The following is a 119,757-nucleotide window of genomic DNA, read 5'->3' on the forward strand; positions in this document are numbered from 1 at the left end:
CTCGGCTCACTGCAACCTCTGCCTCCCAGGTTCAAGCGATTCTCCTGCCTCAGCCTCCTGAGTAGCTGGGACTAGAGGCACCTGCCACCATGCCCAGAAAATTTTTGTATTTTTAGTAGAGACGGGGTTTCACTATGTTGGCCAGGCTGGTCTCAAACTCCTGACCTCAGGTGATCCGCCTGCCTGGGCCTCCCAAAATGCCGAGATTACAGGTATGAGCCACCACGCCCGACCAGTCTGTGTATTTGTTTGTTTGTTTGTTTGTTTGTTTGTTTGTTTGTTTATTGAGACAGAGGTTCACTCTTGTTGCCCAGTCTGGAGTGCAATGGCGCGATCTTGGCTCACCGCTGCCTCCCACGTACAAGCAATTCTCCTGCCTCAGCTTCCCGAGTAGATGGGACTAGAGGCACCTGCCACCACGCCCAGAAAATTTTTGTATTTTTAGTAGAGACGGGGTTTCACCATGTTGGCCAGGATGGTCTCGAACTCCTGACCTCACGTGATCCGCCTGCCTCAGCCTCCCAAAGTGCTGGGATTACAGGCATAAGCCACCGAGCCCGGCCAGCATACTCACTTTTCATATACATTTAGAGCATCCCATTATGTCATTGTCCTATAACTCATTTAACTTATCTCCTCCTCATGGATGTTCAGATTGTGTTCAATCTTTCATCATAACAAATGCTAATGATGCTGCAGTGGATTACCACAGAAGCATGTTCCTTCACACATGCGTAAGTACATCCGTAAAATATATTCCTAGAAGTGGAATTTCTCAGTAAGAAAGTACAGGCATCCACATTTTGCTAAAGTGGCCACCATAAAGGTTGTTCCACATTGCACGTCCACCAATAACATATGAAAATTCAAGCGCCATTGAAACCCATAAAATATGGATTTTCCCTTGAAAAATTAGAAGAGCTAACAACACTGGGTTTGATTTCAGCTTGGGAACAATTGGGTGGTGTCTGGTGGTACTGCCCACTTCAGCAAAACACACTCTCTCCCTTTTTTCCACACTCCCCACCCCTCCCTATTACTTCCCAATGACCCCACTCTGTATCAGTGTCTGATTAGGATTATGCTTGAGGTGACCATTGCCATTTCATAGGTGACGTTACTTCACAACCTTGAGAATATTGAGGCCAAAAGAGTCACTTATTTGAAGAAAATGCCAGACCCTTTCCAACCAAAATGGTTGTGCCATTTTATACTCCCACCAACACTGTGTGCTCGTTCCAGCCACCCCACATCCTGACCAACATTTGATGTTGCTAATCTCTTCATGTTTACCGTTCTGGTGAGTGTGTAGTGGCAGAATCACTTATTTTAAGAAAAATAAAGGGCCAGGTGAGGTGGCTCACGCCTGTAATCCCAGCACTTTGGGAGGCCGGGGCGGGTGGATCACTTGACGTCAGGAGTTCAAGACCAGCCTGGCCAACATGATGAAACCCCGTCTCTACTAAAAGTACAAAAATTAGCCGGGTGTGGTGGCAGGTGCCTGTAATCTACTCAGGAGTCTGAGGCAGGAGAATCACTTGAATTTGGGAGGCGGAGGCTGCAGTGAGCTGAGATCGTGCCACCACACTCCAACCTGGGTGACAGAGCGAGACCCTGAGTCAAAAAAAAACAAAAAAAAAAAAACAAAAAAAACTTGCATTTGGGCAGGGCGCGGTGGCCCACGCCTGTAATCCCAGCACTTTGGGAGGCAGAGGCGGGCGGATCACGAGGTCAGGAGATCGAGACCATCCTGACTCACACAGTGAAACCCCGTCTCTACTAAAAATACAAAAAATTAGCCGGGCTTGTTGACGAGCGCCTGTAGTCCCAGCTACTGGGGAGGCTGAGGCAGGAGAATTGCTTGAACCCGGGAGGCGGAGGTTGCAGTGAGCTGAGATCGCGCCACTGCACTCCAGCCTGGGCGACAGAACGAGACTTTGTCTCAAAAAACAAAAAAAAAGAAAGAAAGAAAGAAAAAGAAAAAAAAAGAAAAATGAGCCAAGGAGGGGAGGCTGTATCTTTATGGAAATGGAGACATTCCACATTGTTGAATACACACAAGCCCTGCCCACTCTCTCCCCCTGCAGGACCTCCCCAGACTCTGGGGTGGAAGTCTTTGCCTTGGGCTTCAGAAATGTCTGAGAACACGGGAGTGAGCTCTTCATCCAAGTAAGTCATGTCCCCACGGGTTGCTCCTCCCACTTTACTGTTCCCTTCCCTTGATTCTGGGTCTAGACAGAGACATTCTCCTACTACCTGAATTCTGAGTTCTGGACAGCAGTCTCACCCAGCCTTCCTCTCTTAATGCTTTGCTTCTCCGTAAAAGCACCGTCTGCCCCATTTGTATTTCCTAGGTGGCTTTGCCTTTCAGAACCTTTCCCTTCCCCAAACAGCTCAGTGATGTTTCCACCCATCCATCCAACACGTACACATAAAGCGCCTAGTACGTGCTGGGCACTCGGGTGGGCCAGGGGAGCAGAGGAGACCGCTAAATACAGAGTCTCCATTTGCGTGCAGCGGAGCTTACCCTGTAGTGAGAGGAGGAGAATGATAAGGAAGAATGAAGATAACTTCAGATACTGGGGAGATTTATGCATATAATAAGGCAAGATAGTGGGCAGGAGGTGGGGGCAGAGGTGGGTCCTTTACCTTCCCGAGTCTGGAGAGTAACCAGGATTTGCTTTTTTTTTTTTTTTTTTTTTTTTTGTCGGAGTCTTGCTCAGTCACCCAGGCTGGAGTGCCATAATAGCTCACGGCAGCCTTCAACTCCTGTGCTCCAGCAATCTTCCCACCTCAGCATCCCAAGTAGCTGGGACTACAGGCACGTGCCACTACACCTGGCAAATTTTTTTTTTTCTCGGCTCACTGCAACCTCTCCCTCCTGGGTTCAAGCGATTCTCCTGCCTCAGCCTCCCAAGTAGCTGGGACTACAGGCACGTACAGCTACGCCCGGCTAATTTTTTTTCTCTCTTTCTTTCGTAGAGACAAGGTCTTCATATGTTGCCCAGGCTGGTCTCAAACTCCTGAGCTCAAGTGATCCTCCCATCTCTGCCTCCCAAAGTGCTGGAATGACAGGCATGAGCCACCTCACTCATTTTTGCATTTTCAATCATCCATCTCCCTAATCCTCCCCATTTGATGCAAGTGAAGTTGGGGACACATTGAAAAAAAAATCCTATCTATGCTGTGGCAGGCACAGCGCCCAGTGATTCACAAGCAGCTTCCCACTGTCATCCTCACCACAACCTACAGATTCAAAAAAAAAAAATGTTTACCCAGTTTTAGATGAGAAAACAGGCTCAGAAGAGTGAAGTCACTTTCCCATGATCCCGTATTTTATTTTGTTTTGTTTTGTTTTGTTTTACTTTATTTTTTGAGACAGAGTCTCACTCTGTTGCCCAGCCTGGAGTGCAGTGGCGCAATCTTGGCTCACTGCAACCTCCACCTCCCAGGTTCAAGCAATTCTCCTGCCTCAGCCTCCCAAGTAGCTGGAATTACAGGCACCCTCCACCACACCCAGCTAATTTCTGTATTTTTAGTAGAGACAGGGTTTCACCATGTTGGCCAGGCCGGTCTTGAACTCCCGACCTCAGATGATCCTCCTGCCTCAGCCTCCCAACGTGCTGAGATTACAGGCATGACCCGTTACAGGCATGACCCGCCATGCCCAGCTGTATTTTCATTCACTCTCCTAATACACACACACACACACACACACACACACACACACACACACACACACACAAACTGTTATAGGCACTCATTCATATGGCAGCTCAGGATTCTAACCCACACACAGCCTGGAAAGTTCCATCCTCTGAATGCCTCTCAGCCTCCTCCCCATCTCCTCGATGCAGTTTCCATAGCAACAGGCAGAGCCTGCCTGCATCCCAGACCCCCAGCGAAGGCTGCTAAGGACCAGGGCAGGGCAATGGGGGAGAAGCCGAGCGGGGGAGGGAGCAGGCCTACTGTACCCCATCGGACATTCAGGTTGGGCATATTAAAACTTAAAATGTGCACATTTAAAATGATGTCCTTGACGAAGGGCAAAACCCAGCCATGTGTGCTTTGCCAACAGGCGTGGAAATCACAGGTTTCTATTCCGTGGCAGCCGCCAGCACCGATGATACAAACAGCCTTTGTTGTCTAAAGATTAGTCATTTGATTGACTGATTATACCAACAAATATTTGTTGATTGCCTACTGTTTGCCAGACCTTGTGCGAGGCGGCAGCATCCAACACAGATGTAGTCTTTGTTCTCATTGGAGTTGACAACTTATTGAGACAGATAATAAATAGATATTGAAGTGGATATAGCTATAGAGATAGGGCTGGAGACTGAGGAAAGAAAAGAACTTCTGTCTGAGGAATGTGAGGGGTTTCAAATGTTTGGGGCGGAGAAGCATTAAAATGACGCAGCAGTCACACCCTACTCCCAGCTTTCAGAATCTCTTGAAACTGCTTGCTATTGCCATAAGTAGCTGTAAATTAAACAGTCCCCAGTGGGACACTAAAACCCATACCCTATAGCTTAACAATTGTCGGCAGTAAAAACCAGATTCCGCCAAATATTTAAAGAGGTTTATTGTGAACCAGGATGAGTGACCGAAGCCTGGGGTTACACAGTCTCCAGAGGTCCTGAGGAGGTGCGCCTGAGGTGGTCATGTTCCGGTTTGGTTGTACACATTTCGAGGAGACAGGAATTGCAGGTAAAATCATAAATCAATACACTGAGGGTATACATGAGCTCGGCCTGAACCCGTGGACATCTTGAAGTCAGGGGCTTACAAGTCATAGTAGGTTTTAAGGATTCTTTTTTTTCACTCCTTCCTGCATACTGAAAACCTTTCTTGAGGGGTGTGTGTGTGTGTGTGTGTGTGTTTTGACACAGTTCTCACTCTGTTGTGCAGTGGCATGACCATGGCTCACTGCAGCCTTGACCTCTCAGGCTCAACTGATCCTCCCGGCTCAGCCTCCCACGTAGCTGGGACCACAGATATGCACCACCACCCCCGCCTAATTTTATTTTACTTTTTGTAGAGACGGGTTCTCGTTGTGTTGCCCAGGCTGGTCTCAAACTTCTGGGCTCAAGCAATCTGCCTGCCTCAGCTTCCCAAAGTGGTGGGATTATAAGTGTGAGCCACTGAGTCCGGCCTTGAGGATTCTTTAGTTGGCAATTTGAAAGAGTTACACTTTGTTTAAAGCAACTCAGTAGAAAGAAATGCTGAAGTTAAGAGGGTCTGGTCTCCATCACAAGATGCTATACCAGAGATGGGTTGGAAGTCAGCCACCTGATACTGCGTTAATAAAAGAACCTGCTTAACAAGATTTTATGGTTTGTAGAGTGTGACTCCCTGGGCCACCTACATAGGAATTTAGGTAAGAGAGAAAAAGGTCGTGGAGTCCTCACAATGCACACCTAATCACTAACCAATGTTATTTCTGTAAATTGTAAACAAAAAAATAAAATTCTAAGCCCCCCAACCTACTGATGGACCCTCCCCTCAGCCAAGGGCATTACAAAGTTAACCTGAGGCTGGGTGCAGTGGCTCACGCCTGTAATCCCAGCACTTTGGGAGGCCAAGGAAGGAGGATCACCTGAGGTCAGGAGTTCAAGACCAACCTGGCCAACATGGTGAAACCCTGTTTCTACTAAAAATACAAAAATTAGCTGGGCATGGTGGCACACACCTGTAATCCCAGCTACTCGGGAGGCTGAGGCAGGAGAATTGCTTGAACCCAGGAGGCAAATGCTGCAGTGAGCTGAGATCGCGCCATTGCACTCCAGCCTGAGTGACAGAGTGAGACGCCATCTCAAAAAAAAAAAAATCCACTTGTGGCTGGGTGCGGTGGCTCGTACCTGTCATCCCAGCACTTTGGGAGGTTGAGGCGGGTGGATCATTCGAGGTCAGGAGTTCCAGACCAGCCTGACCAATATGGTAAAACCCCATCTCTACTAAAAACACAAAAATTAGCCAGCATGGCAGCATGCACCTGTAGCCCCACCTACTTGGGGGGCTGAGACAGGAGAATTCCTCGAAGCTGGAAGACAGAGGTTACAGCGAGCCGAGGCAACAGGGCGAGACACCATCTCAAAATACATAAATAAATAATAATAAAAATAAATAAAAATTAAAATTCACTTGTAACTGCTGCTAATCAGAGTGTGAATCAGGGGAAGTCAAATCTGTGCTCTTGGGTTGTAATCCTCAAGCTTGGTCCAAAGAAACTCTTAAATTAGTTTTGCCTCAGCTTCTTCCTTTTAGGTTGAAGGGATAGAGACACACACATATGTGCATACGTATTTTACCATAATCTATGTGTACATAGGTAGCACCATATAGAACGAAATTTTTTGTAGCTTTGTCTTTTGACATTGGAAAGCACAGCTCTAAAAACTACTGGGAAAAAAATATATCATGATAAAAATAAAAAGAGCAGCAGATTGTGACGGTGAATGAATACTTTGCACAAAATATTTTGTTTCAGGACGTCCAGGTCGTAGCCAGGAATTGACATTTCGACAAGCCCCTACCTGAACCAGGTGACCACTTGGTAGCAGACCCCAGGCAGGCAGGCAGGGAGTCCTCAGATACTCCCAACAGCCCTGCTAGCTAAGGATGGTGATCACACCTGCTGCAGAAGAGTGGACCGAGGCTTCAGAGGGGAAAGCAGTGACCAAAGATCAGATTGTGCCTCTCCATCTCTTCCCAAATAATAAATACAGGTATTTATTGTACACCTGCTCTGTGCCCACACGGGGCTTTTACATCCACGCATTCTGTGCTCAAGGGCGTGGAAAATTCCAGCCTGCAAGCCTTGCTTGCCCCGTCCTGTCCCCCACACTGCAGTGGTTTCCATAGCAACAGTCTTGGTCGCAAACATCCCTTGAGTCCCCTGAAGGGGAGGAGGAGTGGTTGATGTCGGAATAGCCTGGGCTGAGGGTGGTGGGACGAGGGGAAGGATTGAATTCTGCAATTCCCACCCCACCCCATATTCCTGGTTCACTCAAGCCTTTAGGGTTCATTCAAGGTCTCCTTGAATGGGGTTTTCGTAGAAGAACAAAAAAGGACCTGGGCATGCAAGTGGCTGCTAGCTCAAAAAAACCAAACAAATAGAAGTCCCAGGTTCTCCATGGAGCAGCTGCCGCAGGTGCCTGTGACACCCCCAGCATCTAGGCCCACCTTTCAGTCGCGCCTCATTCCTCCTCCAACACAAATTGACAGAGAGCATATTATGTGCCAGGGATAATGTAAGGCACTTGAGCATAATTTCAAAAACCTGCTATGATGAATAAAAACTGGTCTCCAAAAGCCTCAAGTGTCTCCCCAAAAAAACACAAATGCATGAGGTCCTCTTATTCTCATTTCAAAAGATGTGGGGCCCCTGTTTTCTGGCATGTGGGAACCCCAAACACCTGGAGGAACTAAGAGGAAATGAATGAAACTCAAGACTCAACCATCACCCAGGACCCAAATTACATTACTTTTGAGATCAGCAGAGTGGGGGAAGGTGGCCGGTGGAGACCGTTAAGGGAGACACATTCAGAAATTAACTGCTGTTGATTGCAAGATGCTGCGATGATTCAACCCAACTCAAAAATCTCAGGACATGTGCTTCCCAGTTGAACTTTTGATGGTTGGAGAGATTCTCAGTAATTGTGTATGGCAGAAAAAGAAGCATATGGTATATGGAACACACAGCACTGAACATCTGCTTGAGCAAATGTTTGTTTCTTTTTTCTTTACCATGAAACTGCATAAACTGTCAACGTTTTCTTCTAATGATTATGGGCCTTTTCATAGATTATGTTTTTTTCAAAAGCATGCCCATCCTGGCTCTAAAATATCACGGTCCTCAACAGATGGTGGCAGTTTAGAAGGGAGCGTTTGTGCAAAAGGCCATGGAGAATAAACTTAAGGTGTTTGTCTTCAGAGAGAGTTTATGTCATTACTCCTAGCAGAATGAACACAGGCTGAAGAATTAAAAGAGAATGACAAAAACCCACACATATAGGTGTTCTGAAATATAGGCCAGGTGCAGTAGCTCACACCTGTAATCCATGCACTTTGGGAGGCCCAGGTGGGTGGATCACCTGAGGTCAGGAGTTCGAGACTAGACTAGCCAACATGGTGAAACCCTGTCTCTAACAAAAAATACAAAAAAAAAAAAAAATTAGCCAGGCGTGGTCGTATGTGTCTGTAATCCCAGCTACTTAGGAGGCTGAGGCAGGAGAATCACTTGAACCTGGGAAGTGGAGGTCGCAGTGAGCCGAGATCGCACCACTGCACACCAGCCTGGGCAGCAGAGCAAGAGAAAGATCGTGCCACTGCACTCCCGCCTGAGCGAAAGAAAGAAGGAAGGAAGGAGGGAAAGAAGGAAGGAAGGAAGGAAGGAAGGAAGGAAGGAAGGAAGGAAGGAAGGAAGGAAGGAAGAAAGGAAGGAAGGAAGGAAGGAAGGATAAAAGAAACATACAGGGTATAGGGGAGTTAGCACCAGCCTGGGCCACATTATTTATTCCTTCTGGCATCCCTCTGCTTGGTCACAAGCAAACTTAAAACATCACCAGCTCTGTGTTTTAATAATACCATTTCTTGTAATAGCAGATGACTGGGGAAAAAAACCTCAATTTCCCTCCAGAGGGGGCTGGCCAACTAAGTTCTGATAAATGCATTCGATGGAATGTTATGCAACTGTGTAAAATTCTGAAGAAGTTCTTTAGGGGCTGAACAAGCAGAATATACAGTGAAAGGATATATAATAATGAGAAGGGTTGCTATGATTGTGTAAAAGGAGGAAAAGAGAAATAATTACATTGACTTGGTCCAGAAGGAACCTGGACCATAAATCACAGTTCCATGAGGCAAGGGGGTCAGATTTTGTAGCCCCTAACATCAGACATTGGCTGCCCCCAGTTGTGGGGAGAGATGAGGTAACCTCCCGGGTGTCTGTGGATGAGGTGGTTCCAGGGGCAGCTCTTCACAGGACAAGGTCATTAGCTGCACCTCACCCACACTGCCTGCCCAAGTGGGGTTGGGGCATCCCTTGTGTGTGCTTTCAGAATTTCAAACTTCCTTCCCCATGAACGGAGTCCTGTATTTCATCCGATGGACGATGCTGTCCACTGTGGAGGCACTATTATTTCCTAGCCAGGAAGAACAATAAAGCATGGTCAATTAATGCTACTGACTGTAAAAGGCAGCCCAATTCCTGAGACTGTGTAACGAGTGGAAAAAAGTGAGCAAAGTGGGGAAGAAAGCAAAAGCATCTTAAAGTGAAAAACATGCATTAGCTGTTGTAAACAAACACACACAATGCCCAGGGCACTCCTCCCACAATGGAGCACGCACTAAATGAATGAATGACAGGCCCTATCGCACCCCAACACACACACACAATCTACCCAGTGTTGGGGGGGTGCTTCCCCAGAACTCCTCCCACAGTGGAGCACTCACTAAATGAATGAATGACAGGCCCTACCACACCCCAACACAGACACACAATCTATCCAGTGTGGGGGGGGCTCTTCCCCAGAACTCCCACAGTGGAGCACTCACTAAATGAATGAATGACAGGCCCTACCGCACCCCAACACACACATACAATCTACCCAGTGGGTGGTGCTTACTGCTCAGCTGAGCACTGCTAAAAATTGCCAACAAGACTTACTCTCTGGGTGATTTGATGAAATCCTTGATGCCAGGGGGACCACTGAGTTTAACAGGCGTCTAATCTCCTCACACACCCCCATCCATGTCAAATGGGAGGCCAGGCAGGGCACAGTGGCTCATGCCTATAATCCCAGCACTTTAGGAGGCTGAGGCAGGAGGATCACTTGAGGCCTCAAGTGACCAGGGGTTCGAGACCAGCCTGGGCAACATAGCAAGACCCCACCTCCACAAATAATTTTAAAAATTAGCCAGGCATGGTGGTGCCTGCCTGTGGTTCTAGCTACTTGGGAAGCTGAAGTGGGAGGATCGCTTGAGCCCAGAAGTTGGAGGCTGCAGTGAGCTAGGATGGCACCACTGCATTCCAGCCAGGGTGACAAGGTGAAACCCTGTCTCAAATATTAATAATAATAAAATATAAAAGGGAGGCCAACAGGCTCTGGCAGAGACCTTCTGGGCAACTCCACCAAGAAATCAAGTCCCCATCTCCAGAAACCCCACTTTGAGGTCCAGCTCATGGCTTAGCTGCAGGCGAGATAGGATAGACGAAGAGACCATGTGAGTCAGGGTCCTCTGGAGACATAGAAGCAACGGGACATTCATTCATTCATTCATTCGTTCATTCTCAGGAATTGGCTCTTGCGATTACAGAGGCTGAGAAATCCAGACCCAAGAGGGCCAGTGATGTAAATTCCAGTATGAATCTTCATCCCAAGGCAGAGGCAGTCTGAGGTCCCAACTCACGCAGTCAGGAAGAGAGGAAGGATCCTTTCTCACTCAGCTTTTTGTTTTATGCAGGCTTTTGACTGATGAGACAAGGCCCACCCACACTGGGTAGGGCCATCTGTTTTAGTCAGGGTATAGATTTGAATGCCAATCTCGACCAGAAACATCCTCACAGACACCCCAGAAATGATGCCTAGCCAATATCTGGGCACCCTGTGGTCCAGTCAAGTTGACACAATAAATTAACCATCACAGATGCTTTTTCATACATTTTATTATTGTACTAAATATTCTTTTGATAAATTTGGAATTTAGGGTAGGTTGAAGACTGTGAGGAGGGAGTAGAGTGGGGAAAAGGAGGATTTGAGGTAAGATATGGTTTTGGGGGAAAGATGATATAAACTTTTATTTTGCAAAAATTTCAAATTTTTAAAAGCAATTTCAAGAATGATGCAAATAACTCCCATTTAACCTTCACCCAAATTCACCAATTGATAACATTTTGCCACATTTTCTATCTCTCTCTCACTCTTTTTTTTTTTTTTTTTTTTTTTTGAGACAGAGTCTTGCTCTGTCTCCCAGGCTGGAGTGCAGTGGTGAGAGCTTGGCTCACTGCAACCTCTGCCTCCCAGGTTCAAGCAATTCTCCTGCCTCAGCCTCCGAGTAACTGGGATAACAGGCATGCACCACCAAGCCCAGCTAATTTTTGTATTTTTAGTAGAGATAGGGTTTCAACGTGTTGGCCAGGCTGGTCTCGAACCCCTGACCTCAGGTGATCCGCCCACCTCTGCCTCCCAAAGTGCTGGGATTATAGGCATGAGCCACCACACCCGACCTCTCTCACTCTTTTTCTATCTCTTTAGTGTAAGTTGCAGATATCATGCCCCTCTACTCCTAAATTTTTCCGTGTATATTTTCTAAGAATAAAGGCATTCTTTTTTCATAGCCACAGTACAATGATTACATTGAGAAAATTTAATATTGGCTGGGTGCGGTGGCTCACGCCTGTAATCCCAGCACTTTGGGAGGCTGAGGCAGGCAGATCACAAGGTCAGGAGATTGGCTAACATGGTGAAAGCCCGTCCTAAAAATACAAAAAATTAGCCAGGCATGGTGGCAGGCACCTGTAGTCCCAGCTGCTGGGGAGGCTGAGGCAGGACAATGGCGTGAACCCGAGAGGCGGAGCTTGCAGTGAGCCGAGATGGCGCCACTGCACTCCAGCCTGGGCAACAGAGTGAGACTCTGTTATATATTATTATATAATAATAATAATATTGAGGCATTATAGTCATTTTATGCATAGCCCATGTTCACACACAAATTATTCCAACAGCTTACTTGATAGCATTTTCCCCCAATCCCGGATCAAACCCACCCCTTGTTTAAAGTGGTGTCTGGCACTGTGAAGTTATTTCCCCTCGGGATTAATTGTCTGTGGAAATTGCTCTGAGGCTATGGACGGCTCCTGTGTCTTCTCATGCTTGTGCCCATGAGGCCTAGGATCCTTTGATGGTTCTTGGATGCTTTGATGGTCCTGGATCAGATCCAGGATGATGCATTCTGTTTAGCCATCTTGTCTCTTGAGTCTTTCTAAATCTGGATTTGAAACCTCAGCTGTTCCTCATCTTCCCGACACTGGCGTTTTTGAGGAATACAGAGATTCCGGAGAAGGTCTCCACAATCCAGGTCATTTGTCTGATGCTTCCCTGTTCTTTATTTCAGATTTGCATTTTGGTTCACCAGTGACTTTTTTCTTTCTCAGCACTATGTTCAACTCGTGATGACAGTTGGTTCCAATAGTGGTGATGTCAGCTTTGGTCACTTGTTAAATGTGGTGTCTGCCACTGTGAGGTTCTCATTTCCCCTTGTAACTAGTCATCTGTGGGGAACTCCTATGAGATGACAATGCCCTGCTTCTGCTCATGCTCATGTCCACGGGGTCTAGGGTCTAGGGCCCTTTAATAATTTTCTCTCTCTCTCCTTTTTTTTTTTTTTTTTCTGGAGACAAAGTTTCTCTCTGTCACCCAGGCTTGGCTGCAATGGTGCGATCTTGGCTCAACTTCCACCTGCCCGGTTCAAGTGATTCTCGTTCCTCAGCCGCCCAAGTAGCTGAGATTACAAGCACCTGCCACCATGCCCGGCTAATTTTGTATTTTTAGTAGAGAGGGGGTTTCACCATGTTGGCCAGGCTGATCTCAATCTCTTGACCTTATGATCTGCCCACCTCAGCCTCCCAAAGTGCTGGGATTACAGGCGTGATCTCTCTCTATTTTTTAGGAGACAGGTCTCACTCACTCTGTCACCCAGGCTGGAATGCAGTGAGTTCGTGATCATTGCTCATCGTAACCTCAAACTCCTGGGCTCCAGTGATCCTCCCACCTTCCCTCCCTAGTAGCTGGGACTACAGGTGTGCACCACCACACCCAAGCTATTAAAAAAAAAATTGTAGAGATGGGGTCTCGCTATGTTGCCCAGGCTGGCCTCAAACTCCTGGGCTCAAGTAATCCTCCCATCTCAGCTTCCCAAAGTTTTCCAGTTACAGTCATGAGCCACTGTGCCCTGCCCTTTAATAATTATTGCTTGAAATAGTTAATACTGTGGTGATTGCTAGGTGCTAAGTTTCTAACTCAACTCCTCCTTCTGTATTTATTTGTTGGAATTCTTAGCCGGAATTTAGCTTTTGCTGCCCAGGATGGAGTGCAGTGGTGCAATGTCCACCCACTACAGTCTCCACCTCCCAAGTTCAAGCGATTCTCCTGCCTCAGCCTCCCAAGTAGCTGGGATTACAGGCGTTAGCCACCATGCCTGACTAATTTTTGTATTTTTAGTAGAGACGGGGTTTCACCGTGTTGGCCAGGCTGGTCTCGATCTCCTGACCTCAGGTGATCCGCCCTCCTCAGCCTCCCAAAGTGCTGGGATTACAGGCGTGAGCCACCACTCCCGGCCTGTTGGAATTCTTCTGTGAGGCTCTGCTTCCTTTTCTCACACATTTATTGATTCAGTGTTGATTTTAGGGATTCTGACTTTAGTTTATGGGTTATAATTTCTTACGAGCAGAATTTATTTTCACTGAAACTGTTCTGGTTTTGAAGTGCGAATCCCTTCAAGCTGGCTTCTGTATCTTTTAGACATTTTTTTAAAAGCTCTTCTTACTTTCAGGTACAATAAGACGTTCCAGTCTCCTAATGTCCTTTCCCTGCCCAGCCCAGGAATCAGCCACTTCTCCAAGGAGCCCTGGCTCCCCTGAGTGGAGAATCACATTTAGAAACCAGCATCTGAGCTCTAAGCGTGCTGTCTCATAAGCTATGTTTGGGAAAGTAGGCTTTATCCTGAAGACAGCAAAGTTTTAACTAGAGGAGTGATATAATCATTATCTGCGTTTTTAAAAACTTATTTATTTATTTAGAGATGGAGTCACCCAGGCTGGAGTGCAGTGGCGCGATCTCAGCTCACTGCAACCTCCGCCTCCCAGGTTCAAGTGATTCTCCTGCCTCAGCCTCCTGAGTAGCTGGGATTACAGGCACCCGCCACCATGCCCAGCTAATTTTGTGTATTTTTAGTAGAGGTGGGGTTTCACCATATTGGCCAAGCTGATCTCAAACTCCTGAGCTCAGGTGATCTGCCCGCCTTGGCCTCCCAAAGTGCTGGGATAATAGGCGTGAGCCACCGCACCTGGTCATTACCTGCATTTCTAAAAGATGACTCCAGCAGCTAGTGTGGAAAATGGATTGGAGAGCCCAGTGTTTCCAGAAATACAGTCCTTCAAGATCAGTCATTTTTCAACAGCATGGATGACCCTGGAGAACATTATGCCAAGTGAGATAAGTCAGTCACAGGACAAATACCACATGATCTCCCTTCTATGTGGAATCCAAAAGGTTGAACCCATAGCAACAGAGAGTGGAACTGTGGTTACCCGAGACTGGGAGATGGGGCGGGTTGAGGAGATGTTGGTTAAAGGGTGCAAAATTTCAGTTAGGAGGAATAAGTTCAAGAAATCTATTATACAACATGGTGCCTATAGTTAAAAACAATGTTTTGCATTCTTGAAAATTACTAAGCGAGTAGATTTTTTTTTGTTCCCTATACCTTAGTGCTCAGAAGAAAGCAGATTTTAAGTGTTCCCACCACACATAAGAAAATGACAAGTACCTGCAGTAATGCATACATTAAATAGCTTCACATAGTCATCCTACAACGTCCACATATATCAAAACATAATGGTTGTACACCATAAATATGTGCAATTTTTATTTGTCAATTAAAAATAAATAATAAAAGGAAATTAAAATTGTATTTAAGTAAAATTTTATTTTATTAAAAATATGAATATATGGCACTTCATGTCCCATCTTGACGAATTTTGCCATATTGGTGTCTTTACTAGGATATTAGACACAATATTTTTTCCTTTAAAATCAGTCTCTGTGATGAAGGGAATTTAAAAATCACTATCATGAATGGAAACACTAGTTTCACTTACCATAAGTGGAAAATAAAAATAGACACAAGAGAAAAAACTCACAAATGTGTGTGTGTGTATATATACACATTTTTAATATACATATACACATTTTATATATATACACATTATATTAGATATATATATATATTAGACAGGGTATCACTCCAATACCCAGGCAGGAGTGCAGTGGTACCATCATAGCTCACTGCAGCCTCGACTTCCTGGGATCAAGCAATCCTCTCACCTCAGCTTCCCAAGGAGCTGGGACCACAGGTGTGCACCACCACGCTGGGCTGATTTTTTTTTTAATTTTTTGTAGAGTTAGGCTCTCGCTATGTTGCCCAGGCTGGTTTCAAACTCCTGAGCTCATGCGATCCTCCCACCTCAGCCTCCCAAAGTGCTGGGTTTATAGATATGAACCACCTCACCTAGCCAAAAATATCTTTTAATATTGATTATATGCTGCTGCCAGCCAAGGTTCTGAGCCCAAGACCTCTTTTGATTTTGTGAGGTTTCTTTTTAATTTTGTTTCATTTTGTTTTGGTTCACAGAGGATGTCGGCAATACCGTTAAAGATGTTCAAACCACACCAAGACATTATCCTTTATGAAACACAAAGGTTCAAAACATACTGAAAAGGGGCCAGGCGCGGTGGCTCATGACTGTAATCCCAGCATTTTGGGAGGCTGAGGCAGGCGGGTCACCTGAGGTCAGGAGTTCGAGATCAGCCTGGCCAACATGGTGAAACCCCGTCTCTACCAACAATACAAATATTAGCTGGGCGTGGTGGCGGGCACCTGTAGTCCCAGCTATTTGGGAGGCCGAGGCAGGAGAATTGCTTAAACCCGGGAGGTGGAGGTTTCAGTGAGTAGAGATTGTACCACTACACTCCAGCCTGGGCGACAGAGCGCGACTCCATCTCAAAAAAAGAGAAGAGAGGGGAGAGGGGGAGGGGGGAGGGGAGAGAAGAGGAGAGGAGAGGAGAGGAGAAGAGAAGAGAAGAGAAGAGAGGAAGAAACTGGAAAGGGTTTCTTTGTTCTTTTGTGATTTGAGCATGGCTTTTTTTTTTTTTTTTTTTTGAGATGGAGTTTTGTTCTTGTTGCCCAGGCTAGAGTGCAATGGTGCGACCTCTGCTCACCGCAACCTCCACCTCCTAGGTTCAAGCAATTCTTCTGCCTCAGCCTCCCGAGTAGCTGGGATTACAGGCATGCACCACTAGGCCCAGCTCATTTTGTATTTTTAGTAGAGACAGTGTTTCTCCGTGTTGGTCAGGCTGGTCTCAAACTCCCGACCTCAGGTGATGCACCCGCCTCGGCCTCCCAAAGTATTGGGATTACAGGCGTGAGCCACCACACCCGGCGATTCAAGCATGACTTAACGCCATCTGTCTGGCATCTTAATTTAATCACTTGAGAGCAGCCATGGGGATAGGTCACATCCTGGAAAGAGGTGCAAAGGCAAGTTAATAATTCAGTGAGTCGTTCAGTCCCGAATGTGAGCGGAGAGAGGGGGCAACGTGGAGGCAGCTGCAGGCAGCTCTTGGGAAGGTGAAGTCCACAGGACCTGGGATGGGATTGGACGCTTAGGCGAGCAGGTGAGCAGGAGGGACTTGGACCTGAGTAACTTGGTAGGTAGGGGTGGCCTTTGGAGGCAGGCAGGGCAGGGAAGCTGGGTGGGATCCTGGGAGGTGTCCATGGTCATCCTCGGGGTGTAACGGTGGGCTGGACCCGGGAGAAGGCAAACGGTTTAGAGAACAGGCTGAACAGGTTTTTTAGTGGGGGAAGACAATACGACTTGGGTAGAGCTTGATAAAGACAGGAGGGTTAGAAGCTCATTTCTGCGTGAGCATGCGTGCAGGGAAAACAAGCCATGAGGAGTTGACACAAGTTTCAGTGGCCGCTCAGACCCTCTGCCCTCCAGACCCCACGGAATTTCCAGAGTGGAAGGCCAGGCAGATTCCGGGCAGTGCGTACATCCCTGTAATCGAGGAAGGCCGCAGGACAGTGGAGGCGCCATCTCCACACCTAAAATGCCTAAGTAATATTGGCCAGTTTCACACATTATCAACCCTAGTTTTTCTTCTTAACTTGCTTCTCCCTAAACTGAAAACAATGGGGGCAGTGATTTGGGGGGTTTTTTGTTTGTTTTGAGACAGAGTCTCACTCTGTCGCCCAGGCTGGAGTGCCGTGGCGCAATCTTGGCTCACTGCAACCTCCATCTCCCAGGTTCAAGCGATTCTCCTGCCTCAGCCTCCTGAGTAACTGAGACCACAGGCATCTGCCACCACAGCCGGCTAATTTTTGTGTTTTTAGTAGAGACGGGGTTTCACCATGTTGGCCAAGCTGGTCTCTAACTCCTGACCTCAGGTGATCTGCCTGCCTCCGCCTCCCAATGTGCTGGGGTTACAGGTGTGAGCCATGGTGCCCAGCAGTTTTTTGTATATTACCTTTTCTTCTTCAGTTCCTATCATGGTGTCAAGCACACAGAAGGTGTCCAAAGATTTAGCCAGGCACAGTGGCATATGCCTGTAGTCCCAGCTACTTGGGAGGCTGAGGTGGGAGGATCACTTGAGCTCAGGAAGCGGAGGCTGCAGTGATCTGTGATAGCACCACTGCACTCCAGGCTAGGTGACAGAGTGAGACTCCATCTCAATTAAAAAAAAAAAAAACAAAGGAAGTGTCCAAAGAAGTCGGTTTGCAGAGTGATTTGCCTAACACATTCAGGCAAAGTAATGAGCATTTTGCTTTCTGTTTTTGTCTCACTCTGTTATGGGCTGAATTCTTTCTCCTCCCACCCCATCAATCCATAGGTTGGCATCCTAACCCCCAGTACCTCAGGATGTATTTGGAGATGGGGTCTCTATAGAGGTGATGAAGGTAAAATGAGGCCACTAGGGTGGGCCCTAATGCAAGCTGTCTGGCGTCCTTATAAGAAGAGGAGATGAGGACACAGACACACACAGAGGGGAGACCTTGGAGGACACGGAGGGAAGACGGCCGTCTGCCAGCCAAGGGGAGAGGCCTTGGGGGAAGCCAGCCCCAGATCTTGGACTTCCAGCCTCCAAAACTGTGGGAAAATATATTTCTTTTGTTTAAGCCACATGGATTGTGGGGCTTTGTTAAGGCAGCTGGGCAAACCAATGTCCGCTCTGTGTTTATATCAATGTGTATTTTCATACAATTATGTACAGCTACAAATAGGAATGCACTCACACATGTTTATTGGGGCATCAGTAAAGCAAGGAGGTTGGGCTCTATGTCTTCAGGAACTAACGGGAACCTTACGGCTCCACTGTAGGGAGGGCCCCTGGCTGGGGTAGGTGGGTGGAGAGTCACAGCTCCTGTCTCCACAGCTTTCCCTACTCACATGGCCAGCTTTTCGCCTTCTCTCCCCAGATATGATTTCCATGGCTACAGGGCGATGCTCAAATGAGTCCTCTTGAAGAAGCAAGGACAAACAGCTTAACAAATCTCACCACTGTACTCCAGCCCGGGCAACAGAGCGAGACTCTGTCTCAAAACAAAAAGCAAAGGAGCCAGCCCGGGCATGGGGAGGACAGGGGCAGGGCGGCCACCTATCCCCTGCCTCCATTAATAGACTCCCTCCTAACTTTTCTTTCTTCAGTAGAGACAGGGACTCACTGTGTTGCCCAGCCTTGTCTCAAACTCCTGGGCTCAAGTGATCCTCCTGCCTCCACCTCCCAAAGTGCCGGGATGACAGGTGCAAGCCATGGCACCTGGCCCTTTGTGTCTTGTATCCAACTAAAATACGTCCTCAGATAGGGTCTTTGCAGAAGAGTGAAGGTTGTCTGGGTAGGGCCTCTAGAAATCACCCACGTCTGGCAAGGGCATGACCTGTTCTCTCCCTGCGGATGCACTCATTCCCTGAATCCCGGGTCCAAGATTCCCTCCAAAGAATTCCAGGCTCTGGGATTAAATCTATGAACCATCTCTTACCCTCCAACGAAATGGGGTCAGCACACCACACATTCATCAGTCAAATAATTATGAGTGTCTGTATTTCCCTAGCAAGAATTATTGTTTTTGTATCTTTCGTTTTTTATTTGTTTGTTTGTTTTGAGATGAAGTGTCACTCTGTCGCCCAGGCTGGAGTGCAGTGGCACGATCTCAGCTCACTGCAACCTCTGCCTCCCGGGTTCAAGCGATTCTCATTCCTCAGCCTCCCAAGTAGCTGGGATTACCCGCATGCGCCAACACGCCCAGCTAATTTTTATATTTTTAATGGAGACGGGGTTTCACCATGTTGGCCAGACTGGTCTTGAGCTCCTGACCTCAGGTGATCCACCTGCCTTGGCCTCCCAAAGTGCTGGGATTATAGGCATGAGCCATCATGCCGGCCAAGAATTCTTTACTGGGCACTAAATATATGCCAGAGACTTGGTGGATAAATTCTTATGGAGGTAAGGGTCTGGTGAGGGAGAGAGATGATAAAAAAGTAAGTGACAAGGAAAGAAGATAAAGTCAGATAAAAGCAGTGTTTAAGTCAATCAAAACAGAGGCCAAGCCTGAAGAATCCCTGTGCAGACCACACCAGCCTCTTGAGTCACCTCAACCCTGCTCGATTTGCATACATAAGTGAAACTTAACTTGAGCTATTTCTTGCAAAGGCGTACGTTAAAGAAAAACAGTTTGAGCTCACTGGAGGTTTAAACTCTTGGACTCAGGTGATCCTCCTGCCTCGGTCTCCCAAAACACTGGGATTACAAGTGTGTGCCACCATACCCAGCCTCCAGTGACCATTTACAAATTTACAAGTCGGTGGCATTGAGTACATTCACAGTGCTGTGCAGCCGTCACCACCATTTAGTTCCAAAGCATTTTCAGCACCTCATCTTAGTCTATTCAGGCTGTTACAAGAAAATTCCAGGCTGGGAGCAGTGGTTTAAGCCTATAATCCCAGCACTTTGGGAGGCCAAGGTCGGAGGATCCTTTGAGCCCAGGAGACCAGCCTAGGCAACACGGGGAGACCCTATCTTTACAAAAATTTTTTAAAAATTATCTGGCCATGGTGGCACACACCTACAGTCCCAGCTACCCAGGAGGCTGAGGCAGGAGGAATGCTTGGGCCCAGGAAGTTGAGGCTGCATGGAGCCATTATTGCATTACCGCACTCCAGCCCGGGCAACAGCAACACCCAGAGCAAGCAAGCAAAGAAGGAAGGAAAGAAGGAGGGAAGGAAGGAAGGAAAAATATACCATAGACTGGGTGGTTTATAAGCAACAGACATTGGCCGGGCGCGGTAGAGCATGCCTGTAATCCCAGCACTCTGGGAGGCCAAGGCAGGTAGATCACCTAAGGTCAGGAGTTTGAGACCAGCTTGACTAACATGGTGAAACCACATCTTAACTAAAAAAACAAAAATTCGCTGGGCATGGTGGCAGGCACCTGTAATGCCAGCTACTCGGGAGGCTGAGGCAGGAGAATCGCTTGAACCTGGGAGGCAGAGGTTGCAGTGAGCTGAGATTGTCCCACTGCACTCCAGCCTGGGCAATAGAGCGAGACTCTGTCTCATGAATAAATAAATAAATAAATAAAATTGTTAGGGAAACAGGAGCACAGGAGAGCCAGAGTGACACCATTTTAAAATCAACCCCACCTTAAAACTAGCAGGGGACCTTCCTTGCCAGTCATGAGCCGTGGTCCTCAGATGTTTACAGCTAAGGGAGCAGCTAGCGGCTTAATAATGCCTGCAAGGACAAACGTCTACCACAACAAAATGTCCAGATGTCCTGATATCACATAACAGTATTTGCTTTAAAATGATTAAATGCTGAGACCTGGGCTTTAAAAAAAAAGATGATTATAGTTATGTTTTGATGTGCTTTCACACTAAAATGCCAAGGATAGCTTTCTTTAAATCAAGAAAGTATTTAATAATACATTTTGTCCTGCTGTCAGCCCACCTGCATGTAGACATAGCTTAGCTTTTAGACAAGGCTGCTACATAAGAAGAGTTTAAAACAAAGACAGCGAGTTCCTTCTCCTGTTTTCTGAGGACGCCCTGCCGTGTAACTGAGCAGCTTTCAATAAACAATCTCTGCTCACTGCACTCTGAGATTCACCTTGAACTTTCCCACCACAGATCCACGAACACTTTCTTGGGGTCTGGATCAAGACCCCTTTCTCTGGCAACAAAATCACACAGTGTGTACTCTGTTGAGCCCAGGTGCCTTGAGCTCACAATCATGTTTGTGAAATTGATGCATGTAGCTGGGCGCAGCGGCTCACGCCTGTAATCCCAGCAGTTTGGGAGGCCGAGGCGGGCAGATCACCTGAGGTCAGGAGTTCGAGACCAGCCTGACCAACATGGAGAAACCCCGTCTCTATTAAAAATACAAAATTAGCCAGGCATGGTGGCAGGCGCCTGTAATCCCAGCTACTCCGGAGACTGAGACGGGAGAATCGATTGAACCTGGGAGGCGGAGGTTGTGGTGAGCCTAGATTGTGCCATTGCACTCCAGCCTGGGCAATAAGAGCAAAACTCCATCTCAAAAAAAAAAAAAGAAAAGAAAAAGAAATTGACGCATGCGATTGTGTGTGACTGTGGGGTTGTTCCACGTCATTGGGACCATTTGATTCATTGTGTATCTTTCCCTGGCATGAATGTATTTTCCATGTATTTATCTGCTCTATGTCACAGATACTCTTTTGAGGACTAGTGATCTCAAATTCACAGTGTTGATTCTTTACATTTTATACACCTGTGTCATGACCAGCTGATAAGGATACAGAACATCCCAGCACCCCACCAATTTCCACCTACCCCTCCCCGTGCTGTAGCCCTTTGCTCCCTCAGCACCAGATGCAAAGTCTTTCTGATTTCTGTCATCACTGATTGCTTTGCCTGTTCTAGGACTTCCTCTAAGTGGAAACATACACTATACATACACTATACGTACTTCTGTGTCTGGCTTCATCTGCTCCACGTGGGGTCTGTGAGGTTCAGCCCTGTGGTTGGCTGCAGCCATGTATCCTTCCTTCGCAACGCTCTGTAGAATCTCATGGGATGGACACGCTACGCATTTGCATATCCATCCTACTGTGCCTAGTCCTGTGAGTACTTTCCAAATCTGCTGAATGCTCCTTTTCAAACAAATATTTTATTAGGACCCTTTTGACCTTCCCGAAATGAAATTCGTAGATATGAAAATGTTCTGAAATTTTGGCCGGGCGCGGTGGCTCACGCCTGTCATCCCAGCACTTTGGGAAGCCAAGGCAGGTGGATCACGAGGTCAGGAATTCGAGACCAGCCTGGACAACACGGCAAATCCCTGTCTCTACTAAAAATACAAAAATTAGCTGGGTGTGGTGGTACACACCTGTAATCCCAGCTACTTGGGAGATTGAGGCAGGAGAATCGCTTGAGCCCAGGGGGCAGAGGTCACAGTGAGCCGAGATCATGCCACTCCGTCTTAAAAAACAAAAATGGCCAGGCACAGTGGCTCACGCCTGTAATCCCAGCACTTTGGGAGGCCAAGGTGGATGGACCTGAGGTCAGGACTTCAAGACCAGCCTGTCCAACATGGTGAAACCCTGTCTCTACTAATAATACAAAAATTAGCCAGGCATGGTGACACATGCCTATAATCCACCTACTTGGGAGGATGAGGCAGGAGAATTGCTGGAACCTGAGAGGCGGAGGTTACAGTGAGCTGAGATAGCGCCACTGCACTCCAACCTCGGCAACACAGCGAAACTCTGTCTCAAAAAAAAAAAAAAAAATGTTCTGTAAACATAATGTAAAAACTTACCTGTAATTTAAATCAGAAATAAGGGAGACATACTCTATTATAAAACAATATGTAATTTAGTCAATAAATGCTCAGTTATGATCACTGTAGAAGATATGATGAAGTCAGGCACAGTGGCTCAGACCAATTATCCCAGCACTTTAGGAGGCTGAGGCGGAAGGATTGCTTGAGACCAGGAGTTAAGACCAGCCTGAGCAACAGAGCAAGACCCCATCTATACACTAAATATTTTTAAAATATTAGCCAGGTGTGGTGATGCACACCTGTAGTCCCAGCTACTCTGGAAGCTGAAACAGGAGGATCACTTGAGCCCAGGAGGATGAGGCTGCAGTGAGCCGTGATCGCACCACTACACTCCAGCCTGGATGGCAGAGCAAGATCTTGCCTCAAAAAAAAAAAAAAAAAGATACAATGAAGCAATTAGATGATGCTTCCATCAGTGGTAATGAATTGTTGGCTATTATATATGTACGTGTGTAATTTACATGTGTGTAAATCTCTGTATATATGTGAGAATAAATCCATATATATTTATGTGTGATACATATGTATGCATTCTTGTGAGTGTATAAGAATATATTTGCACAGTCCAGGAGTGGTGGCTCATGCCTGTAATCCCAGCACTTTGGGAGACTGAGGCAGGAGGATCCCTTGAGCCCAGGAGTTTGAAAGACTTTGTCTCTATCCTAAAAGATAAAAAAGAAGATATTCAGCCAGGCACGGTGGCTCTCCCCTGTAATCCCAGCACTTTGGGAGGCCGAGGAGGGTGCATCACTTGAGGTCAGGAGTTTGAGACCAGCCTGGGCAACATGGCGAAACCCCATCTCTACCAAATATACAAAAATTAGCCTGGCGTGATGGCACGAGCCTGTAATCCCAGCTACTCGGGAGGCTGAGGCAGGGGAATCACTTGAACCTGGGAGGTGGAGGTTGTAGTGAGCCAAGAATGTGCCACTTCATTCCTGCCTGGGTGACAGAACAAGACTCCATCTCAAAAAAAAAAAAAAAAAAAAAAAAAAAAAAAAGGCCAGGCACGGTGGCTCATGCCTGTAATCCCAGCACTTTGGGAGGCTGAGGTGGGCGGATCACCTGAGGTCAGGAGCTCGAGATCAGCGTGGCCTAATATGACAAACCCTTTCTCTACTAAAAAAGGAAAAAGAAAAGAAAAGAAAAACTATATGTGTGAATTTCTCCTTCTCCTTCTCCTTCTTCTTTTTCTGAGACAGGATCTCCCTCTGTTGCCCAGGCTGGAGCGCAATGGCACGATCTTGGCTCACTGCAACCTCCATCTCCCGAGTTCTCATGATTCCCCAGCCTCAGCCTCCCAAGTTGCTGGGACTACAGGTGCATACCACGACACTGAGCTAATTTTTGTATTTTTGGTAGAGACGAGGTTTTGCCATGTTAGCCAAGCTGGTCACAAACTCCTGACCTCAGGTGATCTGCCCACCTCCGCCTCCCAAAGTGCTGGGATTACAGGCGTGAGCCACCATGATCGACCCACACATATTTTTTTCTTATGTGTGTGTGGATTCACTGTTCATGTGTGTGCAAATATATATATATATATGCACACATACATTCTTACATGTGTTTAGAATTAGTTTATGTGTATATGGGGACACACGTACATATATATTATATATCTTATATATATTATTTATATATATATAATATATATATTTTTAAGACAGTCTCACTCTGTCACCCAGGCTGGAGTGCAGTGGCACAATCTTGGCTCACGCTGCAAGCTCCACCTCCTGGGTTCATGCCATTCTCCTGCCTCAGCCTCCTGAGTAGCTGGGACTACAGGTGCCCGCCACCACACCTGGCTAATTTTCTGTATTTTTAGTAGAGATGGGGTTTCATCGTGTTAGCCAGGATGGTCTCGATCTCCTGACCTCATGATCCGCCTGCCTCGGCCTCCCAAAGTGCTAGGATTACAGGCATGAGCCACTGCGCCCGGCCACGTGCATGTATTTTTTATCTGCATGTAGGTTCACTGTGAATGTGACACGTGATCCATCTGCTACAGGCATGAGGTCGATGACTCAAATACCCACCAGCAGCCTTGCCGCACGTGATGTGATTTTTACCATATGAACTGCTCTTGCCAAAATCCTGAACTAAACAGAGATATCTCCTCCTGATCTATTGGAGTATCAAAGTTTTGAGAAATTCTGCTTGTATTAAAGTTGGCAAAGAATCCTTTATATGTGCATGCAAAGTGAATTGCTGATTATAACATAATGTACCTGATTAGAAGCAGGGTTTGCATTTGCACCCGTGTCTAGCAGGAGGCTGACGAGTTCCAGAGGACTCAGGACACTCTGCCAGGACAGACTGTTTCAGGGTTACAGAGCCCTCGCATCCAGGGATCCTGAGAGCTTCAGGCACCCCCCAGTCTGTGTGGCAATCAAAGATGCCTCCACAGTTTTCAGAATCGCCCCACAGAGGAAGTAACATTTCCCTTAAGAACCACCAATCTGCACCGGGAGTGGCAAGCTTATCTTGTACAGGGCGACAAAGTAAACATTTAAGGTCTTTGTTGCAACTACTTACCTCTGCCGCCGTAGGCCAAAAGCAGCCACAGACACGATGTAATCAGATGGTTGTGGACGTGTGCCCATAACACGGTATTTACGACATCATGTGGCCATCGGATTTGGCCAGTGGGCAAAAGTTTGCTGACCCCTGCTCTAATGTACTTTTAGGGGCTGGGTATGGTGGCTCACACCTGTAATCCCAGCACTTTGGGAGGCCAAGGCGGGTGGATCACCTGAGGTCAGGAGTTTGAGACCAGCCTGGGTAACGTGGTGAAACCCCATCTCTACTAAAAATACAAAATTGGCCAGGTGGTGGGCATCTGTAATCCCAGCTACTCAGGAGGCTGAGGCAGGAGAATCGCTTGAACCCAGGAGGCGGAGGTTGCAGTGAGCCGAGATCGCACCACTGCACTCCAGCCTGGGCGACAGAGCAAGACTCCATCTAAAATAAATAAATCAAGTCCTTTTAGGGAATACCAGGAGGATGTATCCCAAGGATGGAAGCCCTGCTGAGGTTTTCCAGGGTGGAAGGAGGTGGATCGGAGTCTCTGCAGTGTTACAGGCTGTGAAGCTTGACTTCAGGTGTCCACCAGAGTGTCCTGTTCTTTTGTCAAACACCAGCCTCAGTGTCACTGTGAAGGTATTTTTCAGATGAGATTCACATTTACAATCACTTAAATCAAGTAAATCAAGTAAGAGAGTGTGCCCTCCACAATGTGGTGGGCCTCATTCAGTCAGCTGAAGGTTGAAAGAGCAAAAACTGTGGTTTCCTGGAAAGAAAGAAATTCTGCCTGAAGGCTGTAGTCACATAGAAATCCTGATTGAACTTCTAGCCTGCCAGCCTGCCAGCCTGCTCTACAGATGTTGGACTTACCAGCCCCACAATCACAGAAGCCAATTTCTTAAAATAAATGTTGATAGATGGATAGATGGATAATTATCTTTCTATAGATATAGAGATATAGAGACATGTACATTTCCTTCTCCAAGGGAGACCAACATCCTTGGAGAGGCTCTTTCTCTCTCTCTGTCTCTCTGTCTCTCCAGGTCACCATTAATATAGACAGAAAACCTATTCAGAAAGAGAGATAAGTATGTAGACCATATTTTTGAGCCCTGTCTCTCTGAGAGAGAGAGAGAGAACCTATTGGTTCTGTTTCTCTGGAGAACACTGACTGATTACAGAGGCCTAAGTTAACAGTGATCTGGTCTAGGGCAGATAAATACAAATATGTGCACCATATTTTTGAGAAATATGTAGGCAACAGGGGAAGATAAAGTTGACTCCACGGGACTTGCAGAGAGGGGAGTACGTGAGGAGTTACTCGTAGGTTTTTGTCTTCAGAACTAGATGGACCTTGACAGCATTTGCTGAGACAGGCCAGCCTTAAAGGCAAGAGAGAGAAATGGAGGTGGTTCCTGTAACCATCTGCAGGGTATGTGATGGGGGCACTGGGAAAGGAGAAGGAACAGGAGAGGAATTGGTGAGAGGCGACGTGAAAAGAATAAAAGTACAGAGAACTTGTGCTCAAGGAGAAAGAGCAGCTGGGATGTTTACCATCTCTCCAGCGGCCAGATGAAACCTCAGCTCTCAAGTCCGCAACGGAATTTTCCACCAAGCTAAAGGCCAGGAGGAATTCCAAGAATTATATACATCACCATGTAATTAAGGATGGGAAGATTTTTCTCTTAGACACTAAACAATGTGGACAGTGTTGCAGAGACGTCTGTTTAAAATCACATTTCTCTAAATAGCCATCTGTTTCACAGATTATTCCTGGATTCGGTCCTCCACAATTTTCATTCAAATTTTGAGAGCTGACAACATTTAATTTTATAATCTGCAGGTTTTGTGTCTTTACAAGTTTTTAGTGTAGTGTCTGGCACACAATAAGGGCTCGGTGGAATTATTGTGAAATCATATTTCCTGACATAGTCAATAAAGGAACAAAACATTCCACATTACCTAATTTGTACTCTCTTCTTTAAAAATTTAGAGATGTATTATAATTATATAAATTAAATTTATAAATGTATAATTTATAAATTTAATTTATATATTATACATTTATAAATTATATATTATGTAACATATATTAAACATTAAAAAATTAAATACATTATATATAAAGATGTACTGGGCTTGGTGGCTCATGCCTGTAATCCCAGCACTTTGGGAGGCTCAGGGGGTTGGATCGCTTCAGCCCAGGAGTTTGAGACCAGCCTGGGAAACATAGCAAGATCCCATCTCTACAAAAAATACAAAAATTAGCCAGGCGTGGTGGCACACACCTGTAGTCTCATCTTATCTACTCAGGGGGCTGAGGTGAGAGGATCGCTTGAGCCCGCGAGGTGGAGATTGCAGTGAGCCGTGATCGCACCACTGCACTCCAGCCTGGATGACAGAGTGAGACGCTGTCTCAAAAAAAAAAAAAAAGCCATATTGATAAAATTATACCAAGATATATTTAAATACAGAATTAACTGTGTATCTATACTTTATATACGTGTATGAATATATTTGAACATTAAATTATAATTATGAACATAAATTTGCATCATATATTCTACTTATGTCTCCCTGGGCACATGTCTGTATGTGTATCTGTGGACACACGTCCATGAAGAAATTGGATGGGATGAACTCGGGAGTAAGTTAACTCTGTCTGCGTCCTGTGCACCTGATGCAGCAATAAATGCTCTATCAAAGGCATCGCATTTCCCAAAAGCCCGTGAGGCAGGCGTGATTCTAGTGTCCATTTTACAGAGAAGAGTACTGAGGTGTGGAGAGACTAAGTCGGCCAGCAGTGAACACCCTCAGCCACTGCTCAGACAGTTCTCGCTCGCCTCCCTGCATCTCCGGCTCCAGACGCCGCGGTCTCCATCACTCTCCCTCACTCGAGATCTCATGCCGGCTCCCGGCTTGGATCACAGACGCTGATGGCTCAAAAACGTGTGTCTGGGTTAGAGAATCCACCTGTCTCCCTTAGCTCTGCACGGGGTTGCCCAATTTAATAAATAAAAATACAAATTGCCTGGTTAAATATGGATTTCAGATAAACAATAAAAAAGAATCAACTTTTATTTTAGAATCGACTTAGATTTGGCGAAAAGTTGCAAAGAGAGTAGAAAGTTTTCCTTGTTCCTGCACCCAGCTTCCCCTGTTAGTAGTGTCTTACACGAGTATGATTTATCTCAATATTAGTGAACTGGCCAGGCACGGTGGCTCACACCTGTAATCCCAGCACTTTTGGAGGCTGAGGCAGGTGGATCACTTGAGGTCAGGAGTTCGAGACCAGCCTGGCCAACATGGTGAAACCCCATCTCTACTAAAAAATACAAAAATTAGCCAGGCGTGGTGGTGAGCACCTGTAGTCACAGCTACTCAGGAGACTGAGGCATGATAATTGCTTGAACCCAGGAGGCAGAGGTTGCAGTGAGCCGAGATTTTGCCACTGCACTCCAGACTCGGCAACGAGTGAGACCCTGACTAAAAAAACGTAAAAATAAAAATAAATAAATAATTGCCAAGTGTGGTGGCTCATGCCTATCTATAATCCCAGCATTTTGGGAGGCAGAGGTGAGCAGATCACTTGAGCCCAGGAGTTCAAGACCAGCCTGGGCATCATGGCAAAAACCCTTCTCTACAAAAAATACAAAAATTAGCTGGGTGTGGTGGTGTGGGCCTGTAGTCCCAGCTACTCGGGAGGCTGAGGCAGGAGGATTGCTCAAGCTGGGGAGGCTGCAGTGAGCCAAGACAGTGCCACTGTACTCCAGCCTGAGCCACAGAGTGAGACCCTGTCTCAATGGAAAAACAAATACATAATAAATACATAAAACGCCTCATGGCAGGGACACACATGCTGGTTTGCGTTGGAGCCAGCCCATAAACCCAAATTTGGGGGCCCGGGCTCTCGGCTGCTGCAGCACTGACTACCGTTAAGGTAAAATAAAACTGACACATGGGCAGTGAGGGGAATTTGCTCTCCTGCCTCCCTCCCTAAGTTCATCTGCTGAGAAAAATGCTTTGAGAAAAACCTGGAGCCACAGCTCTCTGCACAGTCAGATCGCAGGAACGCGGCCTAGCTGCTTCAGCCACGTTCTCGCGGCGCCACCTGGTGGCCATGGACCTCCATCGCCGCTGGACGTCAGGGCCGCCAGGCCCAGAGAGATGTCACCTCCTCTGAGGAGCCTTCCAGGATCGCACCCGGCACGCGCTCCGCGCCTCGTTGTCTGTTCTTCGGAGCACTGACCACGATCACAGATCAGCTCGCTCGCTGTGTTTCCTGCCGGGTCGCTACCGCCATGATCCGCACGTAGGGGTCAAGGCTGAGGTTGTATGAATGTGGACGTTATAACCCCGGCTCCCTCTCCCTCCCTATGCTGGGCTCCCCTCGATCCCCAGGCAGTGGGGTGCCCCTGTTTTTTCCTTTCTAAAATTATAAATCTGGCCGGGCGCGGTGGCTCAGGACCGTAACCCCAGCACTTTGGGAAGTCGAGGGAGGGTGTATCACTTGAGGTCAGGAGTTCAAGACCAGCCTGGCCAACATGGTGAAACACCATCTCTACTAAAAACACAAAAATTAGCCGGGCATGGTGGTGTGCGCCTGTAACCCCAGCTACTTGGGAGGCTGAGGCAGGAGAATCGCTTGAACCTGGGAAGCAGAGGTTGCAGTGAGCCGAGATCTCCAGCCTGGATGACAGAGTGAGCCTTCGTCTCAAAAAAAAAAAAAAGTTTAAATCAATTTAAATGTCAATGTCCACAGGAGCTACAGATGGTACCAATAGCTCCCAGCTGGGGCTCGTGTATCATTGGTCAGGGCTTCATCAGGATTGGCTACTGCCCCACCCTTGTTAAACATTTTTAATATCTTCCTTGTCTACCAGGGTCGGGCACCTCAGGTAGATGAAGGAAGGATGGGAGGGATGGGGGAGGGAGATGGAAGAGGGAAGGGAAGCAGAGGGAGGGGGAGTGAGTGGGCAGCCCTGATCGGAGAACCCTCCCCATCCCATCTAAAGGGGCTCCCTGGCCGGGCGCAGTGGCTCACACCTGCCATCCCAGCACTTCGGGAGGCCGAGGCGGGTGGATCACATGAGGTCAGGAGTTCAAGACCATCCTGGCCAACATGGTGAAACCCCGTTTCTACTAAAAATACAAAAAGTAGCCGGGCATAGTGGTTCATGCCTGTAATCCCAGCTACTCGGGAGGCTGAGGCTGGAGAGTCACTTGAACCTGGGAGGTGGAGGTTGCGGTGAGCCAAGATCACCCCACTGCACTCCAGCCTGGGCGACAGAGCGACATTCCATCTCAAAAAAATAAAAAATTAATAAAATAAAAATAAATAAATAAATAAATAAAGGGGCTCCCTGCTCTTCTGCTCCAACCTGTGGCTGCCGCATAGGAACATGGGTCACAAAACCCAGAAATCTGGATTCCTTTAAGTGAAATCTTCCAAATTTTATGTTTAAGAAGGTCATGTATTTATTCTTTCCTAAAGACCATGCTGACCAAATCAAATGAGTCTGTGGATAAGTGTGTCCAAGCTTCAGGCTACTCCCTTTTGGAGCCTGTGGTATAAAGGGAACAGCTTAAAGTCCCTCGCCCCAGTCAACAGGGGAATTTAGTGTCTTGGGTTCCCTGGCAGAACTTTTCTCTGTTTTTTTTTTTCTCTTTATCCAACACTTCCATGTGTCTTACTGAAAGCCAGCTGCAGAGTTAGAGCAGCGTTTGGCAAAATCAAATATGGACTAGCGCTTGCTTCTGTACGGCCCTCAGGTTAAGCATGGATTTTATATGTTCAAATCGTTGAAAATAAATCAGGCCAGGCACAGTGGCTCACACCTGTAATCCTAACTCTTTGGGAGGTCGAGGCAGGAGAATCATTTGAGCCCAGGAGTTCAAGACCAGCCTAGGCAACATAGTGAGACCCCCCCACATCTCTACAAAAAGTTAAAAAATTGGCCGGGCGCGGTGGCTTATGCCTGTAATCCCAGTACTTTGGGAGGCCGGGGTGGGCGGATCACCTGAGGTCAGGAGTTCAAGACCAGCCTGGCCACCATGATGAAACCCCGTCTGTACTAAAAATACAAAAGTTAGCTGGGCATGGTGGCGAACGCCTACAATCCCAGCTACTTTCAGGAGGCTGAGGCAGGAGAATAGCTTGAACTCGGGAGTCGGAGGTTGCAGTGAGCCAAGATGGCACCATTGCACTCCAGCCCGGGCAACAAGAGCAAAACTATGTCTTTAAAAAAAAAAAAAAAAAAAAAAGTTAAAAAATTAACTGGGTGTGGTGGCACTTACCTATGGTCCCAGCTACTCAGGAAGCTGAGGTGAGAGGGTCATTTAAGCCCAGGAGATCAAGGCTTCAGTGAGCTATGGTTGCACCACTGCACTCCAGCCTGGGTGACAGAACAAGACCCTTTCTTTATTCAAAAAAGAGAGAAAAGAAAAAAGAGAGAGAAAGAGAACAGAAAAAAAGAAGAGAAACAAAGAAAAGAAAATGATATTTCATGATATGTGCAAATTATATGAAATTCAAATCTTGGCTTCCATAAACAAAGCTGTGTTGGCCCATGGTCACGCCTTCATTGGCATCGCCTGGTGGCAGCTTTGTGTTACATCAGCAGAATTAAGTAGACTGTGTGGCCTGCAAAGCCTCAAATACTTGCTGTTCTGGGCCAGGCGCGGGGGCTCACACCTGTAATCCCAGCACTTTGGGAGGCCAAGGTGGGCGGATCACCCAAGGTCAGGGATTCGAGACCAGCCCAGCCAACATGCTGAAACCCTGTCTCTACTAAAAACACCAAAAAAAAAAATTAGCTGGGCGTGCTGGCAGGTGCCTATAATCCCAGCTACTCAGGAGGCTGAGGCAAGAGAATCACTTGAACCTGGGAGGTGGAGGTTGCAGTGAGCCGAGATCACACCACTGCACTCCAGTCTGGGCAACAGAGCGAGACTCCGTCTAAAAAAGAACAAAAAAAAATTGCTATTCTGGCCCTTTCCTGGGGGCATTTAGAGAAAATATTTACCCACCCTTCTAGGTACTTTGCATGCATTAACTTATTTCATCCTCACAGAGCATCTATGATGAAGGCGCTGCTATTATCCCATTTCAAAGGTGAGAAAAGTGAGTACAAAAGGTGAAGTCCATGGAGACACAGCTGTGTGAGGCAGAGCCAGGATTTAGGCTCAGGAAGCCTGAACCTAGATTCTAGGGTGTTAACTGCTACACGAGGCTGCCTCTCTTTCTAAGCATTTTCACTTGTGTTTCTCTCCACATGCTATGTTCTACCATAAATTGGCTTCCTTGAATGGAAGGGCCACACTGAATCCCACTGTCTCTACAACTGTGACGTCATGTAGTGCTGACTCCTTTAGCTTTATTAAACTCAGGTTCTAACCTTAGCCACAGGCTCTCCTTCTGCCAAGCTGTCGGCTAAATCAAACCATGCTCTCTTATCCCCAGCCTGCTCCTGCCTTCATCTCCCTTGTTTTCTTTTTAAAGATTAATTATTTTTAGGCTGGGCACAGTGGCTTACGCCTGCAATCCCAACACTTTGGGAGGCCAAGGCAGGCAGATCACCTGAGGTCAGGAGTTCGAGACCAGCTTGGCCAATGTGGTGAAACCGCATCTCTACTAAAAATACAAAAATTAGCCGGGCATGCGGACAGGTGCCTGTAATCCCAGTTACTCAGGAGGCTGAGGCAAGAGAATCGCTTGAACCGAGGAGGCGGAGGTTGCGGTGAGCCGAGATCATGCCATTGCACTCCAGCGCCTGGGTGACAAGAATGAGACTCCATCTCAAAAAAAAAAAAAAACTGTCATATTGGATTAGGGTCTACCCTAATGACCTTGTCTTGCCTTAATTACCCGTCTAAAGACCCTATTACCAAATACAGTCACATTTCTAGGTGCTGGGAGTTAAGACTTCAACATGCATTTGGGGGGACAAAATTGAGCCTATAACAAGCTAATTACTTAATGTTTTCTGGGAGATGCTTCAACCTGTCCCAAACGAAGCTTATGACATCTTCCCCTCACCTGCTCACCTTCCAGAGTTGCCCATCTCCACCAATGGCACCATTATCCACCTGGTTACACTGACCAGAAGCCAATGGCGCCCTTCTCATTACCCCTCTCATCGGTCACCACGTCCTGCCGTTTGACGCTGATCAACCTGCCCATTTCCCCCCATCTCCTCTGCCGCCACTGAAAACCAACCCACCACCGTCATCTCCTGGACTGCGGAAAGTTCTAAATATCCCCATCCCCGACCCAAACTGCCTCTCCTCACCCAGGGATCATTGGATGTGGTCAGAGCGAGATTCAAACTCCTCCCAACTCCTGAAACTGTCAAAGCTGGACTTGAATACGGAGCAGAGCCGGCGTGGTGTTGGAGTGCTTGTGAGCTCACCAGTGCTCCCTCCCTCCACCGTCACTCTAAATCAGGGCTACCCAGCCTGGCACCCTCAGCATTTGGGGTTGGAGGATTCTTTGCTGTTGGGAGTGGGGGAGGGGGTTCCGTCCTGTGCATTGTAGGGTGTTAAGCGGCATCTCTGGTCTCACCAACTAGAGGCCAGGAGCAGCCCCTCACCCAGCTGTGACCATCAAAAACGCTTCCAGACACTGCCAAAGGTCCACCGGTTCGGGGAAGAACCACCTCTGGTTGAGACCCCTTCCACCATCCCGCTCTAAATAATAATGATTTCTCCCATTATGCAGAGAAATACTAAAGTCATCCACATAGGGAGGTGAGTTTAAAAGCCCATCAGGACATGTGCATTTTACTAAGCCATTAATGTCCCTGCCATTTATGAGAGAACAGTAACTGCATTCCGGAAGACACAAATGGCTCCTTCCACGATTTCATTATCTGCCTTGCATGAGTGAGCCTGAGTTTCTGTAGCAGTTGCCACGTGCTGCCACTAGGTGGTGGTGGAAGCCAAGTCATAAAGTAGTTTGGGGCCCTTTTTCTGTTGTTTTGGTTTTGGGGGGTTTTGTTTTGTTTTGTTTTGTTTTTCGTTTTGAGTTTTGCTGTCGCCAGGCTGGAGAGCAGTGGCACGATCTCGGCTCACTGCAACCTCCACCTCTCAGGTTCAAGCGATTTTCCTGCCTCAGCCTCCCGAGTAGCTGGGATTACAGGCGACTTCACCATGCCCAGCTAATTTTTGTATTTTTAGTAGAGAAGGAGTTTCACCATGTTCTAGGCCAGGCTGGTCTCGAGCTCCTGATCTCAGGTGATCTGCCCAGCTGGGCCTCCCAAAGTGCTGGGATTATGGGCATGAACCACTGTGCCCGGCCTTTTTGGGTTTTTAGATCTTTATTTTAAAATTGACAAGCAAAAGTTGTATATATTTATGGCATGCAACATGATGTTTCCATATTCTTATACATTGTGGAATGGCTAAATGTAGCTATGTAATTTTCTTTTTTTTTTTTTTTTTTTTTGAGACGGAGTCTCGCTCTGTCGCCCAGGCTGGAGTGCAGTGGCGCGATCTCGGCTCACTGCAAGCTCCGCCTCCCGGGTTCACGCCATCCTCCTGCCGCAGCCTTCCGACTAGCTGGGACTACAGGCGCCTGCCACCACGCCCGGCTAATTTTTTGTATTTTTAGTAAAGACGGGGTTTCACCGTGTTAGCCAGGCTGGTCTCGAACTCCTGACCTCGTGATCCGCCCGCCTTGGCCTCCCAAAGTGCTGGGATTACAGGCGTGAGCCACCTCGCCCAGCCCTGATTTTCTACATAGCTTTTTTTTTTTCTTTTGTGGTGAGAACATAAAATCTACTCTGAGCAATTTTCAAAGACACTTCATTTTTTATTTTATCTTTTCTCTCAAATTCATCGCTACTATTACTTGAGTAGTTTCTAATACAGTCATGTGCCGCATAGCCACGTTTTGGTCAACAATGAGCCACATACGTGATGGTGGGCCCGTCAGATCATAATAGAGCTGGAAAAGCCCTACCGCCCAGTGATGCGGTAGCCAAAGTAACATCATAGCACAAGTACTGTACTTTTAAAATATAACTTCAGTGTAGCCTAAGCTTAGAGTGCTATAAAGTCTACAGCAATGTCCCAGGCTTTCACATTCACTCACTCACACCACCCAGAGCAACTTCCCATCCTGCAAGCTGCATTCATGGTAAGTGCACTATGCAGGTGGACCATTTTTTTTTTATCCTTCATACCACATGGTTACTGTACTTTTTTTTTTTCTTTTTTTTTTGAGACAGGATCTCACTCTGTCCCCCAGGCTGGAGTGCAGTGACACGATCACAGCTTACTGAAGCCTCGACCTCTCGGGCTCAATCGATCCTCCCACCTCAGCCTCCCGAGTAAGTAGCTGGGACTACAGGCATGCACCACCACGCCAGGCTAATGTTAGCGGGGGGCGAGGGATGCTGGGGGCGGGGGGGTGTGTGCAGAGATGGGGTTTCTCCACGCCCCCAGGCTGGTCTGCAGCTCCTGGGCTCAAGGAATCTCTTCACCTCAGCTTCCCAAAGTGCTAGGATTACAGGTGTGAGCCACGGCGCCCCGCATTACTACACCTTTCTCAGGTTTAGGTCCACAAATACTTTCCCTTGTGTTACAACCGCCTGCAGTACTCAGTACAGTAGCCTCCTGCACAGGTGCGAGGCTAGGAGCAGCAGGCTATTCATGTAGCTCAGGTGTGCAGCAGGCTGTCCCATCTGGGTTGCTGTGAGTCACTCTAGAACATTCTCACAATGAGGAGATCGCCTAAGGATGCGTTTCTCATACTGTGTCCCCTTCGTCCATCGAGGCGTGACTGTACCTGGGGCCTCAGAGCGCCTGCAGTCCCCCAAAGGGCCACCTTCCTGAGACCACAGTCTGGGCAGCCGGCCTCCCTGCATCCCGGAGCGCACTGGGGATGAGCACTCACCCAGAAGAGCCCGAGACACCGGGGGGGCCGGCACAAAGGCCCTAGGGAAGTGTGGGGGTTCCCTCGGTCTCAAAGCGCTGATCCGCCCGTGCCCCCTGACCTGCCAGGGCCGGCCCCCGCTTGGGTCTTGGAGGGCGCTGCGCAAGCCTGCGCCCCGCATTCGCCCGGGAAGGGAAGGGCAGGGAAGGGGCGCGCACAGCCTGGCACCTGCTGTGCACCAGGGGAGACGCGCGGCGCTCCAGGTGGAGTCGGCGGCCGAGCTGCGCGGGGCTGTGCGGGGCTGGATTCTAGCCTGCAGGACGCGAAAACGGCCTGGGTCCAGCTTCCTCCTCCCTGAAGCAGCGAAGGGGCGTCACTGGCGCGCTGTTAAACGTCTTCGCCATCTGTTTCCCGTGCATCCTCCCTCCTGCCTGGGTAGCCAGCTCCTGGGCGCGCCCAGGCGCACACGCTTCCCTCGCTCCTCCTGCAGCCACAACCCCCACCCCCCTCCCCGCCGCCCGCCTTGTGCGGCAGCGGTGACCGCCTTCTCCTGCTGCCACCCCCTCCACCCCCTGTTCAAGGTCTGTCACTGTAGGGGGCGGGGGGGCGAGTGCAGCCTCTGGGGGTTCGGCCCACCCCGCGAACCGAGCTCCCGGCCCCGTGCGCCCTCAGCTCTGCCGCGGGCGTTGGCCTGGGCGGGCGCAGGACTGCCTGGTCGCCCTGGAGCTCAGGGTCGGGGCCCCGCGTTTAACCACCAGGCGGAGGCGCAGGCGGAGCCCGGAGAGGACGCGACCCCTCTGGGCGGCCTTGGGCCCCTGGACGTGCCAGACTCTGGACCCCTGCGGGGGCTGCCGTGGAGAGCAGAGGCACAGCGTCCTGCCCAGAGCTCCGATAGGCGGGCCGCGTTGGGGGATTGTAGGGGCCGGCGCGCAGGGAAACCGTCCACTCCCCGCATGGCACCAGGATGTGACTATTTCCATACCCAAATGAGGGTTGGATTTCCATCTCCTAATATTTCCACAGTTTGGGGGTTTCCTCACCAACTTGTCTGACATTTCTCGGCCTTCCTTAGTGATGACAACACTACCGTTGGTTAATTTTCTTCAAAATGTGTGCAAACCACTTCATGTATCTGTAGTTAAAATATGGAAAGGAGACACTTAATTTCTTCTTTTTATTTATTTATATTGATTTTTTAATTTTTTATTTATTTATTTATTTATTTGAGACAGAGTCTCGCTCTATCGCCCAGGCTGGAGTGCAGTGGCGCGATCTTGGCTCACTGCAAGCTCCACCTCCCAAGTTCATGCCATTCTCCTGCCTCAGCCTCCCAAGTAGCTGGGACTACAGGCGCCCGCCACCACGCCCGGCTAATTTTTTTGTATTTTTAGTAGAGATGGGGTTTCACCGTGTTAGCCAGGATGGTCTCGATCTCCTGACCTCGTGATCCTCCCACCTCGGCCTCCCAATGTGCTGGGATTACAGCCGTGAACCACTGTGCCCGGCCAAGACATTTAATTTCTATAGCATTTTATGAAGACCAGTTGCTGCTGAAATAGTCTGCCTCCCCACACGCCCCTCATCATGTTTATAATGTTTTCACAAGGCTCTTTTCTCCAGGTCATTTTCAACTTATTTCTAACATATTATGTGAACTCGACACAATATTTATTTTGTTTCCTCCAATAATGTAGAGACCATACTTTTTGGTTATACTCATTCCTAAGCACTTTACATTTTATTAAACTATTTGCATGGAATAATTTCCCATTTCATTCTAATTGTAGTTGTTCTGGAATATTATTGATTTAAGTGTTATTGATTAAAATATATTCCTGTGTGCTTGGTCATATTACTAAATTTATGACTTTTCAATTATTTTTTCTTGTTTCTTTTTGGTTTTCTAAGCAGTCATTTCTTCTGTAAAAATTATGACATATCTTTCTTCCTGTCCACTAGGTATACTGGACTTTCCAGTGATATGAACCAATAAACTTTCTATTGTGGCTTATATCAGTTTGTGTGTTCTGTTATTTCCAACACAAAGAATCTTAACCGATACAGATTTAGAAGAGAAAAACAAAGTTTCAGGCCTGTAATCCCAGCACTTTGGGAGGCCAAGGTGGGAAGATCACTTGAGCCCAGGAATCCAAGACCAGCCTGGACAACACAGTGAGACCCTGTCTCTATAAAATAAAATAAAATAAAAATTAGCCAGGTGTGGGTGTGCGCCTGTAGTACCAGCTGCTTGGGAGACTGTAGTGAGAGGATCGCTTGAGCCCAGGAGTTCAGGGCTGCAGTGAGCATGATTGCACTACTGCCCACCAGCCTGGGTGACAGAGTGAGACCCTGTCTCAAAAAAAAAGCAAGTTTTAGAAGCATTCTTGCCAAAGAAATTGTCCCTAGAAAAGTATTTATTCACTAAAATGAACGACTTTTACTTACTTTTACAATTTTTTATAAGTCAGAGTAAAACTTTAAACACATCAATATAGTTCATGAAATGAGTCCCCTGAACCTGACATATACTAGCTTTCTTCTTAGAGCCTCAGTGCCTAGGCAGAAACTTGGCAGTTCCTGAGATGACACTGCAGATATAGGGAGGGAAAAAGAAGAGGAAAGCAAAGCAGATGAGACAGAAAAGATAACTTAGTAAGGAAGTTCTGTGACCATAAAATAGTGTTCATTGTTCTGAACATCACTCAAAAAAACAATACTCACTTTGGGAGGCTGAGGCGGGTGGATCAACTGAGGTCAGGAGTTCAAGACTAGCCTGATCAACAAGATGAAACTCCGTCTCTACTAAAAATACAAAAATTAGCCAGGCTTGGTAGTGTAATCCCAGCCAGCCTGTAATCCCAGCTACTTGGGAGGCCGAGACAGGAGAATCGCTTCAACTCAAGAGGTGGAGGTTGCAGTGAGCCGAGATCACACCACTGCACTCCAGCCTGAGCAACAGAGGGAGACTCCGTCTCAATAAATAAATAAATAAATAAAATGTAAAAGGAAGATTAAAAATTCCTCTTGTGCTGGAATAAAATGATATAGATACAGAAGATGACAACTCTGAAGGATAAGACCTGTGACCCATAAAATGACTTTTATTTTATGGTCATTTCAACTTATGACCCCAAACATCATTTAAAATAAATATTTAGAACATGAAAACAATTAACTTTTTTAATGAATGAAATGTTCTTGAGAAAACTGATCAGAGCCAGTGTAGTATGCATCGGTGCTTCATCGTGATCTATGCTTATGAAGATTCAATTCTGCTTTTACATAATATCAAGCGACATTGTAGTAAGAAAACAATTAACATTTTAGTTTGTATTGGATTAGGCATTTTTAAAATGAGATACTCACACAACTGCTAACAGGAATGCAAAACATCTCAGTTTCTCCACTGAATCACCTTTACATGTAATGTTCTAAATAAATAATAATAAAAACATATACATTTCCTTCTGATTTCTTAAAAATCAATGTAAGTATTCATCGGCCAGGTGTGGTGGCTCATGCCTGTAACCGCAGCACTTTGGAAGGCCAAGGCAGGAGGATGGCTTGAGCCCAGGAGCTTGAAACCAGCCTGAGCAACATAGAGAGACCCTGTCTTTAAAAAAAAGTTTTAATAAAAATAAAGGTAGATACTCACCTAACTGCTAGAAAAAACTAAAAAGATGTCATAATTGACTTTATATAAGTTGTATACAATATGAGATACACTATTTAACTGCATATATTATTTTGGGGGTTTTTTTTGTTTTTTTTCTTACTTTTTTATGTTTAAACTTTTATATTATACAAAACACAGGCCTAACATAAGTTTTTTCTCATCTTTTTTTTTTTTGAGACAGTCTTACTGTGCCACCCAGGCTGGAGTGCAGTGGTATGATCATGGCTCACTGCAACCTCCGCCTCCCAGGCTCACGTGAGCTTCCCACCTCAGCCTCCCAAGTAGCTGGGACCACAGGCACATGCCACCATGCCTGGCTAATTTTTTTGTATTTTTGTGGAGATGGGATTTTGCTATGTTGTCCAGGCTGGTCTTGAACTCCTGGGATCAAGTGATTGGCCCACCACAGCCTCCCAAAGTGCAGGGATTACAGGTGTGAGCCACTGCACCCAGCCAGTTTTTTCCATAAACCTTTAATAATAGGCTTTTAGGTCTAGAAAGTAATTTCTAATATAACAGAGTTTGAAAATGTATAAGTTCCATTAAATTAAATTAAATTAAATTAAATTCCATTAAATTAAATTTAATTTAATTCCATTAAATTACTAACATATAGGCTGGGTGTGGCGGCTCACATCTGTAATCCCAGCACTTTGGGAGGCCAAGGCAGGAGGATCACCTGAGATCAGGTGTTCAAGACCAGCCTGGACAACACGGCAAAACCCTGTCTCTACTAAAAATACAAAAATTAGGTGGACATGGTGGCGGGCACCTGTAATCTAGCCACCTGGGAGGCTGAGGCAGGAGAATTGCTTGAACTGGGGAGGCATAGGTTGCGTCGCAGTGAGTTGATATCGTGCCATTGCACTCCAGCCTGGGCGACAAGAGAGAGACTCCATCTCAAAAAAAAAATTACTAACATATAATATGAACTCTTTAGTTTCTAATAAATATTGAGCTAATTTTGAAGGCTTGACTCACAAAATTTTTTGCCTATATGAGTTCTTGCACGTTCACTAAGGGATGAAATGTGAGCAAAGTCTTTTCCACGCTTATTAAATATATAGGGCTTCTCTTCAGTATGAGTTCTCTCAAATAGAGTAATGGCTAAACTATTTTGGAAGGCTTCCTCACATGCATTAGAGACATAACAGTTTCTCTCCACTATGGATTTCCTGGTGTTGAATAATGTCAGTCATGCAACAGAATGCTTTTCCACATGTATTATGTTTGTGGGGTGTCTCTTCAGTGTGAGCTCTAGTATGTTGCCTTAAGGAGGAAAACTCACTAAAAGCCTTCCTACATTCAGTACGTTCATAGGATTTTCCCCTAGTATCAGTTTTTTGATGTAGGATGAGCTGGGAGGTCTTGTTTCTTGTTGCTTTATCACATTTTTTACAATCACAGGTTTTCTTTCCTACATCAGTTCTGCCATGCTGCAAGGAAGCTGAGCTGCATTTGACGGCTTCTCCCCATTGCTTGCCTTCACAGGGCTTCTCTCCTGGGTGAGTTCTCATATGTCAAAAAAGAGATGAACTATCAATAAAGCCTTTCCTACATTGACTATAATCATAAAGTTTCTCTCCAATGTGAATTTTCCAGTGTATAATAAGGTGTGCTTTTCTGCTACAGGCTTTCAGGCAGAGATTGCATTCTTAGGATTCCTCACCTGTATAGAATCTTATGTGTCTAGCATAGGATGGGCAATCAGTAAAGGGTTCCTCACACTCATTGCATCCACAGCGTTTGTCTTTAGTGCATATTCTTTGATGTCCAATTAGGTATAAATTCTGCCTGAATACCTCCTCACATTCACTACATTCTGACTTGTATGAATTTTCTCATGCTTTATTTAAGATGAATTATAACTGAATGATTTTTCATCTCCATTAAATCCATAGAGGTTATTTCTTCTATAATTAAGTAAAACAAAATTATGCTTCAAGCCCCCTCCACTTAACACATGCTCGTGGAGTTTTTGTCTTGAGGGGATACTGTTTACAAAAGCCTCACGTTCACAGACTTTCTGCTCAGTACATGTTTTCTCATAGATGAAATTAATTTGATTCGGAAGTCTCTCTCTGACCAGGCATGGTGGCTCACGCCTGTGATCCCAACGCTTTGGGAGGCCAAGGCAGGTGGATCACTTGAGGTCAGGAATTTGAGACTAGCCTGGCCAACATGGTGAAACTCCATCTCTACTGAAAATACAAAATTAGCCAGGCATGGTGGTGCACGCCTGTAATCCCAGCTACTTGGGAGGCTGAGGCAGGAGAATCGCTTGAACCCAGGAGGCAGAGGTTGCAGTGAGCCGAGATCGCACCACTGCACTCCAGCTTGGGCAACAAGAGAAAAACCCCTTCTCAAAAGAAAAAAAAAGAAAGAAAAAGAAAAGTCGCTCTTCGTTTTCTTGGTGCATCTCTATTTGGTTACCAACTTCCTAGTTATTTCCTAAAAGGGAAGAGAGAATTTATCACTTGTGAATCTTCCCATTATCACACTGTGGAATTAAACTTCTTTACACACACCCCTTGGTGGGTATATACTCTTATTTTGTCCCATACATCATATTTTTTTTACTTATTGGTTTTTATATCTGACTTTCATTAACCGCGGGCACTTTAGAGACCAGGATCTTAGCTCCAGACTTCAGGGTTTTTTTTCTTACTTCTGTTTTCCTTTGCTGACAACCACGTACAATAACTTCGCTCTTCAGCACAAACCTACAATTCCTCTAGCCCACAAAAGCACAGCAAATATGAAAGATGAAGTAAATGCCAGCCTGGCACCCAATCTCATGTCACTTGGATCCACACCATGCACTTAATAATACACCTTTTTTTTTTTTGAGACAAGGTCTGGCTGTATCACTCAGGCTGATTGCAGTGGCACAGTCGTGGCTCACTACAACCTCTGCCTCCTGGGCTTAAGTAACCATCCTCCCACCTCAGCTTCCCAAGTAGCTGAGATGACAGGCACGTGTCACCATGCTTGGTCAAGGTATTTCCAACAAATAACCTTCTGCTCCATTCAAACCAGGGTGCCAGGCTCCTCAGCTTGCAGACGGCCTATAGTGGAAACTCACCTTGTATGCGTGTGAGTCAATGCCCCTTAATAAACTCCCTTTTATATATACATCTACCCTATTAGTTCTGTCCCTCTAGAGAACCCTAATACACAGGCAAATGATGGAATTCTTGGTCTTGTTCAGATTCAGTTCCATAAACAATATTTCAAACCCTATGAGTGAAACATGCACAGTGCCAACCCCTCACTGATCATCAGGGATGTGTAACCTTCTTGTGCCCTGTTTACCAGATGCTCAGGGGCTCACCTGGACTACCCTGATATGGGGTTCCTGTCCCCGACATCCATGGCTCTTCTCCCCACTCTAAATGAAAGATCACATATGTGCCAGGTACAGTGGCTCACGCTTGTAATCCCTACACTTTGGGAGGCCAAGGCGGGCAGATCATCTGAGGTCGGGAGTTCAAGACCAGCCTGACCAACATGGAGAAACCCCATCTCTACTAAAAATACAAAATTAGCCAGGCATGGTGGTGCATGCCTGTGATCCCAGCTACTTGGGAGGCTGAGGCAGAAGAAAGAAGAAGTGCTTGAACCCGGGAGGCGGAGGTTGTGGTGAGCCGAGGTCATGCCATTGCACTCCAGCCTGGGCAACAGGAGCAAAACTCCATCTCAAAAAAAAAAAAAAAGATCACACCTGACATGGGAACAGGACGCCATTTTTATGGGAAATGCTGGGGTCTGGGGGTTACAAACTGGAGACAAAGACCAAATTTCTATTAACTGTAGTCCTCCTGCTGTACATTAGATCTCTAGATTTATTCATCCTACGTAACTGCACTTCTGTACCATTTGACCACATCTCCCCGCTTCCTCCTCCTCCCCACCCGGGTAACCACCATTCTGTATTTGATGTTGTGGTTTTTTAATTTCACATATATTCAGACAAATTTGAGTTTAAATTTTTTTTTTAATTTTCACATGTAAGTGAAATCATGCAATATTTTTATTTCTGTATCTGGCTTATGTCACTTATCATCCCTTAGTATAATTTGAGTTTCATAGGCTCTCACCTCATTAAAATGGCATTACAGAATCTTGTCAAATAAATATATCTTTCAGGCACTGGAAAAGTCTCAGAAAGAAAAGATATCCTCTCTCCTCTTTAGCTATAGTTCAATAATATGATTTAAATAATCCGATCTGATAAGGTATCCAATGAAGAACATTTATGGGACCATAAACTTGTTCTTCTCTCCAAAATTCAGTGAATATTTGTAATTGTTAGCAATCTGTTATGCTCTCCATTAATATAAACCAACTCTTAAAAGTTATTGGAACAAAAGAACCCTGAAAAGCACTCAGACTCCAGAAATTGTTGCATTAATCATTCTCATTAGGTGCCTTACTCAACAATTTGTTGCCTGAGTTATAATCACATCCTTGAATTTCTAACATTTTAACACTTTAAATATTTCTTTATCTCATCACAAGATCAGCACTTTCCTCTCCTCTGAGAAGTATGAGGTAGCAATGTCACTGATTTTTATTAAATGTTTTGGAGTCTTGACTCACTTAAATGCATATTATGTGCCAAAATGTGACAGGAAATTAAATGAGATGCCAGGCATTTCAGAGGAAATAAAGAAAAGAAAATCAAGTTTAACAAAAGGAAGAAGGGTGTCCAATAGTCATCCTTAAAGAAAGCACATTTACTTATGTATATCTAAAGGTGTAAGGGCAGGGGGCTGAGAGCCAGGTTGACAAAGGCTAGAGGATGGAGAATCAGAGAAATCATCCAAAAAAGATGAGCAAGATGATCCAAAGGACAGCGGGCTGGCCACCACATCTTCTAAAGCCCAAGGCAAGAATGACCATGGACTCCATCTTTAAGTCCACTGGTCTATCTCTAGTGGACAATCCAGCAGTACCTATCAAAGCTTCAGCAAGTCTACCTCTAAGATCCACCTCTACTGTCTACCTCTAAGCAATCCTCTAAGTCTACCTCTACTGATCCAGCAAGTCTACCTCTAAGAATGTATCCCAGGATATACTTGTGAAGATGGAAAAGGACTGAGTATTATGATTAATTACTGAAGAATGGTTTCTAATGGTAAAAGATTGGAAACAACCTAAATATTCACCAAGAAACATCTGGCTAAATCTACGGTCTATACACACAGGGACATTGTGCAGTTATCATAACACACTTTGTACGTATACTATGATGTCAAAGTCACTCACGGTTAATGTTCTTTTTCAAAAGAACATTAGAGGTAGATTTTCTGGACCAGCGTGGATCTGAAACTTTAACAGATACTCCCAGATTTCCCACTAGAGATAAATCGGCAGTCTTAAAAATGGGTTCACGGTCTTTCGTGCCTTTGGCTTTAGAAGACACGGTGGCCAGCCTACTGTTCTTTGGATCATCCCACTCATTTCTTTTGGGTAATTTCTCTAATTTTTCCTCCTCTGGCTTTCTTTTAGCCCCTTTATTTATCTAAGTTAAATTTTTAAATATTTTTCCAAATTACCAAAAATAATTCCATTAAGAATTTGATTGAGACTGGGCGCAGTGGCTCACACCTGTAATCCCAGCAGTTTGGGAGACTGACGCAGGTGAATCACCTGAGGTCAGGAGTTTGAGACCAGCCTGGCCAACATCGTGAAACCCCATCTCTACTAAAAATACAAAAATTAGACGGGTGTGGTGGTGCACACCTGTAATCCCATCTACTTGGGAGGCTGAGGCAGGAGAATTGCCTGAACCAGAGAGGCGGGGTTGCAGTGAGCCCAGATCCCACCAATGTACTCCAGCCTGGGTGACAGAGTGAGACTCTGTCTCACGAAAAAAAAAAAAAAGAATTTGATTGAGTGAAAATACCTGGGCAGGAGAGACACTCCATTCTTTGTGCCTTTGATGCTCTATTGTACCTTTTTCTTTTCTTTTCAAGACATGGGGTCTCACTATGTTTCTCAGGCCAGACTTGAACTTCTGGGCTCAAGCCATCCTCCCACCTCAGACTTCTAAGTATCTGGGACTGCAGGTGCAAGCCACTGCACCCAACTCTTAATGTACCTTTTACACACATTTGTGTCACAACACCTGTACCACACCTTAACAGTTTTGCATATGCACATCCCAACGTTTTTCAGTTTTGAGAAAAATCACTTTTATTTGGTAAAAATCACACATGCTTATGAAAATAATTACACATTGCACCAAAGTGACAAAGATGAAAGTAATCACTCCAGATCCTAGTTCCCAGAGGTTACTATCTTTAACAGTACGCAAATAATAAAATCCCAGGTTTTTTTTTTTTTTTTTTGAGACGGAGTCTCGCTCTGTCACCCAGACTGGAGTGCAGTGGCACGATCTCGGCTCACTGCAAGCTCCGCCTCCCGGGTTCAGGCGATTCTCCTGCCTCAGCCTCCCCAGTAGCTGGGACTACAGGCGCCCGCCACCATGCCTGGGTAATTTTTTTGTATTTTTAATAGAGACGGGGTTTCACCGTGTTAGCCAGGATGGTCTCAAACCTCCTGACCTCATGATCCGCCTGCCTCAGCCTCCCAAAGTGCTGGGATTACAGGCGTGAGACACCGCGCCTGGCCAATCCCAGGTATTTTTTCTATGCAAATATACAGAAGGCTGGATGGATAAATAGATAATACATGTAAATACTTAAATTAGAATGTGGCCCAGGAGAACATGAACTCCATGAGGTCAGGGATTTTTGTTGGCTGGGTTCACTTCCACATCTCCTGTACCTAGAGTAAGGTTTCTCAGCCTGGGCACTACTGACATTTGGGCTGGATAACTCTTTTTGTAGGAGATTGGGGTGGGTGGGGAGCGTGCCATCCACTGCATTGTAGGATGCTGAGTAGTGTCCTTGGCCTCTACCCTGGCAGAAGCATCCATGTGACAACCAAAATTGTCTCCAGACATTGCCAATTGTCCCCTGGGGGCAAAACTGCCACCAAGTGAGAATCACTAACCTAGAAAAGCGAGTGTTCAATACACAATAAGTGCTTGTTAAATGTATTACACAACTGGAAAATGATGTAAGGGCAAGTTAAAAAGTAATGCAAACTGGCCGGGCACAGTGGCTCATGCCTGTAATTCCAACACTTTGGAGGCCGAGGTGGGCAGATCACCTGAGGTTGGGAGTTCGAGGCCAGCCTGGCTAACATAGTGAAACCCCGTCTCTACTAAAAATACAAAAATTAGCCAGGCGTGGTGGTGGGCACCTGTAATCCCAGCTACTAGAGAGGCTGAGGCAGGAGAATCAATTGAACCCAGGAGGTGGAGGTTGCAGTGAGCCTAGATCCCCGCCATTGCAAGTCAGCCTGGGCAACAAGAGCAAAACTCCATCTCAAAAACAAAACAAAAAAAAAGTAATGCAAACTCATCTGGGTTTTGGTCATGTCCTGCACCTCCTGAGGAAGGGCAGAGGGCTGAGGAGCAGACCTTGGGAAGCACAAACAGATGTGAGAATCCAGGTTGGCTCTATGCCCTACCCAGTAACATAGCCCCAAATCTCTGCCTTAGCTGACATGGGGCCACACTGAAGTCTTCTGAAGGGTAGAAGGGACCATGTTGAGGCAGGGACAACCTTGGCTACAGGTGATTCAGGTAATCCCACAAGTTCAGCCACAGAAAACAAGCATGACCATGTGCAAAGACTTCCACGAGGCCACTTGTCACAGGGTTGTTTTAATTCAAGCAACATCAACATATACCAGAAACTTGTGAAGAAAATTATGGCACATTTGTATAACTTCAGTGTCAAGAAGCCAGTGGTATTTTGCAGATAATGCAAGGTCTGTAGATCCAAAATTAAGTTGGGTGTCTTCCTTTAGTGTACAAACACCTTGGATGTTTGAGGAAATCCAAAGACAAGGTTCTAGGCATTTTATACGTGTTAACTCATGTATTATGTTAATTCTCACAATAATCCTTTGGAACTAGTACGATCACCATCCCTGCCTTATTGAGCAGGAAATGGGTTACAGAGAGCTTAAGCAACTTGCCAGTGTCATGCAGCAGGGAAGCGCTGGAGGCAGGGCTCCAACCCACGCAGCCTTGCTGCATGTTTGTGGAATGAACACAGTACTCAGGCACACAACCATCTGGCTGAGGCTCCATGAGCAGCCAGGAGCCTGGTCCCAATGCAGTCTCCTTATAGGCACAAATGGGGTGCCCCTTGAGACAGGAAGAATAAAGGTGGTCACAGGAGAACGGAAAATTCCAGGCAACAGTTTCACATGACTAGCAAAGGAAGCCGTTGAAATAGCTGCATAAGCTAGGGGCGGATAAGACTCTGAAAACCAAGGTGTGGGCCAAGCTGGCTAAAGCCGACTGGACCCAACATGGTGCTGGATTTGACCCGTTTCACCTAGGACCTCTCATTATGTGCTCATTAACATACTAAGTCACACACCCACTGTGACAGCTCTGGGGAACACCCATATTTAGTATAAAAATGTGTGGCACCACAGTACCAAGAAATGTTTACCTTTTTCCAAGAATCTTCATGAATATTCCACCCCTTGGTTAAATAAATCTTTAAAGGTAGCTCCAAACCCCGTTGGGCATGATGCTCTGTGGTATGCCTGCACTTTTCTTTCTTCAGTACGTACTTATTCCCGTTGCAATGAATCTCCACACTTTGTTCTGCTCATCCATGAATTCCTTCTCACGACAGTGTCAAGAGCCTGGACACCAGTAAGGGTCGAGGCCTCACCAGCATCTTGGGGCCTCACTGGGCACAGACGCGTGAGCGCCCGGCCTGGAGACCTGACTCTGGCAGCCGCTCAGGCCCTCAGAGGGAGAGATGGAAGCTGGCAGGACGCAGTTGCTACCGCGCGGACCCAGCCCCTGGCCAGCCTTGGCCCCCCGCGCGCCGGGACAGGGCCACAAATGACTGCACCTGGGCTTCGCTGGCCCAGGCGCCACGCGACTCTACGCGCACCCAAAGCGACCCTCTGCGCAAACTACCTCCGGGGACGACGTCACCCGTGAGGCCCCGCGGCGCCTCCTCCTAAAGCTCGGCTGGGAAATCGTCCGCTTCCCCAAGACTTAGGGGCTTGTGGCCACGTTGTTTTAGTTTTCCTGTAGGATTCACGGGTGGCTGAGGCAAACACGCTTGAAGGCCTGAGACTTTTAAGTCTCCTCCGCACCCTCTCTTCCGTCTCTTCTACCTGGAGGATGACCGCTTTTTGGGGGGTTTTGTTGTTGTTGTTGTTTTGAGACGGAGTCTCGCTCTGTCGCCCAGGCTGGATTGTAGTGGCGCCATCTCCGCTCACTGCAACCTCCGCCTCCCGGGTTCAAGCGATTCTCCTGCCTCAGCCTCCCGAGTAGCTGGGATTACAGGCGCCCACCACCATGCCCGGCTAATTTTTGTATTTTTAGTAGAGACGGGGTTTCGCCACGTTGGTCAGGCTGATCTCAAACTCCTGACCTCAGGTGATCCGCCCTCCTCGGCCTCCCAAAGCCTTGGGACGACAGGCGTAAGCCACCGCGCCCGGCCGGGATGACTGTTACTAACAATTCCTGGCGTGGTTTCTGGCACCAGCCCACCTACCACACCCCACCTCGCTTGAGGCTGAATGGGTAACGAGATGAACCCGCCCCTGGGCTGGTTTTCTCTGAACCCTAACTCCTGCCGTTACGCCCCACCAGCTCTAGACCAGGAACTCTATGTGCCCCGGCCACGCTAGAGCCCGCACCTAGACCCGTAGGTCGGGAGGCCTGCGCCCGGCACTGCGCAGACGCAGCGTGTTGGGCCCGGAACTCTTCTGTTCCCGGGAGAATCAGGGGAGGCGGCGCCGGAAGGGGCGGGTCCGAGCTGAGATTTCCAGAGCCAGGGGAGCCGGAAGTCCAAGGAACTGTACCTCCATCATGACGATTCCGGTTACGTAAAAGCATTCAAACAGAAAATGCTGGCCAGGCTCATGCCTGTAATTCCAGCACTTTGGGAGGCCGAGGCAGGAGGATCACTTGTGCCCAGGAGTTGGAGACCAGCCTGGGCAACATAGTGAGACCCTCCCCCCACCCATCTCTACAAAAAATTTTACAATTAGCTAGCTGAGATCGTGCCACTGCACTCCAGCCTGGGCGACAAAGTGAGACTATGTCTCAGAAAAATTTAAAAATTACCCACACCTGTAGTGTCAGATAGTCAGGAGGCAGAGGTTGGAGGATGACTTGAGCCTTGGGGATCAAGGGTGTAGTGAGGTATGATCGCACCACTGCACTCCAGCCTGGGCAACAGAGCAAGACCCTGCCTCAAAAACTATATAAAAGAAAAAAGGGCTGGGTCGGTGGCTCACGCCTGTCATGCCAGCACTTTGGGAGGCCGAGGCAGGTAGATCACCTGAGGTCAGGAGTTTGAGACCAGCCTGACCAACAAGGTGAAACCCTGTCTCTACTAAAAATACAAAAATTAGCTGGCCATGATGGTGGGTGCCTGTAATCCCAGCTACTGGGGAGGCTGAGGCAGGAGAATCACTTGAACCCCGGAGGTGGAGGTTGCAGTGAGCCGAGATCACACCACCGCACTCCAGCCTGGGCGACAGAGCGAGAGACTCCATCTCAAAAAAAAAAAAAATAGAAAAAAGGCCGGGCACGGTGGCTCACTCCTGTAATTCCAGAACTTTGGGAGGCCAAGGCGGGCGGATCAGGAGTTCGAGACCGCCTGGGCAACATAGCGAAACCCCGTCTCTACTAAAAATACAAAAAATTAGCCAGGCGTGGTGGCGGGCTCCTGTAATCCCAGCTACTCAGGAGGCTTAGGCAGGAGAATCACTTGAACCCAGGAAGCAGAGGCTGCAGTGAGCCGAGATCACGCCATTAAACTCCAGCCTGGGTAACAGAGTTAGACTCCGTCCCCGCTCCGCTCCCCCGCCTCCTGCCAAAAAAAAAAAAAAGAAAATGCACTACAAGAGAAAAATAAAAGTACTGCACTTTGGTCAAACAGGGTAACTACTAGAACGTAAAATGATCTTTTTGAAACTATCTACATTTGTTACACATGTTGAAAATATAGGATATATATGTTATATATATACTTATATATGTTATATATACTTATATATGTTATATACTTATATATATGTTATATACTTATCTATATATGTTATATACTTATATATGTTATATATACACTTATATATGTTATATATACTTATATGTTATATATACTTATATATGTTATATATACTTATATATGTTATATATACTTATATATGTTATATATACTGATATGTTATATATACTTATATATGTTGTATATACTTATATATATGTTATATATACTTATATATGTTATGTATACTTATATATGTTATATATATATACTTATATGTATGTTATATATACTTATATGTTACATATACTTATATATGTTATATATATACTTATATGTATGTTATATATACTTATATGTTATATATACTTATATATGTTATATATACTTATATATGTTATATATACTTATATATGTTATATATACTTATATATGTTATATATATATACTTATATATATATAAAACAAAAAGCACGGTTACTACAAGGAAAACAGGTAAACATTAAGTGGAGTAAAAGTATATCCTGCTATATAAGGGACTTGAACATGTCTGGGCATGGTGGCTCACGCCTGTAATCCCAGCACTTTGGGAGGCTGAGGCGGGTGGATCACTGGAGGTCAGGAGTTCAAGACCTGGGCAACATAACAAGACCTTGTCTCTATTAAAAAATAGATAGATAGATAGATAGATAGATAGATAGATAGATAGATAGATAGAACATCAAAAGAGGGAGAGAGAAAGCAGACAGATGTGGCAAAATATACACAATTGGTAAATTTGGGTGAAGGGAATATAAGTTATTTCTACTAATCTTGCAATTCTTATGTATATTTGCAATGATTTCTAAATAAAAGTTTTAAATTACAAATTGAAATAAAGTAAAATAAGTCACTATCTAGCCTTTTCTAGATAAATATTTTAAACTCTTACGCAGAGATAAGTTAATCAAGAAACGTATTTCCTGGAAAAACCCGTGATATGGGCGGAGCCACCTGGGAATAAAAGGTCGGAACATCATAATCACTGTCAGACTCAACTTCCATCATTCTCCTCCAGGCGCTATGGAGTCTAATCCAGGCACTTTGGAAGGCTGAGGCTGGAGGATCGATTGAGGCCAGGAGTTTGGGACCACCCTGGGCAACATAGCAAGATCTCATTTCTGAAAAAAGAATTATCATCCACTGACCCAGAACAGCTCTCCAAACTGTAAGTTTCATTCAAGGTTTGCTTGTTTGGGTGATGGGATGTGTGTGTGTGTGTGTCTGTGTGTGTGTGTGTGTGTGTGTGTGTGAGTGTTGGAAGGAGGGTCTGTCTAAACTTAATGCCCTAAAGATATTGTCAGATATTGTGATGAGGGGAATTTCATCTTCTACCCTTTATGAGGTTGAATTGTAAATTCGAAAATCCTGATTCTGGGTTTTTATTTTGAGGGGATAGTTTTCTGTTTTCTGTGGCATTGGATATTGGCATTTTCAGAAAAGAGCATGCATTCAAAATGAAAATGATGAAGCCTGCCTGTCTTTTGAACTCAGCTCAGGGAAAAGCTGATGATCTCTAATTTTTGTGATTCCTCCTTTCATTAAATTTAAGGTCCAGTGAGGGTGAAGTTTCCCTAAAGAGGCAATAATTTATCAGCAGCAACAGGATGAAATGGAGGGGCTTTTCTTCACACTCTAGATATTATGTTAGGATCTCTCAGGAAACTGAGGACACATTAATTATAATCATGGAAGATTTTCTGCTTCCCACATGGTTTGCTGGGTTTGGCATAGTATAGCTCATGCCCTACATTGAAGAAATGTGGGCACCCATCAACAGCAGCCATTTCTGATTACACATCCCTGTTTCTTTAGCTGAGTGACTCCTAAAAGTCCCTTAATGTATTAATAATGCATTTGGACCTCAGTTTTCTTACTATGTTAAATGTAATAAAATTGAATATCATATGGTCACTTGCAGAATTAAATGGTATTAAGGCATGTAAATCATATAGAGTGATGTAGTACAACAAACAATAAACCTGTAATAAAAGTCACTAAACTCCCTTCCCTCCCATGATGGAGCCTTAATTTTCTCTATATGAGGCATCCCTGTAGTTTAATATATTCTTAGAATTAGCAATAGGAATATGGTGTCGACAATTAATTTTGAGCCATTTTAGCCCAATGACTTATCCTAAGAAGTCGCTATTATTGTTGCCGTCCCGTTTTCACTTATGTGAAAGTAAGACTCAGGAGGGTTGAGTTTCAGCCTTAGCGTTATAAAAGCAGTAAGCGGTGAAGCCGGGCTTGGAATCCTGGAAGTTGGAATGTACGATGTGTGATCTCAATGCATCCTCTCTGTAGTGCCTCTTTGTAACAAGAAAAAAATAAAGATGCTTAAAGTTCTAGGTGAGCAAAGTCAGAACTAGTCTTTAAGTTAGAGACCCATAAAGTATAGGGTTTCTCAAGCAACAAATGTTGTTAGAAGGTCTGGTTGTGGCAGAGTTCCAAGAAAACCAATGAATGTGAAGTCAGTTGATATATTAATCTAATCTGTGTAATTGGGGAGGGGCGCTTTTAGGAATGCATTTAGAGATAATCCCATTAACACAGGAGGTTTTCTCCCAGATTAAATTAACGTAAACGACTTTGGAGGAAGGTTGGTTTTCCCAGTTTCTAAGATATAATGCAATAAATTAACACGAAAGATGGTTGGGACTATGTGCAGACTTTTTAAGTAAACCTCAGTTTCAGGACTCTGACCTTTTTGTTTCTTTCTAGTAACAGCCGTGGCAGTCAGAGCTCCGCCTGCAGTGTGACCATGGACAGCTCTCCAAAGCTTAAACTTCCGTAAATTGACTCAAGTTTCTTCGGAAAGAACTGTGAGTAGCAAAGGGCAACTTTTTCTGTTGGTTTCATTGGGATTTCACTGCTTTTCCTGAAATTGGAATGTTGGAAGGAAGTAGGCATTCCTCACTGCCTGGAGAGAAATGGGCAAATGAGTAAGGGGAGGGAGCAAATTAAAGAGAGATATTTTTTATTTTTTCTGAAACCTGTTTGTGTTTTGAGATGTCTTTCCCTTCATGTTCTTTTTTTTTCACTCTTCGTATTTCCCTTTCTCTGTCTCTCTCCCCACCTCGGTTTTGCTAATTAGCTAGCATAACAACTCGCCATCTTACTCCTTTTCCTTACTCCCTGTTTTTTGTGGGGGTTTTTTTTGGTTTTCTTTTTTGTTTTTGTTTTTGTTTTTTGTTTTTCAGACAGAGCCTTGCTCTGTCTCCCCGGCTGGAGTGCAGTGGCGAGATCTCGGTTCACTGCAACCTCCACCTCCACGGTTCAAGCGATTCTCCTGCCTCAGCCTCCCCAGTATCTGGTACTATAGGTGCCTGCCACCATGCCTGGCTAATTTTTGTATTTTTAGTAGAGACCAGGTTTCACCATGTTGGCCAGGCTAGTCTCAAACTCCTGACCTCAGGTGATCTACCTGCCTCCACCTCCCAAAGTGCTGGGATTACAGGCATGAGCCACACCTGGCCCATTCTCCCTGTATTGATACTACCGGTTGCATAGCCAGCATTTACTCTCCGCCCCACCAATTCTTCCTAATAGTGTTCCAGTTTTCCTTCACGTTTTCCAACTTCTGCAATCCACTCCAGTCCAAATATGACAGCAAATGATAACTCATCAGGTATGGTTTTAATTTTTATTTTCCTTTTTTGAGACGGAGTTTCGCTCTTGTTACCCAGGCTGGAGTGCAATGGTGTGATCTCAGCTCACTGCATCCTCCGCCTTGGGGGTTCAAGCAATTCTCCTGCCTCATCCTCAAGTAGCTGATATTACAGGCGCCTGCCACCACACCTGGCTTTTTGTATTTTTTAGAAGAGATGGGGTTTCAACATGTTGGCCAGGCTGGTCTCCAACTCCCGACCTCAGGTGATCAGCCCACCTCAGTCTCCTAAAGTGCTGGGATTACAGGCGTGAGCCACCACGCCCATCCTTGTGTGGGTTTTCAAAGGGAATGCTTCCAGTTTTTGCCCATTCTATATGATATTGGCTATGGGTTTGTCATAAATAGCTCTTATTATTTTGGGATATGTTCCATCAATTCCTAGTTTATTGAGAGTTTTTAGCATGAAGGGATGTTGAATTTTATCGAAGGCCTTTTCTGCATCTATTGAGATAATCATATGGTTTTTTGTCATTGGTTCTGTTTATGCGATGGATTACATTTATTGATTTGCATATGTTGAACCAGCCTTGCATCCTAGGGATGAAGCGGACTTGATCATGGTAGATAAGCTTTTTGATGTGCTGCTGGATTCTGTTTGCCAGTATTTTATTGAGGATTTTCACATTGATGTTTATCAGGGATATTGGCCTGAAATTTTCTTCTTTTTTTGTGTCTGTACCAGGTTTTGGTATCAGGATGATGCTGGCCTCATAAAGGGAGGAGTCCCTCTTTTTCTATTGTTTGGAATAGTTTCAGAAGGACTGGTACCAGCTCCTCTTTGTACCTCTGGTAGAATTCGGCTGTGAATCCATCTGGTCCTGGGCTTTTTTTAGTTGTTAGGCTATTAATTACTGCCTCAATTCCAGAACTTGTTATTGGTCTGTTCAGGGATTCGGCTTCTTCTTGATTTAGTCTTGGGAGGATATATGTGTCCAGGAATTTATCCATTTCTTCTAGATTTTCTTCTTTTTTTCGAGACGGAGTCTCGCTCTGTCGCCCAGGCTGGAGTGCAGTGTCGCGATCTCAGCTCACTGCAAGCTCCGCCTCCCGGGTTCATGCCATTCTCCTGCCTCAGCCTCCCGAGTAGCTGGGACTACAGGCACCCACCACCACGCCCGGCTAATTTTTTGTATTTTTAGTAGAGACGGGGTTTCACCGTGTTAGCCAGGATGATCTCGATCTCCTGACCTCGTGATCCACCCACCTCGGCCTCCCGAAGTGCTGGGATTACAGGCGTGAGCCAACGTGCCCAGCCCTTCTTCTAGATTTTCTAGTTTATTTGCGCAGAGGTGTTTGTAGTATTCTCTGATGGTAGTTTGTATTTCTGTGGCATCAGTGGTGATATCCCCTTTATCATTTTTTATTGTCTATTTGATTCTTCTCTCTTTTCTTCTTTATTAGGCTGGCTAACAGTCTATCTATTTTGTTAATCTTTTCAAAAGTCCAGCTCCTGGATTCATTGATTTTTTGAAGGGTTTTCATGTCTCCATCTCCTTCAGTTCTGCTCTGATGTTAGTTATTTCTTGTCTTCTGCTAGCTTTTGAATTTGTTTGCTCTTGCTTCCCTAGTTCTTTTAATTGTGATGTTAGGGTGTTGATTTCAGATCTTTCCAGCTTTCTGATACGGGCATTTAGTGCTATAAATGTCCCTCTTAACACTGCTTTAGCTGTGTCCCAGAGATTCTGGTACGTTGTCCGTTTGTTCTTATTGGTTTCAAAGAATTTCTTTATTTCTTTATTTTTATTTTTATCTTTCCTTCTTTTTTTTTTTTTTTTTTTTTTTTGAGATGGAGTTTCACTCTGTCACTCAGGCAGGAGTGCAGTGGCATAATTGTGGCTCACTGCAAGCTCCACCCCCAGGTTCAAGTGATTCTCCTGCCTCAGCCTCCAGAGTAACTGGGATTACAGGCATGCGCCACCACACCCGGCTACTTTTTGTGTTTTTAGTGGAGATGGGTCACCATGTTGACCAGGCTAGTCTTGAACTCCTGACCTCAAGTGATCCACCTGCCTCAGCCTCCCAAAGTGCTGGGATTACAGGTGTGAGCCACCATGCCCAGACAGAACTTCTTTATTTTTGCCTTAATTTTGTTATTTACCCAGTAGTCATTCAGGAGCATCATATAGAGTGATGTAGTACAACAAACAATAAACCTGTAATAAAAGTCACTAAACTCCCTTTCCTCCCATCATGGAGCCTTAATTTTCTCCATATGAGGTATCCCTGTAGTTTAATGTATTCCTAGAATTAGCAATAGGAATATGATGTCGACAATTAATTTTGAGCTGTTTTAGCCCAATGACTTATCCTAAGAAGTCGCTATTATTGTTGCCGTCCCATTTTCACTTATGTGAAAGTAAGACTCAGGAGGGTTGAGTTTCAGCCTTAGTGTTACAAAAGCAGTAAGTGGTGAAGCCAGGCTTTCCATGTAGTTGTGTGGTTTTTAGTGAGTTTCTTAATCCTGGTTGTAATTTGATTGCACTGTGGTCTGAGAGCTTGTTTGTTATGATTTCCGTTCTTTTGCATTTGCTGAGGAGTGTTTTACTTCCAATTATGTGGTCAATTTTAGAATAAGTGCTATGTGGTGATGAGAATATTGATCTATCTAATATTAACAGAGAGGTGTTAAAGTCTCCCACTATTATTGTGTGGGAGTCTAAGCCTCTTTGTAGGTCTCTAAGAACTTGCTTTATGAATCTGGATGCTCCTGTATTGGGTGCATATATATTTAGGATAGTTAGCTATTCTTGTTGCATTGATCCCTTTACCATCATGTAATGCCCCTCTTTTTTTTATCTTTGTTGGTTTAACGTCTGTTTTATCAGACTAGGATTGCAACCCATCCTTTTTTTTGCTTTCCATTTGCTTGGCAAATATTCCTCCATCCCTTTATTTTGAGCCTATGTATGTCTTTGCACATGAGATAGGTCTCCTGAATATAGCACACCAATGGGTCTTGACTCTTTATCCAATTTGCCAGTCTGTATCTTTTAATTGGGAGCATTTAGCCCATTTACATTTAAGGTTAATGTTGTTACGTGTGAATTTGATCCCATCATCATGATGCTAGCTGGTTATTTTGCACATTAGTTGATGCAGTTTCTTCTGTGTCATTGGTCTTTATATTTTGGTGTGTTTTTGCAGTGGCTGTTACCAGCTTTTCCTTTCCATATTTAGTGCTTCCTCCAGGAGCTCTTGTAAGGTAGGCCTGGTGGTGACAAAATCCCTCAGCATTTGCTTGTCTGTATAGGATTGTATTTATTCTTCGCTTATGAAGCTTAGTTTGGCTGGATATGAAATTCAGGGTTGAAAATTCCTTAAGAATGTTGACTGTTGGCCCCCACTCTCTTCTGGCTTGTAGGGTTTCTGGAGCAATCCACTATTAATCTGATGGACTTCCCTTTGTAGGTAACCTGACCTTTCTCTCTGGCTGCCCTTAACATTTGTTTCCTTTGTTTCAGCCTTGGAGAATCTGACAATTATGTGTCTTGGGGTTGCTCTTCTCGAGGAATATCTTTGTGGTATTCTCTGCATTTCCTGAATTTGAATGTCGGCCTGTCTTTCTAGGTTGGGGAAGTTCTCCTGGATAATATCCCAAAGTGTGTTTTCCAACTTGATTCCATTCTCCCCGTCACTTTCAGGTATGCCAATCAATCGTAGGTTTGGTCTTTTCACATAGTCCCATGTTTCTTGGGGCCTTTGTTCATTCCTTTTCATTCTTTTTTCTCTAATCTTGTCTTCACGCCTTATTTCAGTAAGTTGATCTTCAATCTCTGATGTCCTTTATTCTGCTTGACTGATTTGGCTATTGATACCTGTGTATGCTTCACAAAGTTCTCATGCTGTGTTTTTCAGCTCCATCAGGTCATTTATGTTCCTCTCTAAACTGGTTATTCTAGTTAGCAATTCCTGTAGCCTTTTATCAAGGTTCTTAGCTTCCTTGCATTGGGTTAGAACATGCTCCTTTAGCTCAGAGAAGTTTGTTATTACCCACCTTCTGAAGCCTAGTTCTATCAATTCGTCAATCTCATTCTCTGTCCAGTTTTGTGCCCTCGCTGGACAGGAGTTGCGATCATTTGGAGAAGAGACATTCTGTTTTTTGGATTTTTCAGCGTTGTTGTGCTGGTTTTTCCTCATCTTTGTGGATTTATCTACCTTTGATCTTTGAGGCTGTTGATCTTTGGATGGGGTTATTGTGTGGGGGTCTTTTTTGTTGATGTTGATGTTGTTGCTTTCTGTTAGTTTTTCTTCTAGCAGTCAGGCCCCTCTTCTGCAGGTCTGCTGCAGTTTGCTGGAGGTCCACTCCAGACCCTTTTCACCTGGGTATCACCAGCAGAGGCTGCAGAACAGCAAAGAGTGCTGCCTGTTCCTTCCTCTGGAAGCTTTGTCCCAGAGGGGCACCAGCCTGATGCCAGCCAGAGCTCTCCTGCATGAGGTGTCTGTCAACCCCTGTTGGGAGTTCTTTCCCAGTTAGAAGGCACGGGGGTCAGGGACCCACTTGAGGAGGCAGCCTGTCCCTTAGCAGAGCTGTTGTGCTGTGCTGGGAAAATCCCTCTTATCAGGATCAGCTGCTCTCTTCAGAGCCAGCAGGCAGGAAAGATTAAATCTGCTGAAGCTGTGTGCCCACAGCCACCCCTTCCCCCAGGTGCTCTGTCCCAGGGAGATGGGAATTTTATCTGTAAGCCCCTGACTGGGACTGTTACCCTTTCTTCCGAGATGCCCTGCCCAGTGAGGAGGAATCTAGAGAAGCAGTCTGGCCACAGCTGCTTTGCCATGCTGTGGCGAATTTTGCCCAGTCCAAACCTCCCACCCTCCTTAGCACTGTCCAGGGAAAACTCTACTAAAGCCTCACTGAGCACGGATGTGCCTCCCCCAGCCAAGTTCCATCATTCCAGGTCAACTTCAGACTGCTGCACTGGCAGTGAGAATTTCAAGCCAGTGGTTCTTAGCTTGCTGGGCTCCATGGGAGTGGGACCTGCTGAGTGAGATCACTTGGCCCCCTGGCTTCAGCCCCCTTTCCAGGGGAGTGAATGGTTCTGTCTCACTGGGGTTTCAGGCACCACTGGGGTACAAAAAAAAATCAACTCTTGCAACTAGCTCGGTGTCTCCCCAAACAGCTGGCTAGTTTTGTGCTTGAAACCCAGGGCCCTGGTGGTGTAGGCACACAAGGGAATCTCCTGATCTGCAGATTGCAAAAACTGTGGGAAAAGCGTAGTAACCGGGCCGAGTGGCATAGTTCTTCACGGCTTCCCTTGGCTGGGGGAGGGAGGTCCCCGGTTCCTTGCACTTCCCAGGTGAGGCAATGCCCCACCCTGCTTCTGCTCGCCCTCCATGGGTTGCACCCACTGCCTAACTAGTCCTGATGTGATGAACTGGGTACCTCAGTTGGAAATGCAGAAATCACCCACCTTCTGCATTGGTCTCACTGGGAGCTGCAGAGCAGAGCTGTTCCTGTTTGGCCATCTTGGCCCCTCCCCTTTTTTAATTTTAAAAAATTTTATGTAGCGATGAGGTCTCCCTATTTTGCCATGCTGGTTTTGAACTCCTGGGCTCAAGTGATCCTTCCACTTGGCCTCCCAGAGTGCTAAGATTACAGGCGTGAGCCACCATGCCCAACCAAATTTGTATTTTCTCGATGAGCAGTGATGCTGAGCACCTGTTCATATCTCTGTTGGCCATTTGTATATTCTTTCTCGCCTAACAGCTCCCTTGAAAATGCGTGTGCCTCAGTCTATGTCTTCTAGAGAACTGGCACAGCTTCAGAATATTAGTACCCCAAAAGAGTATTTTACTTAGAGCATAAGAAGACTAAAAATAAATCATTATTATATGTGGATGAGGTTTTTCATAAAATATAACTGTTACTATATTCTTGGTTAAAATGCATGTGTGCTTTTCTTCTTTAGGTTACATAAAGAAAGGATGATATCTCTAAAGGTACGTGGATTCATCCAAATTTGGAGCCAGAAGACTGGGATGACTAAGTTGAAAGAAGCTCTCATTGAAACAGTGCAAAGACAAAAGGAAATTAAACTGGTGGTCACTTTCAAATCTGGAAAATTTATAAGAATTTTCCAGCTGAGCAACAACATTAGAAGTGTGGTCCTTAGACATTGTAAAAAAAGACAAAGTCACCTGCGTTTAACTTTGAAAAACAACGTGTTCCTGTTTATTGACAAATTATCCTACAGAGATGCTAAACAGTTGAATATGTTCCTGGACATAATCCACCAAAACAAATCTCAGCAACCCATGAAATCTGATGATGATTGGAGTGTGTTTGAAAGCAGGAATATGCTGAAAGAAACTGACAAAACTTCATTTTACAGCATTTGTAACAAGCCAAGTTATCAGAAGATGCCTTTGTTTATGTCAAAATCACCAACACATGTGAAAAAGGGGATATTAGAAAATCAAGGTGGGAAGGGGCAAAACACACTATCATCTGATCTACAGACAAATGAGGACATTCTGAAGGAATATAACCCTGTGCCAAACAAGAAATATAAGACAGATTCCTTGAAATATATACAAAGCAACAGGAAGAACCCATCAAGTTTAGAGGATTTAGAAAAAGATAGAGATTTGAAACTCGGGCCTTCATTCAATACCAACTGTAATGGAAATCCTAACCTAGATGAGACTGTTCTTGCAACCCAGACTCTCAATGCCAAAAATGGTTTGACATCTCCATTGGAACCAGAGCACAGCCAGGGTGACCCAAGATGCAACAAAGCCCAGGTGCCTCTTGGCTCTCATTCACAGCAACTGCAGCAAGGGTTCCCCAATTTGGGAAACACCTGTTACATGAATGCAATTTTACAATCGCTATTTGCAATTCCATCTTTTGCTGATGACTTACTCACTCAAGGTGTCCCATGGGAATATATTCCCTTTGAGGCTCTTATTTTGACCTTGACCCAGCTGCTTGCTTTGAAAGATTTCTGTAGTACAAAGATCAAGAGAGAATTACTTGGGAATGTTAAAAAAGTCATTTCAGCAGTTGCAGAAATATTTTCTGGCAGCATGCAGAATGATGCTCATGAGTTTTTAGGTCAGTGTTTAGACCAGCTGAAAGGAGACATGGAAAAATTAAATGCCATTTTGAATACTGGGAAAGAATGTGGGGATGAAAATTCATCTCCACAAATGCATGTTGGTAGTGCTGCCACCAAAGTGTTTGTTTGCCCTGTTGTTGCTAATTTTGAGTTTGAATTGCAGCTCTCCCTTATTTGTAAAGCTTGTGGTCATGCTGTTCTCAAGGTAGAACCTAATAATTATCTCTCCATCAACCTGCACCAAGAAACAAAACCACTTCCTTTGTCCATTCAGAATTCTTTAGATCTTTTCTTTAAAGAAGAAGAGCTTGAATATAACTGTGAGATGTGTAAGCAGAAGAGTTGCGTTGCAAGGCGTACATTTAGTAGGCTCTCCAGGGTCCTTATCATTCATCTGAAACGCTATAGCTTCAACAATGCTTGGTTGCTGGTGAAGAATAACGAGCAAGTTTATATTCCCAAATCTTTAAGTTTATCTTCTTATTGCAATGAAAGCACCAAACCACCTCTTCCCTTGAGCAGTAGTGCACCTGTTGGGAAATGTGAAGTCCTGGAAGTCTCTCAGGAGATGATTTCTGAGATCACCAGCCCATTGACACCATCAATGCAGCTGACCTCAGAATCCAGTGATTCCCTGGTTCTACCCATTGAACCAGACAAGAATGCCGACCTACAAAGATTCCAGAGAGACTGTGGAGATGCAAGCCAAGAGCAGCATCAGAGAGACCTGGAAAATGGCTCTGCACTAGAGTCAGAATTGGTCCACTTTAGAGATAGGGCAATCGGTGAAAAGGAGCTTCCAGTGGCTGACTCACTGATGGACCAGGGAGACATTTCTCTTCCTGTGATCTATGAAGATGGAGGGAAGCTGATCAGCAGCCCAGACACAAGGCTTGTCGAGGTTCATCTTCAAGAGGTGCCTCAACATCCAGAACTTCAGAAGTATGAGAAAACCAATACATTCATAGAGTTCAATTTTGACAGTGTCACTGAGTCCACCAATGGCTTTTATGACTGTAAAGAAAACAGGATTCCAGAAGGATCTCAAGGAATGGCTGAACAGCTCCAGCAGTGTATTGAGGAGAGCATCATAGAGGAATTTCTTCAGCAGGCACCACCTCCAGGTGTTAGGAAGCTGGATGCCCAGGAACATACAGAAGAGACCCTCAATCAGTCTACAGAATTAAGACTTCAAAAGGCTGACCTGAATCACCCTGGGGCACTGGGTTCTGACAACCCAGGAAACAAAAACATTTTAGATGCAGAGAACACAAGAGGTGAAGCCAAGGAACTCACAAGAAACGTGAAGATGGGGGATCCTCTCCAGGCCTACAGACTCATCAGTGTTGTCAGCCATATTGGGAGCTCCCCAAATTCAGGCCATTACATCAGCGATGTGTATGACTTTCAGAAGCAGGCCTGGTTCACATACAACGATCTATGTGTATCAGAAATCTCAGAGACCAAAATGCAGGAGGCGAGGCTTCACTCTGGGTATATCTTCTTTTACATGCACAATGGGATTTTTGAGGAGCTGTTAAGAAAAGCAGAGAACTCTCGGCTACTTAGCACACAGGCAGGGGTGATCCCTCAGGGGGAATAAGAAGGTGACTCTTTGTACAGACCTGCTTGACAGACTCACCCGGCCTCACTTCATCCTTGCAAAGAGAATCCTGTACTTCACTCAGAATGAAGGAACAAGTATCTCAGGACGAAAGCTCAATGAAAAACACTTATTTTGGGGGAATATCTATTTTAACTGCTTCAGACACCTAGATCCCGGAACTCAGGCGCATATGCATATTTTCCCTGCCAGATTAGAATGGTGCTCTTCACGTTTTGACAGTGGTTTTCAAAATGTTGTTCTTCAACCAGCAACAGCAGCAGCTAGGGACTGATTAGAAATGCAAATTCTTGGGTCACTCTCCAGACCAACTGATGCAGAAACAGGAGGTGTGAGCCAGCAATCAGATGGAGATTCTAGTGCTCAGGAAAGTTTGAAGAACACTGGTAATGTGTGGAGTATCTTGGTGTATTTTGCTACTGTTGATATGGATTGCTTATGTTATATAAATGATTTTCATTAAATTTTTTGCGCTCCTTTATTTTGTCCCACTGAACCTAAGACTAGATAGAGTCACCCCAAAAGTTGCAGCAGGGAAATTCCAACAAGAGAGTGCCCAAAACCATTCTGAGATCGGGCCGGTTGGGATTCCAAAGAAAGAAGCACTAAACACCAGAGGGATCTGTCCGGAGCATTTATTAGGGGGAACTTAGAGAGTTCTGCAGCATACCCTCAGGCGGACAGTGAGAGAAAAAAGCATGGTCAACCAGCTGGGCACCGTGGCTCATGCCTGTCATCCCAGCACTTTGGGAGGCCAAGGTGGGAGAACTGTTTGAGCAGACCAGTTCAAAACCAGCCTGGGAAATATAGCAAGACCCTGTCTCTACAAAAAATAATTCAGCAGCCAGGCACGGTGGCTCACACCTGTAATCCCAGCACTTGGGAGGCCAAGGCAGGCGGATCACCTGAGGTCGGGAGGTTGAGACCAGCCTGACCAACATGGTGAAACTCTGTCTCTACTAAAAATAGAAAATTAGCTGGGCGTGGTGGCAGGCACCTGCAGTCCCAGCTACTCAGGAGGCTGAGGCAGGAGAATCACTTGAACCCAGGAGATGGAGGTTGCAGTGAGCCGAGATCGCACCACTGCACTCCAGCCTGGGCAACAAGAGCAAAACTCCATTTCTAAATAAATAAATAACTTTGCCAGGCATTTCTCAGCTACTCAGGAAGCCTATGTGGGAGGATCACTTGAGTCTGGGAGTTCAAGGCTGCAGTGAGCTATGATCGCACTACTGCACTCCAGCCTGGGTGAAAGACCCTGTCTCAAAAAAAAAAAAAAAAAAAAAAGGCGGCGGGGGGATGGTCTACCTTGGTGTGTCTGCTGCAGTGAGAGGGTCAGGGTATGGGGTTTATATAAGTTTATAAGGAATTTGGTCAAGGGCGGAGACTAGTTTCTTTTAGTGTTTTGGGCAACAACCTAAACCTAAATACCTCTATCAGTGCCTGGGAATGTTTCAGGCTCTGGTTTGGATTCAAGCCTTCTGGGAAAAGCCTGCAGCTTGGCTGGTCAGAGTGGTCAAAGCACTCCATGATTTTCAGTCACGACACAGAAAGAAAGCAGGGGGTGAGTACTTTTCCTTTGTAAAGTTATTAAAATAATAACCCAACCCATACATATACCATTGGCTAGCTTCCACATGTGTTTATGACTGGTTACTAGTAAAATTTGCTATGCAGCAATCAACTGTTATTTACCATTTTCCAGGAATTTCAGGGCATAACATCAGGGTTATATGCAAAATGCAGTATACTAAATATCCGTGTGATTTTGTGAATTCAAAAGCACTGCAAGATGTCGCTCATGTTATTAATATGAATAAGACGATAAACCCATCCTCATAAATGTACATTTCCTGGCAGCCAAGCCTTAAACAGCTTATAATGTACCCAGTATCAGTGGGCGATGTGTTAGACTGTGAATTCAGCAAGGAGTAAAGAACGATTTTTTTAAATGGCCATGTGAGTAGACAAATGGAAGTTGAGAGGATTTTTTGGGTAAAAAGAGATAAGAGCCTGGTATTATATAAGGAATGGGGCAAAATTAGGCAGAGTAGGTGTGGGAAAGAAGAGAAGAGCAACCAGAAACATACGTACGAGGTTTTTAAAAATACATTATTTTTAGCATTTAAGAGGAAAAGAAGGAAAGTACTATGAAAAAAGAAATGTAGGCCGGGCGCGGTGGCTCATGCCTGTAATCCCAGCACTTTAGGAGGCCAAGGCGGGCGGATCACAAGGTCAGAAAATCGAGAACATCTTGCCCAACATGGTGAAACCCCATCTCTACTAAAAATACAAAAATGAGCCAGGCGTGGTGGTGCATGCCTGTCGTCCTAGCTACTACTTTGGAGGCTGAGGCAGGAGAATCACCTGAACCAGGGAGGTGGAGATTGCAGTGAGCTGAGATCACACCACCGTACTCCAGCCTGGGTGACAAGAGTAAAACTCTGTTTCCAAAAAAAAAAAAGAAAGAAAGAAAGAAACGAGGCTGAGGGCTGAGTGCCATGGCTCATGCCTGTAATCAAAGCACTTTGGGAGCCTGAGGTGGAAGGATTGCCTGAGCCCAAGAGTTTGAGGCTGCAGTGAGCTATGACTACACCACTGCCCTCCAGCCTGGGCAACAGGTGACACCCTATCTCAAAAGGAAAAACAAAAAAGGCAAATGGCAATTGCAGTGAAGAAATGCCAAGATACCTTCATGCTCAGGAGAGAAAGCTGTACTTCCTGGATGTGCTTTCCAGTCCCCTACACCTCCAGAGAAACCTCTCCACTCATGAATTATAGAAATCATCCCTAAAAGTATAAAATACTGTCTTTGTTTATTTTATTTTATCTTATTTTTGAGATGAAGTTTTGCTCTTGTTGCCCAGGCAGGAGTGCAAAGGTGTAATCTTGGCTCACTGCAACCTCTACCTCCCAGGTTCAAGCAATTCTCCTGCCTCAGCCTCCCGGGTAGCTGGGATTACAGGTGCCCACAACTATGCCTGGCTAATTTTTGTATTTTTAGTAGAGACAGGGTTTCACCATGTTGGTCATGCTGGTCTCGAACTCCTGACATCAGGTGATGCGCCCACCTCAGCCTCCCAAAGTACTGGGATTACAGGCACTTGAGCCACCATGCCTGGCCAAAAGTATAGTCTTTTAAACGTTTTTAAAGATATGGATACCACTGGTCATTATTCACTGGAATAAAACTCCATAAGGGTTTTAGCACATTTGGTTTATTGCTACATCTTCAGTGTTTAAGAGTTCCTGGTACACAAAAGGCATCTAATAAATATTTATACTTAATAAACATTTGCTGAGTGAGTATGCCAAATCGGTTTTCAAAGGATACTGTGCATAATAAGTCCTCGCTACCTTCAAAAATAGCCTCCAAATTAAAGGCCATTTCAACATGGAATTCGGGGGTGACAATTCCAGGCAACCATATCTTCCCATGTTTTTTTAAGTGCATGGGGCTCCTATCTGGAGTGAATTCTTTTCTGGTGCCTAACAAGGTATGACTTGTCAGCGAAGGCTTTACCACATTCAGGACATTCATAAGGTTTTTGTCCAGTATGGGTTTTTTTATGCAAACTAAGGTTTAATTTCCGGATGAAGGTTTTTCCACATTCACTACATCTATAGGTCCTCTCTCCGCTATGAGTTTTCTGATGGCTATGAAGGTTTGACTTCTGAAAGAAGGCTTTTCCACATCTATTACATTCATAGGGCTTTTCCCCAGTATGGATTTTTTTATGTTGAATGAGGTTTTTCTTCTGGATAAAGGTATTTCCACATAGATCACACTCGTAAGCTCTCTTCCCAGTGTGAATTTTCTCATGATCGATGACATTGGATTTCTGGGAAAAGGCCTTCTCACATATGCTACATTTATAGGGTTTCTCTCCCGTGTGTATTCTCTGGTGTTTCACAAGATCTGACTTGTAAATGAAAGCCTTTCCACAGTCCGTACATTGAAAGGGTTTTTGTCCAGTGTGAACTTTTTTATGTTGAATGAGGGTTGAGTTCTGCCTGAAGGATTTCTCACATTCATTACACTGATAGGATTTCTTGGCATTATGAATTTTCTCATGATTAATGCAGGATGATTTCCAGGAAAAGGCTTTTCCACATGTCTTACAGTGATAGGGTTTCTCTTTAGTATGCATTTTCTGATGTTGAAAGAGATTTGACTTCTGCTTGTAGGCGTTTCCACATTTCTCACATTTATAGGGCCTTTCCTCTGCATGAGTTTTCTGATGTTTATCAAGCTTCCACTTCTCCCCGAATGCTCTTCCACAGCTATGACATTCAAAGGATTTCTGACAGGCATGCCTCCTCAGGTGACTCTGAAGGCATGACTTTGAACTGAATAACTTTCTACAGGCATTACATTTCAGTTGTTGTCCTACAAATTTGGATGGATTATCGCCAACTAATGTTCTGTATCCATTATCGTCGTGAGAATTATCTTGTACATAGTGTTGCAAGGAAGATACATCATCTATGCCCAGTGGAAGTATTTTCTTAGATCCGTCACATTCTACACCTTTCTGCGTAGTCAGCGTTTCCTTATTGATTGATGGGACTTCTCTTGCGAGACTCTCTTTCACATCCTTTGGCTTCCAAATCTGCCCTCGAATGTCCCCGTTTTTTTCTAAAATGGAATACAAAAAAATGTCCTGTGTAAAACATTCCACTCACATGCTTGAAATAAAATGCCATAAACAATCTATTGTGGTGATCATTCTGGCTTCAAACCTAACGTCTATGAGAAACCAAAGTTAATATAAGCTCTGTTAGAGTTCTAGGTGAACTAATGTTACATGAAGCTATCACATATCTATCTGTAAAGGACTGAGCAATGTAGACCTAGTGCACGGGGAGCAGGTGAGAGCCCAGGGATACCAGGGAGAGGGAGATTAAGAGAGAGAGTTTGCCAGGCCAGGCACAGTGGCTCACACCTGTAATCCTAGCACTTTGGGAGGCTGAGGCGGGTGGATTGCCTGAGGTCGGGGGTTCGAGACCAGCCTGACCAACATGGCAAAACGCTGTCTCTACTAAAAATACAAAAAATTCGCCAGGCGTGGTGGCACGTGCCTGTAATCCCAGCTACTCGGGAGGCTGAGGCAGGAGAATCGTTCGAACTCGGGAGGCGGAGGTTGCAGTGAGCCCAGATCGCACCACTGCACTCCAGCCTGGGTGACAGAGACTCCGTTTCAAGAAAAAAAAAAAAAAAAAAAGAGTTTGCCTGCAAAGGAAAACCCAGAGAAGAATGTAAAGAAATTTCTGAGTGGAGAAAAATACCTGGAGATTTCTTCCAGCACTCCCAGGAAGTCACAGCTGGCTGCCAAACGACTTCCTCATTTAGAAAAGCTGAATTGGCTTCCATGCACCATTGACCCACAGTGCTCTCCTGGTCACCTACCTGCACGGCCACTTCCCAGCACTTCCTCTTCCACCGACCATGGCTCCTTTCCTTGTTCCAACCTCAAGATCACATGGGGTTTGGTGGTTTCCTCTTGTCCTGTGATGGAAGATACCGCAGGGCTTGGTGTTTGTGGATGTGTGAGTTGTTTGTGCAAGTGTATGAGTGTATATAAGCCCTTGCGTATGCTTGCGTGAATATTTGTGTGTGAGTGTGAGCATTTATATGTCAGTGCGTGGGTATGTGCCATTGGTTGGGGGGAGTTGTGTGGATGGATGGTTTGAGGGAATGCACCTGAGCAGTCGAACTAAACAAAGAATGCTTTTTCTGGGCTGGGTGTGGTGGCTTATGCCTGTAACCCCAGTACTTTGGGAGGCCGAGACAGGAGAATTGCTAGAGCACAGGAATTTGAGACCAACATGTTACATGTAACATGAAGATAGCAAGACCTAGTCTCTACAAAACCAAAGCCACGTGTGGTGGTGCACGTCTGTGGTCACAGCTATTCAGGAGGCTGAGGTGGAGGATGGCTTGAGCCCAGGTCAATGTTGCAGTGACGCCAGGCATGGTGGTTCATGCCTGTAATACCAGAACTTTGGGAGGCTGAGGCGGGCAGGTTATCTGAGGTCAGGAGTTCGAGACTAGCCTCACCAACATGGAGAAACCCCATCTGTGCAAAAAATACAAAAATTAGCCAGGCATGGTGGTGCACGTCTGTAATCCCAGCTACTCGGGAGGCTAAGGCAGGAAAATCACTGGAACCTGGGAGGCGGAGGTTGCAGTGAGCCGAGATCACACCACTGCACTCCAGCCTGGGTGACAGAGCGAGACTGTCTCCAAAAAAAAAAAATACTACAGTGAGCTATGATTGCACCACTGCACTCCAGCCTCCGTGACACAGCCAGACCCTGTTAGGAGAAAGGAGAGAAAGAAAGAGAGAGGAATGGAGAGAGGGAGGGAGGGAGAAAGGAAGGAAGGAAAGAAGGAAGGGAGGAAGGGAGGAAGGGAAGGAGGCAGGGAGGGAGGGAGGGAGGGAAGGAAGGAAGGGAAAGAAGGAAATGCTTTTTCTTCTTGGAGGATAAAGCTTTTCCAAAAATCAAGACCAGGAGTAGGGTGAAGGGCAGGGCACCCAGCCCACAAAACTTACAGAGGCCCTCACTCATTCTCCGGGCACTTGCACGACCCTGAGAATGGGGGCTCCTTCAATACAGCACTTGGTACACTTCACTTGCCTCACCCTAGTCCCGGCTCTACAAAAACATATGCAGAGTGAGGAGCACCTCTGTGCCAACCCTATTTGGCCAGCCATGGGGTGTCTGTGTGTTTCACGCCTTAGGTTTTGAGTCCCCCTGCCCGGGAAGCCATCCTTACCCACAGAGACAAGGTTGCTGTAATTCTCCAACATCACATCCCTGTACAAGTTTCTCTGTTCGGGATTCAGCCACTGCCACTCCCCCTGGGTGAAGTTCACAGTGACATCCTCGAAGGTCACTCTTCCCTGTAACAACAGATTCCCGATCAGTATAAAAATGCCATTGAATCCTGCAGCTGGGGATACAGAAACTTGTTTCTGCTGAACCAAGCTTTAATCATGTCCATAATTCACTCTACTCTGGATGAAAATAAATTGTGCCCAGAGGATCTTACCAATGAGCCATAAACCTTAGACCTACTCATGACACTGCCATCTTTCTCCAACCTCTAGTCCCACCAATTTTACTTCCTGAATCTCAAACCCGGCCATTAGTTTCCATCTTCTCCACCATTCATTAATCCACCTTGTCATCTTTTACTTAGAGTAAGGCAAAGGCCGAGTATGGTGGCTCACACCTATCATCCCAACATTTTGGGAGGCCGAGGCAGGAGGATTGCTTGAGGCCAGGAGCTTGAGACTAGCTGGGGAACATAGCAAAACCCCTATCTCAAAGAACATTTTATTATTTTGGCCTGGCACGGTGGCTCACACCTGTAATCCCTGCACTTTGGGAGGCCGAGGCGGGTGGATCACCTGAGGTCAGGAGTTCGAGACCAGTCTGGCCAACATGAAGAAACCCCATCTCTACTAAAAATACAAAAAATTAGCCAGGCATGGTGGCAGGCGCCTGTAATCCCAGCTACTCAGGAGGCTGAGGCAGGAGAATCACTTGAACCCAGGAGGTGGAGGCTGCAGTGAGCCAAGATCGCACCATTGCACTCCAGCCAGGGCAACAAGAGCAAAACTCTGTCTCAAGAAAAAAAAAAAAAAAAGAAAAAGAAAAGAAAAGAAAATGTTATTATATTTTTTTCTATTTTCTATTTTTCTTTAAGACATCCTGCCTCTATTAGAAATTCTTTTTTAAATAGAGGCCGGGAACGGTGGCTCACACCTATAATCCCAGCACTTCGGGAGGCTGAGGCAGGTGGATCACCCAGGGTCAGGAGTTCGAGACCAGCCTCGTCAACATGGTGAAACCCCATCTCTACTAAAAATACAAAAACTAGCCCGACATGGTGGTGTGTGCCTGTAATCCCAGCTACTCAGGAGGCTGAGGCAGGAGAATCGCTTGAACCCTGGGAGGTGGAGGTTGCAGTGAGCTGAGATCACACCACTTCACTCCAGCCTGGGTGACAGTGAGACTCCATCTCAAATAAATAAATACATAAATAAGTATAATAAGCCAATAGCCCCCTAATTCTTCCAGCTACATCTAAACTGACTGTAATCTATTTTCCACAGTCGACATTCAGACTGGATGGTGCGCTCCCCTAATTTATCAGCTTTCCTTGCATTTGGGAGAAACAGGTGACACCTGCTACAGGGGCCAGCGTCTGGCATGTCTACCACACTCCCACTCACACAGGGTCACACGACACTCCCCTGGGTCTCTCCTGCAGCCATACTGGACTTACGGCAGCATTTTGCCCCTGCCACTCAACACTCACAGTGTTGGAAATCACACTTGTAAAGCGAATTCCTTTGTCAGAAACTGAAAATCTCACTTCTAAGAGCCAGCACCTAGTGTCCTCTTGGACAGATAAATTTTTTAGTTGTGTTTGTGTTCTAGCTCGCTTTTTTTAAATTTTGTTTATTTATTTATTTTTTTGGCAGGGAAGGGGACAGAGTCTCACTCTGGTAGCCCAGGCTGGAGTGTAGTGGCACAATCTCGGCTCACTGCAACCTCCACCTCCTGGGTTCAAGTGATTCTCCTGCCTCAGCCTCCTGAGTAGCTGGGATTACAGGCGCGCACCACGACACCTGGCTAATTTTTGTACTTTTAGTAGAGACGGGTTTCACCATGTTGGCCCGGCTGGTCTCAAACTCCTGACCTCAAGTGATCTGCCCGCCTCGGCCTCCCGAAGTGCTGGGATTAAAGGGATGAGCCACCGCACCCGGACTTTTTAAAAAAATTTTTGACACAGGTTCTTGCTCTGCCACCCAGGCTGGAGTACAGTGGCATGATCATGGCTCACTGCAGCCTCAACCTCCCAGGATCAAGCAATCCTCCTACCTCAGCCTCCAGAATAGCTGGGACTACAGGCATGCAACACCATGCTAAGCTCATTTTTTATTATTTGTAGAGACAGGGTCTCACTATATTGTCCAGGCTGGTCTTGAACTCCTGGCCTCAAGTGGTCTTCCTGCCTTCGCCTCCCAAAGTGCTGGGATTACAGGTGTGAGCCACCACACCCAGCCTTAGTATGCCTTTCCTGTCAACAGGAAATTGGTCAACAGGCTTAATTTTAACAATTGCAAATAAACTACTATCTACCTAACTGCATACAACTTATCCTTGGTCTTCAGCTATCCATAATTTACTTTGATTCCGACTGGTACTAGTTTATGATTTTTCAGTTTATTGTGTGGATTTATAGAATTTGTTTCAAATACACACAGAACAAAGTCGGGAAAGGACACACATTCAAGACACCAGTCATTTAAAAAATAGGTTGGGGTGAAACACACATGACACTGTTACATCTCAGGGCTTAGCAGTGGACCAGGTTTGTAAGAGCAATGGTCAAAAGATGCTTGAGGCTGGGCGTGGTGGCTCACCCTTGTAATCCCAGAACTTTGGGAGGCTGAGGCGGGTGGATCACCTGAGGTCAGGAGTTCGAGACCAGCCCGACCAATATGGTAAAACCCCATCTCTATTAAAAATACAAAAATTAGCCGGGCGTGGGCGTGGTAGTATGCGCCTGTAATCCCAGCTACTCAGGAGGTTGAGGCAGGAGAATCGCTTGAACCTGGGAGGTGGAGGTTGCAGTGAGCCAAGATCAAGCCATTGCACTCCAGCCTGGGTGACAGAGGGAGACTGTCTCAAAATAAAAAAAAAAAAAAAAAAACAAAGATGCTTGAGCTGAAACCAGCCCAGTAATCCCATAGACAGTTGTGGGTTTTTTGTTTGTTTTTTTTGTTTTTGTTTTTGTTTTTTGGATAAACATAGAAATTGACCCTTCCGCTGTTAAAGCTTGAAACCTGTATTTGTTTTGTCTGAGTTCCTTCCTCAGGAAAAGACCTTTCAGATCTCTCAAAGGCAGGCAGATCACCTGAGGTCAAGATTTCGAGACCAGCCTGGCCAACATGGTGAAGCCCCGTCTCTACCAAAAAATACAAAAATTAGCCAGGAGTGGTGGTGCGCACACCTGTAATCCCAGCAACTCAGGAGGCTGAGGAAGGAGAATCGCTTGAACCTGGGAGGCAGAGGTTGCAGTGAGCTGAGATTGCACCACTATACTCCAGCCTGGGTGACACAGCGAGACTCCCTCAAAAAAAAAAAAAAAATCAACTGAAACTCACCACAACTGAAACTCACCACAACAGATGTCTCCTTGCCCCCTCCCTAGTCTTGCTTTCTTACACATTGTTATATTTCTTCTGTGCTGTATAAACCCCTAGTTTTAGTGAGTTAGGGAGATGGATTTGAGGCTGAGCTCCCATTTCTTCAGCTACGGCAGCTGATTAAAGCTTCTTCCTTGGCAATACCCATTGTCTCAGTCATTGGCTTTCTGTGCAGCCAATAGCAGGACCTAGACCAAACTCCTGGTGTTTCCGTAACCAAGCTTTTTTTTTTTTGACACAGGGTCACGCTCTGTCACCCAGGCTGGAGTGCAGTGGCACAATCATGGCTCACTGCAGCCTCAACCTCCCAGGTTCAAGCGATTCTCCCACCTCCGCCTCCAGAGTAGCTGAGACTACAGGTGTACGCCACCACCACCACACCCAGCTAATTTTTTGTAGAGACGGGATCTCGCCATGTTGCCCAGGCTGGTTTCAAACTCCTGAACTCAAGCGATCCGCCTGCCTTGGCCTCCTAGATTGCTGAATTACAGGTGTGAGCCACCATGCCCAGCTTTGAGCTTTACTTGAAATGTTTCAGCTTTAATAGGAAAGCAGAAAGTAGAGTGTGTGTTACCTTTTAATAGAAGTATGGAAGGAAGGAGGAAAATATGCCAAAAGGTTAGCACAGTTAATTCTGAGCAAGAGGAACGTGGGTCATACGTTTATTCATTATGAGATTTAGATTTTTTTGAAAAGCTCACCTGGGAATTGTTCATTTCCTGTTCTTCACCAGTCAATAAAGTCCTGGGAAGGCAGATCTGAGGGAAAATGGAAAAGAACCATGAAATAGCAGAATTCGCTTTGGAACTTGGGGATCATCCAGCATAGAATGCTCCACACCCTGGATAAAAGCTCTCCTTAACCCACTCAGAAAAGCCCTGACTTGTACCTCAGTGATCCCCCTCTGAAGGTCTTTTTTTTTGTTTTGGTTTTTTTGTGTTTGTTTATTTATTGAGACTGGGTCTCAAAGAAGAAAGTGCAGGCCAGGCACGGTGGCTCACTCCTGTAATCCCAGCAATTTGGGAGGCTGAGGCAGGCAGATCACCAGAGGTCAGGAGTTCGAGACCAGCCTGTCCAACATGGTGAAACCCTGTCTCTACTAAAAATACAAAATTGGCTGGGCGCGGTGACTCACGCCTGTAATCCCAGCACTTTGGGAGGCCGAGGCAGGCGGATCACGAGGTCAGAAGATCAAGACCATCCTGGCCAACACGGTGAAACCCCGTCTCTACTAAAAATACAAAAACAAAATTAGCCAGTCGTGGTGGCGTGTGCCTGTAGTCCCAGCTACTCGGGAGGCTGCGGCAGGAGAATGGCGGGAACCCGGGAGGCGGAGCTTGCAGTGAGCCGAGATCGCGCCACCGCACTCCAGCCTGGGCTACAGAGCGAGACTCCGTCTCAAAAAAAAAAAAAAAAAAAAAAGAGAGAGAGAGAAAGCTAAACAGCAGTTCAACAGCACCTTTAAAACAAGCCTGTTCAAAGACAATGAGGCAAGCATCAGATCAGCTAGAAAACAGTAAGGAAGGCCGGGAGCAGAAACCATGAATCCTGAAGCAGCTGTGGTCGTGACGAATAACGCCGCAGTGAACACGGGATGCAGATAGCTTTGCCATAAGTGGGACAGCTGGATCATTGGTAATTCTTTGCCAAAAGCGTAGATTTTGGCCACGCGTGGCAGCTCACACCTATAATCCCAGCACTTTGGAAAGCCAAGGTGGGAGGATCAGTTGAGTCCAGGAGTTACTTTTTTTTTTTTTTTAAGACCAAGTCTTGCTCTGTCGCCCAGGCTGGAGTGCAGTGGCACAGTCTCAGCTCACTGCAACCTCTGCCTCCCAGGTTCAAGGGATTCCCCTGCCTCAGCCTCCCGTGTAGCTGGGATTACAGGCATGCACCACCATGCCCAGCTAATTTTTGCATTTTTAGTAAAGACAAGGTTTTACCATGTTGTTCAGGCTGGTCTCGAGCTCCTGATCTCAAGCTATCCGCCGGCCTCAGCCTCCCAAAGTGCTGGGATTATAGGCATGAACCACCACATCCAGCCAAGCCCAGGAGTTTGAGACCAGCCTGTGCAACACAGTGAAACCCCTGTCTCAATGTTTAAGTAATAAAGTTTTTATTTTTTATTTTATTTTATTGAGGCAGGGTCTCATTCTGTCACCCAGGCTGGAGTGCAGTGATGTGATCCTGGCTCACAGCAGTTTAAAAATCCCTGGCTCAAGCAATCCTCCTACCTCGGCCTCCTGAATAGCTAAGACTATGGGTGCATGCTACCACATCAACTAACTTTTTATTTTTTGTAAAGAAGGGATATTGCTATGTCACCCAAACTGGTCTCAAACTCCTAGGATCAAGCAATCCTCCTCCCTCAGCCTCCCCAAATCCTGGGATTATATGCATGAGCCACCACACCAGCCAGGAATAAAGTTTTAAATAAGTAAATATGTTTTTAAAAAGAGTAAACTTGCCGGGCACAACTTTAATGTTTATTAAAGTTTGAGGAGTCCAATTCTAGCACAAAAAATATATATAATTTTTAAAAAGAGTAAATTGTAAATGCTTTCACCACAAAAATAGATTAATTAGCTTGATTTAATCATCGCCCCAATGTAAACATGTATCAAAACATCACATTGTACCCCATAAATAAACACAATTATTATTTGTCAATAAAAAGTTTTTAGAAGTAGCTGTGGGCCAGCAGTAATGCTAAGGACTGGAAGGCCACGAAAATAATTTTGAGTGTCCTGGGAGCATCACTTTTCAATATGACAACTAAAAAAAAAATCTAAACTACCAATGTAAAACATTTAGCTTATTCCAGCAAATAGGAGAGGTAGAAAAATGAAACTAAGTAAAAATGCAAAAACAAACAAACAAACAAAACCCAGACATTTGGCTTTCAGGGAGAAAAAAAATCAGCTTACCTCCAGTGGAATCTGGCATAAATTAGCAAGTTGATTGATTTCTGATGCCCGTGGTCTTTTCTTCTGAAAGGGACTGAAAATGAAAAGGCGTGTATACTGAAAAGCTAAACTAATGACTAAAACTTAATCGGCCCTCTACCCACTGTATTCCGCATCATAATCCAGTCAAGAAACAACCCAAAACACTCACTTCCTATCAAAAGCCCCACCTGATCCTATCAGGCCACATCAAAATTTCAATTCCCAATTCTTTCCTCGACTTCTCCAAAACTGAATGAACTCTCATAAAAATTGTGATTGTGAAAGCTTAATTTTCAAATCTGCCCAATCAGTTTCCAATGGAATTTTTTTTTAAGTTCATGCAAGTAAAAATTTTTTACCTTAACTTTGAAATAGAAAGCATGGAAAACATTATCCAAATGTCAGAGGATGAAAATAAGTTAAAACAACAAAAATTGGCTGGGCACGGTGGCTCACACCTGTAATCCCAGCACTTTGGGAGGACAGGAGTTCAAGACCAGCCTGGCCAACATGGGGAAACCCTGTCTCTATTAAAAATACAAAAATTAGCTGGTCATGGTGGCACGTGCCTGTAATCCCAGCTACTTGGGAAGCTGAGGCAGGAGAATCGCTTGAACCCGGGAGACGGAGGCTGCAGTGAGCCAAGATCGTGCCACTGCACTCCAGCCTGGGCAATGAGCGAGACTCCATCTCACGTCTCAAAAAAAAAAAAAAAAGAAAGGGAAAGAAAAAAGAAATAGGGCCAGCGGAGGTGGAACAATGCCTTAAAGTGCTCTCCGCCCGACAGAAAGTATTCAGGCTCCAACCTCCAACCGGCAAAATCTCTTCAGCTGTACTAATACTCTCAAAATGAGATCAACATGCCAATCCATCCCCACCCTAGTCTGGGTGTTGAATTTAAACACAGGCTACATGCCCTTGCCTGCAGACATGGAGACGTTCCAAAATTGAGCCTCCAACTGAATTCCAAGAGATTAAACCAGACTTCATGGGACAGGATGCACCAGACTAGACCTCCTCCCAGGAGCAGAGGTATCCAAAGATTGTATTAGCAAATGACCCTTGGCGGTGTGCGGTGGCTCAAGCCTGTAATCCCAACACTTTGGGAGACTGAGGCAGACAGATCACCTGAGGTCAGGAGTTAAAGACCAGCCAGGTCAACATGGTGAAATCCTGTCTCTACTAAAAATACAAAAATTAGCTGGGCATGGTGGTACACACCTGTAGTCCCAGCTACTCAGTTATTCAAGAGGCTGAGGCAGAATTGCTTGAACCCAAAAGATAGAGGTTGCTGTGAGCTGAGATCATGCCACTGCACTCCAGCCTGGGCGACAGAGGGAGACTCCATCTCAAAAAAAAAAAAAAAAAAAAGCAAAATGACCTAGCCAGCCTGGTGGTTCACACCTGAATCCCAGCCCCCGTGTCGGACTACTGTAGTCCCAGATACTTGGGAGGCTGAGGTGGAAGGATCAATTGAGCCCAAGAGGTCAAGGCTGCAGTGAGCAAGGATGTTGCCACTGCATTCCAGCCTGAGGGACAGAGCAATCCTGCAGGTGAACGGAAAGGGATGGAGTGATTATATATATATATATATTTTTTTTTTTTTTTTTTTTTTGTCTGAGCCACTGTGCCTGGCCTTTTTTATTTTTTTTTTAGAGACAGGCTGGTCTCAAACTCCTGGCCCCAAGTGATCCTCCCATCCCAGCCTCCCAAAGTACTGGTATTACAGGTGTGAGCCACTGCAGTTGGCTCAACAGCAGATTTTCAATGTACATGAAAAAGCCATCTATTGGAAGGAGATTCCATCTAGGATTTTTATAGCTAGAGAGAGGTCAATGCCTGGCCTCAAAGCTTCCAAGGACAGGATGATTCTCTTACATGAAACTAATGCAGCTGGTGACTGAGTTTAATCTAATGCTCACTTACCGTTTAAAAAATTTTAAAGCCTCTAAGAATTATGCTGGCCAAACGCGGTGGCTCATGCCTCTAATCCCAGCAATTTGGGAAGCCAAGGCGGGCAGATCACTTGAGGTCAGGAGTTCCAGGCCAGCCTGGCCAACATGGTGAAACCCCATCTCTACTAAAAATACAAAAAAATTAGCCAGGCATGGTGGCCCGTGCCTGTAGTCCCAGATACTCAGGAGGCTGAGGCAAGACAATCACTTGAACCTCGGAGGTGGAGGCTGCAGTGAGCCAAGATCACACCACTGCACTCCAGCCTGGGTGACAGAGTGAGACTGTGTCTCAAAAAACAAACAAAGAAAAGAATTATGTTAAATCTACTCTATCTGTGCTCTATAAATGAAACAACAAAGCCTGGGTGATAGAACATTTGTCTACAGTATGGTTTTGATTATTTTAAGTCCACTGTTGAGAACTATTTCTCAGACAAAAAGAAAAAGATTCCCTTCAAAGCATTACTCCTCTTCAGATCCCAGGTGTTAAGCCAGCAAACACAATAAATAAATAAATAAATAAATAAATAAATAAATAAATAAATAACTGCTCATCAAACCTAAACACAAAATAGAAAAATAATAAAAAAGCAAAAGACCACACAAAAACAAAATATCACTGCTCATTGAAAATGTATCGGGTCACTCAAAAGCTGATGGATGAATCTTAATTTCAGTTGAAGAAAAAAACTCTGATGGAGATGTACAAGGAGATGAATGTTGTTTGCATGCCTGCTAACACAACATCCATTCTGCAGACCGTGGGTCAAGAAGTAATTTTGACTTTCAAGTCGTGTTATCTAAGAAACACATTTCATAAAGCCATTTCTCCCATAGATAGTGAATCCTCTGATGGATCGGGGCAAAGTCCATTGAAAACCTCCATGAAACAGTTCATCTTTCTAAATGCCATTAAGAACATTTGTGATTCATGGGAAGAGGTCAAAATATCAGCATGAACAGGATTTGGAAGAAGTGGATTCCAACCCTCATGGATGACTTTGAGGGGTTCAAAAATTCAGTGGAGACCAGGCACGTGACTTATGCCTATAATCACAGCATTTTAGGACCTAAAGTGGGACGATCACTTGAGGCCAGGAGTTTGAGACCAGCCTGGCAACATAGCGAGACTCCCATCTTTATTTTTAAAATATGTATTAATAATTCAATGGAAGTAGTGACTGCAGATGTAGCAGAAATAGCAAGATAACTAGAATTGGAAGTGGAGCCTGAAGATGTGACTGAATTTTTGCAACCTGCCGGTAAAACTTGAACAGATGAAATTTTTTTTAATTAAAAAAATGTTTTAAATGAAAGACCTCATGAGGCGGGCAGATCACGAGGTCAGGAGATCAAGACCATCCTGGCTAACACGGTGAAACCCCGTCTCTACTAAAAATATAAAAAATTGGCCGGGCGTGGTGGTGGGCACCTGTAGTCCCAGCTATTAGGGAGGCCGAGGCAGGGGAATGGCGTGAACCCAGGAGGCGGAGCTTGCAGTGAGCCGAGATCAGGCCACTGCACTCCAGCTTGGGCGACAGTGCTAGGCTCCATCTCAAAAAAAAAAAACTTGACCTGATGAGGAATTGCTTCTTATGGATAAGCAAATAAATTGTTTTTTTGTTTGTTTGTTTTTTGAGACTGAGTTTTGCTCTTGTTGCCCAGGCTGGAGTGCAATGGCGCGATCTCAGCTTACCGCAACCTCTGCCTCCCAGGTTCAAGCAATTCTCCTGCCTCAGCCTCCCAAGTAGTTGGGATTACAGGCATGCACCACCACGCCCGGCTAATTTTTTTTTGTATTTTTAGTAGAGATGGGGTTTCTCCAGGTTGAGGCTGGTCTCGAACTCCTGACCTCAGGTGATCCGCCCACCTCGGCCTCCCAAAGTGCTGGGATTACAGGCGTGAGCCACCGCGCCCAGCCTTAAAGTGTTTTTTTAAAGGTACTCAAATATGTCAATTTTATTGTTTCTCTTTGTGCACATTTATTTGCTACTGAAAATTGCAAAAGCAGTACATCACGGCTTCTTACTGCAATGCATCCTCCCACCTCAGCTTCCCAAGTAGCTGGGACCACAGGCATGTGCCACTTCACCTGGTAAATTTTTTTGAAAAATTTTTTTGTAGAGATGGAGTCTCGCCATGTTGCCCAGGCTGGTCTTGAACTCTTAGCCTCAAGCAATACTCCTGCCACAGCCTCCCAAAACGCTGGGATTACATGCAATAGCCACCATGCCTGGCCTACTTCAAGTTCAAAAATTTAAACCAACCTTCATCCCAGTGTCTTCACAAATGCTCAGCAAAGAAAATTCCTAAGACAATTCAGGGACCTCTCATAACCTTACTGAGAGATGTTAATAAAGAACCTTAGTAACTTGACTCTCAACTCCACTACCAACCCTTCCCCTCTAGCAGAAGTTTCACCCCAACAACAGGATAGAAGAGAAACAATCTTCCAGGACATCACAGATGGCTTGCCTTACAGGAGGAAATTAGTAAGAACATTGCTCTCTGTGGGGAAAGAAAGGATGGTAAAAATCGAGATACCTATTAATAGATTTTCTCAGCTTGAAAGAGAACTGACACTAGGCTTAAGGGAGTGCAGAATGAATCAAGAAGTGAACCATTCAAATGTGGCTGCAGTTTTTGTGTGTATCACAGATGGGATCCTTCTGAGAATGCTAGAAAAGGGAATTATGACACAGAGCCAATTCAGCCATAAACATTATTTTTGTACTTTTTCTTTCTTGCTGGTAATTTTTTCCTATTCTTTTGAGATGGAGTCTCACTCTGTTGCCCAGGCTGGAGTGCAGCGGCATGATCTTGGCTCACTGTAGCTTCCGGCTCCTGGGTTCAGGCAGTTCTCCTGCCTCAGCCTCCCAAGTACCTGGGATTAGAGGCGCCCACCACTACGCCCGGCTAATTTTTGTATTTTGAGTAGAGATGTGGTTTCACCATATTGGCCAAGCTGGTCTTGAACTCCTGACTTCCAGTGATCCACCCGCCTCGGCCTCCCAAAGTGCCGGGATTACAGGTGTGAGCCACCACGCCCAGCCTTCTTGCTGGTAATTTTTCATATAGTGGGTTAAGAAAGCTACTCTATGCTAGGATAGACTATCACAATATTTTTGATATCTTTTTCTGTCATATCTTTTTCTCATACATTTTCCTTCCTACAATGACACTGGTAACTTATAAGGAATCTGTGTAGTTTGAATGTATTTGAATAATTTCAATATACCTTAGTGCTACTCTTTGATTTAATCCCTAAAGCACCAATAGGTCCTAAATATTCTCATGTGTTTTAAAAGTCTGAAGTCAGTGAGAAAAACCCACAGAGAGCAATGTTTTTACTAATTTCCTCCTGTAAGTCTAGCCACCTCTGATGTCCTGGAAGATTGTTTCTTTTCTATCCTGTTGCTGGGGTGAACCTTCTGCTAGAGAGGAAGGGTTGGTAGTGGAGTTGAGAGTCAAGTTACTAAGGTTCTTTAGTAACATCTCACAGTAGAGGGTATGAGAGGCCCCTGAATTGTCTTAGGAATTTTCTTCAGTAAGCATTTGCGAAGACTCGGATGAAGGTTAGGTTAAACTTTTGTCATGGGTCCATTGGCAGGCTAGTCACAAGTGCCTCCTGGATCTTTGGGTCCTGGCGGAAAACGATGCCAGACTCTCAAATTGCCACAAGGTAGCCTGGAAAGAACGCCACAGTCCAGAAGGAGCCTCGAAAGTGGTTTCATGAGGTGGAATTTACTCCTGGTGAAGATGCTGTGAACGCTGTTTAAACTACAACAATGGATTTACAATATCGACACACGTAGTTAAGAAAGCAGTGGCAGGGTTTGAGAGGATTGGCTCCAATTTTGAAAGAAGTTCTATTATGGGTAAAATGCTATCAAACAACATCTCATGTACCAGAGAAATCTTTCGTGGAAGGAAGCGTCAGTTAATGTGGTAAATTTCATTGTTGTTTTAAGAAATTGTTACAACCACTTCAATATTTAGCAACCACCACCCTTATCAGCCAGCAGCCAATGACATCGAGGCAAGACTCCTCACCAGCAAAAAAGATTACGACACCCTGAAGGCTAAGATCATTATTAGTATTTTTAGCAATAAAGTATTTTTATATAATTTCTTTTTAAAAAATAATGGAGCTTCAAATAAGGGCATCAAGTATTTTTTCTTTTAATAGATGGGGTTTTGCCATGTTGTCCAGGCTGAGCTCAAGCAATCCACCTGCCTCGGCCTCCCAAAGTGCTGGGATTACAGGCGTGAGTCACCACACCCAGCCAGCATCAAGTGTTTTAAAATTAAAGTATGTGCCTTGTTTCCTAGACATAACACCATTTTACACTTTATTAGACTACAGTGTAGTGTAGCGTAAATGTAACTTCTTTTTTTTTTTGAGAGGGAGTCTCGCTCGACCACCCAGGCTGGAGTGCAGTGGTGCGATCTTGGCTCACTGCAAGCTCCGCCTCCCAGGTTCACGCCATTCTCCTGCCTCAGCCTCCCGAGTAGCTGGGACTACAGGCACCTGCTACCATGCCCGGCTAATTTTTTGTTTTTTTTTTTTTTGGTAGAGATGGGGTTTCTCCATGTTAGCCAGGATGGTCTCGATCTCCTGACCTCGCGATCTGCCCGCCTCCGCCTCCCAAAGTGCTGGTATTACAGGCATGAGCCACCGCGCCCGGCCATAACTTCTTTTTTTAAATAGACAGGATCTCCCTATATTGCCCAGGTTGACCTCACAACTCCTGGTCTCAAGTAATCCTCCCCCTTCCATGTCCTAAAGTACTGGGATTATAGGCATGAGCCACCACACCCAGCCAATGTAACTTTATATTCACAAGGAAACAAAACCATTTTTGTGACTCACTTTATAGCAATATTTGCTTTATTGTGGTGGTCTGCAACCCAATCCACAATATCTTTGAGGTATGGCTGTACTTTCTAAGTGTTTCCTGAGTCAGCCTACTTTTTCTCCATTTTTTGGTCATTATTCTATCCATTTTTTTTGTTTTGTTTTGCTGTTGTTTGGAAACAAGAACTTGCTGTGTCGCCCAGGCTGGAGTGCAGTAGCACGATCATAGCTCACTGCAGCCTCACCATCCCTGTGTTCAAACCATTCTCCTGCCTCAGGCTCCTGAGTTGCTGAGACTACAGATGCACACTACCACACCTGGCTCATTTTTTAAAAATTGTTTGTAGAGATGGGGTCTCATCATGTTGCCCAGGCTGATCTGGAACTCCTGGCCTCAAGCAATCCTTCCGCCTCAGCCTTCTGAGTAGCCCTGATCAATCCATTGTTGAAGAATACATGGATGTTACTTTGCAGTCTGTCATCCTGAATTTGTGTTCACTTGACATTGCCTAATTATTAGTTTCAGCTTACCCACTTTTTGTCAGTAACACGCAGAAGAGACTGTGGCCTTCTTACTGTATCATATCAGGAAGCATCTCACATTGGTTTGTGCCATTACCGGTGCAGTGACTTTCAGCCACTTGGTTAAGGTGGAGTTGGCCATATTTCTCTGCTGCAAAATTACTGATTTTCCTTTTGTAATTAATAAGTGTGTGTGAGTAGATTCTTTGAGATGAAGTATATATCTTGTTCTTCCTTGAACTTAAAGGTTTTTTTTTAAGTGAAAGCATATTTGTTAAGAAAGTAAAGGAATAAAAGAATGGCTACTCCATAGGCAGAGCAGTGTCACTTTAAGGTTACGACGTCAAGTGATTTTTGTACAAATCAATAATTACTGTGATGATTGAAAAAAGATTATTACCAAGTTTATTTTCATTGTCTCAAGGTCTTCTGAACTCTGGATCTAGGCTGTGTCAACAGGGTAGTGTGGTACCCCCTGTACCCGTCTGTGCCTCCTGCAGTCCTTTTCATTTATTTTGTTTTTTTATAATAGAGGCAGAGTCTTGCTATATGTTGTCCAGGCTGGTTTCAAACTCCTGAGCTCAAGCAATCTTCCTGCCTTGGCCTCCCAAAGTAGTGGGATTACAAGTGTGAGCCACCACATCTGGCCAAGTCCTTTACCATCTTCAGAAGGCTTAGCTTGCAGTTTCAGCAGAAGGATAGACTCCCAGGAAGACCGTGAGACAGATTTGGGGCCCAGGTGATATTATCAAGTACACTGAATTTGACTGTGTTCACCACGTTCTGGCTCCAGAGAAATGAGAGTCACTAGTGAAGTTGGTGCCATTTTGTGTATCTTCTGTACCTAAGGAGGAAAAAAGATAGAGGAAAGAATATAAGAGGTCAGCTTATATTCACAAACATGGACGTCAGCTTTTTCCCACCTTTTCTTTTTTTTTTTTTTTTGAGACAGAGTCTCACTCTGTCGCCCAGGCTGGAGTGCGGTGGCGCGATCTCGGCTCACTGCAAGCTCCGCCTCCCGGGTTCACGCCATTCTCCTGCCTCGGCCTCCCGAGTAGCTGGGACTACAGGCGCCCGCCACCACGCCCGGCTAATTGTTTGTATTTTTAGTAGAGATGGGGTTTCACTGCATTAGCCAGGATGGTCTCCATCCCCTGACCTCGTGATCCGCCCACCTCGGCCTCCCAAAGTGCTGGGATTACAGGCGTGATCCACCGCGCCCGGCCCCCACCTTTTCAATCCAATATGGAACCTATACCTCCTGGGAAGGCCATGCCCCCGCTGCCCCTGGCAGACCACACCTGAGGATTCATTCCTCCTCTCACTCAATCACACCTTCAACAGAAGTGTATTGAGCGTTTCCTTTGTACCAGGCACTGGGGATACAACAGTGAATTTGTATCCATGGGGTTGCTGGAATCCAGTTGGAAAGTGGGCAGTGGATTCTTCAGAAGGTTCATAGGCCTGGGAAGAGTCTTTGGGGACTGTGAGCAACCCCATGGTACCGTGGAGCACTTGAGTGGGGATATCCTCCACCTCCCAGGAGGAGCTGTCGGCTCCACCATGACGAAGCACGGGACATCCAAGGGCTCCGCTTGTGAACCACATTGGAAACAACAGGCTAGTTACCTTGCAGTCCCTCAGGAATCTTGCCCTGCTCTTCTTGTTCTAAGGACGCCACAGGTTCCCTTTTTCTCTGGAGAAGTAATCTAGATCTTCGATTTTGGAACCAAATCTAAGTGGTAAGACAAAGAAACTTAATTTAAACAAAGAATGTTGTGTAAAACTCATGATTGCTTTCTTCTCTTTTTTCTTCTCTGTTTTTTGAGACAGCGGTCTCTCTCAGAGTAGCTAGTGCCGCAGCTGTGCGTCATCACATTAGGCTAACTTTTAAACTTTTTGTAGAGACGAGGTTTCACCATGTGGCCCAGGCTGATCTTGAACTTCTGGGCACAACCAATCCTCCCAAGTAGCTGGGACTAGAGGCACACTTGACTGTGCCCAACCCAAGATATATATATATACTTTTTTTTTAATACGGAGTCTCACTCGGTCACCCAGGCTGGAGTGCAGTGGCACAATCTTGGCTCACTGCAACCTCCACCTCCCAGGTTCAAGCAATTCTCCTGCCTCAGCCTCCCAAGCAGCTGGGATTACAGGCGCCCACCACCATACCCGGCTAATTTTTGTATTTTTAGTAGAGATGGAATTTCACCATATTGGCCAGGCTGGTCTTGAACTCCCGACCTCAGGTGATCCGCCCGCCTCAGCCTCCCAAAGTGCTGGCATTACAGGCGTGAGCCACCGTGCCCGGCCCAACATTATTAACATTTTATGACATTTGTGAGAGTCTATAAGGCCTAAAGAAAACACCCAAAATTCTGAAACTCACACCCAGTCCCTTTGTGATAGGTTTTAGATCCTGAAAGTTCACAGGTCCACCTCATTACAATACCGGTGTTTCTCTAAAGTGACATGCTACATTGCAGCTCTTCCTTCTGCCTGAAATTTTTTTTTCTATCTCTTTTTCTTCCCCTCAGAAATGCCCATTTTACTTCCGAGTCCCAGAATAGAGAATGTCTAGGAAAACATTCTTCATCCCACAAGACAAACTTAATTTCTGTTCCTTCTTTGTGCCCATAGATTATACATATAGGCATGTAAAACTTATGCATATATACTCACATAATTTGAAATAGCAGTTCATATATACTTATATGCACACACTCACAAAAACCCCTCACCTTCCAGCAGCTACTATTTTTTTGAGATGAAATCTCACTCTATCGCCCAGGCTGGAGGGCAGTGGTGCGATCACAGTTCACTGTAACCTCAACCTCCTGGGCTCAAGTGATCCTCCTGCCTCAGCCTCTTGCGTAACTGGGATCACAGCCATGTGCCAGCACACCCAGCTAACTTTTAATTTTTTCATAGAGTTGTGGTCTCCCTGTTCCTCCTGCCTCAGCCTCTAAAACTGCTGGGATTCCAGACATGAGCCGCCGTACCTGGCCACAACTCTTTTTATTTCGAGACAGAGTTTCGCCCTTGTTGCCCAGGCTGAATTGCAGTGGCGTGATCTCGGCTCACCGCAACCTCCGCCTCCCGGGTTCAAGCAATTCTCCTGCCTCAGCCTCTGGAGTAGCTGGGATTACAAGCCTCAGCCTCTGGAGTAGCTGGGATTACAAGCATGCACCACCATGCCCAACTAAATTTTTGTATTTTTAGTAGAGACGGGGTTTCTCCATGTTGGTCAGGCTGGTCTCGAACTCCCGACCTCAGGTGATCCACCCGCCTTGGCCTCCCAAAGTGCTGGGATTGCAGGTGTGAGCCACTGTGCCCAGCCACAACTCTTAATAGTGTGAAAATGGCAGTTAAGTTTCAACATTGGTTTTGGAGGAGACAAACATTCAAACCATAGCAATCACTACCTAGTACAGTACCTAGCACATAGTAGATGCTCCAAATAATGCAAAATGAAAGAAGGAGAGAATGAAAAATGAACACGAGATGAGGAAAGTAAAAGGAAAGAACCGTCAGAACTACTAATGTGCATTCATGTCCTGCTTACAGGAGGGAGCACTGGTTTAAACGCACACACACCCTACACAGCAGTCTGACAATTTTATTCCATTTCAAGATGTGTCAGGAATGAATCCTCGGACAGACTGGTACATTTCTCTGAGCTAAATGTTAAATGTCTAAAGTGGACCTCATAATTTTTTTTTTCAAGACGGAGTCTTGCTCTGTCACCCAGGCTGGAGTGCAGTGGTGCAATCTCTACTCACTGCAACCTCCACCTCCCAGATTCAAGTGATTCTCCTCCCTCAGCCTGCCAAGTAGCTGGGACTACAGGCATGAGCCACCATGCCCGGTTAATTTTTGTATTTTTGTAGAGATGGGGTTTCACCATGTTGGCCAGGCTGGTCTTCAACTCCTGACCTCAGGTGATCTGCCCACCTCAGCCTCCCAAAGTGCTGGCATTACAGACGTGAGCCGCCGCACCCAGCCTGGACCTCATAACTCTAACCTCAGGGCATAATTAGAAGATCTGAAGGATACAGTAGACATAAAGACTTCAGTCAAATAGGCCGGGCACGGTGGCTCAGCCCTGTAATCCCAGCACTTTGGGAAGCCAAGGAGGGTGGATCACCTGAGGCCAGGAGTTCAAGATCAGCCTGGGCAACATGGCGAAACCCTGTCTCTACTAAAAATACAAAAAATATTAGCCAGGCATGGTGGCACACACCTGTAATCCTAGCTACTCAGGCAGCCGAAGCACAAAAACCACTTGAACCTAGGAGGTCGAGGTGGCAGTGAGGCAAGATTTCGCCGCTGCACTCCAGCTTGGGTAATAGAGTGAGACCCCATCTCAGAAAAAAAAAAAAAAAGGCTTTAGCCAAATGCCTGGCTTATATGCAATGTTAACTAATATTCACTCACTCAACAACTTCTCATTGGGTGTCACATGCCACGCACTGTTCAGGGCCCAAGGAATACAACATTGCTCAAGACAGACAGAAAATACCAGAAGGGGATGTGAGATTGAGTCCTGTGGGCACCTGGGGGTAGAAGCCAGCAGACAGGGAACAGCTGTGAAAGACCCTGAAATGTGCCCAGCATGATGAGGAACTGCCTGAGGCCTATGTGGCTTCCCTTCCTGTATACCTAGATCCCTAGGAGATGGGACAACCACCTTCTTATCACTCACTTGGACTCTTGACTCTGGAACACCGATTTCTTTAGCAAGTTCTTCTCTGGAATCAATCCCAGGATATGGGTTTTTCATAAATGCCTTGATGAGAGTGTGTAACTGAGAGGCGCTGTAGGTGGTACGACACCGTCTGGCTTCTCTACCTAGGGAAGGCATGGAAAGATGGAGGGGGGCGGTCAAGGAATATTGCAAGGGTCCGTTCACATATTCAAACACAGAACCCAAACTTGTCACTCTCCCTCCAATTTCGATCCCACTGACTCCTCCTGAGAGGATCTTGTCCCAGGTTCCTTCCAGGTGGAAGGTTCTAGAGGAGACACAGGATGATATGTCTGGGCTTCTGGACTCCAGTAGAAAGAAAGTAGGCAAGAGGCCGGGCGCAGTGGCTCAAGCCTGTAATGCCAGCACTTTGAGAGGCTGAGAGGGGGCAGATCACAAGGTCAGGAGTTCAAGACCAGCCTGACCAATATGGTGAAACCTCGTCTCTACTAAAAGTACAAAAATTAGCTGGGCATAGTGGCGCGCACCTATAAATCCCAGCTACTTGGGAGGCTGAGGCGGAAGAATTGCTTGAACCTGGGAGGCAGAGGTTGTAGTGAGCCAAGATCAAGCCACTGCACTCCAGCCTGGATGACAGAGTGAGACTCCATCTCAATAAATAAATAAATAAATAAATAAATAAATAAATAAATAAATAAATAAGAAGCCTGGGAAGAGGGCAGGGGAGAACTTCTAGGGTACGATGAACCCTTTGCCACCATAAGACCCTGAACAGGAGGTCATCAGGGAGGAGACATTCTTTTTTCAAAGTAGCAGTTGGCTCCACCGTAGAGAAGCTCTGCTGGGGAACAGAACTAAGAGGGTTATTTACTTTGAAACTCCACACCAGGTTGATCTTGCCCCTGGCTCTGGCTTGATTCTAAAGTCTCAGCTTCTGGTCTTTTCTGGAATCCGTGCCTAGCTCTTCGATTCTGAAACCAAATCTAAGTGAGGAAAAGAAAAGGAGATAATTACATGTTAATGTCATTTAAGCTACATCACTGCCTGTTCCCAAAGTGAGCAATTCTTATTGGGCCTAGGCCCAGGATTATTACTTACTTCTGTCACATTCTACCAAGTCCTTTTTTTTCTTTTTTGAGATGGAGTCTCACTTTGTGGCCCAGGCTGGAGTGCAGTGGCGTGATCTCGGCTCACTGCAACCTCCACCTCCTGAGTTCAAGTATTCTCCTGCCTCAGACTCCCAAGGAGCTGGGATTTTAGGTGTGTGCCATCATGCCTGGCTAATTTTTGTATTTTCAGTAGAGATGGGGTTTCTCCATGTTGGTCAGGCTGGTCTAGAACTCCTGACCTCAGGTGATCCACCCACCTCGGCTTCCCAAAGTGCTGGGATTATAAGCATGACCTACCACGCCCAGCCCATCTACCAACTCTTTGGTCAAGACTTGGCATTCACACCCAGGGCAACATTGTGTGACAACATAATCTCTACTAAAAACAAAAAAGTAAAAAAAAAAAAAAAAAAAAAAAAAAATTAGCCGGCCAGGTGCAGTGGCTCATGCCTGTAATCCCAGCACCTTGGGAGGCTGAAGCGGCAGATCACGAGGTCAGGAGTTCAAGACCAGCCTGGCCAACATAGTGAACCTCAGTCTTTACTAAAAATACAAAAAAAAACTAGCTGGTCATGGCGGCAGGTGCCTGTAGTCCCAGCTACTTGGGAGGCTGAGGCAGAAGAATCACTTGAACTTGGGAGGCGGGGGTTTCAGTGAGCCAAGATCACACCACTGCACTCCAGCTTGGACGACACAGAGAGACTCTGTCTCAAAATAAAAAAAAATTAGCTGTGGTGGCACATACCTATAGTCCCAGCTATCTGGGAAGCTGAGGGAGGGTTGCTTGAGACCGGGATTTCAAGGCTTCGGTGAGCCTTGATTGTGCCCCTGCACTCCAGCCTGGGTGAGACAGTGAGACCCTGACTCAAAAAGATGAAAACAAAAATAAAAATAAAAGATTGGGCATTCAGCATCTTCACAATCTGCTGCCAACATGATTTGCTCTAATTATTAATATTTAATTGGTAAATAGCTGCTACAATTATTACATGTTTAAAAGCCAGCTCAAGTATCTCCTTCTCTGAAGGTACGCCTACACACGTTCTCTCACCTCCTGTGAGCTCGCTCTTCCTCAGTATCCACATCTGTGAAGTGAGGCTAAGACCAACACCTTCGTGGGTTTATTGAGGGTCAGTTGAGATACTCCCCACCAAGCCCTCAGCACATGGGTACATAGTATGGGCTCCGTTAATGGTTCTCTCTCCTGCCTTTCTACTTCCAGTCCTGGAAATATTGAACTTTAACTTACCTGGATTCTGGACTCTTCTGTATTGATTTCTAAAGCAAGTTTTTGTTTGGTAGCATAACCTGGGTAAGGCTTTTGATTGAAGGTATTGATGAGGATTTTCAACTGTTCTTCTGTGAATTTTGTGCGACAGCGCCTATGATTTGTTTTTACCATCTCTGTAGGAAGATTACAAAAGAAGAAGCATGTAATAGGTTAATTTATATACTCAAACTTCAGGTTCAAGCTAGTCTCTCACTTCCTCTTCCCAAATCCACTGGAATCCACTCCAGGAGAACTACCCTCATACAAGTATGGAGCTCTTGAACACACAATGGAGATTTTTCAACTTCTTTAGCTCATCCGAATGCCATACTAAGAAGTCAGGGATCCTCTGTTTTGAAAAACCATTAAAAACCATTGTGAGCCGGGCATGGTGGTTCACGCCTGTAATCCCAGCATTTTAGGAGGTCAAGGTGGTCAGATCATGAGGTCAGGAGTTCGAGACCAGCCTGGCCAACATGATGAAACTCCATCTGTACTAAAAATACAAAAAATTAGCCAGTCGTGGTGGCGTGTGCCTGTAATCCCAGCTACTCAGGAGGTGGAGGCAGCAGAATCGCTTGAACCTGGGAGGCGGAGGTTGCAGTGAGCCGAGATGGTGCCATTGCACTCCAGCCTGGGTAACAGCGTGAGACTCTATCTCAAAAAAAAAAAAAAAAAAAAAAAAAAACTGGGCGCGGTGGCTCACACCTGTAATCCCAGCACTTTGGGAGGCCAAGGCGGGCGGATCACAAGGTCAGGAGATCAAGACCATCCTGGCTAACATGATGAAACCCCGTCTCTACTAAAAATACAAAAAATTAGCCGGGCGCAGTGGCGGGCGCCTGTAGTCCCAGCTACTCCGGAGGCTGAGGCAGGAGAATGGCGTGAACCCGGGAGGCGGAGCTTGCAGCGAGCCGAGATTGCGCCACTGCACTCCAGCCTGGGTGACAGAGCGAGACTCCATCTCCAAAAAAAAAAAAATGAAGTAAAATAAAAAATAAATAAAAATAAGAATATGTATGTCATGAAAATGCCAATAATTTTTTTTAAAAAAACAATGTGTTCTGTTCACATGGATTAGAAACAATCTAAGTCAGTAATGCATGCGATATGTCATTGTAGTGATGAAACCACAGAAATGAAGAGTTTGTGATACAAGGACCATTTCAACCCCTTTCAGTTTTTCAGGTCAAAATTCCTTGGTATTTTATTTTTATTGGCATATATTTTATTTTTATTATTTTTATTTTTTCAGGCAGGATCTCACTCTGTTGCCCAGGATGGAGTGCAGTGGCGCAATCATGGCACACTGCAGCTTTCACCTCCACAGGCTCAGGTGATCCTCCTACCTCAGCCTCCTGAGTAGCTGGGACTACAGGTGCACACCCCCACACCCAGCTAATTTTTCTACTTTTTGATAGAGTTTCGCCACGTTGTCCAGGCTGGTCTTAAACTCCTGGGCTCAAGCGATTCCCCAGCCTGGGCCTCCCAAAGTGCTGAGATTACAGATATGAGCCACCATCCCTGGCGGAGCATATTTTTTTTACTTTGACCTCCATTGCTCAATAGCAATAACAGGCAAACAGTATCAGTTTCCAAGGTATTTTTAAAAACACCACAGGGAGGACAAAATTAACTGGAAAAAGAATTTCATACTTTCAGTAGAATTTTCCAATAGGAAAAAAAATACCACATCACATAATTTTCTGGATAGGACATCTCCTTGAAATAACCAAATCTGGAAAGCATTTTGGAAGATACCATTTCATAACAGAATTAGACTTAGTGAATTGAGATGAGAAGAAAATTTACTAGAGATGCTAGAAGTTCAGTTAAAAGCCCGACAGCTTTTTTGTTTGATCTTTGAATGCTTGCCCTTGTCTTCAGTTTCACACACCTGGTCCATTGTTTTGTTTTTTTGTTTTTGTTTTTGTTTTTGTTTTTGAGATGGAGTTTCACTCTTGCTGCCCAGGCTGGAGTGCAATGGTGCAGTCTCGGCTCACTGCAACCTCCACCTCCCAGATTCAAGTGATTCTCCTGCCTCAGCCTCCGAAGTAGCTGGGGTTACAGGCACGTGCCGCCACGCCTGGCTAATTTTTTGTATTTTTAGTAGAGACAGGGTTTCACCACGTTGGCCAGGCTGGTCTCGAACTCCTGACCTCGTGATCCACCCACCTTGGCCTACCACAGTGCTGGGATTACGGGTGTGAGCCACTGCACCTGGCCCCTGGTCCACTGTATTTCACTGAAGGGGGAAGTTTCAACTTTTACAAGCTCAATGAATTGGCTCATACAATCCACCTTTGACATTACCCATCATTCCTCTTGAACCTTGACCTCATCATACGCGACATTCCATACCTTGACCTCATCTCCTTGACCTCATCATACGCAACATTCCACTTGGCTTTATACGTTGCAATGTGTACTCTTGCCGTGATATGTAACTTCCATCTGACCCCCAACCCGGCCAACTTCTTCCTTCTCCAGAGTTTTCACTTGCTCCTCCGTCTACCCACAAGGCTCTTCACACAATGATGGATGAGATCACCTTGCTCAGGTCTCAGCTTGCACACCATCTTCTCAGAGTCCCTCCCTGACCCTCCAGTCTAAGGTGGTCCACACCCCATGCTATGACCTCTCACTTTACCACCATCCTTAGCTAAGTTTTTGATGTTTTGTAGAGATGGCGTTTCCCTAGGTTGCCCAGGCTGTATGAGACTCCTGGCCTCCCCATACAATCCTCCCACCTCAGCCACCCCAAGTGCTAGAATTACAGGAAAGAGTCACATCCTCTCTTTTTTTTTTTTCTTTGAGACAGAGTCTCACTCTGTTCCCCAGGCTAGAGTTCAGTGGCACAATATCGGCTCACTGCAGCCTCAGCCTCCTGGGTTCAAGCGATTCCCCTGCCTCAGACTCCTGAGTAGCTGGGATTACAGGCACCTGCCACCATGCCCGGCTAATTTTTGTATTTTTAGTAGAGACGGGGTTTTGCCACGTAGGCCAGGCTGGTCTGGATGATCCACCCACCTCAGCCTCCCAAAGTACTGGGATTACAGGTGTGAGCCACCACGCCTGGCCAATTTCTTAAACTTTTTTAAAGGGTAGTTGTCATATGGAGTCTGAAAACATATCAGTGAACTTTTCTTACTGCGTTATATTAAAATACATTTTTGTCTTACTTTTTTTTCAAGTTTCCAACACATTATCTTACATTTTGAATGGCTCTTTTACCTATCAATGATTTTGTAGCCTCTTGCATTGATCATTTAAAATAACAGTTTAGACTTGGCGTAGGTGGCTCACACCTGTAATCCCATCACCTTGAGAGGCCAGGACAGGTGGATTCCTTGAGTCCAGGAGTTCAAGACTATCCCGGGCAACATAGTGACACACCATCTAACTCATTCTACAAGGCCAGTATTACTCTGATACTCAAAAGCAGGCAAATAGACACATCAAAAAAGGACAATATCCCTAATGAACATTGATGCAAAAATCCTCAACAAAATACTAGCAAACTGAATTCAACAGTACGTTAAAAAGATAATTCCTCATGACCACATGGGATTTATCCCACGGATGCAAGGATGCCTCTGTACCCCATACATATATACACTTACTATGCACCCACAAAAATTCAAAATAATTGGCCGGGCAAAGTGGCTCACACCTATAATCCCAGCACTTTGGGAGGCCAAAGCAGGCAGATCACCTGAGGTCAGGAGTTCGAGACCAGCCTGACCAACCTGGAGAAACCCCGTCTGCACTAAAAATACAAAATTAGCCAGGCATGGTGGTGCATACCTGTAATCCCAGCAACTTGGGAGGCTGAGGCGGGAGAATCGCTTGAACCCGGGAGGCAGAGGTTGCAGTGAGCCGAGATTGCACCATTGCACTCCAGCCTGGGCAACAGGAGTGAAACTCCGTCTCAAAAAAAAAATTTTTTTTAACAATTTTTTTTAAAAAGCCTAGATGACTGTAGGATTTTGGTGGAAACAAAAATTTTTTAAAAGATAAAAATATTTCAAAATAATAAAAATGTGAAAGGCTAGTTTTATGCTAGCAATTCAAATAATTACATACATCCTTCTTTTCCAGACAAGCATCCTATTCCAGTATGAAGCACAGGGTTTGATGCGTATGTCCCTTTGTGTTACACAGGATATTAAAAAGGTGTAATCAAGGGTTAAAGTTTAATAAAATCAATAATTGTTACTGCTTAAGGACATTCCTAAGTGAAACCGCTTTTTGTTCTTGCACTGAAAGTATGAGGGTAACCGCAGTAACTACCAGTACAATTTGGTTATACTGGTTTGATGTCCTCTGAGGTACCGGCAGATTTACCCATCATTGTTTTTGTATCATCAGTGCAAGTGTAAACACACTGAAAAGAAAAATGTCTTAGTATAATTAGGAAAATTGTGTCAACCTTACAGTTCCTGGAAAGGGCTCTGGAGCTCCACAGACCATACTTTGAAAACAAGTGCCCTAAAATAGATCTTCTATTCTTCCGTATATTTGTAAGTAACACCACCCCTTTCAAAAGACCACTTCATAAGATTTACATAGACCTGCCCTGATACCTTGAGAAATTGATCCTCTCTGCTTTTGTAATTAACCTCAGAAAGCCACTCCTAAATCCATTTTGCTTTTCCTCAACTTCTACATTTCTGGAGTAGGAAAATATATATAGATATATAATATATATATAATATATATATAATATATATATAATATATATAATATATATATAATATATATATAATATATATAGTCATTCTTTTGACTGAATTCTAATTTCTAACACTTTACCTTCTCCACACAACAAACATTCACTTCCAGAAATGGCTAGGTAAGTCCTAGTAGAATTAACCAGAATATTTTCATCTAATTTTTCAATTGTTAAAAAATTATTGAACGCCTATTAAAAGCCAGACCCTGGCCAGGCACGGTTGCTCACGCCTGTAATCCCAGTACTTTGGGAGGCCGAGGCGGGCAGATCACGATGTCAGGAGATCGAGACCATCCTGGCTAACACGGTGAAACCCCGCCTTTACTAAAAATGCAAAAAATTAGCCGGGCGTGGTGGTGGGCGCCTGTAGTCCCAGCTACTCGGGAGGCTGAGGCAGGAGAATGGCATGAACCCGGGAGGCGGAGCTTGCAGTGAGCCGAGATCGCGCCACCGCACTCCAGCCTGGGCGACAGAGTGAGACTCCTCTCAAAAAAAAAAAAAAGCCAGACCCTATTCTAGGCACCATAAACAAAACAGTTAAGATATCCTTGATCTTTAAGGAGCTGAAAGATATCAAGCAAACAAGCAAAAGATGTAGTGTATCAGATGATGAGTATTTCCACGGCAAAGAAGAATCAAGTGGCAAGAGTAGAGAGTGTAGGGGTGAGGTCACAGTTTTAAGTGCAATAGTTAGGGATGGGCTCACTGAGAAAGTATAACATGAACAAAGGCTTGAGGCACATTAGAGAGTGAGTAATGCTGACGTTTGAGAGACATTGCAGGAGGTGGGGAGAGGCCCTGGGCTGGGACGCTGCCTGTCCTATTTGACATAAGGCAAGGAGGCCAGAACATCTGAAAAAAAATAAAAGGGAAGCAGACGAGGTCACAGACCATACCGGGTGCCACGGTATCTAGGGCACGATAGGGCCAAGTGCCTTTTTGTTGAAGGTTTTGAGCAGATAAGTGACATAATTTAATGTATGTATGTATGTATGTATTTTTGAGATGGAGTCTCACTCTCTGGCCCAGGCTGAGGTACATGGCATGATCATGGCTCACTGCAACATTCACCTCCTGGGTTCAAGCAATTCTCCTGCCTCAGCCTCCCGAGTAGCTGGGACTACAGGCGCCTACCAGCACGCCTGGTTAATTTTAGTATTTTTAGTAGAGACAGGGTTTCACCATGTTAGCCAGGCTGGTCTTGAACTCCTGACCTCGTGATCTGCCCACCTCGGCCTCCCAAAGTGCTGGGATTACAGGCGTGAGCCACGGCGCCCGGCCGCCATAATTTAATTAACAGTTTAACAACATCACATGAGGTACAGCGTTGAGAATAGGTTGGTGGAAGCAGGGAGATCAGTTAGGAGAAGACTGCAATAATCTCATGCAATGGACCAATAATCTAATGAGATGGACCAAGAAATGGTCAGATTCCTTAAATATTTGAATGTTAAAGCCATCAGAATGTCCAGCCTGACTATGTTATGAGGGAAAAAATGGAGTCAGGGGTGTTTTCTAGATATGAGGCATGACCTGGCACCTCCTGAGCTGGAGAAAACAGTGCGAGGAATGGTTTAGATATGAACATAGGGAATTCAGTTTTTGGAACACATTGAGTCTGAGATGCCTGTTAGAGACAAGTAGGCAATTAGATGAAGTCCAAAGTTCAGGAGAAAAGTTCAAACATTCTGTAGAGAGAAATCAGGAAAGTGCTTTCCAGATCTGGAATCCTTGATTCCAAGGATATTTTGAGCTCTGAACTTTGTGATGTGTTCCATAGTTGCTCTGTTTTAGCATCTGTCTCCCTCTCCTTTTTTTCTTTTCCACTCCTTCCTCCCCTCTTCCTTCCTGAAGCTCAAATATGTCTTATTTAGTTCTTGAATATCTGTACCTTTCTGAAATTCCCAATGCTCAAATGCACTGAAAACAGCCTATTTTCATAATATCACATCAGAGAAACCGGTTTTCCCTTATCCAGATACAGTTAAAGTTTAAAAATGGAACTCTCACAACTTCTGACAAGACCACTAGGTTTTTAGCCCTACTTTTTCCCCAAACCAACAAAAGCTCAGTCAAGCACAAGGGAACTTACTGTGTGAATAGGTGTCTTCGGCCATGCTGGAAGAGAGTCCTGAAGGCTGAGCCACTGTCTGGGAGACAAGTCACTCTGCACAGAGACTGGGTTTTATATGCGTAGCCAGGTGGTCCCGCCCACTTTTTTAAACCATTTACATAAATCTCTAGTTCCACCCTTAGTAATTGTATCACTCCTTAGAAACATGTATCCTCCATCTAAAAAGGACTAGATAGGACCCCTTTCCATCAATTGATATTTAATAATTTACACCAGTGTATAAATTATTACCAACCCCTACACCTAAGCCATCACAAGAAGAACATTTCGGCCCATGCCAACTCACATACACAGAGTCATGCTCCTTGGCTCCCCCAACCCCCTTGTGGGAAAAAAATTCCTCCCAAATCACTGGAACCTGAACAGGGAGACAAGCTTGCAATAGTTCCCAATTTTTAAAAAAAGAATATTTTTGAGTACTATTCTGCTTACACGTATTTTTCAATGCTTATTATATACATATAGTCTTTTCTAAATGGGGTTTTTATGCTCTCCACCTATCTTGTGACATAGTGGCCTCTCCTTATAAATTAAAAGTATTATTTCTAATTAGTATCACATAAGAGTGAGGCTAGTGAGACAGGAACAAAATTTAAGGGGGTGCTAAAAATTCTGTGATCAAGATAAATAGTATTTGAAAGCAATATATATTTTAAGTAATGTAAAAAGTCCATCTTAACAAAACATAAAAATTGTAAATAAAAAGAAGATCCTACCCTGCACGTGCACGACCCTGCAAGTTATGCAAGTGAGGGTACCTGCACATTGAAAAAGATGTCTCACCATTGACCAGTCATTGATCAGTCATTGATCAGTCTTGAGGGAAGCTGGCTGGTGGCTGTCACTTTTTATAGCTGTAATCTACAATAGTGCAGGATAAAAGGGAAAATTTTATTACATGTCTATATTTGTGTAATTTTTTAAATGTTATTAAGAGCACATAAAGAAGTGATATGAATTTCATTTATTGATATATTTGACTATCCATAAATAAAATTTGGCCAGATATCAAGCCATTTTGGAGAAACAATTTCGAACCAGGAAAATGACATGAAATAACATTTAACAGGAAAATTTTACACTTTATTTAGTTAAAACAATGATAAATTGTTTTTCTTTTCTATATATGACATTTCATCACAATATTTTTTCACCAAATTTGTCTGGAAATCTAGAGCAGAATTTTCTGCTGTTTGTTTATATTGATGTTTATATTTTGATGTAAATTATATGTACATCTACTTGAACATTAGATATTACAATTATAAATGTGCTTTAAATTAATTGACACAATATTGAATATTCATTATAATTATAATATATTATCATTAAATATATTATATTAATATATAATATTAATAATATAATCTTGATATACCATATAACAGATATATTACATTATATTGTATTTACTCCAGTTAAATATTATATTTACTTTTTAGCTTTATTGAGGTACAGTTGACAAAAATGATATATATTTAAATATACAATTTGAATTTTGATATACACATATAATTGAATCCCAGATTCAATTACCATAATCAAATCAAGCTGATTGATGTATTTACCACCTCAAATCACACCCTTTGTGTGTGTGTACATATATATTACATTATATTATATTTACTCCAATTAAATATTATATTTACTTTTTAGCTTTATTGAGGTACAGTTGACAAAAATGATATAAATGATATATATTTTAAATATACAGTTTGAGTTTTGAAATACACAAAAGATATAATTACCATAATCAAATCAAGCTGATTGATGTATTTACCACCTCAAATCACACCCTTTGTGTGTGTGCATATATGTTACATTATATTATATTTACTCCAATTAAATATTGTATTTACTTTTTTTTTTTTTTTGAGACAGTGTTTCACTCTTGTTGCCCAGGCTTAAGTGCAGTGGGGTGATCTCAGGTCACTGCAACCTCTGCCTCCCAGATTCAAGTGATTCTCCTGCCTCAGGCTCCTGAGTAGCTGGGATTACAGGCATCTGCCACCACGTCTGGCTAATTTTTTGTATTTTTAGTAGAGATGGGGTTTCACCATATTGGCCAGGCTGGTCTCGAACTACTGACCTCAGGTGATCCACCTGCCTCGGCCTCCCAAAGTGCTAGGATTACAGGTGTGAGCCACTGCCCTGGGCCTTGTATTTACTTTTTAGCTTTATTGAGGTACAGTTGACAAAAAAGATATATATTTTAAATATACGATTTGAATTTTGATATACACATATAATATGATATGGTTACCATAATCAAATCAAGCTGATTGATGTATTAACCACCTCAAATTATACCCTTTGTGTGTGTGTGTGTGTGTGTGTGTGTGCGGTCAGAACACTTTTTTTAAAAATATCCTTTTCTCCCCCATGCAGAAGAACACTTAAGATCTATCCTTGTCACAAAAAATAAAAATCTATCCTCTTAGCAAATGTCAAGTAGTATTGTTTTTTTCGTTTCTGAACATCCCATTTAAAATTTTTTTTTCTAATTTGTTAACTATGTCACATAATGTCACAATGTACATATGTCAAATAACGTCACTATGTACCTTAAATCCCCAAAACTTATTTATCTTGCAAAACTGAAAATTTGTACTTCTTGACCAACATTTCCCCATTTCCCCTTCACTCAAGCCCCCGGCAACCACCATTTTACTCTCTGCTTCTATTTTTGATCCAACCTCACTGTTTGTGTCCACGCTCCTTAATTTTCTTGGTTATGAGGCCACGAGCTTAGATAACACCTTAGACAATGAGACCAGTGACCCTGACCTGTTTCAGTTTAGTTATTTAAAATATTTTTCTTTCTTTTTTAAATTGTATTTATTTATTTATTTGTTTGTTTGTTTTGAGAGGGTCTTGCTCTGTCGCCCAGGCTGGAATGCAGTGGTGCAACCATGGCTCACTGCAGCCTCCGACTCCTGGGCTCAAGCGATCTTACCCCCTAGGGCTCCAAAAGTGCTCTGAGAGTAAATGCATGAGCTACCATGCCCAGCCATCAAATTTTCAATCATTATAAATCTTAGAGCTGGAAATAATATCTCATTGTTTTATTTTTAATTTGAGCGCTAGCGTGCTTGAACACTTTTAATCAAATGTATTTGCCATATTTTATTTTTCTTTTATTAGCTTTCAGATTCTTTGCTTCTTTCTTAGGTAGAACATTTCTTTGAGACTTAAATATTATGCTGCATTTGTCCTATGTCCTGCAAGTGTTTTCTTAATTCAGTATTTAAAATAATATTTTGTTTTTATGTTTTTTGTATCTTTATAGCATTCTTCTAAATTGGATCTGTTTATTTTAATTGTCTAGTCAAAGTACTGACAAGGAGGAGTGAACTTCCTGAAAACGGAGAACAAGATGTGATGCCTTTTAGTAAATGTTTACCAAAAGACACAGGATTCCATTTCCAATTCCATATCGAGAACCTTTAAAATTGTACATAAAAATGCAGGTGAAGTCGTGGAGAAGGGAGGCCAACAGTGCACACAGTTAGTGCCTCTGGGGAAGAATCAGAAGTCATCCTGCATCCTAAATTCCTGACCTGACTTTTCTGCAGGGCGAGTATCTGACCTGTGCTACACCATTAGCAACACAAAGAAAACTTGATGAGCTTTTATTTCCTTTTATTTGTATGTTTCACTCCAGTTTTCAATTCCGTGCCCTCAAAAGCCCGGATATCATCACCGGTACCTCTTTTAAGCTTCACCTCTCTGTGCGGCTCCGCAAGTATGTTGGTCTCCCTGGGAGAGTGGGGCCTGCAACCTGCTGGGCGCAGGCGCCTTGAGCTGCCACGTCTGCCCTTTTACCGGCTTGGGTGCAGGCAAGGGAAATGCGTCCCCGGGCGGGGGGCCGCGAGCGGGGGTCCGGGGGCCGCGAGCGGGGGTCCGGGGGACGCGAGCGGGGGTCCGGGGGACGCGAGGGGGGGTCCGGGGGACGCGAGCGGGGGTCCGGGGACGCGAGAGGGGCGGGGCGCGCGAGAGGGGCGGGGCGCGCAAGGGGGCGGGGCGCGCCGGGCTCGTCCTCTCCGCGGCGCTCAGTGGCAGCAGGGAGGGCCGGTGAGATGCCAGAGCAAGGTAGGGTCCTGTATTTGGGGACCGCTGACGTTTGGGTCCCCCTCCCGCGGCTGTTAGCGCTGCGTGGCCCGAGACCTGCGGTCGGGCGGGGATTAAGGCTGCTTTCCGGAGGGCCCCGGCCGCGTGGTCGCCCTGCCAGAGCGGTGGATGTCAGGCAGTGCTGGGAGGCGTTGCTCTCCGGGTTCGCTTCTCTCCTGTTGTCCTAACTGCATCTCTCCCGGGTGAATCACAGAGCTGTAGACTAAAAATCAAATTCTAAGCTCCCAGCCAACTGAATGGACCCCTTCTCTCAGCTAAGAGCATGGCAAACTTAACCGGAAACACTAGTTCGGCCGTGATAGGAAGGAGATGGGACATGCCTCATTTTACCCTCCTCTCTTTGAAATTCAGGCACAGGTCGGGCGCGGTGGCTCATGCCTGTAATCCCAGCACTTTCGGAGGCCGAGGTGGGTGGATCACCTGAGGTCAGGAGTTCGAGACCAGCCTGGCCAACATGGAGAAACCCCGTCTCTACTAAAAATACAAAAATTAGCCGGGCATGGTGGCGGGCGCCTGTATCCCAGCTACTCAGGAGGCTGAGGCAGGAGAATTGCTTTAACCCGGGAGGTGGAGGTTGCAGTGAGCCGAGATCGCGCCACTGCCACTCCAGCCTCGGCACCAGAGCAAGACTCCGTCTCAAAAAAAAAAAAAAAAAAAAAAAGGAATTAAGGCACAGCTGACCAGTATTAACATTAAAACAATTTTTTTTCAGTATCTTCATGCTAAAGGGGTAAGTAGAAATTGCATGTAGCCTCCCATCAGTTTATTCCAAATAGCAAACATTTACCAAGCCCCGAGTTATTAACTATGTATTTTCTTTTTGTAAACCTTACAATTGAGCAGGCAAGTAATAACATTATCTCCATATTTTTAATGTGAGGAAACTGAGGCCCAGGAAGACGTGTAATTTGCCCAATATCAGGTATTCAGTATATTGGAGATTTGAAGGACAAGTTATTTATTTTGAAAAATGTATACCTTTTCCAAAGTTCCAACAATAATTCAATGAACACATTTATTTTGCCCCAGAATTGCCAATGATGTTATGTCCTATAAGGAGGCACCTAAGTATACAGTTTGTCCATTTGGGAGATTTGAATTTTGACTACTTGGTTAAGATGGTATCTACTAGATCTCTCCACTCTTTCTTCTTTGTAATTAATAAGTAATCTGTGGGTCAATTCTTTGCAATGTCTGAATAATATTAAGTCCCCCCACTTCAGCCTCTAGTTTTAGCCTCTGTTGATGATTCTTCCCCGAATCTGTGATCACTGCTTGTGGGGATTCTATTTTATTACTTCTTTACATTTTATACTTATAAGTTGACACTCCTGTAAAGAACTTTACCCATCCCATTCTTTTTTCTTTTCTTTTTTTTGTTTTTGAGAAAGAGTCTCACTCTTGTCGTCCGGGCTGGAGTGCAGTGGCACGATCTAGGCTCACTGCAGCCTCCACCTCCCAATTTCAAGTGATTCTCCTGTCTCAGCCTCCCAAGTAGCTGAGACTACAGGCGTGTGCTACCACACCCAGCTAATTTTGTTTTTTTTTTTGGGTTTTTTTTGTTTTTGTTTTTGTTTTTTTTTAGTAGAGATGGGGTTTCACCATGTTGGCCAGGCTGGTCTCAAACTCCTGACCTCAGGTGATTCACCCCCCTCGGCCTCCCAAAGTGTTGAGATTACAGGCGTGAGCCACCGCGCCCGGCCCACCTCAGGTGATCCACCCCTCTCAGCCTCCCAAAGTGTTGAGATTACAGGCGTGAGCCACTGCGCCTGGCCTATCCCATCCCATCCTTTTTAAGTTAGTTAATTATTTTAGAAGCCACATGGAGTGGATGATTTTTATCTGCTGCATTATAATCCATTTATCTCATTGTATTGGTGCTCACACTACCCAGCATTAGCCTCTCCAAACTCAAGTAGGCTTGACTTTCTTATTTCTATCACAGAGCTCCTAAAACCCTTGGAATTTCCTGTGTGTTGAAATGTCTTTTGTTATTTTTAATGACTTTTTGATCACATCTCAGTTTATACCAATGAGATGGCTTAGGGTGGAGACCGTAGACAGCCTCAAGATGAAGCTGGTCACCAGAAAGATTAGAGAGTTGGAACTTTCAGTCCTACCCACCAACCTCTGTGAAGGGGAAAGGGTGGGATGGCTTGACATGAAGCTCTATAAAAACTCTTGGACAACAAGATTTTAGCTTTCCAGATTGCTGAACACATTAAGTGTTCCTGAAGAGGGCATGGAAGCTCCACACCTCTTCTCACATACCTTGCCCTGTGTATCTTTTCTATCTGACTGTTTGTTTGTATCCTTTGTGATATCTTTTATTATAAAACAGTAAACATAAGCAAAGTGTTTATGTTACCGAGTTCTATGAGCCATTCTAGAAATGAGTTCTAGGGGGTTGTGGGAACCCCAATTCTAATGTAGTTGGTCAAAAGCACAGGCCACAACCAGGTGATTGTGATTGGCATCTGAGGTGAAGGGCAATTTTGTGGGACTTAGTCCTCAACCTATGGGATGTGACACTTCCTTCAAGTAGATAGTGTCAGATTTGAATTATAGGACACCTACTGGTGTCTCCTGGAGAACTGGGATGGATGAAAAAACCTCCACTCATTTGGTCACACAAATGTTCTGTTTTGAGTGAGTTGAAAGAAAAGAACAGTTAGTTTTTTTGCTTTAGATGTGGTGTCAGAAATGGGATGTTGAATGATTGTGTAAGAGTGGGAGCACTTGGCAGAGAAGTCAAAGATGGCGGCTGTAGCTGCTGTTCACTGGCTGGGGCTCTGCAGCAGGCTTGACCAGCCACTGACGGGTCAGCCAGCAGGTCTGTGTGAACAGGCACACAGCTGAGATTTTATTCTGGAAGTGCAACCCTCTCAAATATTGAAGGAACTGATATAACAGGGATTGAAGAAGTAGTAATTCCAAAAAAGAAAACTTGGGATAAAGTAGCCGTTCTTCAGGCTCTTGCATCCACAGTAAACAGGGTTCCCACGGCTGTACCTTGCGTGTTTCAAGATAATCCTTACATCATACCAACATCCTCTTCAGAATCTCATTCATTTTTACTGGCAAAGAAATCCGGGGAGAATACGGCCAAGTTCATTATTAATTCATACTCCAAATATTTTCAGAAAGACATAGCTGAACCTCATACACTGTGTTTAATGCCTGAGTACTTTGAACCTCAGATCAAAGACGTGAGTGAAGCCACTCTCAAGGAACGAATCAAGCTCAGAAAAGTCAAAGTCTCTGTGGACATGTTTGATGAGCTTTTGCAAGCAGGAACCACGGTGTCTCTTGTAACAACATATAGTCTCTTGGATTTATTGTGTTACTATGGTGACCAGGAGCCCTCAACTGATTATCAGTTTCAACAAATTGAACAGTCAGAAGAATTGGAAGAGGAAAATAATAAGGGGTCTAGGAGGAAAGCTGGTCATCAGTTTGGAGTTACCTGGTGAGCACAAAACAACGCTGAGAGAATGTTTTCTCTAATGCCAGAGAAAAATGCACATTCCTATTGCACAGTGATCCGAGGAATGGTGAAGCACCAAGCTTATGAGCAGGCATTAAACCTGTACACTGAGTTACTAAACAACAGACTCTGTGCTGATGTATACACATTTAATGCAGTGATTGAAGCAACAGTATTGGTGATAAATGAGAAATTTGAGGAAGAATGGAATAATATACTGGAGCTGCTAAGACAAATGGTTGCACAGAAGGTGAAACCAAATCTACAGACTTTTAATACCATTCTGAAATGTCTCCGAAGATTTTATGTACTTGCAAGATTGCCAGCCTTACAGATTCTACGTGAAATGAAAGCCATCAGACTAGAACCCTCGCTTGCAACATATCACCATATTATTCAGCTGTTTATCAGCCTGGAAACCCTTCAAAGGGATCATCTTTCATCATCTATGATATAATGAATGAATTAATGGGAAAGAGATTTTCCCCCAAAGGACCTGGATGATGATGTTTTTTCAGTCAGCCATGAGAGTATCTTCGTCTCTCAGAAATCTAGAACTTGCGTACCAAATACATGGCTTTTTTTTTTTTTTTGAGAGAGAGAGTCTCGCTCTGTCGCCCAGGCTGGAGTGCAGTGGTGCGATCTCGACTCACTGCAAGCTCTGCCTCCCGGGTTGACGCCATTCTCCTGCTTCAGCCTCCCGAGTAGCTGGGACTACAGGCGCCCACCACCATGCCTGGCTGTATTTTTAGTAGAGATGGGGTTTCACAGTGTTAGCCAGGATGGTCTCGATCTCCTGACCTCATGATCCGCCCGTCTCGGCCTCCCAAAGTACTGGGATTACAGGTGTGAGCCACTGCACCCGGCTACATGGCCTTTTAAATACCAGAGACAACTGAAAATTCATTGGACCTGATAAACGGCATAATTCCTATTATTCCATGTTCTTCAATTTGATTTGTCTAATGGAACGAATTGATGTCACCTTGAAGTGGTATGAGGACCTGATACCTTCAGCCTTCTTTCCCCACTCCCAAACGCTGATAGATCTCCGAGCATTGGATGTGGCCAACTAGCTGGAAGTGATTACTCAAATTTGGAAAGATAGTAAAGAATATAATCACACTTTCTGCAGCAACCTGAGAGAAGAGATCCTGACACTCATGGCAATGGATAAGCACCCACCAGAGCTTCAGGTAGCATTTGCTGACTGTGCTGCTGATATCAAATCTACGTATGAAAGCCAGCCTGTCAGACACACTGCTCTGAATTGGACAGCTATCTGTCTCAACTGTATAGCTGTCTTTTTTTTTTTTGGGATGGAGTTTCGCTCTTGTGGCCCAGACTGGTGTGCAATAGCATGGTCTCGGCTCACTGCAACCTCTGCCTCCCAGGTTTAAGTGATTCTCCTGCCTCAGCCTCCTGAGTAGCTGGGATTACAGGTGTCCACCACTATGCTGGCTAATTTTTGTCTTTTTAGTAGAAACAGAGTTTCACCATGTTGGCCAGGCTGTCTTGAGCTCCTGACCCCAGGTGATCCACCCGCCTCAGCCTCCCAAAGTGCTGGGATTACCTACATGAGCCACTGCGCTCAGCCAGCTGTCCTCTTTTTAATGGCTGGGAGAATCCAGGAAGCCTGGAAAATGTTGGGGCTTTTTAGGAAGCATAATAAGATCCCTAGAAATGAGTTGCTGAATGAGTTTATGGACAGTGCAAGAGTGTCTAACAGCCCTTCCCAGGCCATTGAGGTAGTAGAGCTGGCAAGTGCCTTCAGTTTACCTATTTGTGAGGGCCTCACCCAGAGAGTAATGACTGACTTTGCAATCAACCAGGAACAAAAGGAAGCCCTAGGCAACTTCACTGCATTGACCAGTGACAGTGATACTGACAGCAGCAGTGACAGCGACAGTGACACCAGTGAAGGCAAATGAAAGTGGAGATTCGGGAGCAGCAATGGCCTCAGCACAGCTGCTGGAATCACACCTGAGAGCGAGATATGCTAATATTTAACATCGTTACAAAGAAGACAAGATACAGATTGGGTGAATTTGTTACTGTGAGATACAGTCAGTACACAGCTGACTTATGTAGATTTCAGCTCCTAATTTGCAACTTAATAGCTGTCTATTAATATACCATTAAAGGTTTAGCATTTAAGTAGCAACATGGCCGTTTTCAGGCCAGGCGCAGTGGCTCACGCCTGTAATCTCAGCATTTTGGGAGGCCGAGGCAGGCGGATCATGAGGTCAGGAGATCAAGACCGTCCTGGCTAACACGGTGAAACCCCAACTCTACTAAAAAATACAAAAAAAATTAGCCGGGTGTGGTGGCGGGTGCTTGTAGTCTCAGCTACTTGGGAGGCCGAGGCAGGAGAATGGCGTGAACCTGGGAGGCGGAACTTGCAGTGAGCCGAGTTTGTGCCACGGCACTCCAGCCTGGACAACAGCCTCTCCCTGTTGCCCTCTCCCTGTTGCTGGGTCCTCATGCATTTGCCCTCTCCCTGCTGCTGGGCTTCTGCCTTTGTTGGCCTGATGTGCTGCTGTGATGCTGGTCCTTCATCTTAGAAAGGTGTTGATGCAGTTTTATCACAGGTGGTGTTGGGTCAATAGTTTCCCAATTTCAGGATATTTCCATGTCAGAAATAGTGCATCTTAGGAATGACTAAACAGGATATTGGCAGTTTAGGCTGCACAACTGATAAAATGACTGTAAATAAATGTTGTAATAAATGTAGAAAAAAAGTGGGAACACTTATAAATATTTGGAAATTAAAATAGTGCCTTTTTAATTTGCATCTTTAGATTTTAAAAATAATTAAATTATTAATTAATATTTTAATAATAAAAATAATAAAAATAATTATAGAGTTGCAGAAATTATAAAAAATAGTGCAGAGTTCTGTGTATTCTTCATCCAGCTTATTCAAATGATGACATATTTATATAGTACAATGTTAAAACCAGGAAAATGACATTGCTACAATCTGTAGGCCTTATTTAGAGTTAACCAGTTCTCTACATCTCTCGTTTGTGTGTATATGCGTACTTCTATGCAATTTTAATTTTTTTCTTTTTCTTTTTTTTTCTTTTTCTTTTTCTTTTTTTTTCTGAGACAGAGTCTCGCTCTGTCCCCCAGGCTGGAGTGCAGTGGTGTGATCTCGGCTCACTGCAAGCTCCGACTTCCGGGTTCAGGCCATTCCCCTGCCTCAGCCTCCCGAGTAGCTGGGACTACAGGCGCCTGCCACCACGCATGGCTAATTTTTTGTATTTTTAGTAGAGACGGGGTTTCACTGTGTTAGCCAGGATGGTCTCGATCTCCTGACCTCGTGATCCGCCCGCCTCGGCCTCCCAAAGTGCTGGGATTACAGGCGTGAGCCACCGCGCCCGGCCGCAATTTTAATTTTTTTAATGAAGCTGTAAAGGGAGACTTATACAATAGCATAATATCCATTATTAGTAGCAAAGTAACAGTGTAAGAAACAGTACATCAGACTTAGTCAAAGGGCAAACAAAAGCCAAGTTTGGTGATCAGGGAAAACTCTGCATCCCCAAATGCTTATTGAGTAAAATGAAGGCCTACCAGTCAAAACACCACATTAAACCAGATGCTGGAGAAAGGATGGTGATATGGTTTGGCTCTGTGTCCCCACCGAAATCTCACCTTGAATTGTAATAATCCCCATGTGGCAAGGGCAGGGCCAGGAGGAGATAATTGAATCATGGGGATGGTTTCCCCCGTACTGTTCTGACGATAGTGAGTTCTCATGAGATCTGATGGTTTCATAAGGGGCTTCCCCCTTCACTTGGCTCTCACTTTTCTTACCTGCTACCATGTAAGATGTGCCTGTTTTACCTTCCGCCATGATTGTAAGTTTCCCCAGGCTTCCCTTGCCGTGCAGAACTGTGAGTCAAACCTCTTTTTATAAATTACCCAGTCTCCAGTAGGTCTTCATAGCAGCATGAAAACAGACTAATATAGATGCCATGCTCCTCTAATACCAATGTTGCTCTGTGCATGTGTCTTTGTCTATGTAAAAAAGAACTGAAACTAGAAAAGTAGAACCATTACATTTAGATATGTCCTGGCTGTAGTTTGGATGGGTTTGGAGGGCTGACACGATAAAAGTAATCTGACAGATGAGAGTAATGGGTTTAGAAAAATAAATGTGTTGGCTGGGCGCGGTGGCTCACGCCTGTAATCCCAGCACTTTGGGAGGCCGAGGCAGGTGGATCACGAGGTCAGGAGATCGAGACCATCCTGGCTAACACAGTGAAACCTGGTCTCTACTAAAAATATTAAAAAAAAAAAAAATTAGCTGGGCATGGTGGCGGGCGCCTGTAGTCCCAGCTACTTGGGAGGCTGAGGCAGGACAATGGTGTGAACCCAGGAGGCGGAGCTTGCAGTGAGCCGAGATCATGCCACTGCACTCCAGCCTGGGAGACACAGTGAGACTCCATCTCAAAAAAAAAAAAAAGAAAAAGAAATTTGTTTCTAATGTGCAGGTTTAATTAGAGTGGAAGATGTCAATAAATAAGGTTTTAGCCAGACACGGTGGCTCACGCCTATAATCCCAGAAATCTAGGAGACCAAGACAGGTGGATTGCCTGAGTTTAGGAGTTTGAAACCAGCCTAGGCAACATGGCAGAACCCTGTCTCTACAAAAAATACCCCCCCACAAAAAAATTGGCCAGGTGTGGTGGTAGGCGCCTGTAGTTCCAGCTACCCTGTAGGCTGAGGTGGGAGGATCGCTTGAGCCTGGGAGGCAGAGGCTGCAGTGGGCCATGATTGTGCCACTTCACTCCAGTTTGGGTGACAAAATAAATAAATAAATAAATAAATAAATAAATAAATAAAATATAATAAAATAAAGAAAAAAAAAGAAAAAAAAGGAAGGTTTTAAAGATACCATTGAGTAGCCTAGAGCGCTAAACTCTGATCTGCTTCTCCTTACCTAACCCTTTTGGGTTTTTTGTTTGTTTGTTTTTTGTTTTTTTGTTTTTGTTTTTGTTTTGAGATGGAGTCTTGCTCTGTCACCAGGCTGGAGTGCAGTGGCATGATCTGGGCTCACTGCAACCTCTGCCTCCCAGGTTCAAGCGATTCTTCTGCCTCAGCCTCCCGAGTAGCTAGGACTACAGGCAGGTGCCACCACACCTGGCTCATTTTTTGTATTTTTAGTAGAGACGGGGTTTCACCATGTTAGCCAGGCTGGTCTCGAACTCCCAACCTCAGGTGGTCCGCCCACCTCGGCCTCCCAAAGTGCTGGGATTACAGGCATGAGCCACCGCACCCGGCCCATCCTTTCTTGTTACTTTCCTTTAATGCAGAGTTTCTCAATCTTGGCATTGAGAATGGGATGGATAATTTTTGGTTGCGGTGGGACATCCTGTGAAATTTAATAACTTTAACAGCATCACTGGCCTCTTTTTAGTACATACCAGTGAGGCAGGATAGGTAGTCAAGGAGTGACCATGTCCTCGGGACACAGCAACCAGGGTGTCCATACAATCAACACAATAAGCCTCAGCATTCGAATGGTAGTTCAGCTCATTCAAGCAAAGCTTTCTTCAGCAGGGAATTTCACCTGTAGGAACATGTGCACTTTGATTTTACCTTTCCTCAGACACCCTTTGCTCATTATAATAGTCAAAAACAGGCCGGGCACGGTGGCTCACGTCTGTAATCCCAGCACTTTGGGAGGCTGAGGTGGGCGGATCACCTGAGGTCGGGAGTTCGAGATCAGCCTGACCAACATGGAGAAACCCCATCTCTACTAAAAATACAAAATTAGCCGGCGTGGTGGCACATGCCTGTAGTCCCAGCTATTCAGGAGGCTGAGGCAGGAGAATTGCTTGAACCCGGGAGGTGGAGGTTGCAGTGAGCTGAGATCACGCCACTGCACTCCTGCCTAGGCGACAAGAGCAAAACTCCATCTCAAAAAAAAAAAAAGTGAAAAACACACCCATGGGTGGAGATTTAAGATGTTAATGAGACATGTGACGTATGAACAAGTGTGTACAGCTACTGCACATGTGCACCCAGAGGAGCACCCAGAACATGCTTACTAGTAACACCTCTTTCCCACCTCCTCATGAGTAATCATGGAAGTCTCCCATAAGGGGAATCCCCCAGCACCAGTCTTTGCTGTCTAATCCTTAGGAGCACCCCAGCCTGAATTCTCTCTCTCAGGGTGTATTGTCTAGTTTTCACCTAATTTTCAAGATATTCTTTTTGCTTTACAATAAATTACGCTATGCTTCATCTCTTGCTGTGTGATTCTTATTTAAGTTCTTTTAAACCAAGAAGACAAGAACTGAGGTAACACAACACCATCAACACCAGTAGCACCTCCCATCCCGAATATATGTTAGTGAAAAATGTCTCTGGATTTTGCTAAATGATCCCTGGACCATGACACTGACCCATTGCTTGCCTGGCTCCATCATGCTCCAGGAGGAGTGCAATTGAGTCTTTGAGGTTGTTAGGGCTTGTAAAGTTTGGAGGCTTTAAGTTGTACCTGCACCAGTTTTGGAGGTGGACATGCACATTTGGGGATGCTAGGACTCTGTTTCTCCCCCAACCCCCAGACTTTTAAGGCACCAAGGAATATAAATATCATTTATTATTTTCCAGGCAGGTGCCAAGCCCTTTTTATTTAATATTCCATACAAAATTTGAAAAATTAAAAACAAAAAACCTAAAGTGGAGATTTCTACCTCTACTTTTTCAGATGAGAAAATCGAGAAATCAAAAGTTCTGAGACTCATTTTTTAAATTGAGCTCATATGTTTTGAGTGTTTCTTATGTTGCCAGATGTCAGTGGAGTTTCTGGGGTCTGAGGGGATGTGGGAAAAACTTCGTTTCTTTTTTTTTTGAAACGGAGTCTCGCTCTGTCACCCAGGCTGGAGTGCAGTGGTGCGATCTTGGCTCACTGCAAGCTCCGCCTGCTGGGTTCACACCATTCTCCTGCCTCAGCCTCCCAAGTAGCTGGGACTACAGGCGCCTGCCACCACACCTGGCTACTTTTTAGTATTTTTAGTAGAGACAGGGTTTCACCATGTTAACCAGGATGGTCTCGATCTCCTGACCACCTGCCTCAGCCTCCCAAAGTGCTGGGATTACAGGCGTGAGCCACCATGCCCAGCCGAAAAACATCGTTTCTTAGTTGAGTTATAATTAATATTGAGAGCATTAAATTTATGTAGAAAAATCATTTTTCCTTAAATCCTCAAAGATAACAAATAAGCATAAAAATCATTTATAGATTTAGTATTTTTCTGTTAAAATCATTTACTCTTCTTTGTTTTTTGGGTCAGTGTTCAATTGGTTTATACCTTTGATAGTTGAAATTTACTTACTGAATACTGATATCATTTGTGGGTCCTGGTAAATATTTCAAAGTTGTCGTACAAACAGGACAATAGGTTCTCTCAACTCTTCAAACGTCTAACATGACAGACTTATAAGTCTTTTTTCTTCTTCTTTTTTTTTTTTTTTTTTGTAGAGATGGGGTCTCGCTATGTTGCCAAGGATGATCTTGAGCTGCTGGGCTCAAGGGATCCTCTCACCTTGACCTTGGCCTCCCAAAGTGCTGGGATTATAGGCGTGAGCCACCATGCCTAGCATCTTGCAAAGTCTTATAATGTCGTTTTTAAACTCTTAAGCTGCCAAGTGTGGGTGGCTCATGCCTGTGATCCCAACATTTTGGGAGGCTGAGGTGGGAGGATCACCTGAGCCCAGGAGTTCAAGACCAGACTTGGCAACATGGCAAGAACCTGTCTTTACAAAAAATTAAAAAATAAATTAGCTGGGCATGGTGGTACACACCCACAGTCACATCTACTTGGGAGGGTGAGGTAGGAGGATTGCTTCGGCCTAAAATGTTGGCTGGGCATGGTGGTTCATGCCTGTAATCCCAGCACTTTGGGAGGCCGATGTGGGTGAGTCATGAGATCAGGAGTTTGAGACCAGCCTGGCCAACATGGTGAAACCCCGTGTCTACTAAAAATACAAAAAAATTAGCCAGGCATGGTGGCAGGTGCCTGTAATCCTAGCTACTCGGGAGGGTGGGGCAGGAGAATTGCTTGAACCGGGAGGCAGAGGTTGCAGTGAGCCAAGATCACGCCACTGCACTCCAGCCTGGGCGACAGAGAAAGACTCCATCTCAAAAAAAAAAAAAAAAGTCAAGGCTGCAGAAAACTATGGTCACTCCACTGCAACTACATCCTGGGCAGCAGAGTGACCCTTAATAAAACAAAAACACCCTTGAGCTACTCTCGTAAACCCAGTAAGACTTACACATTTAATAAATCAGATTATCTTAAGCCTTTTGACATCCTAAATATAAGCTTATGCAAAGCAGCAACACACATGTAAAATATAAAAGTAACAAAGATAACTTCAATACAATTTTTTTTATTTTAAAAATTTTTTAAGAGTTGGGGGCTTGCTCTGTTGCCTGGGCTGGAGTGCAGTGGCAGGTTCATTGCTCACTGCAGCCTGAAATTCCTGGGTTCAAGTGATCCTCCCATCTCAGCTTCCCAAGTTTTGGGGATACAGGTGTGAGCCACCATGCTCAGCTCGTAACAACTTTTTTTTTTTTTTTTTGAGACAGCATCTCCCTCTGTCACCCAGGCTGGAATACAGTGGCACCATAACAGCTCACAGCAGCCTCAACCTCCTAAGCTCAAGCGATCCTCCAGCCTCAGCCTCCTGAGTTACTGGGACGACAGTTGTGTACCACCATACCTGGCTACTTTTTAATTTTTTTGTAGAGATGGTGTCTCACTATGTTACCCAGGCTGATCTCAAACTCCTGGCCTCAAGCAATCTTTCTGCCTTGGCTTCCCAGAGAGAGTTTTTCAGTCCATCATTTTTCAAGATTGTGAGCCAGGGTTCCATTAGATCTTATTGAGATATCTCTAGTGTGTCTGCTGTGTGCCAGACATGGTTTAAAAGACTAGAGATACAGATGGTGGATCACACGTGCAATCCCAGCACTTAGAGAGGCCGAGATGGGCAGATTGCTTGAGCCCAGAAATTTGAGACCAGCCTGGGCAATATGGCAAAAGCCCATCTACAAAAATAAAAATAAAAATTAGCCGAGCATGGTGGCATAGCTGCAAGTAGTCCCAGCTACTTGGGAGGCTAAGGTGGTAGGATCGATTGAGCCTGGGAGATCAAGTCTGCAGTGAACTGAGGTCGCGCCACTGCACTCCAGCTTGGGTGACGGAGCAAGACCCTGTCTCAATTAAAAAAAAAAAAAAAAAAAAACACCTTAGGATCCAGCAGTGAACAAAATCATCACTGACCCTTACCCTCCTGGAGCTAACATTCTGGACGAAAAGTCAGAAATAAACAATAATTATAATAAAGAAATAGACATGATGAGTTAATCAGTGCTATAACAAAAAGAAGGAAAAGGAGAGTAAGGTGGATCAGGGTGTCAGAGTTTGGGGAGTTGTTTGCAATTTTCATTAGAATGATCAGGAAACAGCTTATTTAGAATGTGACATAGATCAAAGTCTATAGGGAGATGAGGGGCTGAGCCATGTGGAGATTGGGGTAGGAAGTGGATTTCCCGCCACAGGCTTTCAAGCAAGCATATAATATCCAGGGCTGGGTGCTGTGGCTCACGCCTGTAATCCCAGCACTTTGGGAAGCCAACGTGAGAAGATTGCTTGAGGCCAGGAATTCAAGACCAGCTTGGGCAACATATTAAGACCCCCATCTCTATTTTTTTTAATCTTTTTTTTTTCTTTTGAAACGGAGTCTCGCTCTGTCTCCAGGCTGGAGTGCAGTGGCCCGATCCCAGCTTACTGCAATCTCTGCCTCCTGGGTTCAAGCGATTCTCCTGCCTCAGCCTCCTGACTAGCTGGGATTACAGGTGTGTGCCACCACACCTGGCTAATTTTGTATTTTTAGTAGAGACTTCCCCATGTTTGCCAGGATGGTCTCGAACTTCTCACCTCGAGTGATCCACCCACCTCAGCCTCCCAAAGTACTGGGATTACAGGTGTGAGCCACCGCACCTGGCCAAAATAAGCCTTTTTTACTGTATTTATTTGAAGATTAAAGATGGTTTAAGGTGACAAGGGGTAGAGTATGATTGCCAACTATATGTGTAAACTTGTTTAGGCTGTACAACCCAGAAATTGTATTAAACACTGACCAGGGTATTGTTATGAAGGTATTTCATAGAAACGGTTAACATCTATAATCAGTTATTTTGATAATGTAGGTGGTTCTTATCTAATCAGTTGAAAGGCCTTAAGAGAAAAACAGGGTTCCCTGGGGAAGAAATTCTGCCTCAAGACTGCACCTTCAGCTCCTATCCACGTTTCAATTCTGCTGGCCTGACCTCTAGCCTACAGATTTGGGACTGGCCTGTCCCTGCAATCACATAGCCCATTTCTTCTTCTATCTTTTTTTAAAATTTTTATTGTAGGCAAGGTGGGTGGCTCACACCTGTAATCCCAGCACTTTGGGAGGCCAAGGTGGGCAGATCATGAGGTCAGGAGTTCAAGACCAGCCTGGCCAACACAGTGAAACGCCATCTCTACTAAAAGATATAAAAAATTAGCCAGGCACAGTGGCGGGCACCTGTAATCCTACCTACTCAGGAGGCTGAGGCAGGAGAATTGCTTGAACCCAGGAGGTGGAGGTTGCAGTGAGCCAAGATTGCAACACTGCACACCAGCCCGGGTGACAGTGCGAGACTCTGTCTCAAAAAAAATAATTATTGTGGAGGAATGGTCTCACTATGCTGCACAGGCTAGTCTCTTAACTCCTGGCCTCAAGAGCCGGGTCCGTCCTGTAGACCCTGGCTGAGCGATGGATGAAAGGAGTACTCAGACACAGGTATGTAGTGTAAGAGCAGCTAGGGGACTGCTGAAGAGTGAGCAGACTCAATAAGCTGGGACTGCTTGCTTTTTATTCAGTACAGACATAATGCCAAAAGCCTGGAGCCAAAACAGTCTGTGGGTAATTAACATTATTGTTCCCCCTTTGGGGGGCAGCCTCACTCTGAATGATCAAATGTTGGTTCCTAGTTAACATAAGTAAACAAGCCTGTTTATGTTAAATTCCCCTGCACTTCCTTGTACCTACTCCTTGCCCTCTGCCTCAGGGTAAGAGAACAGCTACTTTCAGCTTATTCTCCCCCGAAGCTATGCAGAGACTTCTGACCTTTCAGAAGGTTTGCGTCCTTTTCTTATAGCTTCTCCCACCACTCTGACCGATATCCTACACTCAAGCAATCCTCCTTCCTCAGCCTCCCAAAGTGCTGGGATTACAGGCATGAGCCACCGCACACCACCCCCATTTCTTGCAGTAAAATATGTGTGTGTGTGTGCGCGTGTGCGTGCGTGTGTATTCCATTTCTCCCTAATACCATTTCTCAACTGCATGAATCCTTAACTCATGAAAGATACTTTTTATCCTCTTGACTCCACAGTTAATGGAAAATAAAAATCATCAATAGTGACTTCTAAGATTGCTTAATATACCTTTCTGGGAGGACAGTTAGAACTCCTAATGTGAGCTTGTCAGTTTCTTGTTAAAACCAACCCAATTGTCCCATAGAACTGATGTTTGTGGTTTCTTTTGACTGAACCTAGAAATTGACCCTCCCACTCTTAAAACCTGAGAAAAGTACATTTGTCATAATCGTTTGTCACAGAAATAACCAAATTTCCTTGTCCATTTTTTTTTTAACTATGGTTGTCCTAAGACTTTTGTCATCCACAATTATTGATTGACTTTGAGTCTTCTCCAAAGGTGGCTTACAGTCAGCTACAGTTCAGGGCTTCTTTGGGAGAATTCATAAAAAGAACACTTGAATTCAAGTTTCTGGTAACTTTGGAGATTGTCCTATTGGCCTAGAGAGAAAACTTCCAGGACTCTAATTAGAAGGCTGATATATTCATAAAATACATAATTATGTATACATATGTTTATGCAATATGAAGCAGAGCAGAAGTTTCATGGACTGTACTAATTTATTTCATTATAAATAAAAATATTTTATTATATAGTATATTAAGCCATCTTAGAAGTCACTGTTGATGATTTTTTTTTCTCCATTAACTGTGGAGCCAAGAGGGTAAAAAGTATCTTTCATGAGTTAAGGATTCATGCAGTTGAGAAATGGAATTAGGGAGAAATGGAACACACACACAAACACAGAGATTTATTTCAAGTACTGAATTTACTTTATTATTTTTTGTGTGTGTTTGAAACGTTGCTGATTCTTTTTGTTTTGTTTTTGAGTCAGGAGAACTTTTTTTGTAAATCTACTTTCTGTCTCTATGAAACTTTTTTTCTTTCCAGCTATTTATAGCCTTTAACAATTGAATATACATTTGTAAACAAAATTTGAGGGCTATTTCTCTCTCTGATTTCTACAGAATTCAGAAACTATTTGTGAATATTCTTAATTCATGGCAATGTGGTTGTTTGCATATGTTCAATAAGAATCTGTTTTCTAGCTAGGTGTAGCATATGTTCAATAAGAATCTGTTTTCTAGCTACTTGGGAGGCTGAGGCAGGAGGATCGCTTGAGCCCAGGAGTTTGAGGCTGTAGTGAGCTATGATCGTGCCACTACACTCCAGTCTGGGTAAACAAGCAAGACCCTATCTCTATTTTTTTAAAATCCATATTATTTTATAACACAATTGTAGGCACTGGGTCTTTTCCCAAGGCTTTGACAGGAATGGCATATTTTTAACTATGCGAGACTGCTTTGAGGAATTAAGACTGACTTTATGGGCCAGGCGTGGTGGATCATGACTGTAATCCCAGCACTTTGGGAGGCCAAGGCGGGTGGATCACGAGGTCAGGAGATTGAGACCATCCTGGCTAACATGGTGAAACCCCATCTCTACTAAAAATATAAAAAATTAGCCGGGTGTGGTGGCAGGTGCCTGTAGTCCCAGCTACTCGGGAGGCTGAGGCAGGAGAATGGTGCGAACCCAGAAGGCAGAGCTTGCAGTGAGCTGACATCACGCCACTGCACTCCAGCCTGGGCGGCAGAGCAAGACTGTGTCTCAAAAAAAAAAAAAAAAAAAAAAAAAAAAAAAAAGACTGACTTTACGGAGCTGATGGGAGCCCTTGGAAGGACTGGCCTCATATCTTGTGTACACAGTTCCTTTGTGGGGTTCCTGGCCTGTAGTAAATACAGTGTCATTTTCTGATAGGCCTAGGAACCTCAAGATGTTCTGGGGCCTCAAGAAAAACGGGTTTCACCCAATTCATGCAGGTATGTGCAGGTGCAGACAGATCTTTGGCTGGGCTTAAGAGGTCTTCGGGTGTTGAGTCTGAGAGATTCCTTATGAGGGGTTCCAGCAAAGCCAATTTAGGAGGAATTGTATAAACAGTGATTCTTGCTGTACTTTGGATAAGTATGGTGGGACTGAAGCTTGTTTTGCAGGTAAGTTGTTCCTGCTGTGATTTGCTTTTGATGGAAGTCAGGGACTAGAGAGAGAAAAACTGTGTTTCCAAAGAAAACTATAGTGCTGCCAGGCGCAGTGGCTCACACCTGTAATCCCAACACTTTGGGAGGCTGAGGTGGGCGGATCATGAGGTCAGGAGTTCGAGACCAGCCTGGCCAACATGGTGAAACCCCGTCTCTACTAAAAATACAAAAATTAGCCAGGCATGGTGGTGGGCACCTGTAATCCCAGCTACTCGGGAAGCTGAGGCAGGAGGATCGCTTGAACCTAGGAGGCGGAGGTTGCAGTGAGCGGAGATCATGCCACTGCACTCCAGCCTAGGTGAAAGAACAAAACTCCGTCTCAAAAAAAAAAAAAAAAAAAAAAGAAAGAAAGAAAGAAAAGAAAACTATAGCATTAGATTAACCTTTGAGTTAATCTGAGTGGCCATGTGGTCATCTATGGTATGCAGCCACCCACAATACCCCTCCTCAGCATAAAGCAGCCAGAAAGATCACGTCCAGATTCCCCATGATTGAGGAGTTGATAAATAGAAACAGGGAACTGAAACCAGCTCCAGTGTCCCATAGAACTGATATTTATGGTTTCTTTTGAATCAACACATTATAGACATTGAGCTTCCCCTTCCTAAAACTCGAGACACTTTTGTCTTATCTGATTTCCTTTCTCAGGAAACCAAGCATCAGGCCTCCCAGATAGTATAAAGAAACTGAAACTTACTGGATTACCACATCTGGAAAAACGAGATGCTATACCCCTCACCCATGATGATTGCCTAACTGACCATCTGCTGCCTGTTGACCCATTCCTCTTCCTTACCCCTTCCTAATTCCTGTTTTCTCAAACATAGTTACACTTCTTCCCTGATGTATAAACCCCTAGTTTTAGTCAGTTGAGGAAAGGGATTTGAGATTGATCTCCCATTTTCCTCAGCTGCAGCACCGAATAAAGCCTTCATCCCTGACAATACTCATTGTCTTG

The 119,757-nt window shown here is 45.0% G+C and overlaps 3 protein-coding genes, 1 long non-coding RNA gene and 2 pseudogenes across 10 annotated transcripts; 3 read left to right on the forward strand and 3 right to left on the reverse strand.

Annotated features, from left to right (window-relative positions):
- Nucleotides 1-2,107: 2,107 nt before the first annotated feature.
- LOC115931580 (uncharacterized) lies at nt 2,108-6,740 on the forward strand. The gene is made up of 3 exons (XR_004068041.2): nt 2,108-2,169; nt 4,598-4,710; nt 6,491-6,740. It is a non-coding gene; the product is annotated as an uncharacterized lncRNA (long non-coding RNA).
- A 42,714-nt stretch (nt 6,741-49,454) lies between these two features.
- On the forward strand, nt 49,455-63,705 carry USP29 (ubiquitin specific peptidase 29). Of its 7 annotated transcripts, none has more exons than XM_055370756.2 (5): nt 49,600-49,797; nt 51,905-52,054; nt 53,611-53,711; nt 58,127-58,200; nt 60,466-63,705. In XM_055370756.2, exon 5 carries the CDS (start codon nt 60,482-60,484, stop codon nt 63,218-63,220), a length of 2,739 nt encoding a protein of 912 aa, XP_055226731.1. In that variant the 5' UTR covers nt 49,600-49,797; nt 51,905-52,054; nt 53,611-53,711; nt 58,127-58,200; nt 60,466-60,481; the 3' UTR covers nt 63,221-63,705. The 7 variants fall into 7 exon arrangements, with proteins under 7 accessions (XP_055226726.1, XP_055226731.1, XP_030860323.1 ...); XM_055370755.2 differs by having other exon boundaries at nt 49,662-49,797; nt 58,021-58,200; XM_055370754.2 differs by having other exon boundaries at nt 49,665-49,997.
- Nucleotides 63,706-65,845: 2,140 nt separating this feature from the next.
- On the reverse strand, nt 65,846-66,047 carry LOC115931666 (uncharacterized; annotated as a pseudogene).
- ZIM3 (zinc finger imprinted 3) lies at nt 65,883-76,738 on the reverse strand. The gene is made up of 5 exons (XM_004061531.4): nt 76,395-76,738; nt 74,172-74,228; nt 70,023-70,149; nt 68,652-68,750; nt 65,883-67,880 (listed from the first exon to the last, which is right to left on the reverse strand). The coding sequence occupies exons 2-5, from the start codon at nt 74,184-74,186 to the stop codon at nt 66,703-66,705; spliced, it is 1,419 nt and encodes a 472-aa protein (XP_004061579.3). The 5' UTR covers nt 74,187-74,228; nt 76,395-76,738; the 3' UTR covers nt 65,883-66,702.
- Nucleotides 76,739-84,132: 7,394 nt separating this feature from the next.
- Nucleotides 84,133-97,734, reverse strand: DUXA (double homeobox A). The gene is made up of 6 exons (XM_004061532.5): nt 97,668-97,734; nt 90,820-90,974; nt 89,333-89,444; nt 88,459-88,604; nt 85,380-85,485; nt 84,133-84,594 (listed from the first exon to the last, which is right to left on the reverse strand). The coding sequence occupies exons 1-6, from the start codon at nt 97,690-97,692 to the stop codon at nt 84,524-84,526; spliced, it is 615 nt and encodes a 204-aa protein (XP_004061580.1). The 5' UTR covers nt 97,693-97,734; the 3' UTR covers nt 84,133-84,523.
- Nucleotides 97,735-103,554: 5,820 nt separating this feature from the next.
- LOC101136019 (small ribosomal subunit protein mS39-like) lies at nt 103,555-108,102 on the forward strand (annotated as a pseudogene).
- Nucleotides 108,103-119,757: the final 11,655 nt, after the last annotated feature.

Source organism: Gorilla gorilla, chromosome 20 (genome assembly GCF_029281585.2).
Source record: "Gorilla gorilla gorilla isolate KB3781 chromosome 20, NHGRI_mGorGor1-v2.1_pri, whole genome shotgun sequence".
Taxonomy (NCBI): domain Eukaryota; kingdom Metazoa; phylum Chordata; class Mammalia; order Primates; family Hominidae; genus Gorilla; species Gorilla gorilla.

What these genes read in the sequence shown, in the direction of transcription:
- USP29 (XM_055370751.2), top strand. Translation starts at nt 60,482, where the DNA reads ATGATATCTCTAAAGGTACGTGGATTCATCCAAATTTGGAGCCAGAAG.
- ZIM3 (XM_004061531.4), bottom strand. An exon ending in CAGCAACCTTGTCTCTGTGG is followed by an intron (nt 68,751 to 70,022) that starts GTAAGGATGGCT and finishes CTTCCATCACAG; the next exon opens with GACAAGAGGAAACCACCAAA. An exon ending in GCTGGGAAGTGGCCGTGCAG is followed by an intron (nt 67,881 to 68,651) that starts GTAGGTGACCAG and finishes ATTCCATTTTAG; the next exon opens with AAAAAAACGGGGACATTCGA.
- DUXA (XM_004061532.5), bottom strand. Translation starts at nt 97,692, where the DNA reads ATGGCCGAAGACACCTATTCACACA. An exon ending in TTCCAGAGTCAAGAGTCCAA is followed by an intron (nt 85,486 to 88,458) that starts GTGAGTGATAAG and finishes CTTACCACTTAG; the next exon opens with ATTTGGTTCCAAAATCGAAG. An exon ending in GATTCCTGAGGGACTGCAAG is followed by an intron (nt 84,595 to 85,379) that starts GTAACTAGCCTG and finishes TTTCCTCCTTAG; the next exon opens with GTACAGAAGATACACAAAAT.